Raw genomic sequence first — 141047 nt, forward strand, 5'->3', positions numbered from 1 at the left:
AGTAATTAGTGACTGATTAGCCTGGAACGTTTCTCTTAATTTCTTTAGTAAATTCATTCACCTGCACAGATTAGCTAAACGAACCCTGACAGCCGGGTGCTCATTTTAGCTAGCCAGGTCTCAGGACATAGCTAAGGACAGTAGTTACGGATTAGCTTACAAACACGTTTAACTTACCGAAAAAGTGCAGCGGGGCCTCGGGTCCTTCTGTCGGGTAGTCCAGTTTACTGACGAACACCTCAGGCTGTCAGGTTAAAACACTCGGTCGTGTTTTCGTAGCGTAAATGCTGGCCCTCCTCTCAGAGCCTACGCTCTATCTGCTATTCCCGAACAGAGATACGCAAGTTTCTCCGTGACTGCAGCTGCCAGTCAAAGCTGCTATGATGACGTTTCACCCCAATTTAACATCACCGCGGTAGGAATTAGAATCAAACTTATGGGAAAGGAGACCCCTTGGACATCAATGAGCATGATGAGAACTATTGATAACAAAAGAAAGAATCTTTGGAAAAAAATTATCTAAGGAGAATAAATTTATTTTAGTCTGACCCCAGTCACATCCGCTAACATGGAGGAGGCGGGGTTTATGACCTATACTGCAGCCAGACACCAGGGGGCGATAGAGACGTTTTGGCTTCATTTTTGGGGAGCTGTGGCGTCGTCCATGTTTTCTACAGGCAATGGTTGGGACTAACGCGTTATTAAGTAACGCGTTACAGTAACTACGTTATTATTGTGGTAACGAGCACGGTAACTAGTTATTATGCCAAAACCAGGAACGCGTTACTCGTTACTGGGATTTAGATAGGCTCGTTACTCGTTACTTCGTGTGGTGGCTATCGCGGAGCTTCCACAGATTCAATAACATTAGCAAGTGGTGGAAGCCAGCAGGTGGATGAAGGAAAAGGGAGGCAAGAGGAGAGACCCGAAGCGGCCGCAGGTCCGAGTGTCAGGTGAACTGAACTTCAGGTAAGAAGTTATGACTATCTATCAGTCTATCGGAGTCAGATATAAACCAAGTTTAGGTGGAGTTTATTTTCGGTATGCTGACATTTTCGTACTGCGTGCTAGCTAGCATGACGGAGTTTCTATACAGCTGTGTGGGTGCTATGTTACTGATGTTGAACTTTATTTTGTTCATAAGGTTAATTATTAGAGTTGCCAACCGTCCCCTAAAAAACAGAATCGTCTCGTATTCAGAGAAAATATTACGCGTTTCGTACTGAGGTGAAAAGGAACACAGTTTGTCCCGGACTTCAGCTACAATGAAAAAGACACAAAGCTGAAGCTGCACAGCTGCCTCTTCTTCTCTCATTCTCTCCTCTCCTGTTTCTACTTCAATCACGAAACTGATCAATGATCAGCTGATCGGCTTTTCTCTCTTGTTTATTTATCGCCCACTTTGCGCCAGAAAGAGGAAACCACCGGATGTCGCGTTAAACAACAGCAGCACGTTTAAGCTTGATCAGCTGTTGTTAGAATTTATTTAATATTAATTTCTAGTATCAGCTGATGTTTGCTGGAGCCACAGCTGTAAAGCTGCTGGTCATGATATCGGTTTGGTTATCTGGTGAGAGGGAAACATGCAGATGAAACCAGGAGATGTCCTTACTGGATCATCAGAGCTGAACAGGTAATGGAGAAACAGGTTTACCTTTTAGGTGACATGAATGAGTTGAAGGGAAGTTATGAACTGTTTCTGAGAGACAAATAACACCAGGATCGTTTTCTACGTAGCTGACAGCTGGTAACTGTGCAGGGGCGGATCTAGCAAAGTTTTGCCAGGGGTCCATGTAGGGCATTAACAGGGAAAGGGGGGCACAAGGAAATACTTTTCTTTATTATTCTCATTTAAAATGTCTCGCTTTTAAAAAAATAATTATCTGAGTCTTACAACAAACAATTGATAGATTGATACATATATACCATCAGAACAGTGTACATCACTGTCACAACAGTGTTTATTTTCATTCAAAGGCTTTATGATTTTTCCTATAATGGTGGGCCAGTCTCTAGTCAAAATGCCCGGGACGATTGTTTTGTCCCAGTCCAGCTCTGTATGCAGCTCATCTGCAGTCTGGTGTTACCTACATCTTCCTATTCAGAAGGCAGAATTTCCAAGTTCTGAGTACAATCAAAAGCACCACGACTGCAGTTTTTGTGTTGGATGTAAAAAGCAGGCTAGAATCATGGCGGCGGTCAACGACGGTCCAGGCGTGGGATTTCTCTCATGGAAATGTGCGCATTATTTTTTCCTTTCTGTTGGTAGGTGGCACAGTGCACTTGTGGCAAGTAAGCAAGCTAGAAGACTGGCAGTCTGGCTGGGTATCCAGTTACGGAAGCAACACATTAACAAGAGAATTCTGAGTAAAACCAAAGTTACTTTCCCTAGTAACTAGTTACTTTGAAAGTAACGAGTAACTTGAAGTAACTGAGTTACTTTTTTAGAGAAGTAACTAGTAATGTAACTAAGTTACTAATTTAAAGTAACTTACCCAACACTGGTTGTAAGTAAGCTATTAAGACTCGATTGTACACTGTGTTCATGTTTTCCTCCGAAAAAATAAGTTCAGATGGAGCAGCCTTTCAACGCCTCTCTCTGTCTCTTGCTAGCAAAGTTGACCGAGACAACAAAGTAAAGCTAGTTTTTGTCTACGAGCCCGACACAGAACCGACGTATTAGCCAGAGGTCCCTTTACTACGGACCTGTTTTATATACGTGTGGAATAGTTATACGTAATACGATATCACTGCAAAAAGTGCAGCCTTACCTAATGTCCACCCTACTGTTACTCATTTTATATTAAGGTTTAAAAATCTAGTTGGTATTGGTATGGCAAGTAACCTTCATTGATAGTAATAAATCACACAGCAATAGTATATTCATGCAGTTGCAAAAAAGCACGCTAATATATTAAGTAATCCAAACTATTCAGAATACGTTACTCTCATTGAGTAATGTAACGGAATACGTTACAAAATACATTTTAGAGCATGTATTCTGTGATCTGTAGTGGAATACATATGAAAAGTAACCTTCCCAACACTGTCCCCCAGCAGTCTACACCTGTTGCAGCATAACTAAGGGAGGATTCAGGGTCACCTGATCCAGCCCTAAATATATGCTTTAGCAAAAAGGAAAGTTTTAAGCCTAATCTTAAAAGTAGAGATAGTGTCTATCACCCAAATCCAAACTGGAAGCTGGTTCCACAGAAGAGGGACCTGAAAACTGAAGGCTCTGCCTCCCATTCTACTTTTAAATGTTCTAGGAACAACAGGTAAGCCCGCAGTGCGAGAGCAAAGTGCTCTAATGGGGAAATATGGTACTATAAGGTCATTAAGATAAGATGGGGCCTGATTATTTAAGACCTTGTATGTGAGGAGCAGGATGAATTCAATTCTGGATTTAACAGGGAGCCAATGAAGAGAAGCCAATATAGGAGAAATATGCTCTCTCTTTCTAGTCCCTGTCAGTACTCTCGCTGCAGCATTTTGGATTAGCTGAAGACTTTTCAGCGAGTTTTCAGGACTTCCTGATAATAAAGAATTACAGTAGTCCAGCCTGGAAGTAATAAATGCATGAACTAGTTTTTCAGCATCACTCTGAGACAGGATGTTTCTAACTTTAGAGATGCTGTGCAAGTGGAAGAAAGCAGTCTTACATATTTGTTTAATATGTGCACTGAAGCACATATCCTGGTCAAAAATGACTCCAAAGTTCCTCACAGTGTTACTGGAGGCCAAGGTAATGCCATCCAGAGTAAGAATCTGGTTAGATACCATATTTCTAAGATTTTCAGGGCCGAATACAATAACCTCAGTTTTATCTGAATTAAGAAGGAGAAAGTTAGAGGCCATCCAGGTCTTTAAGTTTTAAGACATTCCTGCAGTTTAACTAACTGGTGTGTGTTATCTGGCTTCATGGATAGATAGAGTTGGGTGTCATGTGCATAGCAGTGAAAATGTATACTATGTCTTTTGATGATATTGCCTAAGGGAATAATGTATAATGTAAACAAAATTGGTCCTAGCACCGAACCCTGTGGAACACCATAATTGACCTTAGTGTGTGAAGAGGACTCTCCATTTACATGTACAAATTGGAGTCTATTAGATAGATATGATACAAACCACTGCAGTGCAGTACCTGTAATACCTACAGTGTGCTCTAATCGCTCTAATAGAATATTATGGTCAACAGTATCGAACGCTGCACTGAGGTCTAGCAGGACAAGCACAGAGATGAGTCCACTGTCAGAGGCCATAAGAAGATCATTTGTAACCTTCACTAAAGCTGTTTCTGTGCTGTGATGAGCTCTGAAACCTGACTGAAACTCTTCAAATAAGCTATTCCTCTGCAAATTATCTGTTAGCTGTTTGACAACTACTCTTTCAAGAATTTTTGATATGAAAGGAAGATTACAAATTGGCTTTTAATTAGCTAAGACTGCTGGGTCTAGAGATGGCTTCTCAGTCTACAGCGCCTACTCTGTCTGGTGTATTGCCTGCATGTCACGGGTTTACGCAGCCAGCTGGACCCAAATTGGTAGCTCAGTGTGCTACGCTTCCTGGCGGTCGGCCAAGCGGCTCGCGGGCTGACCCTCCCCCCAGCTCGGCCTTTGCGTCTGACGAAGCCCTGACCAGGCTGGTGCGTAAATATGCACATTTGTATATAGTTCATTGGTACTTTCACTCTGGGATTCAGTTGCACTGTCTCCTCGCAGGGTGTCTTACAGAGTTACCCTGTACATAGTGAATATGTAACGCAGTGGAGAGATAGTCTCTCACTCAGAGAACCAAGGTTACAATGTAACCGTACAATCTCTTCATAAAGCTCGAGCAAGCACATAAAATTACTAATAATAAAAGACAAACTGGTGGTGACAAAAAAAGAAAAAGAAATGAAATGTGAACACAAGTGTAGCAAAAAGCAAATTCAAAAGGATGCATGTACAAACCCGTTTCTAAGTTTAATTTTCTTTGGTAGTGTAAAGTGTTTGCTATGAATACAGTGATGTGCTTAAAAAGAGATGAAACATCTACAGACTGTAAAGAAACACTGAAAACTTCATTTCAGTTTTTGCATTTGGAGAGATTTCCAGCATTAAATCTAATCAAGATTTTATTCTCTCACAACGAGTTGTATGTGTATATAAACAGATTCTGGGACTGGTAACAAAATGAACAAAAAATTTTTACATGTTAAATAACAGGAAATCCCCCCCAACATTCCCTGTTTCCTCTGTTATGAAAACACATTGCTGCGCTGGTTGGCCTCTCCAACTTTCTCAAAGAACATGAAATCCTGCAAAGCAATGTCAAAAGTATTACATTTTTTTATTCAGCAACAAGCCACATATGTCAAAATCAACAATGTTCATCTAGATCGTGAGGAACGAGGAAGCAGGCGCCCATCAGCACAGCTTTCATCTTCACGTCCAAGTCCAGCGGGAACTGGATGCCAAAATTATCCGTGTCAGAGAAGGCTTCCTTCAGAAGGCCGCTCCACTGCCTGCTGATGCGACCAATGGGTGTGTCGCCATCTTTCCCCTTCAGCTGAACAACAATAAGAATACCAGCGTTCGTCAGCCACAATTGCTTTCTTAAATGCTCAAAACTGTTAACATTGCTGCTGATTTGTTTAAATTTGTTTTGCCTTCTTGCTGAGAAATAGGAGCTTAACATGCAGTTAGCTCACCAGGAGATAAACCAGCTTTTTTGGTTCTGTATGAAAGGTAACAAAATCAGACCACCAGCACCACTAAGGATCATTCCCTTGGTGTCGAAATAATGGGAAAAATTAGTTTCCATGAATTAGTGTTGGAAAAGTAACTGTAACTGTGTTGGAAAAGTGGGAGAAAATACTGACAAGCAAGTTCACCAACAAACAAAAAGATGACATAATAGAGAAAATCTCAAACGCAACGATTGTGGAAACAGATGACAAAAGTCGAGCTCTGCTGCAATCCTGGCAGATCAGCTGACCTGATCTGCTTTTTAAGCTGCTTTAGCCTGCCTACAATTGCAATTCACCTGCAAGCTGCTTTGCAACCAACCTCCACCAAAGCTCCTGTTTTTATAATTATTAACTGCCCAGTCTATTCTGTATGAAGGTGTTGCTGCTGTTCTCCCCACCTCTGCATTTTTCACATATACACATAGCAGGGTGAAAAAGTAATGACGGAAAAATGTGCATTCCCTCACAAGTTGTTAGGTTGGTTGCTGGAGGTTGATGGTAGTTAGTGTGAAATCAATTGCTAGAGGACAGTCGTTGACCAACCACTTGCATATTCCCTGATCGTATTTGCTGCAGTGCTAAGGGACAACTTTTACTTTGAAGGTGAGCAGTCTCCATTTCTGTTTTACATCACACGTTTTCAAGTTTTACTATCTCTGGGCTAGTAGTTAGAGAGTGTTTGCCGACGAGTCTTTCATGCAACTGCAACAAACTAAATAATTACAGGAAGATGGTGCAGCACCCCTCCTGCGACTAATCACAACTAGCGTCAGCCACCAACCTCCAACAACCACTCGAAATTTTGTCCTTGCAGCCAGTAGTTGTATCATGTCAACTCTCAAGTAATGTGTGCAGGATGTCATGTGGGAAACCTGAAAGTGAGACTAATGGGAGCATTTAATTTTTTCAGGGCACAGGCTGAATAGTAGCCTGACTTCGAGGTGTACATTCATATTTTAGGGACAGATAAGAGTCGCATCAACCTTTTCATTACACTCTACAATGAAGTGAATAGAAAGTGTTTTCCAAAACTATCAACTATTCCTTTGAGTTTATTAAAAACATCATCAACATCTCTGCGACTGCCACCAATCTGTAACAAATCACTGTTGGCTGATGGATGAAATCTACTTAAAGTTCAGTTTCCCCCACAAACAAAGATCCTCTGAGCTCACCTCAAAGTTGAGATCTTCACAGCAGTTGCAGGCAAAGTAGGGCCCCTCCAGTCTCATGAGTGTCTCCTTGTTTGCTCCCTGGATGGAAAACGTTGGCAGGAAAGGGTGCCAGTCCTGTTTGACGTACCCTATGGTGGTCCCCGGTGGAGCCTGGACCTCCATCTGTTGGTCACATAGTTAGTTAGACACATAGTGGCTCTGCACAAAATTAGAAAGCTATTTCACAGAGCTTAGTTTGCTCTCTTTCCTGGACACTGACAGCTATAAATAAAACGTCAGACGGTTGCACAGTGTCACGCTGGACAGCAGGAATGATAAGTGAGGCTGACTGCTTGATTGTTAAACCATATAAACAAAGGGAATGCATCTCACATGGTTCCTCTCTGAGTAAACAGAGAGCTGCAGTATGAGTGAATATCTGCTTGGATTCGTGCCAGTGGGAACGGGCGAAGAGAAAAAGGTCTCAGTGGACGGATGGCAAAGGATCAGGGTTTCTAGGAGATAGTTTGGACAGACAAAGGGTCATTCATGGTCTTAACAAACCCCTGCCTGAGCAGAGTGGCACACAAAGGTACTGAAACACCAGTCAGCAGCAACCACTCGGCAACAGTAACTCAAGACAAAGAGAGGAAAGGTAAAAGTATGAGCCGCTGGCACTGCGAGGCTGCAGGTTGTTATGAAGAACTAAGAACTGATAGGCCTCTGTAAGGTTTTCTTCCAGTCCGGCTCCAAGTAGCAGTATCAAATATCAGTTATATGCACTATAACATGCACTACAAAAAGTAAAAAAATAAAATATCACATGGCACACCTAAAGGGAGTGCACAGAAGAAGGTGCTAAACACACTGACAATTTAATAACCAAAGTCTGTTGATAATAAATTTGAATTTGATGTTCTAAACAGGCCGTAGAACAGTGTATGATGGGTGATCAGAGAGCTCTTGAATCAAAAGCCTTCCCTGATTCTAAGTTTGGCCTTAACACCATCTTCTTGAGCATACCTGGATGGACCACGGTTAGTAGCTGTTAATATTTTGATTGCTCTCTGGAAGCCTCGTTATAAGTGCTTACATTGTGCACTGATGATGATACATGCAGGGTCTGCAGCGACTATCAATGCAGAGAACATTAATATGCATGCAGTTGTTTCCAGCACAGAGCACACTGATAACTCAGAGCAATTTCTTTGGTCACCTGGACCAATCAGCAGTAAATCATCCCACTTCCCACCCCGAACAAAAATTATTTTAAAAATCAAATTTTCACTATTTTGACACACTGGAGGAGATCCAGCAGGGTTTAAAGATGCAGGAAAATCAGATTTGTATAGCAGTTCCACTAAAAACATTTCTGATAAGTAGAAGTAAATCCTGAACAGCAGATGAGCTGTCATGAGTGTAAGCCTCACAGAATAAACTACAGAGCACGTTTCTCTTAAAATCTTCAGATTTTTCTTTTAATTTCTGCATTACATAAAAAAATGTCATTTATTTGTCTTTATCTGATCTAACTTTTGCATCTATCTTTATTTAATCAAAAAAGTGGTTAGTTATGTCTTATAACATAAACTATGAACCGAGTGCTACAGAAAGTAAAGAGTTTATTCTTCCCTATCAGAGTCTCTTCAGATATTTACTATAGCTAAACATTAACCAGCACATCTAGGTCAAATACAATAATCCAGATATGATGGATGAGTACTCAGATTTCACACCGAAAATGCTTTTGACCGGGAACAGTATTGGTCTAGGTGTGGTAAATGAACGTAATATGACTCCATTAACCTCTTTCAACACTTGCCAAGTCACTTCTACTCAAACACAGAAACATTAGAGTGGACAGACCTCTTGCAGGCAGCAGGGACAGCAGCAGGAGACGCAGCGGAAAGGCCTGATGAGACGGATGACCTCCCTGTCCATGTTGTCTTTGATTGTCATGTCAAAGCTGCGCAGAGAGCCACAACAGTTCCTGGTGCAGCAGTCACTCTTCTCTTTGGCATTGTAGATCTTTTGACCCAGAATGTTTTTTATTTCATACTGTCTGTTTTTCTCAAAACCGATGAATGCTTGGCGTGGTTGGGAGAAGAGAAGGGAAAACAGTGAGCAATGAAGTAACGATAAGTAAGGAATTTCAAGGGCAGACATCATTTTTCTTCCATTCGTATTTATCTTGAGAGGCTTTAAACCTCACACACAGCTGCTTATGAGCTGATGAAGGATTAAATATTCTGTGTTGAACAAGATGCGCGCCTCACCTTCGACATTCTGATGGATCAGGATCTGGTCAATCTAAAACCAAAGGAGAGAAAGCAAACTGAAAATGAGGCAACTCTGTGGCACATCCTGCAGTTTGAAAGTGTCTTCTTTATAAGAACAATTAAAAGCACATATCAGGCATTCACAATGCAAAAGACCTTCCCAGATAAACATTCATTCTTTAACGTCTTGATGCATTCTCAATCATCCAGGAAAGTAAATCTCCAAAAGTTGATTCTGTTCATCTGGACGTAGCGTTTTGTGGGAGAAACGTTTCGTCACTCATCCAAGTGACTTCTTCAGTCTCAGCTGACTGCAGTCTTCCCCAATCTTATAAACAGTACATTTGCATAACGACTGAAACCAGCCCACTGAAGGAACAATGGGCTGTGAGGTCAGTTCCTTAATCATAATTATGCAAATTCTCATGACCATTGATCAACAACCACTGACCAAAACCCACTGATCAAAGACCACTGATCAATTGCCATGAGTACCATTCACAGAGAGTTGGGGAATGGCTGCAATCAGTGATTGTTGATCAATGGTCATGAGAATTTGCATAATTATGATTAAGGAACTGACCTCACAGCCCATTGTTCCTTCAGTGGGCTGGTTTCAGTCGTTATGCAAATGTACTGTTTATAAGATTGGGGAAGACTGCAGTCAGCTGAGACTGAAGAAGTCACTTGGATGAGTGATGAAACGTTTCTCCCACAAAACGCTACGTCCAGATGAACAGAATCAACTTTTGGAGATTCATTCTTTAAGCCACAGAGTATTTCAGCTCCATCAGACTCTGTTAGTTAAACAAAAGTTAAACAAAAATACCTTCTTTTTCTTTGTCTGGAAAGCCAATCAAGCACTAACGTGTATAAAATGGGAGGTGTTTCCTTTAATATCTGCACAAAGAAATCCCATAGAAGGATTTTTTAAGAGAACAATGTCGAATGTGATCTTTAACAGGGTTCAAAAGGCCAACGGGAAAGACCTCACCTATTGTTTTTAAAAGGAAACTGACGTCACAAATTTCCAAATCCAAAATGAGAGTAATGACCACCAGAAAGTGCAGCAAACTACAAGTCTTTCAATGATGAGCCAATAACAGAACTAGAAACCGCTACTTTAACTCACTACAGTCTTAAACGTGTGACCTTTTCTCTTACAACAGATCGAGGAACTGTATCAGGTTACGCCCACGGCCAGCAGCTTTTCAGGTTCATACAAAATCATACAAAAGAGTGCATTCAGATCATAATTGTGACTCCAAAAGCTGCTGGACAGGACGGCGTATAAAAGAAAACAAAAAAAAAAAAACTGTGGTGCTTTAACCTATCTCTGCCCTACCTGTGTGAGGTACTCGAGTCCAGGTGGGACACCAACGGCGACTGCTGGAACTCCAGGAGCTGGGGAGATCCCTCCTGGTGGGCCACCGTATTCAGGGCCTGGAGCTGGCCCTACGGGTCCTGGCTGGTACATGACCGCAGGTTGTCCTGAATAGCCCATGATGAAGCCCGGTGTGGGGGCTTGACTGGGGTGTCCATATCCAGGAGGAACTGGATAGGGTCCTCCGCCGGGCTGAGACATGGGATAGGGTGGCTGGTTTGGAGCACCTGGGTAAACTGGAGGGAAATCTTTTCAGATATACAGACAGTTTGATTTGACTGAATTTGAATATATGAGCTCAGTTGTTGCTGTAAAAACTTGAGAAAGTAGATCTCAATTTTTACCATGGCACAAATGAGAAATACAAGGGAAAAAGCCATACAATGTAAGAGAGCACAAAAAACTCAAACAAACCATCAACTCTGAGTATGAATGAGAATATAAATATACACTGTAGCATCCCTGGCTGAATGATGGTCTCTTATACTGATGCTTCACAGAGGTTTTATTGGAAAAGTTTTTATTGAAACATTCAGTGAAGACACCGTAAGAGCTAGGAGCAAAACAAAACCAACAATATTAATACCATAACATCAAAAGAAACAAATTTCTCCTGCTCACATATAGCATATACATTAATATTTACATCACTCAATTCATTATATCACCTCACTAACTTACAACTACACATAAAGGTCACGGTCAAGGTTAACAACACATTAACTCTATTAAACGACATTTTGATTGCACGTAACTTATTCCGTTAAAGGAAACATTAACAAACCTTGTACCACTGTCAGCTACTAATTGGCAAAGGAAACGTACATATTTTTCACTTTAAGGCACACTATTTATTGTATCCTAAAACAAACGTTACTAACAAGCCCTTTAATGGTTTTGCGCCAGTTTCCTGTTTCAAAATAAAAGCATGGATTTCAAAATAAAACCGGAGTACCTTTAAAACAAACGTAAAAAATTTTACCAAATTTAAAGGTCATTTACACTCCCACCAAATCATGAATGTTTTAACAAAAGGGAGAACCATAACACGAATGATTTTTAAAAACAAATGACCTTAACCACAAGGCCTTTTACATAACGAAAATAAAGATTTATCCATGCATGAGCCCGCAGGTAATGTCCACAAGTCTTCATACAATAAAGGATATAGTCGTTGTCTTAGACAGCCTCTAAAAGCAAGATCAGTTTCTGAATGGGCCGTTCAACAATAGATGGGTTGCCAGAACATTGACCCTCCCTTTTCATTTTCTGGTCTCCAAGACGAATTTTAACTTTCCTCACAAGTCCATCTTTATCAGCGACTGTTTCTTCAACTCTGGCTAATCTCCATTCGTTCCGTGGCAGATCATCCATCCTTTCGATGACTATGTCACCAACTTTCAGATTCCTTCTAGAAATATGCCAACGTTGTCTAGTGGCAATATTAGAGAGATACTCTCTTCTCCAGCGGTTCCAGAATTGCTCTGCTAGATACTGGATATGACGCCATCTCTTACGAGCATACATGTCTTCTCTGATGAACATCCCCGGAGGTGGTAAGGCTCCAGTGGGTTTCATAGTGAGTAGGTGATTAGGAGTCAGCGGTTCTGGACCATTTGGATCATTCGGGTTATCCACAGTGAGTGGACGGCTGTTCACAATAGACATTGCCTCGTAAAACAATGTCCTCAAACAGGCATCATCTAATCTTCCAGGTGAGAGTGAAAGAGTGGACCGAAGTACATTTCTTACTGTTCTGATCTGTCTCTCCCAGACACCTCCAACATGGCTTGAATGGGGAGCATTCATAATGAAGTCGCACTGCCTCTCAGCCAAGAATGCAGTCAGACGACTGACATCCATTTGTTTCAGCGCATTATACATGTCATTCTTAGCTCCAACAAAATTGCTTCCTTGGTCACATCTTATTTGTCGTACTGCTCCTCTTATGGAAACAAAACATCGGAGGCCATTAATGAAGGCATCTGCTGACATATCATTCACCATTTCAATGTGAATTGCTCTACAACAAAGGCATGTGAAAAGCAGACCATAACGTTTATTCACCTTACGCCCTTGCTTTGTAAAAAATGGCCCAAAACAGTCCATTCCGCAATAAGTGAAAGGTGGAGATGGATCCACCCGCTCAGATGGCAGGTCTGCCATTCGATGCTCCTCCACTGATCCCCTGAGTTTCCTGCATTTGACACACTGATGCACATAAGATGCAACAGCTCTGTTCATTCCTGGGATCCAGTATCCATTTGATCTGATCTCGTTGATGGTTATACCCCTTCCTTGGTGTTTAACCTGTTCATGATGATGAGCTATTATCATCCTCGTTATGTGGTGGTCCTTTGGAATGATCATTGGATGTTTCTGAGAGGCAGGGAGACATGCATTTTTCAGTCTTCCTCCCACCTTGAGGATTTCATCTTTGTCAAGAAAGGCATCCAATCGAAACAGTTTACTCTGGTGTGAAAGTTGTAAGCCATTACTAAGTAGCTGGATCTCATCTGGATACACTCCTCTCTGTAAATCTCTTATAATGATGCGCTGTGCATCCTCTCGCTCCTGAACTGTGCTGTGACTTGTTGACTTGTCACTCTTGGCTCGGCGAAGAAGTCGTGCAACAGCTTGTTTGACCTTACACCATGAAGAAAACTTTGACAAGCGGTCTGAAAGAGTCACTTGTTCTGCAGACTCCAAATTTAGTGCTTGAACCCTTTTAACTTCAGGGTCCCCAACTGGGATTTCTGGGATTACCTCTACCTCTGGTGATACCTCTTTCTCCCATAAGAACTTGGATCCAGTAAACCAGTTCGATGTCAGAAGCTTGCTTGCACTAGAACCTCTTGATGCAAGGTCTGCAGGATTCTTGTTAGTAGAAACATATCGCCACTGCTGAGGAGTTGTACTGAGATGTATTTTCTGAATCCTATTTGATACAAATGTGTGGAAGCGACGTGCCTCGTTGTTAATGTACCCCAGTACAACCTTGGAGTCTGTCCAGAGGTATTCATCAATCCCTGAAATTCCCCGTTCTTCCTTTAGAGTATTGCTTGCTGCAACTGATACAACAGCAGCAGTCAGTTCTAAACTGGGGATGGTCACAGCTTTGATTGGAGCAACTCTGGACTTTGCCATAATCAGAGCACAATGAACAGTTCCATTTTCATTCACATGTCTCAAATATCAGCACTGGCCATAACCATACGTCCTTGCATCAGAGAAGTGATGTAGCTCTCTCTTTGTGACCTTTCCAAAGTCAGCTGGTACATAGCATCGGGGTATGGTGATTTTATCCAAATTTGCCAGATCACTCTTCCAGGATCTCCAGACTGGTTGCAGTTTACTGATGAGTGGGTCATCCCAACCTGTACCATGCCTACACATTTCTTGAAGAACCCTTTTCCCAGTTAGCAGGAAAGGAGCAATAAGCCCAAGTGGGTCGTAAAGAGAGGCAACAGTGGATAGTATACCACGGCTGGTTTCTGGTTGGTCCTTCAAACGGGTATGGAACCTGAAACTGTCTGACTCAATGTGCCAGTGGATTCCTAAGGCTCTTTCCAGCGATGAATCACTAAAGGCAAGATCAAGAGCCTTTACTTCAGTGGCACGCTCAGATGGTGCTATACTCTCAAGCACCTTTGCATTGTTACACACAAATTTGTGTAGTCGCAGACCACCCATAGCACAGAGCCTTTGCGCTTCTTTTGCGAGCTGAATAGCCTCATCTACATCTGCTATGCTTGTGACACCATCATCCACATAGAAGTCCCTCATAATGAATTGGGAGCCCAGAGGAAACAGGCTCTCGTTCTCCTTAGCGAGATGTTTCAACCCATAGTTGGCACATCCCGGTGAAGATGCAGCACCAAAAAGGTGAACTTTCATACGGAATTCCTGCGGCTCCACACTGAAGTTTCCATCCTTCCACCACAGGAAACGTAGGTAGTCTCTATCCGCTTCGCGCACATGAAACTGATGAAACATCCTTTTGATGTCGCACATCAGAGCAACATGGTTCTGTCGAAATCTGATAAGAACACCAGTTTGAGTATTTGTCAAATCTGGGCCCGACAGGAGATGATCATTTAGGCAAGTTCCCTTGTACTTAGCCGAGCAATCAAAAAGCACTCTGAGCTTCTCTTGTTTTTTGGAATGATAAACTCCGTGGTGTGGAATATACCATGTTTCACCTTCCTTCTCTTCACAGAGAACTTCTTCAGCATCATTGTTTTTAATTACCTCATTCAAAAACGTTATGTAGTGAGTCTTGTAGTTCTTGTTGTTCAGCAGCTTTCGTTTGAGATGGTTGAGCCAGATGATAGCTAACTGCTTGTTGTTGGGAAGGTAGGGTCTCTCTTTAAAAGGGAGAGGTATCTCATAGTGACCATGGGCGTTCATGTAAATGCTTTCCTTTAGCATATTCAGGAAGAGGATGTCATCTTGAGACACTGTTCTGCTGTCCTTGCTGATGTCCTTAAAGTCAGACTCAAGTACTTTAATGGCATCGGATGGTGTCACTGGAGGAAGCTCTTTGACAGTTACTCTATGGCATATGTTGGCGACAGGAGGAGATTCAAGGTGAGGTGGTGAGCAGCCTATGATGCTCCATCCTAGGTCTGTGCGGCCTGTGAGCAGTTATAGCCTATTAGAAGACCAACTTCACAGTCTAAATGTGGCGGAATGTCATCTGCTATTGCTTTGAGATGATTCCAATGCCTCGCCGTTTCACTGGTAGGAATGTGCCTTCGATTCACTGAGATTGTGGAGGTATAGCCACGCACTCTGAGACCTGAGACTCTTTCACTGTGTGTTACTGTGTCCTTTCCGATCATGGCGGTTAGCTTTAGCCTTACAGGATAGGTCTTGGTTGTCAAGCTACGACTAACATCTTCATCAATAAACACAGTGTCACTCTGGGTGTCGAGCAGAGCATAGACAAGCCTTTCTATTCCTGGGTTGTTGGAAGAGGAAACCCAGACTGGCAAAATCATGGATGTAGTCGTAGATGTGTGCTCAGTCTCTGTATTGAGAGACAATGTCATAGCTGCTTCATCTGTGTTCTGATTAGGGGCTAACACAGGATTCATGTTGGAATATCTGTCGTCATGAAGGCAAGTTGGGTGTCGTCCCTTACAGATATCACATAAGTGTCTGTGGCGGCAGTCTTTAACATTATGGCCTGGTTTCAGACAACCATAGCAGAGTTTGTTTTCCCTTACATACTTTCTTTTCTCTTCCAGAGGCGTTCCTTTAAACTCTGGACAACTATGTAGGCGGTGTTTGTTATCATGACAGAACGTACAAGGGGGCTTTAAGCTTGTCTTGGATGGTACATTCTTCTCATTCTCTGTAAGTGTCTGTGTATGGAGAACAGTAGATTTATTTTTCCTTTCTTTCAGATGATGTTTCTCTGCAGGTAAGTCTGATAAACGTAATGCATGGAGGGAAGTTACTGGGTTACAGGCAATCTCTGCTTCTAATGACATGAAGTTGAGAAAGTCCTGAAAGGCTCGAAATTCCCGTCTGTCCTTCATAAACTGGGTCACCTTGCGGTTCCACCTTGAAGCTGCCCACTCAGGTAACTTTTGGACCAGCTTTTGGTTCTCTTCACAGTCATTCAGAATGTCCAGCCCTTTAATATGAGGCATGGCTTGCTGACATGCATGTAGGAAGTCGGCGAATGCTCTGAGTTGTTCTGCATCCTTTGAGTGGATCTTTGGCCAGCTAGCTAGTTTTTCTCTGAAAGCTCTCTGCAAGACGAATGGTTGACCGTACTTGCTATTAAGGCGATCCCATGCATCCTTATACGCTTCATCATCCTCCCTGTAAAAGATACCATCAAGTGTCTTTCGTGCAGGGCCTCCCACATATCTTCTCAAATAATGCAGTTTGTCAGCTGAACATATGTTCCTTTTATCTATGAGGGATATGAATGAAGATTTCCATTCAATGAACTGGATTGGGTCGCCGGTGAATACAGGTGGCTCTGGCATTGGAAGTCTGTTCATGGCTATGCTGTCTTGTACTGCTTGAGCTAAGTGGGACACATCTGTCTGTGGAGGTGAAGCTGGAAATCTTGTGAGATGCTGAACTGGGGCCGGAGACACAGCTTGATGTGGGTGCATATGTTCCTGGTTCCTTAGTTTGCTGTTAGCAGAGCACAAGCTGCCCTCCTGCATTACTTCTTGGTTGTAAATTGACAATCTTGCTCGTGCTGCTCTTATATCCTTTTCAGCTCTTAGTCTTTCTAGTTCATGTTTTTGAGCTTCAAGATCCCTTTTCTGTTGCTCTACTAAGAGCTGGATCCTTTCTTTTTGTTTTCCTTCCGCCAATAACAACTCATATTCCGCTTCCTTTGCTGCTAATTCTGCTGCAGCATCTGCTCTTTTTACTGCGACAATGGAGTCTATAGTGTGTTGACTTGGAGGTGAAACTGTGGATCCATATATGGAATGAGCATAGTCTCTGTTAAGGAGCTCACGAAGGCGTTCTTTGACTGCTTCACTATCATAGTCTTCGTCTAAGCCTGATATTCTTTCATATGCAATTTTAATAATGTCCTTTGTTACGGCCTCACATGCATCAACACGACGTCTCGTTTCACTGGATGGTGTGAGGTGATCTCTGATTTGTACATAAATGTCTGTAACATCATTCATGTATTTCTCTAAGATATCAATGAGAGCTGCGATTTCACTCTCTGGAATGTCTAGCTTTAGCTGATGTCTTGCCTTACGTGCCTGGATCTTCCACTGATCATAAAGGTGCATGAGCCGCTTCTCCTTTTTGTGTGCCTCCTCTCTCTGAAATGCAAGCATCTTCTCCGTGGGATTTCTTGGGCGATCAGATCTGCGAAGTTCCTCATCCTTGCTTGCTTGACAGATGTCCTTTATCTGATCTGAGCCTTCTGCTTCTGCAGTTAATATCTGAGATGCTTCCATTTTGAGCGAGTGTCACATTTAGACCATCACCATGAATCCCTCTTCTCTCATCATAGACTTTGGCAGTCAGGTGAAACTCGTGAGGCTGAAGCTCTTACTGTAGCATCCCTGGCTGAATGATGGTCTCTTATACTGATGCTTCACAGAGGTTTTATTGGAAAAGTTTTTATTGAAACATTCAGTGAAGACACCCATAGCTGGACTGGCCATCGGGCATACTGGGCATTTGCCCGGTGGGCCGATGGTGATTTTTCGTTTTTATGTTGTTGTTTTTTTGTTTTTTGTTTTTTCCTGTAACGGTATAAACACTGAAAGGTGGTGGATTGGCCAGATGCTGGGAGATGTGTAAAAATAACTCAATTGTTTGGTGGTGGCTATTGCAGAGCTTCCACAGATTCAGTAATATTAGCAAGTGGTGGAGGCCAGCAGATGCAAAACGCTGGCAGGTGGATGACAGAAACGCAGAAGGAGCAGAGACCTGAGGCGGTGAACTGAACTTCAGGTAAGAAGTTATGACCTGCAGTCTATCTGGGTCAGATATAAACCAAGTTTAGGTGGAGTTTATTTTCGTTGTGCTGACTTTTTACAGTCAGTTACAATAACTCGTACTGCTTACTAGCTAGCATGACGGAGTTTATATACTGCTGGGCAGGTGCTATGATATTATTGATGTTGAACTTGTTTTATTTTATTTTATTTATAAGGTTAGTTATTAGAGTCTCCAACCGTCCTGTAAAAAACGGAATCTTCTCGTATTCAGAGTAAATATTGCGTGTTTTGTACTGAGGTGAAAAGGAACACAGTTTGTCCCAGACTTCAGCTACAATGAAAAAGACACAAAGCTGGAATTATTCTGTGTCTTTGCTGCACAGCTGCCTCTTCTTCTCCCATTCTCTCCCCCTCCCTCTCCTGTTTCTACTTCAATCATGAAACTGATCAATGATCAGCTGATCGGCTTTTCTCTCTTGTTTATTTATCGCCCACTTTGCGTCAGAAACAGGAAACTGGATGTCGCGCTAAACAACAGCAGCACATTTAAGCTTAAACAGCTGTTGTTAGAATTTATTTAATATTAGTTTCTAGTATCAGCTGATGTTTGCTGGAGCCACAGCTGTAAAAGCTGCTGGTCATGATATCGGTTTGGATATCTGGTGAGAGGGAAACATGCAGATGAAACCAGGAGATGTCCTTACTGAATCATCAGAGCTGAACAGGTGATGGAGAAACAGGTTTACCTTTTAGGTGACATGAATGGGTTGAAGGGAAGTTATGAACTGTTTCTGAGAGACAAATAACACCAGGATCCTTTTCTATGTAGCTGACAGCTGGTAACTGTGCAGGGGCGGGTCTAGCAAAGTGTTGCCAGGGGGCCAGGTAGGGCATTAACAGGGAGAGGGGGGCACAAAGAAATACTTTTCTTTCTTATTCTCATTTAAAATGTCTCGCTTTTAACAAAAAATTATCTGAATCTTACAACAAACATTTTCATCTGATGTAAAATATATAGAAATCCATTATTGTACATAGTAATTTTTTTAGGGTCCCATCATAATTTCTTCAGAAGTAGCTAAGTACTGTATATGATGCCAGTATTTTCCCACATTTTCTAGATTCTGTACCAGTACTGTGTGTAAAATGCCATCAAAAAGTCAATTAAGTTTTATTCTTTCTCACCTGTCTTTCTGTCTCCTTTCACTTTTTAAAGGTTGCCATGTTAGAAAAAATATTTTGCCCTGCCATGCTGTTTATTGATGTGGCAAATGAATGGTTTATGAAAATATATCTAAATCTGTCATCAGTAATCAGTAATGATCATGTCTCACCTCTAGTCTTCTCTGTCTTAATTTCAGGTTTTCACCATGTGTTGTAGATAGTTCAGGAGGTTAACTCGACCAAGCAGTCTACTTTCGGGTACTGTTTAGAATACCAGAATAGGGAGGATGGTGTAGGTTTAAGTTTATTAGACTGATACATATATACCAACAAGACAGTGTACATCACTGTGACAACAGTGTTTGTTTTCATTCAAAGGATTTATGGTTTTTCCTATAATACCTGGTGGGCCGGTCTCTAGTCAAAATGCCCGGGCCGATTTTTTGTCCCAGTCCAGCCCTGAAGACACCGTAAGAGCTAGGAGCAAAACAAAACCAACAATATTAATACCATAACATCAAAAGAAACAAATTTCTCCTGCTCACATATAGCATATACATCAAATTTACATCACTCAATTCATTATATCACCTCACTAACTTACAACTACACATAAAGGTCACGGTCAAGGTTAACAACACATTAACTCTATTAAACGACATTTTGATTGCACGTAACTTGTTCCGTTAAAGGAAACATTAACTAACCTTGTGCCACTGTCAACCAGGTACTAATTGGCAAAGGAAACGTACATATTTTTCACTTTAAGGCACACTATTTATTGTATCCTAAAACAAACGTTACTAACAAGCCCTTTAATGGTTTTGCGCCAGTTTCCTGTTTCAAAATAAAAGCATGGATTTCAAAATAAAACCGAAGTACCTTTAAAACAAACGTAAAATTTTTTACCAAATTTAAAGGTCATTTACATACACACATTAAAATTACGCTAAAAATTACGATTATAAATATGTATATATATATATATATATACATACATATATATATATACACACACACATATATATACACACACATATATATATATATACATATACATAAACACTCTTACTTCTTAATATTTTCTTCCAAAGAAAACAGGAAAACAAAAGTCACCATAAATGTGAAATCTTGTCACTTAACAGGAGCAGACACGGTGAAGAGCTTTTCTGGGTGGAGGAAGAAAAAGGTCAAACTTCCCGATGCAATCCCACGGTTTCTATGGGAAACTAAAAGGATACAGGGAAGAAGAAGAGAAAAAAGAGGAGGGGTGGGTGTAACAGAAAAAAGCTTCTTCAGTTCTAAGAGCAAATCTTGGACTCCCCACTATTTCCTCTTAGAAATGATGAAGCTTCTCAGATGAGGTGAAACATCTTCAAGAAATTTAAAGAAGTCCAGATGCTTTTCTTTCCAAGCTCCTTAGACTAAGAAAAAAAAACACTCGAGCACTGATAAGGTGAGGAACAGCACACACTCACACAAAAATATCTCACCTCTCTGGCTGTTTCCCCTGAAGTGAAAGCGACAAGAAATGAAACTTAAGTGGGGGAAAACAGAGGTTTGCTGTCATCTTCCTCTAACCCGTTAGCTGCAGCTCTGCTGTTAGCCTCTCATGCTTTCACTTCTCTGTAGTCTCCTCCCCCTTTCCAGGATGTTAAGGCTAAGGCTTTGGTGGGTCATTGAGCTGTAAAAATGAGGGGTTTTGTGCACTGGGCAGAAAGAGGAGACTGATGTTACCAGGGACGTTTAAACTTGTTAAGGCTGGCTGCAGCTGCGGGAGGAAGTCAAGAAGGAGGGGTGCGATCTGTGAAACACTGGGGCAGCTTCGACCACCAGGTGGCGCCAAAATGCCAGAAATCACAGCCACCTCCTCCTGCTCCTCCTCAGGAACCACAAAGACTACAGTAAATACACATAGAGTGTACTGTGACACTTTTTGATTATACAACGCTGAAGTTAAAGAAGAGTAAAAAGTCAGACTGATATTGTATAAGAGATTAGTAATAATTTTGTGAAACACCTGTAGGGAAACAAGGGCTCACCTGAAAAACATTTTATGTCCCAAAAAAAAATCAAAGGTCAACTTCACAATGACACATTTGTTGTGCAAAAGTCCTTTACTGGCTATTACTGAATCATAGACAGTATAAAACATGGGCGTAGCTTCCGCTTTGGAAAAATGAAGCCAATGTGGAAGTGTCTCAAATGATCTGCATTATATCTGAAGGCCAACAGATGACAATAGCTGTGGTTGCAAAAAGACTTCATATAGAAGGGTATGGGGACACAGTTTCCTGTCAGCAAAAACTTTGTCATTAAAGGGTCATACTGAATAAAAATTGTGCCTTGTTCAAATTATATTTAAAAACAGAGGATTATCTGTGGTATAAAACCGCACGTTCATTAGCTAATTTATCAATCACAGGTTACCCACATTACCATTAGGCAATGGTTTTGCAACTGCCCTTCCTCACCACATCAGCTTTTCTGCAATGAAGATGATGACAGGATAAACCAACAAATGACATCATGCTGTCTAGATCTTCTGGTACCCAGTGCGAGTTGAACAGCAACTAAAAAATTAAAAAAGAATATTAAAAATCCCGGTTGCATGCACCTGTTTTTGAAGCTAATGATAAAATACAAGCCAAAGGAATCCAGTTTATACTTGTAAAATATAAATGGCTATCTAGGGAACTCAAAACAGTATATGTACGATATAAAAAAAGTCATAATGTTAACATATACTGCCTATTCAACATGCACATAAATAGTCACAATACTCAAAATATGCACATTAATACAGCACAAGAAGTCTTGTTTTGTTTTGTGCCCTTTGTTAGCAGGAGATAAAGGCAGGTGGTATATTTCTAACTCATGATATGAATTTTGCAGAGGGTCTCTGAGTTAAAAGCTCGGGACCATTATTGTTTTAGTTAAGTTACGTTATTTAAATCAACACTAACTATGGCAATAAAAAACAGAGGTCATTAGCCAGTGGTTCTGCAACCACCCTTCCTCATCACATCAGCTTTTTTGCAACCAAGATGGTGACAGCATAAATGCTCATCTCAAGACTACAAAAGAGGAATTCAGAAACCAACAGATTGGTACAATAAATGGGGCACAAAAGTAGGTAACTCGGCCCATACATATTTTTGTATTATGGCAGCTATTTATCGCCTGGTTTGTGCACTTAATGCTAGGATGTCACAGGGCAGTAGAGGTGAGTTTAATATGTAACCAACAGTGAATCTGTGTCCAGATCAGCCCTAACAGGGTATCCAGCTGTGCTTTACAGGTTTGTTCATGCATGTTAAAGCAATACTTATTAACTATAAACTTACTATCAAGTAGTTAAAGAGAGGAAATCTGCAGTCTGTGCACATGTTACATGCTGCTTACGGTAAACTGCTGCTTATGTTTGTGCTGCTTCCATACCCACAGTGGGGGGGTTTCTCCTTCTGAGCTTCCTCCTCTTGTTTCTCTCTGCAGATGGAGCAGCTGTACTCGCTGAGCCTCTGCTCCAGAGAGGACTGCGTCAAGATCCTCGTCAAATACCAGTGGAACCTGCAGATGGCCAGCCGCTATCTAATCCGACTGACTGCCAGCGACAGGGCCAGCCCACCTGAGAGGGATCGGTCTCTGATCAGCCCGGAAAGAAGGGTCTAAAGAGATTTGAGGCGGCCACTGTGGCTGACTTTTTCCACACCATCCTGGTGTAACAGTGACACACTCCAACACTTGGAGCCCCTCGACTACAGGAGCGCTCCCGTGCACATGGAAGTAGAAAAATGAAGGTGGACAAAGACAAAACTGACTAATATTTTTGAAACAACTTAGAAGAAAGATGTGACAAGATGACATGATGTGGTTTTATATAGCACGTCTTTTGCACATAGGTTTTCTATTTTAATACATTTGTACATACTGTAGGAAAAACTTTGTTAAATAAAACTGATCTCTAGTGTGTAAAAATGTGTATGTTGCATCCATTTCCTGTTTTATAGCAAAGTCTTTTTTAGTATTATTGCTAAGATTGCAATAGCAGGTATAATATTAGGTGATTATGCGTGAAAACAAACTGCAAAGCAATGCGTCAGTGTTCCTGAGGGATGGATGGACATGTGCACAACGACATGTGAGTGCACAGCTTAAATCAACCGTACATGCTTTGGTTAGTTATCCTAGAGAGTTCTGGCCACTCAACATATACATATATATTTATGCATGTGTAACAAACGGGGGAACTAAAGCAGTCGCGCCAGAATGTCATGCTAAAAAGAAAGATTCTTTAAAATGCAAGGGGGAGCAAGCGAGTCAGATACCACGGGCACAGAGATGAAGCAGGTCTAGTCAGAAACAGTTTATTACTAGACCAGGGAGCACAAATAAAAACACCATTAATATGTACGTAGTAAAACGTTGTCAATCTACTAAAACTAAATAAAACAATTCTAAAACCCGTAAAACTACCATTTTCTACATTCACTAAAAAAAACCCTGCTAATAATTATGCCACATGTTCATTATGGGTCCATCAGCAGGCCAGGAATTCCTTCTTTAGAGCAGAGTCCACGCCAGCCTCGTCTTCGGTAGACAAGAAAGAGCCTCCCATCTTCTTGTCCTTCCACTGGCCCATCACTTCCCAGCCCGGCTTGCGTTCTGCACCCGAATCCATCATGCGACCACCGCCACAGCTCCCCTTGCGTCGGTGTCCTGAAAAAAAAACAAATAGGGGCCAGAACAATGGTCCCAGAAGCAGCCCTGGCTCATGGCCATGGCGGTCCCAATCCAGCTGCACCCAGTAAACAACAGTAGAGACCCTACTCACAAATGCAGGTAAACCTCTGCACTGCTGCCAATCACACGCGTTGTCTCCTACTGTTGCCGTTCCATGAGGTCAGGACTGGGTCACCGTGTCACGCTGGCCATCTAGCATTCACCTTCCAGTCTGGGGTCTCTCCCCTTCAGTGCTCAGCTAGCCTGCTTTTAAAAGGTCTTTACACAGCTGATAGGCCACCTCTGGACACACCCATGCCTCAGCAGGTGGTCCCTATCAGCTAATTTGTCCCATGTGTAGCCAGTCCACAGTGGATTAAAACCATGTCATGTAAAACACTAAAACCATGCAATAGAAACAGAACAAAACCATGCAAATAAAACGACACTCATAAACAAACACCAAAAATCAAAATAAAACAATATACAAGATAAATACAAATTTCCACTGTGTGACATCCCCCCATATTTTAACTGTGACAGTCCCCGTCACAACATTCAGGTGTTCTGTCCAGGAGGGTAGCTGGACAACATTTGACCTTGCTGGCTAATGTGTCTCTGGTAGTCCCTTCTGTACACGTAACACATGAAACATCAGCAATAATCTGCTACCAACGAGTTCCTTTGAATGTATCCTAGGAAAGTTACAGCATAGGTGAGTTATACAGTCCAATTCCCACATCCAGATAACCTCCTTTTCTTCAATTTTGTGACCACATAGCATAGCTAATATATGGGATTATTAGAACACCAACTCCTCTCAGCCAGGCACTACTGGGATCCTTCCAGGCATAACCTGGGCTTCATGCTTCTCCTCAAGCACTGCTGCATAGCAGCAACCCACGATCCCACAGCCAGCAATCCTTGAAGCTCAGCTCCTCTGATATCCCTGTGGATGAACACTACTCATGAATCCTCACGTGGCAATAAAAAGTCTTGTCTGTGCACCCCTTGCTCACAACCCTCAACGAGGGTAGCTGATTTAAACACTTGACTTTGCATTCTATCATCTATATCTGTAGCCCAGGCACTGAACACTGCTCCCAAACTTGTATTCTGTCGATAACGCCAAAATTATGTAGCCGCTAAACTGGTGACCTAAATCTTCGCCACCACGTCTATATACATACAAGCGTAAGGGGAGAGAGTGAATCAGCCCTCGGAGTACGGACACTGGGTTGGCTTTAAACACACCATTTATTTTTTAGAAGAACAGCCAGAATCACAAGTATGAGTTAAAATCCCCACTATACAATGAAAAATAAATGTTCACAACCTGCTAAAAGCCCTACCGGCAGAGATAAATATACAATAAAAAAATCAAAGCTAAATGAAAAAACTTCCCCCCCCAGAGTCCTCTATTCCCAGTGTCCAACCACACACACTCGGGCAAATGTTCCTTAGCTGAAAGAGACAGAAGGGGAGCTCCTCTTCCGGGATGGGGAAATCTCGCCAGCAGAAGGCCAGGGAGGAGGCTCCTATCCCCACCTGGCGGCGCGTGACCGTGCAGTCCAGCCACTCTCCACACCCGCACACGGCTTCCCTCGTAGCCCGGCCCTGAAACAACAAACACGGGCCAGCAACGTTGTCGGCACAGCCACTGTTACCCTTCCCCTGCAAAGCCACGCCTAGCGCCCAACAGTGGGAAAGCGATACTCACGGTTGCAGGCAGAGGCATCCCCTCTGCCCTACTGTGGATTTCACACGTCGCCTTCCACTGTTGCTATTCTGTCCGTCAGAACTGAATCGCCGGGTTATGCTGGCCGATCGCCGGAAGTCTCGTGACGCCTCACAGGCAGGCCGGTCCTTCTATACATGTGCTCGTCTGCACACGTTTGGTTTCCTGCTCTTCGCTTTCCGTGTGTCTCTCTTTTCTGTCTTTGCACTCACTATCTCCCTTAAGTCCGTTTGGCGGCCAATAGGCCACCTCGGGGGGCACGCCCCCACCTCACAGGTGCACCCAATTATCTGTCCAATCCACAGTGGAATAAAAAAAGAATACTGTACAACAACACAAAACACACAGTATAAATATGGAATAAAATCATGCAATAAAAATTATTACAATAAGATCATGCAACTAAAATTGACACTATGCACCAACACACAGTCCAATCCAAAACAAAACATAAAAACACAATTTTCCACTGTGTGACATCCCCCCATATTTTACCTGTGACAGTCCCTGTCACCCTAGTCAAGCGATCTATAACGGGCGGGTGGCTGACCAAAATTAGGCCTCGTCGAGTGCCGCACCTCTGACAACTCTCCCGGCTGCTGGGCTGGAGTGCTGGGCACAAAACCATAAAATGGAGGCTCAACTAGCATCTCTCCCTCAAGGCTGACTCCCTGCCCCTCTGGGTGGTAGTCTGCTGCAGGGGTAATGCACAACTTTAGTGCATTCCGATGGAGGACCTCCCCCCCCCCTTTCTCCGGCTGCACCCTATACACTACACCTGTATTGCCAACCTCTTCCACTACCACATACGACTCTGAGCTCCAACCTGGGTGCAACTTGCCTTGTCCCTGCCTATTCCTCTCCCTTATCCAAACTCTCTCGCCTGGCACCAATGGTAGGGCCCACGCACTTCGGTCATAAGCCCTCTTGTTTTGGGTGGCTGCTGCCCTCATCTTCTTCCTAGCCATCTCATAGGCAAAAGATAGTTTCTGGTGATGGTCCTTAACCCACCCTCCCAGGTTGTGGTATGGGGATTCCCGCTCAACACCTAGGTTTAAATCCACCGGCTGTCTCAAATGTCGCCCAAACATCAGGTACGATGGCGCATACCCTGTGGCACTATGGACAGTATTATTGTATGCTTGTAAGAGCTCTGGGAGATATTCTGGCCACCTCTGTTGTCTCTCTGACTCTAGGGACCGAAGCATGTGCAGCAATGTCTGGTTCATCCTCTCAACCCCACCTTTTCCAGCCGGGTGGTATGGGGTGGTCTTGCTTTTTGTAATGCCATAGCACTTACACAGCTGGTACATCAGGGCAGACTCAAAACTACCACCTCTATCTGAGTGTAGCCTGGTCGGGCAACCGAAGGTCTGAATCACGTGAGCCCAAAGAGCATGCACTGCAGTCTGAGCAGTCTGATCTTTGGTAGGAACTGCCCAGGCGTACCGTGTGAAAAGATCAGTCATCACCAGAATATTCTGGTACCTGTCTGTGGGCCTCCCCAATGTAAGAAAGTCCAAGGCCACAATCTCAAGGGGTTACAACACAATAATGGGATGCAAAGGAGCTCTAGGCCTATTTCTATCTCGCAGGCTACACGCAGCTCACCCTAGCTGGAATTCACGCACCTCCTCTTCCATGCTGGGCCAATAAAAGAAGCGACGTATCCTGGAAAGTGTCTTTTCCACTCCTGCATGCGCCGCTGCCTCATGATACTTCTCCCACACCTCCTTGTGTCTCTCTGCAGGACATAGGATCTGAAGGTACATTTCGTTAGTGTTAGGGTCCCTTACCTCTCTGCACAGCGTACCCTCACAAACCTGCAGCCTTCTCCATTGGTGTAATAACTTCTGTACAGGGCCAGGCAGGGATCTCCTCGTTGGTGCATCCGGGGGGACTCCCCGTTCCACATACTCCCTCAGGATGCGCAGATCCATGTCCTTTTCCTGCGCCTCCTTCCAGTCATTCATCTGCGGCACCAGCCCCTGTGGATGCCGACATGGCGCACTCGTTGTGTTTATATAGGCTATTTGGCAGTCTGTGGGGTTCCTAGAGAGAGCATCAGCATTAGCATTCTCTTTTCCGGCCCTGTACTTAACCTCGAAGTCAAAGGATGCCAGCTGCGCCACCCAGCGTTGCTCTGTTGCATCAAGTCTAGCATTCTGTAGGTGGGCCACCTCGGGGGGCACGCCCCCACCTCACAGGTGCACACAATTATCTGTCCAATCCACAGTGGAATAAAAAAAGAATACTGTACAACAACACAAAACACAGTATAAATATGGAATAAAATCATGCAATAAAAATTATTACAATAAGATCATGCAACTAAAATTGACACTATGCACCAACACACAGTCCAATCCAAAACAAAACATAAAAACACAATTTTCCACTGTGTGACACGTGCACATTCAATACATTTGGTTGGTGATGGCAAACAGCTAGCTGGATTTGAAAGCACTTGTGGCAACCAGGTTTCACACTGGAGGTGTTCCCAGAACAAGAGTGATTATTAAACAGAGAAGTGCAACATTAACCTCTCATCTATCAAAGTCTGTAGAGCGAAGCAACCAAATAAGAAAACAAGTCAATGGGTTCAGTTAGCATTCTGGTCTCCCTCTCTCTTTCTCTCTGTATCAGCAGTCATTATAACTGCAGCAACTCTTTCCAGGGACTTAAGAACTACACAGTGTTTCATGCAAGCTTTGCCGGTGGGGTTTTCCAACCATTCGGTGGCCAGATCAGTGCTCACCAGTGTTGGGACTAACGCGTTATTAAGTAACGCGTTACAGTAACTACGTTATTATTGTGGTAACGAGCACGGTAACTAGTTATTATGCCAAAACCAGGAACGCGTTACTCGTTACTGGGATTTAGATAGGCTCGTTACTCGTTACTTCGTGTGGTGGATATCGCGGAGCTTCCACAGATTCAATAACATTAGCAAGTGGTGGAGGCCAGCAGGTGGATGAAGGAAAAGGGAGGCAAGAGCAGAGACCCGAAGCGGCCGCCGGTCCGCGTGTCAGGTGAACTGAACTTCAGGTAAGAAGTTATGACCTGCAGTCTATCAGTCAGATATAAACCAAGTTTAGGTGGAGTTTATTTTCGGTATGCTGACATTTTCGTACTGCGTGCTAGCTAGCATGACGGAGTTTCTATACAGCTGGGTGGGTGCTATGTTACTGATGTTGAACTTTATTTTGTTCATACGGTTAATTATTAGAGTTGCCAACCGTCCCCTAAAAAACAGAATCATCTGGTATTCAGAGAAAATATTACGCGTTTCGTACTGAGGTGAAAAGGAACACAGTTTGTCCCGGACTTCAGCTACAATGAAAAAGACACAAAGCTGAAGCTGCACAGCTGCCTCTTCTTCTCTCATTCTCTCCTCTCCTGTTTCTACTTCAATCACGAAACTGATCAATGATCAGCTGATCGGCTTTTCTCTCTTGTTTATTTATCGCCCACTTTGCGCCAGAAAGAGGAAACCAGCGGATGTCGCGCTAAACAACAGCAGCACGTTTAAGCTTGATCAGCTGTTGTTAGAATTTATTTAATATTAATTTCTAGTATCAGCTGATGTTTGCTGGAGCCACAGCTGTAAAGCTGCTGGTCATGATATCGGTTTGGATATGTGGTGAGAGGGAAACATGAAAATGAAACCAGGAGATGTCCTTACTGAATCATCAGAGCTGAACACGTGATGTAGAAACAGGTTTACCTTTTAGGTGACATGGATGAGTTGAAGGGAAGTTATGAACTGTTTCTGAGAGACAAATAACACCAGGATCCTTTTCTACGTAGCTGACAGCTGGTAACTGTGCAGGGGCGGATCTAGCAAAGTGTTGCCAGGGGGGCAGGTAGGGCATTAACAGGGAAAGGGGGGGACAAGGAAATACTTTTCTTTATTATTCTCATTTAAAATGTCTCACTTTTAAAAAAAAATAATTATCTGAGTCTTACAACAAACAATTGATAGATTGATACATATATACCATCAGAACAGTGTACATCACTGTCACAACAGTGTTTATTTTCATTCAAAGGCTTTATGATTTTTCCTATAATGGTGGGCCGGTCTCTAGTCAAAATGCCCGGGACGATTGTTTTGTCCCAGTCCAGCTCTGTATGCAGCTCATCTGCAGTCTGGTGTTACCTACATCTTCCTATTCAGAAGGCAGAATTTCCAAGTTCTGAGTACAATCAAAAGCACCACGACTGCAGTTTTTGTGTTGGATGTAAAAAGCAGGCTAGAATCATGGCGGCGGTCAACGACGGTCCAGGCGTGGGATTTCTCTCGTGGAAATGTGCGCATTATTTTTTCCTTTCTATTGGTAGGTGGCACAGTGCACTTGTGGCAAGTAAGCAAGCTAGAAGACTGGAACTCTCGCTGGGTATCCAGTTACGGAAGCAACACATTAACAAGAGAATTCTGAGTAAAACCAAAGTTACTTTCCCTAGTAACTAGTTACTTTGAAAGTAACGAGTAACTTGAAGTAACTGAGTTACTTTTTTAGAGAAGTAACTAGTAATGTAACTAAGTTACTAATTTAAAGTAACTTACCCAACACTGGTGCTCACTAACCTCAACATCTGCTTTTACATTTTTCCCTTTGACCCTTAACCTGCAGTTTGCAGTTTTACCTGCAAAACAGATAAAACTCCCACTCAGCTTGTTCGTGGCAAAAAATGGCCACCTTTTGTGTACCTTCACAAAATGTTATAAAATTAATCTACAGGGTGGGCCATTTATATGGATACACCGTAATAACATGGGAATGGTTGGTGATATTAAAGTCCTGTTTGTGGCACATTAGTATATGTGAGGGGGCAAACTCCTCAAGATGGGTGGTGACCATTTAGAAGTCGGCCAGCTTGGATACAACTTTTGTTTTTTCAATAGGAAGAGGGCCATGTGACACATCAAACTTATTGGTAATGTCACAAGAAAAACAATGGTGTGCTTGGTTTCAACGTAACTTTATTCTTTCATGAGTTATTTACAAGTTTCTGACCACTTGTAAAATGTGTTCAATGTGCTGCCCATTGTGTTGGATTGTCAATGCAACCCTCTTCTCCCACTCTTCACACACTGATAGCAACACCGCAGGAGAAATGCCAGCAAAGGCATCCAGTATCTGTAGTTTCAGGTGCTGCACATCTCGTATCTTCACACCATAGACAATTGCCTTCAGATGACCCCAAAGATAAAAGTCTAAGGGGGTCAGATCGGGAGACCTTGGGGGCCATTCAACCGGCCCACGATGACCAATCCACTTTCCAGGAAACTGTTCATCTAGGAATGCTCGGACCTGGCACCCATAATGTGGTGGTGCACCATCTTGCTGGAAAAACTCAGGGAACGTGCCAGCTTCAGTGCATAAAGAGGGAAACACATCATCATGTAGCAATTTCAAATATCCAGTGGCCTTGAGGTTTCCATTGATGAAGAATGGACCCACTATCGTTGTACCCCATATACCACACCAAACCATCACTTTTGTTGTTCCAACAGTCTTGGAGGGATCCATCTAATGTGGGTTAGTGTCAGACCAATAGCGGTGGTTTTGTTTGTTAACTTCACCAGTCACATAAAAGTTTGCCTCATCACTGAACAAAATCTTCTGCGTGAACTGAGGGTCCTGTTCCAATTTTTGTTTTGCCCATTCTACAAATTCTGTGTGCCGATCTGGGTCATCCTCGTTGAGATGCTGCAGTAGCTGGAGTTTGTAAGGGTGCCATTTGTGAGTAGCTAATATCCGCCGAAGGGATGTTCGACTAATGCCACTCTCCAGTGACATGCGGCGAGTGCTACGCTGTGGGCTCTTGCTGAATGAAGCTAGGACAGCCACTGATGTTTCTTCATTAGTGACAGTTTTCTTGCATCCACATTTTGGCAAATCCAACACTGAACCAGTTTCACGAAACTTAGCAAGCAGTTTGGTAACTGTAGCATGGGAGATGGGTGGTCTCGTAGGGTGTCTTGCATTGAAATCTGCTGCAATGACCCGGTTACTGCGTTCACCAGATATCAATGCAATTTCAATCCGCTCCTCGCGTGTTAACCTCTTCGACATGTCACTGGGCTGTGAACAAAGAGAAACTTGTAAGTAACTCATGAAAGAATAAAGTTACGTTGAAACCAAGCACACCATTGTTTTTCTTGTGACATTACCAATAAGTTTGATGTGTCACATGGCCCTCTTCCTATTGAAAAAACAAAAGTTGTATCCAAGATGGCCGACTTCCAAATGGCCACCATGGTCACCACCCATCTTGAGGAGTTTGCCCCCTCACATATACTAATGTCCCACAAACAGGACTTTAATATCACAAACTATTCCCATGTTATTACGGTGTATCCATATAAATGGCCCACCCTGTATATTAAAACATTTTAATACGTTTAACGACTTGACTCTTTAACTTAGCACCAGTTTTGGTCATGAGCACAAGACCATTTAGAGAAACGTCATTCAAATTCAGAATTTTAACCCATTCAGTACCAGTTAGATCACATAATTGTAATGATTTAGAAAGAGATAAAAGCATAAAATCATTATTTATGTTCAAAATAAAATATGCAATGTGATTTATTTTCTCACCATGATTGCAGTAAGATGTATATCAATATGTCTGTGAAGGTTCTCAGTCATCCAGGTCATCGTAGTCAAAGGAGTTTGCAAAGAAAAGCGTCTGGACTTCTTTAAGTTGCTTGAAGACCAACTGTCTGCCATCTATAATCCAGTTTTGAGTTCCCTCCCCAGACGCCTTAACGCCCACTCACATCCTGGGCCATCTGACCTCAGGAAATCACATGATAGGGTGGGGCCAGGTTTCACAATGAGCTCACCCGAAACCCTGGCTGATTAGGTCCCACACCCGCTTTCACACCTTGGCGCATGTGATTAGAGGATCACCAGGGAGTCCTTTGTCCCTCCTTGGGGGGATTCTCCCACTGGGTTTAAATCTGGGACTCTCGGCCATTTGACCTTAGAACTGAAGAAGCTTCTCGGATGAGAGGTGAAACGTCTTCAAGCAACTTAAAGAAGTCCAGACGCTTTTCTTTGCAAACTCCTTTGAATGTATATCAATAATTAACAGTATCAATTTATTGATTGATTTTATATGCATAATTACTTTTTTGTGCAGTGACAGAAAAACTTCAACTCAGCATGCTCGTGGCCAAAAGTGGCCACCTCCTGGTTACGTTCACAAATTGCTATAAAATGAATATATATTAAAACAGTTTCCACTTGACTAGTTAAATCGGCATCAGTCCTTGTCATGAAAACCAAAAATTTATTTAAATTCTTTTTTTTTACCCTTTAAATGCCAGTTAGGTTATATATTACCAGTAATTTTTTCAGAAAAAAGGGGGATAAAGTTCAAATTTTTTCACCATATAATTGGTGAAACGTCATATTTTTTTCAGCTGAGCATTAACTGTTTGGGACCAAAAATAATAATTACATTGTTTCGGCGCTTAAATGAACTTTTGTATGAATCTTAAGTAACAGAAGAGAAAAATAACCATTAGCATGAAGATCCCACAGTCAATTCCAAAGTCTTGGCTCGGAAAACCCTTTATTACAGTGAAAATAAAGGCTCATTAATAAAATCCCTTAAAGGAAGACGAGTGTAATTCAAACTAGCACATACCTTCAAGTCAAAGTTATTTTTTACTGACCATCAGAATGTGAAGATGAGAAAAAAAATCAAATAGTAATGCATCATGCTGATATAGTTTATAAACAAGCATGTGAATGTACTGTATGTGCGAACACTCCAGATCAACAAAACATGATCTGGGATGCACTTAACCTGGAACACTGAATAGGTTCCTTAAAACTCTGGAACAAACCAAACATGCTTATAAAAATGTGACCTCAAAAGTGAAACATACTTTTGGCCACTAAATCCTGATTAAGCTTAAAAATCTTCATATACAACATACAGTACCTTTGACTGAACAATTTTAGTGATAAGCTCAAAGCAGCCATTTCCAATCTGAAAAAATTAATGGCCACTTTATTATTATATATTCACAGACCAAATAAGAAATACTTACTATAGATTCCAATTGTTCATTTAAACCCGGAGTCCAAAAATCAGCCCGCGTGAGACATCCACTAGACGTTTCAGCAATCAGCTCATCTTTGGGCCTGCTGATGTCCAGAACATAGTTGAGCTAAAGATAAGTATCATACACTGTGGATGAGAAAAGTAGATAAGTACTAAAAGTACCACTTTGGGACATGTGAAAACTTTAACATACAAGGGTGCGGCACAAAAGACCACGATGAACGGCTGGCCAAAATGTTCTCAGGCGCTGTCAGGGCTTTGCACGGTGGTCCACACAGCTCAGGAAAAGTTGCAGCTGTTGATCTTCTATTGCCTTTATTGTCATCAACTGGTACCAGAGGTTGTATAGGGATTTCCACAGGTTTTATAACACTACAAAACACTACATATTAAAGAACACAAATGCAAGAAAAACAAGCACTATTTATAGAAGAAGGGAATGCTTTTAAAACAGCAGGTAAGGAAATCTGTTATGAACCCTCAACTTCAGCAAGATAATGAATGCAAGATTATCATTTCACCTATATATAACAAACACTACTCAAACTAAGAAATTTGAAGCTGACTGGTTCAAGACAGTTTTAGTGTTTTTTCTGGGTTTATTGCACACCTGTGGGGCTAGGGACACAAAGAAAACAGCAATATACACACAATCAGGAACAAATGTAATCTGTGAACAATGACAGCTTTCTGGTCTTGTGAAAAACCATATATCGTTTACTTACAACAACTTGACCCAGTGCAGACAGTGAGATATTGATCTGTCCAAGTCGACCATGTCTTAACTGCCTCTCCAGAGGTTTCTTGTTGGTGACAGTGTTATAATGGTGAATTATATTTCTCATCAAAAACACATGTGCAAATGGACGCGTATTACTTCAAAAGTAATTATTTTTCCTCATGATAACAAAGAACTGTTCAACAACTTGACTGCTCACCAGCCTTTCAGCTCTGGGACAAGTTGAATTCTATGTAATATGTCATTGGGATCTTTTGTATTTACCTCATGAAATCTGTCATACAGGGCATAATGGTCAGATGATCCAGTGACAGGATGAGGATTTTTATTTATTCTGTCCATCCATTCATGTAGCCATGGAAGATTCACTTGTAATCTTCCATCCCGTGCACGTACATGGACAAGCCGTCGGGGCTTACCATCATTCCACTGCAATTCATCCATAACCCGTCACATACCATAAGAACGCGGAAGGTCACCTTTCGCATTCCTCACGAACGCCGCAGGACGTGACAAAACATTGGTATGCTACGCCCCAGGAATGAGAACGGGCTGCTTTTTTTGCGCTAGATTCTGAAGCTGCAGGTTTTGTCTCTCTTCACCCAAAATTGACTGAATCAGCAGCAATAGAAGATCAAAACAAGACTAGAATATTTAGTAAGCATTACAGGGAACGCTCTTGAATGGTTTAAATCGTATCTTTTGGAAAGGTCCTTTTCTGTTACGATGGGGAGCTACTCTTCCTCTGTTACCCCTTTTCACTGTGGTGTGCCCCAGGGGTCTGTTCTTGGCCCTATGTTGTTCTCATTGTACATGCTACCCTTGGGCTCCATATTTGACAAATATAACATTTCTTTTCATTTTTATGCTGATGATTTTCAAATCTATTTTTGTCTAACCGACGATACCCCATCTTCACTACACTGCTTTCTTGATTGTATGAGGGAGGTCAAAGGCTGGTTATCGAGTAACTCCCTTTTTCTAAATGAAAAGAAAACGGAAATTATTGTCTTTGATAGCCATATCCCTCGGGGACAATTAGCCGATATATTAGTGGCCCTTTGCTACCTCCCTCTCTGATACAGTACGTAACTTAGGTGTTATTTTGGTCAGCTCCTTTAAACTTGATAAACAAGTGTCCTCTGTAGTACAGTCTAGCTTTTACTAGCTACGACAAATCTCTAAGGCTAACCATTACATACCGCGAATGGATCTTGAAAAACTTATACATGCATTTGTTACTTCAAGATTAGACTACTGCAACTCCCTTTACCTGGGCCTCCAATCTACCCTTCTTCATAAACTACAACTTGTCCAAAATGCAGCAGCACGCCTTTTAACTGGTACTAGGTTTGATTCTATTACCCCAATCCTTGCTGACCTACATTGGCTGCCCATCAAATATCGGATTGATTTTAAGATTTTATTGCTTACATTCAAAATCGTAAATAATATTGTGCCTTGCTATTTAACTGAACTTCTCAGCCTGTATACTACGAGAGCACTTTGATCATCGAGTCAAATGCTCTTGGTGCAACCTAGGTCCCGGATGAAAACCAGAGGGGATCGTGCCTCTGCCATTGCTGCACCTAACCTCTGGAACAGTCTTCCAGCTGATATTCGCGCATCGGAATCTATTCAATCTTTTAAAACACGATTGAAAACTTATTTATTTGATCTTGCATTTTAGATTAGTTAGTGATTTGTCATTTTAAGCTATTGGTTTTTCCATTTGATATTGCTGTGTTGATTTTATCTAACTTTTACACTAGGTGTGAAATATTTCTTTTAACATAGTACTCACGTCTTTAAATGTGCTATATAAATAAAGTATTGATTGATTGATTGATTGATTGAAAACTATGCTTCAAATTTGATAAACATCGTCATGAATTCCCTCTTACCTTTGCTGTTTTACTTTCACCACAATAAAAATCACACTTCCTGAACAGCTGCTCTCTCTCTCTGTGTGTACTTCAAGAACAGTTTCCCATCTAAAATCTCTGTTTTCTACATTATTCATTTGCTTATTACGCACAAGGCATGTACAGCGCTGTTGGCTGCTGTTTTTTTTGTTTGTTTGTTTGTTTGTTTTCCAAAAATGACCTCCGACAAGAGAGCCTCATTTCTGCTGTTTAATAGCAAAGAAATTTAAACTTTTTAAAATTATGCCAAATTGCAAAACGCTTGGCTGTGTCTGTAATAAAACCTCTTTAACTTTGCTCTGCTTCACTTCAGCAGCATCAGGTAATGTGGTATAATGCAGACCTCAATGATACATGGCAACTAGAACAACTAAGGCAGAACTTGGCTAATGACCTCAAGCAGATAAACAACACTGCACTGAAGCTGAAGCTGTGGTGCTTCCAGTTTGGGTTATTACCCAGACTACTGTGGCCGTTGACAATGTACGAGGTCTCACTCATGCCAATCGACTAGAGAGGCTAGTGAACTCCTACGTTAAGAAGTGGCTCGGACTTCCCAAATGCCTCAGCAGCGTTGGACTCTATAGCGACGGGATACTGTAATTGGATCAGAGGCTAATTTTTCCCACAGAGATCGTAACAACTACTCTGCGACCAGACCTCGTCCTTTGGTCTAACTCCCCAAAACTTGCGTACGTCATTCAGCTGATGGTACCATGGGAGGAAGCAATTGAGGAAAGATTTGAGCGTAAGAAGCTGCAGTGTGCTAACTTGGCAGCTGAGGCAGAGGACAGAGGCTAGAAGATCAAGGTGCACCCGGTGGAAGTGGGGTGCAGGGTCTTTGCTGCCAGCACAACAGCAAAACTGCTTAGAGAGATTGGGATCAGAGGACAGACGCAATGCCAGGCTATAAGAGAATTAGCTAACACTGCTGAGAGGACCGGTCACTGGCTATGGCTAAAAAGGGCTGACATCACTTGGGCAGCTAAGGCAGTCAGCTAACCGCTAGACATATGCCCAGGATTGATCGACCCATGGTGGGCCTGCCTCAACAGGGGGCATCAAAAGGGTAAAACATAACATTAGAAGTTTTGCTGGTTGACTGATACAGCTGTCTCAGGGCCTCCTGTGCAGTTAACCTCATGGTAGAGAAACCTAAAGGAGGAATGAAAGAATAGGAAAGAAAAATGTTCCGCTCCTCTCCCCTTTTCTGGGAGGCAGTGGGGAGGTAGAGCGTACAGCCCGATCCGGCAGGGAAGTGTGGGAAGCAGATCGGGCGCCCCCCTTCCGGTTCTCCTCTCTGCTCTTGTCCTTTTTGTCTTACTTCTCTCTATCACCTTTTCTATCCCTTTGAAGAAGTGAGGCTCCATAAATGTTAAAAAGGTAAGTTTTATTTCTCAGTTGCAGTAAATAGATAGAAGAAAATAAACTGTAGAAAACCAAACAGCAGAAAGAAGAAGAAATAACAGTTTTAACATAAACCAGTGACACACTCCAGGGCCTGATCAACCTTGGCAGGGCCTCCTTGGATGAGGGTGTCTAGTGATAATGGCTGAAACACCCGATGAATCCAAGGTCCACTGCTGACGATGTGTCCCAAATTTTAATATGATAATGAAGATCAGATCTCTAATCCCTAAACCTAACCAAGGAAATATGGCAGATTAGCTTGGGTAAAAGACCAAAAGTTGAGGCACACAACGATTTGTGCCACTGGTTAAGTTGCTGGGCTGCCTTTCCTCATAAGAGCCATCCCTCAAGATTTTCTCCATTTAAAGCAATGCATTATAACATCTAGTCCTTTTACTGAATATGTTGATTCATGTTCATTATGTTCATTCACGTTTCCTTCAGTTTTTGTTCTACTGCAGAATATTTTTAAGGTTATCTGCTATTAAAAGCCAGGCCAGGCTGATGATTAAGTTTAACAGTGCCTACAATATTGCCACGGTGCTCCAAATACAGAACTTTGTGTTGACAAGATTGTTAGTTAATCATTTACAAATCAATATTGTTTGTATGGACAGCAATTTAAAAAACAAAACAAAAAAAAGTGAATATGTAAAACAGGGGTTCAGCGATTCGGGTGAAAAATTTGGGTGCACCTAACTTTTGTGCTGGTGGTGAAAACACACTGCTGCAATCGTTGGTCTCTCTGATTTTCTCAAAGAACATGAAATCCTGCAGAGCAACTCCAAAAGTATTATTATTTTATTCAGCAATACACCACATATTTCAAAATCAACAATGCCCATCTAGGTCGTGAGGAACGAGGAAGCAGGCGCCCATCAGCACAGCTTTCATCTTCACGTCCAAGTCCAGCGGGAACTGGATACCAAAGTTAGCTGCGTCAGTGAAGGCTTCCTTCAGAAGGCCGCCCCACTGCCTGATGATGCGACCAATGGGTGGGCCACCATCTTTCCCCTTCAGCTGAACAAAAATAAGAATACCAGCGTTCGTCAGCCACAATTGCTTTCTTAAACACTCAAAACTGTTAACATTGCTGCTGATTTGTTTAAATTTGTTTTGCCTTCTTGCTGAGAAATAGGAGCTTAATATGCAGTAGGTTACCAGGAGATAAAACAGCTTTTTTGGTTCTGTATGAAAGGTAACACAATCTTGACATCAGCACCACTAAGGATCATTCACTTGGTGTCAAACTAATGGGAAAAATGAGTTTCCATGAATGCTCTTTAGTGTTGGAAAAGTAACTGGATCAGTGGGAGAAAATACTGACAAACAAGTTCACCAACAAACAAAAAGAAGACAAAATAAAGAAAATCTCAAAGACAACGATTGTGGAAACAGATGACAAAAGTCGAGCTCTGCTGCAATCCTGGCAGATCAGCTGACCTGATCTGCTTTTTAAGCTGCTTTAGCCTGCCTACAATTGCAATTCACCTGCAAGCTGCTTTGCAACCAACCTCCACCAAAGCTCCTGTTTTTATAATTATTAACTGCCCAGTCTATTCTGTATGAAGGTGTTGCTGCTGTTCTCCCCACCTCTGCATTTTTCACATATACACATGGCAGGGTGAAAAAGTAATGACGGAAAAATGTGCATTCCCTCACAAGTTGTTAGGTTGGTTGCTGGAGGTTGATGGTAGTCAGTGTGAAATCGATTGCTAGAGACCCGTCGTTGACCAACCACTTGCATATTCCCTGATCGTGTTTGCTGCAGTGCTAAGGGACAACTTTTACTTTGAAGGTGAGCAGTCTCCATTTCTATTTTACGTCACACGTTTTCAAGTTTTACTATCTCTGGGCTAGTAGTTAGAGAGTGTTTGCCGATGAGTCTTTCATGCAACTGCAACAAACTAAATAATTACAAGAAGATTTTTGGTGCAGCACCCCTCCTGCAACTTAATCACAACCAGTGTCATCCACCAACCTCCAACAACCACTCGACATTTTATCCTTGCAGCCAGTAGTTGTATCATGCCAACTCTCAAGTAATGTGTGCAGTATGTCATGTGGGAAACCAGGAAGTGAGACTAATAGGACGATTTAATTTTTTAAGGGCACAGGCTGGATAGTAGCCTGACTTTGAGGTGTACCCTCATATTTTATGGACAGATAAGAGTTCTATAAACTTTTTCACTAAACTCTACAATAAAGTGAATAGAAAGTGTTTTCCAAAACTATCAACTATTCATTTGACTTAATTAAAATCATCATCAACATCTCTGTGACTGTTACTAATCCTGTTTAGATTACCTGAGTGGATCTGTAACAAATCACTGTTGGCTGATGGATGAAATTTACTTAGAGTTCAGTTTCTCCCACAAACAACGACCCTCTGAGCTCACCTCAAAGTTGAGATCTTCACAGCAGTTGCAGGCAAAGCAGGGCCCCTCCAATCTCATGAGTGTCTCCTTGTTGGCTCCCTGGATGGAAAACGTTGGCAGGGAAAAGTGCCAGTCCTGTTTGATGTACCCTATGGTGGTCCCAGGTGGAGCCTGGACCTCCATCTGTTGGTCACATAGTTAGTTAGACACATAGTAGCTCTGCACAAAATTAGAAAGCTATTTCACAGAGCTTGGTTTGCTCTCTTTCCTGGACACTGACAGCTATAAATAAAACGGGGAGAAAGCAGAACAAAGTGGTAAACACACTGACAATTTAATAATCAAAGTCTGTTGATAATAAAATTTGAATTTGATGTTCTAAACAGGCCGTAGAACAGTGTTTAATGGGTGATCACAAAGCTATTGAATCAAAATCTTTCCCTGATTCTAAATTTGGCCTCAAGACCATCTTCTTGAGCATGCCTGGATGGACTTCGGTTAGTAGCTGTTAATTGTTTGACTGCTCACTGGAAGCCTCCTTTTAACTGCTTACACTGTGCACTCTGTACATTTCACCATAAAACTCAAACTTGCATAAAAAGCAAATACCAGTGTCCTTGTCAAACTGACTCCAATTTCACATGGTAAATGGTAAATGGCCTGTATTTATATAGCGCTTTACTAGTCCCTAAGGACCCCAAAGCACTTTACACATCCAGTCATTCACCCATTCACGCACACATTCACACACTGGTGATGGCAAGCTACATTGTAGCCACAGCCACCCTGGGGCGCACTGACAGAGGCGAGGCTGCCGGACACTGGCGCCACCGGGCCCTCTGACCACCACCAGTAGGCAACGGGTGAAGTATCTTGCCCAAGGACACAACGACCGAGACTGTCCAAGCCGGGGCTCGAACCGGTAACCTTCCGATTACAAGGCGAACTCCCAACTCTTGAGCCACGATCGCCCGCACATCAATGATCACTAATGATACAGGCAGGGTCTGCAGCTCCAATCGACTGTCAATGCAGAGAACATTAATCTGCATGCAGTTGGTTCCGGGACAGAGCACACTGATAACTCAGAGCAGTTTCTTTAGTCACCTGGACCAATCAGCAGTAAATTAGCCCACTTCCCACCCAAAAAACTATTTTAAATCCAGCAGGGTTTAGAGAGGCAGGGGAATAAATCAGACTTGTATAGCAGCTCCACTAAAAACATTCCTGAAGACTAGAAGTAAATCCTGAACAGGAGATGAGCTGTCGTAAGTGTAAGTGTCACAAAATAAACGACAGAGCTCACGTTTCTCTTAAAATCTTCAGATTTTTCCTGTAATTTCTACATTACATTAAAAAAAAAATCATTGCCGCTTATAAAACTGTAATGTCTTTATTTATTTGTCTTTATCTGATCTAACTTTTGTATCTATCTTTATTTAATCAAAAAAGTGATTAGGTATGTCTTATAACATAAACTACGAACCGAGTGCTACAGAAAGTAAAGAGTTTATTCTTCCCTATCAGAGTCTCTTCAGATATTTACTATAGCTAAACATTAACCGGCACATCTAGGTCAAATACAATAATCCAGATATGATGGATAAGTACTCAGATTTCACACCGAAAATGCTTTTGACCGGGAACAATATTAGTCTAGGTGTGGTAAATGAATGCAATATGACTCCATTACCTCTTTCAACACTTGCCAAGTCACTTCTACTCAAACACAGAAACATTAGAGTGGACAGACCTCTTGCAGGTAGCAGGGGCAGCAGCAGGAGGAGCAGCGGAAAGGCCTGATGAGACGGATGACCTCCCTGTCCATGTTGTCTTTGATTGTCATGTCAAAGCTGCGCAGAGAGCCACAACAGTTCCTTTGGCAGCAGTCACTCTTCTCTTTGGCATCGTAGATCTTTTGACCCAGACTGTTTTTTATTTCATACTGTCTGTTTTTCTCAAAACCGGTGAATGCTGGGCGTGGTTGGGTGAAGAGAAGGGAAAACAGTGAGCAATGAAGTAAAGATAAGTAAGGAATTTCAAGGGCAGACATCATTTTTCTTCCATTCGTATTCATCTTGAAAGGCTTTAAACCTCACACACAGCTGCTTTGAGCTGCTGAAGGATTAAATATTCTGTGTTGAACAAGATGCGCGCCTCACCTTCAACTTTCTGATGGATCAGGATCTTGTCAATCTAAAACCAAAGGAGAGAAAGCAAACTGAAAATGAAGCAACTCTGTGGCACATCCTGCAATCTCAAAGTCTCTTCCTTCTAAAAACAATTAAAAGCACGTATCAGGCATTTTCAGTGCAAATGACCTTCCCAAATAAACATTCATTCCTTAATCCATAGAGTATTTCAGCTCCATCAGACTCTGCTGGTTAAACCAAAATACCTTCTTTGTCTTTGTCTGCAAAGCTAATCAAGCACTAATGTGTATAAAATGCAAGTGTGGGAGGTGTTTCCTTTAATATTTGCATAAAGAAATCCTATAGAGGGATTTTTAAGAGAACAATTTTGAATGTGATCTTTAACTGGGTTCAAATGGCCAACGGGACTGACCTCGCGTATTATTTTAAAAAGGAAACTGACTTTGGTGTCACACATTTCCAAATCTTAGATGAGATTAATGATCACCAAATAGTGCAGCAAACTACAAGTATTTCAATAGTGAGCCAATAACAGAACTACAAAACGCTACTTTTACCCACTACAGTCTTAAACATGTGACCTTTTCTCTTACTAAGAGGCCTATGACAGATCGAGGAACTGTATCGGTTCACCCTCAGGTTCATACAAAATCCAAGTAAAATGGGAGGATTAAATGAGCCATCGTCATTGTTGGAAAGTTGAGTTTAGTTCGGCTTTTAATACCATTGTGCCTGAACTTCTCTCCTCCAAACTCTCCCAGCTCAGTGTGTCACCAGCTACCTGACAGCCAGAAAGTAGCAAGTGAGTCTGGGGGAGATCACCTCTGAAACTCGGTCCCTCAGTACTGGTGCCCCACAAGGAGTTGTCCTCTCACCACTATTGTTCTCCCTCTACACCAACGACTGCACCTCCAAGAACTCGGCTGTTAAACTCCTGAAGGTTGCAGATGACACCACCGTCATTGGCCCCATTCAGAATGTTGACAAGTCTGCATACCGGCAGGAAGTTGAGTGGCTGGTACTCGGGTGCAGTCAGCACAATCTGGAGCTGAACACGCCTAAGACTGTAGACATGACAGTGGACTTCAGGAGACATCCCTCAACACTTGCCCTCACCATATCAGACAGCCCGGTATCGACTGTGGAGATCTTCAAGTTCCTGGGTACCACCATCTCCCAGGACCTGAAGTGGGAGACCAACATCTCCTCCATCCTCAAAAAGACCCAGCAGAGGATGTACTTCCTGAGACAACTGGGGAAGTACAGTCTTCCACAGGAGCTGCTGATCCAGTTCTACACTGCAGTCATTGAGTCTGTCCTGTGCTCCTCATCACAATCTGGTATGGTGCAGCCACTAAACAGAACAGGTGCAGACTGCAGCGGATTGTACGAGCAGCAGAAATAATCATCGACACCTCCCTGCCCTCCAGGATCTGTAGCTCTCAAGAACCAGGAAACGGGCAGGGAAAATCATCACAGACCTCTCACACCCTGGACACAGACTTTTTGACGGTATAGAAGCCTGCAGACCAGGACCACCCGACATAGGAACAGTTTCTTTCCTAAACAGTTGAACTGTCACACTACCAGAGTGCAACTGCACCTTATGTACATTCTGTGGTATTTATTCACTTCTATATGCATACACATACATCTATCTATCTATCTATCTATATGTAAATATATATATATATATACACACACATATATATATACATATATATATATATATATATATATATATATATACACACACATACATACATATACATACATATGCATATACATATATATATATGTATATATATATGTGTGTGTGTGTGTGTGTGTGTGTGTGTGTGTGTGTGTGTGTGTCGTTAACATATTGTTGTGATTTACATTGCTGTGCTAGTCACAATCTACCGGAATCAAATTCCTTGTGTTTGCGATATGGCCAATAAACGCGATTCTGATTCTGATTAAAATTCATGACATTTGACAAGACACTGGAACCAATGCCGCAGCACTCACAATCACCTGATTGCAATGACTTTTTATTTTTTATTCTGCCTGTCAGCCTGGATATTGTAATACTAAACATACTATGCAATGACTGATATAACACTAATAGAAAGGAATAACTAGATAGATAAAAGTAAGACATGAACAAGTGGAGCCTACAATGAATCAGAGCTCATCTTGGAAAAGCAAAGTATGTTTGGCACAAGAGTGCATTCAGATCATAATTGTGACTCCAAAAGCTGCTGGACAGGACAGCGTATAAAACAAAACAACAACAAAAACTGCACTGGTTTAACCTTTCTCTGCCCTACCTGTGTGAGGTACTCGAGTCCAGGTGGGACACCAACGGGGACTGCTGGAACTCCAGGAGCTGGTGAAATCCCCCCTGATGGGCCACCGTATTCAGGGCCTGGAACTGGCCCTATGGGTACTGGCTGGTACATGACCGCAGGCTGTTTTGTATAGCCCATGTTGAAGCCCGGTGGAGGACCATGACTGGGGTGTCCATATCCAGGAGAAACTGGACACGGTACTCCACCGGGCTGAGACATGGGATAGGGTGGCTGGTTTGGAGCACCTGGGTAAACTGGAGGGGAAATCTGTTCAGATATACCGACAGTCTGATTTGACTGAATTTGAATATATGAGCTCGGTTGTTGGCATACAAACTATGACAGTCAAACTTGAGAAAGTAGAGCTCAATATTTACCATGGCACAAATAAGAAATACAAGGGGAAAAAGGTATAAGATGTAAGAGATCACAAAAAACTAAAACAATCCGTCAACTCTGAGTATGCATGACAATATAAATATACACACATAAAAACTACGCTACAGATATATATATAAATTCCCCTCTCTATCCTTCAAGCTCGGGTCCTCTATCAGAGGCCTGGGAGCTTGAGGGTCCTGCGAAGTATCTTAGCTGTTCCTAGGACTGTGCTCTTCTGGACAGAGATCTCTGATGTTTTTCCTGGGTTTGCTGGAGCCACTTGCTTAGCTTGGGAATCACCGCACCTAGTGCTCCAGTAACCACTGGGATCACTGTTACCTTCATCCTCCACATCTTCTCCAGCTCTTCTCTGAGCCCTTGGTACTTCTCAAGTTTCTTGTGTTCCTTCTTCCTGATGTTGCCGTCATTCGGAACTGCTACATCGATCACTAAGGCCGTCTTCTTCTGTTTGTCTACCACCACTATCTCCAGTTGGTTGGCCACCACCGTTTTGTCCGTATGTATCTGGAAGTCCCACAGGATCTTAACTCGGTCATTCTCCACCACCATAGCTGGCGTTTCCCATTTTGACCTCGCGACTTCCAGGCCATAGTAGGCACAGATGTTTCTGTATACTATGCCGGTCACTTGGTTATAGCATTCCATGTATGCCCTGCCAGCTAGCATCGTGCACCCTGCTGTTATGTGCTGGATTGTCTCAGGGGCATCTTTACACAGCCTGCACCTGGGTCCTTGCCTGGTGTGATAGACCCCAGCCTCTATGGATCTTGTGCTCAGAGCTTGTTCCTGTGCTGCCATGATTAGTGCCTCCGTGCTGTCTTTCAGTCCAGCTTTGTCCAGCCACCGGTAGGATTTCTGGATATCAGCCACCTCCTCTATCTGCCGGTGTTACATACCGTGCAGGGTACTGTCCCTCCATGATGGTGCCTCCTCTTCCTCGGGTTTCTGCTGCCTGAGGTATTCACTGAGCACGTGGTCGGTTGGGGCCATCTTCCTGATGTATTCACGGATGTTCACTGCCTCATCCTGGACTGTGGTATTGACACTCACCAGTCCCCGGCCTCCTTTCTTCCACTTAGCATACAGCCTCAGGGTGCTGGACTTGGGGTGAAACCCTCCATCCATGGTCAGGAGCTTTCTTGTCTTGATGTCAGTGGCTTCTATCTCCTCCTTTGGCCCACTTATTATCTCAGCAGGGTACCTGATCACGGGCAGGGCGTAGGTGTTGATAGCCCGGATCTTGTTCTTACCGTTCAGCTGACTCCTAAAGACTTGCCTGACCCGCTGCAGGTACTTGGTGGTTGAAGCTTTCCTAGCGGCCTCTTAATGGTTTCCATTTGCCTGTGGGATCCAGAGGTACTTGTAGCTGTCCTCGATGTCTGCAATGTTGCCTTCTGGTAATTCGATCCTTTCAGTTCTGGCTACCTTCCCTCTCTTTGTTATCGTCCGACTACACTTCTCAAGTCAGAACGACATTCCGATGTCATTGTTGTATATCCTGGTGGTGTGGATCAGTGAATAGATGTGTTGTTCACGCTTGGCATACAGCTTGATGTCATCCATGTACAGGAGGTGGCTGACAACTGCTCCATTCCGTAGTCGAGGGGGTTCAGGCCTATGCAGAACAGCAGTGGGGACAAAGCATCTGCTTGGTAGATCCCGCACTTGATGGTGACTTGTGCTATGGGCTTGAAGTTGGCGCCACATCCAACTGAGTTCCTGATGAAGGCTCTTAGGGTCCTGTTGATCTTGTATAGGTCTAGGCATTCCAGGATCCAGCTGTGGAGCATTGAGTCATAGGCCTTCTTGTAATCAATCCAGGCATTGCACAGGTTGGCCAGCCTAGTCTTGCAGTCTCGGGCGACTGCTCGGTCTACCAGTTGCTGGCGTTTTGCGCCTCTGGTATTCTTGGCAATCCCTTTTTGTGCTCCACTCATGTATTGAGCCATATGCCTGTTCATCTTAGCCGCTATTATGCCTGACAGGAGCTTCCATGTGGTATTGAGACAGGTTATTGGTCGGTAGTTGAATGGGACCGGTCCCTTCTGGGGGCCTTCGGTTAGCCATTCTGGGTGTCTCTCGACAACTGTCGTCCTGGCTCCCCCTTGCCGTAGCATGTGTGTTGTACCTCATCAATCTCTAGCTGTGAGAGCAATCCCTTCTTCTGAATGTTGGAACATATATATATATATATGTATATACATATATACACATATATAAGATATATAAAGCCTATAAAGCATGAAGTGCCTGTGTCATCCAGGGAAGGACTGACTCTATTGAAAGTTTTGTTTGGTATGTTTACTGTGTTTTAGTGTGGAGTGTCTTTATTTATATTTTTTGTATTGCATGTTTTGGTTACAGTTTAAAAGGGATAGGCCAAATAAGAAGATGGAGGATAGACTGTTGGAGCCAAAGCCAAGGACCACTGAGCAGATGGGTATGGACAGTGTGCGCAGGTATGAGTGTTTGGCCACAAGAAGAGTGAATAAGGAATGTCCAACCTAGGTTATCATGGGAGGTCAGCTGCAGGGTTGCGGGACGTGGGGTAATGGTTTGCTGCTAGGCAGCAGTGCTTGGGATTAAGCACGAACCCAGGTTAGGCCTGGAAGTATCCCCACAGTAGCAGCTAGGTGCAGTTTAGGACCTAATGGCTTCCGGGTAGCTATGCTATTGGAACGTGAAATGGATTATTTTGTGGCATGGGACAGAAGGGCGCATATCATTATACTTCTGCTCAGGTTTAATAGAACAGAAATTGGGACTCCAATAAGTCTGCAGAATGTCGCTGATACTACCAGAATTATGGGACTGGAAGCTGTGCCGTAGCAGGGACTGCTAACGTTTTAGTGTGGGGGGACGTCATCCAGGGAAGGACTGACTCTATTGGAAGTTTTGTTTTGTATGTTTATTGTGTTTTAGTGTGGAGTGTCTTTATTTATATGTTTTGTATTGCATGTTTTGGTTATATTTTTGTGGCGTGTTTTATTTATGTTGCATGTTTTATTGAATATATTAACTTCCCCTGGAGAGACTCCGCCCACTTCTAATCACAAATCAGATACACCTGGGAAAGCACAGAGGTGGATAAGAGAGCCTGCCAGACTGCTGGGAAAGAGGCTCGAGGAGGCCTGTGAGACAGAGCGGCAGAGATGGCTCAGTGAATGGGGTCAGGCGGCGGCGCCTGCAAGCCCGTAGACGGGCTGGTGTAGGTTGGCGGCGGTGAGTTACAGACAGTGCTGAGTGACACATACACACTGGTGGAGCTTGGCGTCAAGCGGGCAGCAGGATACGACGCCAGATCACGCTTCTGTGGGGAATTAGAGGTGGCGAGAGAGTGCTCTACCTCCGCGGCGAGACGGGCCGGTGCCGATTGGCGTGTTCAAGGAAGCGGCGGGCAGAGTTGAGAGCTCTGCCCACCCGGGGTAAGTCTTCTGACTTATCCCACTCTAACAAACGGCACCCGCTAAAAGAGTAGTGACTGTCGCTGCCCTTTTTTGTTTTGTTTAGCATGCCGGAGCAGAGAATACGGATAGGACGGCGAGGACGCCGCCGGGTTTCCCCCTTCTGCACCGCTTCACTGAATTTTTAATTCTTAGTGACTTTTATACCGTGGCGGTCGCCACTGGACTTTTAATGTTGTGTTTTATTGATTTTTATTGTGTTGTCCCCTGGCCAGGGCTGTTTTAATTCCTTTTATATTTTTAACTGTTTAAATATAATAAATTATATTTTAGAAATACAGTTTTTAATTTAGTGCATTCCCTTGGCTGCTCCACTGCTCTGTCCGTTTTGAGGAAGGTTTCCCTCCTTTTAATAACACTTGTGCTAAAATCACCTTCCCTCCGTTACACCTGTATGGTTTCTCATTTCAGGATTTAAGGCCAGGTTCTTACCTTCCAGTTAGAGAAGACACAGAAGCTGAGAGCAGTGATTGGCGAGTGTCTGGCCCAAAGCAACTGCTCTCTGCTCACCAGAGTGCGAGTGCATGTGTGTGGGCGCTGTGAATCCCCCCCATCACCCCCCTTTTTTAAGTAGGCAGGGAAGAGCTAATTAGCCAATGATTGCTACATGACAGTTAGAACACACCTATACTGGAAAAACTGAAACTATGATACGTTGGAAACCAATTGTCAGTATTCCCATGGTGGAAAAACTGAATATATGATGTGATGTTATAGCCTGGGTCTAAGGACCCAGGGCTCATGTATTTTTTGTATATGTTTATTTTTCCGTATGTTTTGTTTTGGTGGTTTTCTCTCCTTTTTTCCTCCTTCTTCCTGTGTGTGTGGTCCAGCGTTTGGGTCCTCAACTCCACGGTCTGCCATCGTTGACCGTGACAGTGATAACAAGTGAGTTGTTTTTCTTTTGGGGGGGTGGACAGGAATCTCTGCTCACATTTTTAAAACACTCTTACATCTTCATATTTTCTCCCAATGAAGAAAGGAAAACAAAAGTCAGCATAAATATGAAATCTAATCACTTACCAGGAGCAGACATGGTGCAGAGCTTTTCTGGGTGGAGGAAGAAAGATAAGGTCACACTTCCCAATGCAATCCCACGGTTTCTATGGAAAAGTGAAAGGATAAAGGGAAGAAGAAAAGAAAAAAGGGGAGGGGTGGGTGAGATAGAAACCAGCAGGACTGGAGGAGGGTGCACAGAGAGCGACAGTTGCACAAACATGAATGTTTAACCTTAATCGGTTATGCCCTCAAGGCGAGCGACTCGAAGTTGTGTGTAAATGTGCCCTGTCTGGGATCCCGACACAGAGCTTCACGGATAATATTCAGACACAGCTCAGAGGTCCAAAGCAATCCTGACAATGTTGGGTTGAAACTCGTGGCCCTTTTGTCCCCGATGCAGACCTAAATTATGAAAATCAAAAGATTGGGCGTGCCCCGTGTCAGGGCAGGTCTTGCAGCTAATGGAGCCCTTTTTTCCCCATTTATATGTCATTAAAGTAAACTCAGGTGCCCATAAGAGCTCATTAAAAAGAAAAACACCTACAGCTTCTTAAAGCCCGCGAGCATCTCCTGCCTCGTGAGCACTCTTTACGTTGTAGTAAAAGAAAGAATAAGGAAAAAAAGATGTCTGTGAAGGTTCTCAGTCAACCAGGTCATCGTAGTCTAAGGAGCTTGGAAAGAAAAGCGTCTGGACTTCTTTAAGTTTCTTGAAGACGTTTCTCCAACCATCTGAGAAGCTTCTTCAGTTGTAAGAGCAAATCTGGGACTCTCCACCATTTGCTCTTAGAACCCAAGAAGCTTCTCAGATGATAGGAGAAATGTCTTCAAGAAACTTAAAGAAGTCCAGATGCTTTTCTTTCCAAGCTCCTTAGAATAAGAAAAAAACACTCCAGCTAAAATAAGGTGATGAACAGCACACACTCACACAAAAATATCTCACCTCTCTGGCTGTTTCCCTTGAAGTGCCAGTGACAAGAAACGAAACTTAAGTGGGGGGAAAGCAGAGGGTTCCTGCCCACTTCCTCTAACCTGTGCTGTACGCCTCTCATCTGGTCTCCTCCCCCTTTTCAGGATTTTAAAGCTAAGGTATTGGTGGGTCATTGAGCTGTGAACATGAGTGTTTTAGTGCGCTGGGCGGGAAGAGGAGACTGGTGTTACCAGGGACGTTTAAACTTGTTAACGCTGGCTGCAGCTGCGGGAGGAAGACGAGAAGGAGGGGTGCATGCTACCTGCGAAACACTGGGGCAGGAGGCGCCAAAATGCCAAAAATCACAGCTACTTTCTCCAGCTCCTCCTCCTCAGGAAACACAGAAACTACAGTAAATACATACAGAGTATACTGTCAGACTTTTTGATAATACAGCACTGGAGTTAAAGAAGAGTAAGACTAATATTGTGTAAGAGAGTAGCAATATTATGTACAGTATAATAATATGTCTGCTCTAATAATATGTAATATAAGAAACAGCTCCTTGAGGTATGTGTGTGGAATACCATGTCTGTGTTTACCTGTCACAGAGTGAGGTTATTATACAGTTATTATACAGGTTTATAGACAATAGTAGGAATGATTTCCTGAAGCTGTCTTTATGGCACTGAGGTTGAATCAGTTTGAGGGAGAAGGGGCTCTGGCGCATCAGTACTGTGGAGTGGAGCGGGTGTGATGGGTTGTCCATGATGGAGAGCAGTTTGTTTAGTGAACTCCTGTCTCTGACTGAAACGCCTCCAGATTTAGGCCATCTTGTTTACCCTGCTGGCATACCCTGACATACTCATTTTTAAGAACTCACATCGCTAATAAGTTATTGCAGTAACCCATGTTAAGCCTTTGTTAATTACTCGGTTAATAGTAGCTACTAGGCCACATTGATCTCTTCTCATTTGTTTTCTAATTAAATAGCAAAGTAAGCTAAACATGTTTCCCCGTGTTAACACTGCTTTTCTTTGTCTTCAGCTATGACTAGAAGCCTGGAGTCAGTCTTAGGTGGACATCAGCATCGAGCTCATACAGTAGGGGTGTTCAGAGTGGATCAGCACAGCAAACTCCTTCCTCCTGTGATGCCAGCTCACAGTGCGGTGATGCAACAGGATCCTCGTCAGTTGAGCGAGGCTAGTATTGCTGCCCCTCCTCGACCGCCACCTCCCAACCTGAAAGTGCTTAGAAAAGGCCAAAGGACACCACGATTAACCAAGGCCAGGGCAACGTGTTGCCCTAGCAAATGGTTCCCTCCGTTCTAGAACAGACACAACCCCAGCCTCAGCAGGTTGTCGGGGGTGCCAGCCTCGCCAAAATGGCCCAGCGGGCACGCTCTACCCCACAGCTGGATGAGTACTCAGACAGCAGGAGAGAGATCAGGAGCGAATAAGAGAACAGGACAAAGTGCCTCAGAACACAAGAGAGGGTCTCATTGCACACGTAAGTGATGAGATTCCTACTGATCAACATGATTTGTATGCCTTTATAGTGATAGAACTGAAATTATTTAGATCCAAAGTGAAGGTCAGACCTCCTGTTGATGCAAATTTTGTGAAACACCTGTAGGGAAACAAGTGCTCACCTGAAAAATGTCTTATATTATAAAAAAGAAAAACTTTTATAACCAAAAAATCAAAGGTCAACATCACTGTAACATCATATGTTGTGCAAAAACCCTTTTCTGGCTATTACTGAACCATAGACAGTATAAAACATGGGCATAGCTTCCGCTTTGGAAAAAAATGAAGCCAATGTGGAAATTGTCTCAAATCTACATTCTATCTGAAGGCCAACAGATGGCGGTATCTGTGGTTGCAAAACGGGTTCCAGTCATATAGAAGGGTATGGGGACACAGCTTCCTGTGAGCAAACACTTTGCTCCTGAGTTTATGGGCTCAGTAAGTCATAGTAAGTCATTTGAGAGTCATATTGAATAAAAATGGTGCCTTGGTCAAATTCTATTTAAAAACTGAGAATTATCTGTTGTATAAAACCGCATGTTCATTGGCTAATTTTTTCAATCACAGGTTACTCACATTGCCATTAAGCAATGGTTTTGCAACCTGCCTTCCTTTTTAGCAACCAAGATGGTGACAGCATAAACCAACAGATGATGTCACCCTGTTTACATCCATCTTCTGTCCTGTATATGTACTGAACACCATAAAAGACAGAAGAACAAATGTACAGATGTAAACTACAGCTTGTCTGGTTGGTAGTAATTCCAGTATTCCCGCTCACTGTCAGCTGTTTTCATTTCTCTGTTCAGGTTATGGAGGCGGTACATGGCGCGACCATGGAGGAGGTTCATAAAGCACTACAATGAAATGACTGGAACCCAGTGCGAGCTGAACAGCAACTAAAGGTCAGACCATCAAATAAAGAAAAAAAAAAAATCCCACTTGCCTACATCTGTTTTTTTTTTTAAGCTAATGATAAAATATAAGCCATAGGAATCCATTTTATACATGTAAAATATAAATGGCCATCAAGGAAAATCAAAAAAATATATATGCTCTATATAAAAAGGTATTTTTAAAAAAAAAAAAAAAGGTAATAATGGTTACATATACTGAATATACTATTCTTGAAACAGCTTAGAAGAAAGATGACATGATTCATTCATTCATTTGCTTCCGCTTATCCTTTTTTCAGGGTCGCGGGGGGCGCTGGAGCCTATCCCAGCTGTCATAGGGCGGGAGGCGGGGTACACCCTGGACAGGTCGCCAGTCTGTCGCAGGGCTAACACACATGGACAGACAACCATTCACACTCACTCGCACATTTACACCTAGTGGCAATTTGGATTATCCAATTAACCTATCCCCACAAGCTGCATGTCTTTGGACGGTGGGAGGAAGCCGGAGTACCCGGAGGGAACCCACGCAAACATGGGGAGAACATGCAAACTCCACACAGAAAGACCCCGGCCTGATGGTGGAATTGAACTCAGGTGTGCGGCAACAGTGCTAACCACCGTGCCACCTGTGGCTAAGACATGTGGTTTTCAAATAGCACGTCTTTTGCACATAGGTTTTCTGTTTTAATACATTTGTACATATTGTAGCAGAAACTTTGTTGAATAAAACTGATCTCTGGTTGCCTGAACTCAGGATCTCAGCTCTGAGGCTCTTTAGTTCTCTAAGAGAGGCTGTGACCCTTGTCCTACTGCCTGCTAAGATCGACCCTGTGTACACCGACACGCTACAACTGGGTTAAATATTTGCAGAACAATAGCAGGTAAAATATTAGGTGATCATGTATGAAAACAAACTCCAAAGAAATGCCTCAGTGTTCCTGAGGGATGGATGGACATGTGCAGACATGTTCTGAAATACTATACATGAACATCTCACATGCTCCCAGGAGATGGAGCACTAAGATTTGGTATCTAACCCATTGGCACTGCGGTTGTCTTCCACTCATGCTTCTGAACTAGGGCATGGATATAAATAACTTTCTGTTAATAGGCAAATAGTATAGAAAGTTCAGACTGAAGTGAGGATGACATTCAACAGTTAAAAAAAGAAAATTGGCTAAAGCACGATTTGAATGGAGCTCATTTTGAGGCGGAGCACGAGGGACTAGATTTCCCCCACTAAACCAAAGCTCATGTTTTCCAAGTGCAACCAGATGGTCCACATTTAGGCCGACTAGAGTGCCTTCCCCAGATTTTCCCGCAGCATCACTTGGGCAGAAAAACAAGAGACAACTGTGCTTTTAATGAAGGCTTATCATTGCATTTGTTTATTGGAGAAATACATTATTGCTTGTATATGTAAAAATGTCCAATCACAAGAAAAGTGTTACAAAACATTTTTGATTAAAAACACGGGAAACATGTTGCAGCCCCTCCCAGCTGCACATATATGATAGAAAAAGCCTCCAGAGGAACACTAAACTGTGAGTTCCCAACTTAAATCAACTGTACATGCTTTGGTTAGTTATCCTAGAGAGTACTGGCCACTCAACATATACATATATTTATGCATGCACATACATTTGGTTGGTGATGGCAAACAGCTAGCTGGATTTTAAAGCACTTGTGGCAACCAGGTTTCACACTGGAGGTGTTCCCAGAACAAGAGTGATTATTAAACACAGAAGTGCAACATTAACCTCTCATCTATCAAACACTGTAGAGTGAAGCAACCAAATAAGAAAACAAGTCAATTGATTCAGTTAAGATTCCGGTCTCCCTCTCTCTTTCTCTGCACCAGCAGTAATAACTGCACCAACTCTTTCCAGGGACTTAAGAACTACACAGTGTTTCATGCAAGCTTTGCCGGTGGGGTTTTCCAACCATTCTGAGGCCAAATCAATGCTCACTAACCTCAACATCTGCTTTTACATTTTTCCCTCACCTATGTTCAAACACAGTGGTATGTGAAAGAAACTAGATGGTGAGGTGTCACCAGTGTCACAGGCAACCACCAAACTCCATAAAGGGAGCACAGGACCATTTAGAGTAAAGCCTGTTCAACAGCTTTGCATCATGCACCGTGGCTGAAGACATGTTGCTGAATAGAAAGAGTGCACTTTAGTAAAAATGTGTGATTCACAACTTCACACCAATAAAGGCAACACATCCCTAAACAAGTGACAGCGGCTAACTCGTTCAGAATTTTTGTAAAGCAGTCAACTAACTGCAAAATTAGGACAAGGCAGGTACTGTCTGTACGTAGGCACAGTAGAGCTTTGGGCTAAATGCTAAAACCTCAACAGTGGCACATGTTAACAACAGGTTGTTTAGTAGTTAAGATGCTTGCCATTTCAACCATCTAAGTTAGCATGTCTACATGCTATTACGATGTCACTTCCTTATGTGGGCTAAATGCTAACAGCCAGTTTACTGTGGCTAAATGTTTCCCATAAGCTTTAGTTAATGCCAAAAAGACTTAGGGTGATGCACTTCGTGGCTGTAGTTAGCATTTAGCCCAAACTGAGCTTAAAGATAAACTATTTACATGGATGATAAAATAATGTCAAGCAGGTTTAATGATTAGCATATCTGCAATTATGCTTCAGTGTATTTACATGCTAACATTTGCACATGATGCCACCCTGAGCTAAATAACCAGAGCAGGATTCCCGCGGCTAACCTCAAGGTTTTCTATATGGCTTCTGATAAGTTTCAAAAAGATTAAAAGCTGTGCTAGTGGCTCTGTGTAGTGGGACTCTGGCCCACAAGTGGTAACCGCCAAATGCTTATGCTAAGATATTCACAGTGACATTGATATAATGAAGCCAAGGCAGGTTTGAGGCTTACCATGTCAAGCATCACATCTTAGTGTGTTTTGCATGCCAACACTTGCTGATTAACACTAAATACAGCCTACAGTGGAGGCTCAAAGGAATGTAATAGGTTTGGTAGAGCATACACCAAAGTAATAAAGAAAAGCTAACTTCTAAATTAAAAAATATCTGTACACAAAATATGATGATCATCATACCAAAGCAATGGACTGACAGAGCGACTCTGCCACCATTTAACTGGATAAATGAAGGCAAAGCAATGAATACATCTTCTACAAAACAGTATTGCACTTATACTAGATATACTGTGATCTCTTCATAAAGCTCGAGCAAGCACATAAAATTACTAACAATAAAAAACAAACTGATGGTGACAAAAAAAGAAGAAAGAAATGAAACGTGAACACAAGTGCAGCAAAAGCACATTCCAAAGGATGCGTGTCCACACTTGTTTCTAAGTTTAACTTTCTTTGGTAGCGTAAAGTGTTTGCTATGAATACGGTGATGTGCTTAAAAAGAGGTGAAACATCTACAGACTGTACAGAAACACTGAAAACTTCAGTCTTTGACTTTGGAGAGATTCAAAGTTTCAAATCTAATCATGAGTTTATTCGCTCACAATGAGTTGTATGTGTATATAAACAGATTCTGGGACTGGTAACAAATGAACAAAAAAATTGCAAATGTTACATAACAGGAAAACACCTTCATCACAGGCCGTCCCCCCCACGTTTCCTTTTTCCTCTGTTATGAAAACACACTGCTGCAATCCTTGGTCTCTCCGCTTTTCTCAAAGAACATGAAATCCTGCAAAGCAACGTCAAAAGTATTAAATTATTTTGTTCAGCAACACACCACATATTTCAAAATCAACGATGTTCTTCTAGATTGGGGACTTACAATGAGGAAGCAGGCGCCCAGCAGCAAAGCTTTCATCTTCACGTCCAAGTCCAGCGGGAACTGGATGCCAAAATTATCTGTGTCAGTGAAGACTTCCTTCAGAAGGCCGCTCCACTGCTTGCTGATGCGACCAATGGGTGTGTCGCCATCTTTCCCTTTCAGCTGCAACAAAATAACAATACCAGAGTTCGTCACAAGTTGTTAATCCTGTCGCATTCGCATTCTTTAAACACTGGAAACTATTCACCTTGCTGCTGATTTGTTTAAATTTTTCTTGCCTTCTTGCTGAGAAATATGAGCTAAATATGCACTTATCAGGAGATAAAACAGCTTTTTTGGTTCTGTATGAAATGTAACACAATCTGACCACCAGCAGCACTAAGGATCATTCACTTGGTGTCAAAATAATGGGAAAAATTAGAGTCATGGATGCTCTTAAGTGTTAGAGATGTCCGATACCGATATCATAAATTTGGATATCTGCCGATACCGATATAAATCTGATATAGCGTATTTTATAATGAATAAAACTTTTTTTTTGAAATCTTGCTGCATTTTGTATAAGTTGATACTCAAGTTAAAAAAAAAAACAAGCAAAACTAAAGCTATTCTGTTATAGCTGTATGCAAAAAATACACTGCACCCAAAATATTTCATAGTTCAGCAACACTGATCAATCTAATAAACTTAAACCTACTCCATCCTCCCTATTCTGGTATTTTAAAGAGTACTTAGTGGAAATATTAAGCATCCTAACTAATAGGGTTGCCAAGTGCCAAGATTGAAGTAGCAACAGGAGAGGGAGGGGGAGGGGGAGAGAAGAAGCAGTTACTCCATATATCGGTTGTTAAGCTTAACGTGGGACTGCTTTACAAACATTCAGAGATGAACTTACACACTTGCTTTACTTCTCTGGCATACCTTTCTCGGAGATGAAATGCTGGTTTAGAAGCGATGCTCCAAAGGCTCAACCAGACCGTCAACAGGTCTCGCACGCCACAGCCGCTCTATCACGTGACACATACTCCTCCGACGTGCTATGGTCATGAGCTGGGTTACGCTATGTCGCAAATTTTGTGAGGTGCTTTTGTGATATTTAATGGATCGGATTACATTTTTTATTTCCCTCCGATATCCGATCCAGTAATTTAGGTCAGTATCGGACCGATATGATACGTAATATCGGGTGGATAGTAGCCTAACTTCGAGGTATACCTTCATATTTTATGGACAGATAAGAGTCATATCAACCTTTTTGTTAAACTCTACAATAAAGTGAATAGAAAGTGTTTTCCAAAACCATCAAGTATTCCTTTGAGTTCATTAAAATCATCATCAACATCTCTGTGACTGCTACCAATCCTGTTTAGATTATCTGAGTGGATCTGTAACAAATCACTGTTGGCTGATGGATGAAATTTACTTAGAGTTCAGTTTCCCCCACAAACAAAGATCCTCTGAGCTCACCTCAAAGTTGACATCTCCACAGCAGTTGCAGGCAAAGCAGGGCCCCTCCAATCTCATGAGTGTCTCCTTGTTTGCTCCCTGGATGGAAAACTTTGGCAGGTAAAAGTGCCAGTCCTCTTTGACGTACCCTATGGTGGTCCCCGGTGGAGCCTGCACCTCCATCTGTTGGTCACATAGTTAGTTAGACACATAGTGACTCTGCACAAAATTAGAAAATTATTGACAGCTGACAGCTATAAATAAAACGTCACGCAGTGTCACGCTGGACAGCAGGAATGATAAGTGAGGCTGACTGCTTGATTGTTAAACCATGTAAACAAAGGGAATGCATCTCACATAGTTCCTGTCTGGGCAGTAAACAGAGAGCTGCAGTATGATTGGATATCTTCTTGGATTCGTGCCATTGGGAATGTTCTGTAGACAGACCGCTAACGATGTGATTACACAGGGGCAAAGAGAAAAAGGTCTCAGTGGACGGATGGCAAAGGATCAGGGTGTCTAGGAGATAGTTTGGACAGACAAAGGGCCATTCATGGTCTTAACAAATCCCTGCCTGAGCAGAGTGGCACACAAAGGTACTGAAACACCAGTCAGCAGCAGCAACTCGGCAACAGTAACTCAAGACAAAGAGAGGAAAGGCAAAAGTATGAGCCGCTGGCACTGTGAGGCTGTTATGAAAAACGAAGAACTGATAGGTCTGTGAAGATTCTCAGTCATCCAGGTCAACGTAGACTATGGAGCTTGGAAAGAAAAGTGTCTGGACTTCTTTAAGTTGCTTGAAGACGTTTCACCTCTCATCCAAGAAGCTTCTTCAGTTCTAAGGTCAAACGGTGGAGAGTCACAGATTTAAACCCTGTGGGAGTGTCCCCCGAGAGGGACAAAAGGACCCCCTAATGATCATCTACCTAATCACATGAGCCAAGGTGTGCAAACGGGTGTAGGTCACAATCAGCCAAGGTTTCAGGTGAGCTCATCGTGAAACCTAGCCGCACCCTATCATGTGATTTCCTGAGATCAGATGGCCCCGGATGTGAGTGGGTGCACTGTGGTCCTAAACACAACGGATTACCACGCAAAGATCACTACTCTCCTGAGTGACAACAATACCTATGAAGCCTTAAAGAGAGACCCCACAAGCAGCTACAAAAATAAAGTTATAGCTCGCCTTCAGAACCTTGAAAAGGACAAAATCACTGACCGCCCTACATATCATCGCCTATACCCAGGGGATGCCATACCCTGCATTTACGGACTTCCTAAGATCCACAAAGAAGGTGTCCCACTCAGACCCATTGTTAGCAGCATAAACTCAGCCACTTACAACATTTCGAAACACCTTGCTACCATCCTAGCACCACTTGTGGGGAACACCCCACATCACATCAAGAACTCCACCGACAAGGTCCAGAAACTTACCCTGGATCCAGATGAAACCATGGTGTCCTTTGATGTAGTCTCTCTCTTCACCTGCATACCCACCATGGAGGCAGCGGAGACTGTCAGAAAACGACTACAAGAAGACAGCTCCTTGGAAGACAGGCCCAACTTCACCCCCGATCAGATTTGCACACTGTTAGACCTCTGCCTCACCACTACATATTTCAAATACAACGAGGGTTTCTACAGGCAAAAACATGGCTGTGCCATGGGCTCCCCCGTGTCACCTATTGTAGCCAACCTTTACATGGAGGAAGTGGAAAGAAAGGCTCTTGGCTCTTTTAAAGGGAGAGTACCCAGCCACTGGTACAGATATGTAAACGACACCTGGGTCAAAATCAAAACACAAGAAGTGGAATCCTTCACTGCGCACATTAACACCGTGGATAAAAATATCAAGTTCACCAGTGAAGACACAAAGGCCAACGGTTTGCCTTTCCTGGACTGCGCTGTGCACATTGAAGAGAATGGAAACCTCAACATTGAAGTTTACCAGAAGCCCACACACACGGACCAGTACCTCCTCTTTAACTCCCATCACCCTCTGGAACACAAACTTGGAGTAATTAGGACCCTACATCACCGGGCAGAACATGTTCCCTCTAAGCCTGAAGGGAAAAAGAAGGAACACACACATGTAAAGGAAGCTCTTAAAACATGCGGTTATCCTAATTGGGTGTTTATAAAGTCAGCAAAGATGCACAGAAAAGAAGATCAGACACCAGCGAAGGAGGATAACAAAAAGACAAACTCAACAACACTGTCATCCCCTATGTAGCCGGTGTATAAGAGAAACTCAGGAGAGTTCATCTTGTACATTGGAGAGACCAAACAGCCACTTCATAAACACATGGCACAACATAGAAGAGCCACCTCGACGGGACAAGACTCAGCAGTCCATCTGCATCTAAAGGACAAAGGTCACTCTTTCGAGGATGCCAATGTTCACATTATAGACAGAGAAGACAGATGGTTTGAAAGAGGAGTGAAAGAGGCCATTTATGTCCACTGTGAGCGACCATCTTTGAACAGAGGTGGTGGCTTACGACACCAACTGTCTGCCATCTATAATCCAGTTTTGAGATCCCACAAGGTGGTAAACACACTGACAATTTAATAATCAAAGTCTGTTGATAATAAAATTTGAATTTGAGCATTAATCTGCATGCAGTTGGTTCCGGGACAGAGCACACTGATAACTCAGAGCAGTTTCTTTGGTCACCTGGACCAATCAGCAGTAAATTAGCCCACTTCCCACCTCAAAAAAAAAACAGTTTAAAAATCAAGTTTTTAGAGAGGCAAAGAAGTAAATCCTGAACACTTAGACTTATGACAGGAGATGAGCTGTCATAAGTGTAAGTGTCACAAAATAAACTACAGAGCTCGCGTTTCTTTTAAAATCTTCATGTTGTTCCTTTAATTTCTGCATTACATAAAAACAATGTAATTGCCGCTTATAAAACTGTCTTCATTTATTTGTCTTTATCTGATCTAACTTTTGTATCTATCTTTATTTAATCAAAAACTGATAAGGTACATCTTAACATAAACTACGAACCGAGTGCTACAGAAAGTAAAGAGTTTATTCTTCCCTATCAGAGTCTCTTCAGATATTTACTATAGCTAAACATTAACCGGCACATCTAGGTCAAATACAATAATCCAGATATGATGGATGAGTACTCAGATTTCACACCAAAAATGCTTTTGACCAGAAACAATATTGGTCTAGGTGTGGTAAATGAATGCAATATGACTCCATTAACCTCTTTCAACACTTGCCAAGTCACTTCTACTCAAACACAGAAACATTAGAGTGGACAGACCTCTTGCAGCCAGCAGGGGCAGCAGGAGCAGCGGAAAGGCCTGATGAGACGGATGACCTCCCTGTCCATGTTGTCCTTGATTTTCATTTGGAAGCTGCGCATAGAGCCGCAACAGTTCCTGGTGCAGCAGTCATTCTTCTCTTTGGCATTGTAGATCTTTTGACCCAGACTGTTTTTTATTTCATACTCGTTGTTTGTCTCAATACCGATGAATGCTGGGCGTGGTTGGGAGAAGAGGAGGGAAAACGGTGAGCAATGAAGTAAAGATAAGTAAGGAATTTCAAGGACAGACATCATTTTTCGTCTTGTGAGGCTTTAAACCTCACACACAGCTGCTTATGAGCTGATGAAGGATTAAATATTCTGTGTTGAACAAGAAGCGCGCCTCACCTTCCAGGAGTTCGACTTTCTGATGGATCAGGATCTGGTCAATCTAAAACCGAAGGAGAGAAAACTGAAACTGAAAAATGAGGCAGCTCTGTGGCACATCCTGATCTGAAAGTCTCTTCCTTCTAAAAACAATTAAAAGCATGTATCAGGCATTTCCAATTCAAATGACCTTCCCACTTAAACATTCATTCTTTAATCCACCGAGTACTTCAGCTCCATCAGACTCTGCGGGTTAAAGAAAAATACCTTCTTTTTCTTCCTTTGGAAAGCCAATGTAGCATACTAACAGGTATAAAATGCAAGCGTGGGAGGTGTTTCCTTCAATATTTGCAGAACGAAATCCCATAGAGGGATTTTTTTAAGAGAACAATGTTGAATATGATCTTTAACGGGTTTCAAAAGGCCAACAGGACAGACCTCACCTGTTGTTTTAAAAAGGAAACTGACTTTGGTGTCACACATTTCCAAATCCTAAATATGATTAATGATAACCAAAAAGTGATCGAAAGTTGAGTTTTAAATTTGTGACATTTGACAAGACACTGGAACCAACCATAGCAAGCAAAATCACCTGATTGCACTCACTTTTCTTTCTTTTCATTTTTTTTTCATTCTGCCTGTCAGCTTGGATATTGTAATACTAAACATACTATGTAAAGACTGATATAACACTAATAGAAATTAATAACTAGATAGATAAAAGAAAGACAAAAAACTGCACTGGTTTAACTTTTCTCTGCCCTACCTGTGTCAGGTACTCAAGTCCAGGTGGGACACCAACAGGGTCTGCTGGAACTCCAGGAGCTGGGGAGATCCCCCTTGGTGGGCCACCGTATTCAGGGCCTGGAGCTGGCCCTACGGGTCCTGGAGCTGGCCCTACGGGTCCTGGCTGGTACATGACTGCAGGTTGTCCTGAATAGCCCATGTTGAAGCCGGGTGGAGGGGCTTGACTGGGATCTCCATATCCAGGAGGAACTGGATACGGTGCTCCGCCGGGCTGAGACATGGGATAGGGTGGCTGGTTTGGAGCACCTGGGTAAACTTGGGAGGGAGGGGGGGGGGGGCGAATAGACACAATCAAAACCTGTTCAGATATGCCGACAGTCTGATTTGACTGAATTTGAATACACAAGCTGGGTTGTTACTGTACAAACTATGACAGTCAAACTTGAGAAAGTAGAGCTCAATTTTGACCATGAAACAAACAAAAAAATACAAGAAAGAAAAGGCCATGAAATGTAGGCGAGCTTCTGTTTGGTTTCTCGTTTCAGGATTTAAGGCCAGATGTGTTGACTACGGCTGGTCGTCTCCAGGTTCTTACATTCCAGTTAGAGAAGAGACAGAAGCTGAGAGCAGTGATCGCCGAGTGTCTCGCTAGAAGCAGCTGCTCTCTGCTCACAAGATTGTGTGTGCGCTGTGAATCAATACTTTTTTCCTTTTCTTTTTTTTTAATAATAGGCAAGGAAGAGCTAATTAGCCAGTGATTGCGACATGACAGTAAAAGACTTACCTTGTGATGGCTGCATGCAACCACACAATTGAACTACTTGGGTAATATTCATGTTTCCCGTTTTTGTCTTACTTTTACATTCTGCTCTAAAGCTTCTGTGATTATAAGTTACAAATTCAAAATTTTGAGTTTATCTGTAATGCATGACAGCAGTAAGCTATAGTCCAAATGGTGGCATAGACTCTGTTTTGCAGTGTTTATTATTTTTTATACGGGTATATGCTATATTAATTATTTATCTGTTCTTTTTGAGTTACCTGGCTGCCACTCCAGGCCTTCCTGGTTTGGCTGAAAGAGGAGGCAGAGGGTGGAGCTGGTTTAAATGCAGAAGCCAATAAAATGGACTGAACCATCTATTGTGACCATGCAGGGGGGAATGGGGTTCTTCTTGAGTGATGGTTAGATGTTATCTCTGTGGTTTTCACCTTTGTTATATACAATGGTTTATTCATTTGCTATAAAACTGGAGCTGTTTCTCATTTGGGCAGGTCAGTTTGTTAAGTTATGTTTTGTTACGTGGCTTTTGAGTAGAATTGTGTTAAGTTTACCTCTTTTATGGGCCCACTTGGTTCTTATAGTTTGTTTTTGTCATTTTGGATTTTTGTAATCATTTTGTCCTTTTTGGGGTATAATAAAACCAATTTTTTTGAAGATTACACCTGTGCCTGTATGTTCTTGACTTCTTGGTCCCTGATATATCTATACTGGAAAAACTGGAACTATTATATGGCGGATACCAATTGTCAGGAGGAACTATGACTGGAGAAACTGAATATATGATGTGATAACATTGTTTGATTTGGTAGGTTTTTTTGGACAGGAAGTTCTGCTGACATTTTTAAAACACTCTTACGTCTTCATATTTTCTTCCAAAGAAAAAGGAGAACAAAAGTCAGCACAAATGTGAAATCTAGTCACTTACCAGGAGCAGACATAGCGCAGAGCTTTTCTGGGTGGAGGAAGAAAAATAAGGTCACTTCCCGACGCAATCCCACAGTTTCCATAGGAAATTGAAAGGATAAAGGGAAGAAGAAGAGAAAAAAAGGGGAGGGGTGAGTGTAATAGAAACCAGCAGGACTGGAGGAGGGTGCACAGAGAGCAACAATAACACAAACATGAATTTTTACCATCAATCGGTCATGCATTCAAGGCGAGCGACTCGAAGTTGTGTGTAAATGTGCCCTGTCTGGGATCCCGACACCAAGCTTCACAGATAATATTCAGACACAGCCCAGAGGTCCAAAACAATCCTGACAATGTTGGGTTCAAACTCGTGGCCCTTTTGTCCCTGATGCACAGTATCTCAGACCTAAATCATTAAAATAAAAGGAGTGGGTGTGCCCCGTGTCAGCGCAGGACTGGCAGCTAACTGCCACTAAATGTCAACACGGAGCTCTTTTTTCTTTTTTTCCCGTTTAGATGTAATTGAAGTAAACTCAGGTTCCCATAAGAGCTCATTAAAGAGAAAAAACAACACAAGCTAAAACAAGGTGAGGAACAGCACACACTCACACAAAAATATCTCACCTCTCTGGCTGTTTTCCCTGAAGTGCCAGCGACAAAAAATTAAACAAAAGTGGTGGAAAAGCAGAGGTTTGTTGTACCCCTCCCCTCCCTCCACTTCCTTCTAGTCTCCTCCCCCTTTCCGGGATTTTACGTGGGCTAAGGCTTTGGTGTGCTAAGATGAGAGTTTTTTGTGGAGGGGAGGCTGGCATCACCAGGGACGTTTAAACTTTATTACTGGCTGCAGCTGTGGGAGGAAGACGAGAAGGAGGGACGCGATCTGTGAAACACTGGGGCAGCTCCAGAAGCCACCTCCTCCTGTTCCTCCTCCTCAACCTCCCCAGGAATCACAAAGACTACAGTAAATACACACAGATGGTACGACTTTTTGATAATACAACGCTGAAGTTAAAGAAGAGTAAAAAGTAAGACTGTAGGGTGTACACTATAATAATATGTATGATATAAGAAACAGCTCCAAGAGGTATGTGGAATACCATGTCTGTGTTCATCTGTCACAGAATGAACTTACTATACAGTTATTATACAGGTTTATAGCCAATGGTAGGAATGATTTCCTGAATCTGTCTTTACGGCACTGAGGTGCCATTATTTAGATAAGATCTCTGTCTAAATAAATACATTTATTTTAAACGCCAGAGGACCACCAGCATTCTTGTCGGCTCTCCACTGCTGCATTAAGAATCAGAATCAGAATACTTAATTAATCCCTAAAAATTATTGCCAGATGGAAAAAATACCACATGGTGACTCTGCTTATTTATGTATATATTCAATCATTTACATCACTGTATTGACACCAATAAACTATACCAACAACTATACACATGACCTCGTAAAGCTAAACCTTGCCGAGCTAAATATTTGATGGAGCCTACAATCTTCAATAATCCATACCTTACTTCCTCCTGTTGTCTGGCAGCTGCTGAAGAAAGCTGTGAAGCCACAGTGTTCCTTTTTTGAGCACAGATGTTCATGGCATGGATATGTACCTGTGTCATCTGTGTTTGACTGGTTCCTGACACGGGGGCTGAAGTCCCTGTGGTAAAACATGACAAGAAAACCTGTCACTCTCTGAAATAACTGTATATTAAATGATTGTATTGCACATACTAACAACATTATTGACATTGTTGAATTTGAAAAAAATCTATTAATATAACCTTGCATTCTCACCTGCCATTTGCCTGACTGTTGACCTCACCATATGACCCTCTGTGAGGAAACCACACGTCCAAATACAAATCAGTTCAGTGTTCTGACAGTGTGTGCTTGCATGCACAATTATTTGTGTTGTTTTTTTATGTCTGTTACCTGGTCTTCCGTGCCTCATGTGCAGCCTTTCTCTCCCTCTCTTTGGTCATCTGACCCACTGCCACCTCCTCCTTTCTGTTGCCCAAGTACTACACCTCCTTTGTTCCTCATCTCTGCTTCCATGTGTCCCTCTTTGATCACCTGCTCTGCAAACCGACTGAACCTGATTTTAAAAGCTCAGTTAATTTTTATATGGTTTGAGAAAGGTGGTATATATTCACATCAGTTCTGGAGAATGCATGTTACCTTACCAAGAAGTTGAAAAGCATTTCAAACACCTTTTGCCCTCTTACTAGCATATTAAGATAATCTTTCTTTTAATGTTGTTTCAGTGTTTCCCACAGAAGTTTACTGTAATACAGTAACTCAGGAGAGTTTTCTCCAAACACGACATCCCAGTGTATTTCAGACCCAGCAACACACTCAGACAAAAACTGGTTCATCCCAAAGACGGAACTCCTAAACACAAACTTAACAATGTAGTGTATGCTGTACAGTGTAGCGAGGAAGGCCCAGACCTCTACATTGGAGAGACCAAACAGCCACTTCATAAACACATGGCACAACATAGAAGAGCCACCTCGACGGGACAGGACTCTGCTGTCCATCTGCATCTAAAGGACAAAGGTCACTCTTTTGAGGGCGCCAATGTTCACATTTTGGACAGAGAAGACAGATGGTTTGAAAGAGGAGTGAAAGAAGCCATCTATGGCTACGTTCACACTGCAGGCAAAAGCGCATCAAATCCCACTTTTTTGACCCTATGCGACCCATATCCGATCATGGTATGACAGTCTGAACAGCACAAATCTGATATTTTCAAATCCGACCTGGGTCACTTTTGTATGTGGTACTGAATGCGATACATATCTGATGTTTTAGAAAGCGACTGCTGTTTAAATGGTCATGTCGCATTAAATCCGTCTTTTACGTCACTGACGCAAGACAGACGCCAATTATCAGCGCCGGAGAAGACAAACCTCTCCACGGAGGTAGCAGTCACTGCTGCAAACAAGGCCATTGTTAAAGCACGGGCTCTCTTTTTTCTCAGTGTGCTTCTTTCTCTAATTAATTTGTCAAAATTCTGTTGGTTACGACTGAAGAAATTGATAAACGGCTGCAACAACACCTACTAGCTTTGTAGCCACCATTTTTACTTCCTTAAACAGAGCGCGTTGTGTGTGATGTCTTCTTTTGCAAATGCGGGCCGCTTTGAGGGCCGCTTTGAGGGCCGTGAACCGTCCACACTAGAGCACGTTTGCTGTCACATTTTATTTGTAGTGTGAACAACCAGACAAAGAAAATCGGATTTGATCAAAAAAATTGGAATTGAGCATTAAGACCTGCAGTTTGAACATAGCCTTAGTCCACTGTGAACGACCATCTTTGAACAGAGGCGGTGGTTTACGATACCAACTGTCTGCCTTCTATAATCCAATTTTGAGATCCTTTCCCAGACACATTAATCCCCACTCCCATCCTGGGTCCTTTTGACCTCAGGAAATCACATGATAGGGTGGGTCTAGGTTTCACAGCGGGTTCACCCAAAACCTTGGCTGATTGTGACCTATACCTGTTTTCACACCTTGACTTGTGCAATTAGGTACAGGATCAACAAGGAGTTCATGACCCCCTTGGGGGACACTCCCCTAATACTTAAATCTGGGACTCTTCACCATTTGACCTTAGAACTGAAGAAGCTTCTGAGATGAGAGGTGAAATGTCTTCAAGCAACTTAAAGAAGTTCAATTCAATTCAATTTTATTTATTTAGCGCCAAATCACAACAAAAGTCGCGTCAAGGCGCTTTATATTGTACAGTAGATCGCACAATAATAAATACAGAGAAAAACCCAACAATCATATCACCCCCTATGAGCAAGCACTTTGGCGATAGTGGGAAGGAAAAACTCCCTTTTAACAGGAAGAAACCTCCGACAGAACCAGGCTCAGGGAGGGGCGGCCATCTGCTGCGACCGGTTGGGGTGAGAGAAGGAAAACAGGATAAAGACATGCTGTGGAAGAGAGACAGAGATTAATAACAGATATGATTCAATGCAGAGAGGTCTATTAACACATAGTGAGTGAGAAAGGTGACTGGAAAGGAAAAACTCAATGCATCATGGGAGTCCCCAGCAGCCTACGTCTATTGCAGCATAACTAAGGGAGGATTCAGGGTCACCTGGTCCAGCCCTAACTATATGCTTTAGCAAAAAGGAAAGTTTTAAGCCTAATCTTGAAAGTAGAGATAGTGTCTGTCTCCCAAATCCAAACTGGAAGCTGGTTCCACAGAAGAGGGGCCTGAAAACTGAAGGCTCTCCCTCCCGTTCTACTTTTAAATACTCTAGGGACAGCAAGTAAGCCTACAGAGCGAGAGCGAAGTGCTCTAACAGGATGTTATGGTACTACAAGGTCATTAAGATAAGATGGGGCCTGGTTATTTAAGACCTTGTATGTGAGGAGCAGGATTTTGAATTAAATTCTGGATTTAACAGGAAGCCAATGAAGGGAAGCCAAAACAGGAGAAATATGCTCTCTCTTTCTAGTCCCTGTCAGTACTCTTGCTGCAGCATTTTGGATTAGCTGAAGACTTTTCAGTGAGTTTTTAGGACATCCTGATAATAATGAATTACAGTAGTCCAGCCTGGAAGTAATAAATGCATGAACTAGTTTTTCAGCATCACTCTGAGACAGGATATTTCTAATTTTAGAGATGTTGCGCAAGTGGAAGAAAGCAGTCTTACATATTTGTTTAATATGTGCGTTGAAGGACATGTCCTGGTCAAAAATGACTCCAAGGTTCTTCACAGCATTACTGGAGGCCAAGGTAATGCCATCCAGAGTAGGAATCTGGTTAGATACCATATTTCTAAGATTTTCAGGGCCGAGTACAATAACCTCAGTTTTATCTGAATTAAGAAGCAGAAAGTTAGCGGCCATCCAGGTCTTTATGTCTTTAAGACATTCCTGCAGTTTAACTAATTGGTGTGTGTTACCTGGCTTCATGGATAGATAGAGTTGCGTGTCATCTGCATAGCAATGAAAAATTTATGCTATGTCTTCTAATGATGCCGCCTAGGGGAAGCATGTATAATGTAAACAGAATTGGTCCTAGCACTGAACCCTGTGGAACACCATAATTGACCTTAGTGTGTGAAGAGGACTCTCCATTTACATGTATAAATTGGAGTCTATTAGATAGATATGATACAAACCACTGCAGTGCAGTACCTGTAATACCTACAGCATGTTCTAATCGCTCTAATAGGATATTATGGTCAACAGTATCGAACGCAGCACTGAGGTCTAGCAGGACAAGCACAGAGATGAGTCCACTGTCAGAGGCCATAAGAAGATCATTTGTAACCTTCACTAAAGCTGTTTCTCTGCTGTGATGAGCTCTGAAACCTGACTGAAACTCTTCAAGTAAGCCATTCCTCTGCAGATGATCTGTTAGCTGTTTGACAACTACTCTTTCAAGGATTTTTGATATGAAAGGAAGGTTGGAGATTGGCCTATAATTAGCTAAGACAGCTGGGTCTAGAGATGGCTTTTTGAGTAAAGGTTTAACTACAGCCACCTTGAAGGCCTGTGGTACATAGCCGATTATTAGAGATAGGTTGATCATATTTGGGCTTCCTCCTCACCGTCACCCAGCCGCCCTCTTTCCCCAGCTGCTTGGGGTCTGCTGGGGAACAGCTAGCGGGGCCTACGCTATCTTCGGCTGCACCAGCTACAGGGGCCTGGCTAGCTACGGGTGAATGAAGGGTGCGAAGCCGAGTCTCCAATTCAGTAATCCTGGCCTCCAGAGATGCAAATATGCTACATTTGTTACAGGTATCATTACTGCTAAAGGAGGCCGAGGAGTAGCTAAACATCTGACACAATGAGCAAGAAAGTGCAGGAGGGACAGGTGAAGTAGCCACGGTGCTAACGAGTCGGCTAAGAGCTAAGCTAGCGAAACAGTACAGAGACAGTGAGTGAATACTTTAGCTATAAATTAGGTAGTGAGTACACAGAAGGGTGCTTCAGATGAAGCACGTGAAGATTATACTATGAAGAAGGAATGTATCTAAAAGATTTTAATTAAATTGCTAAGCAGAAAAGCTACTCAGAAACACCACTGTGGTCGTGTCCAAATTCATGGGCTGCATCCTCCTGAGGCCGCATTTGTAGACCGATTACGTCACAGCGACGCGCCAAAGGGCTGCTCCGAATGCAGCCGACAAATGGGTCCTCATTTTCTCCGAATTTGAGGATGGGTCTGATGTATCCTTCTTTGCCCACCATATCCCAGAATTCATAGCGCGGCCCAGCCAAACTCTAGTTTCCGGTAATGGCGGCCGATACTACGTTTTAAAATTACTCTTATTAATTTTTCTGGGTCACAAAATAAACTTTTAACATATTTTCAGGCGAGAAAGTAGCTGTGTAAACATCAAATATCTGCTCGGTTTATCAAGATATCGCATATTTGGAAAAGTGCTTCGACGTTTTCCGAGACGTCTGTTACCCACCAGCTCGATAGCTAGCCGGGAGCTCGACGGTCACTGAAGCCGCCGAGAACGGCACAACTCCCGGCACATCATTTTCAGATCACCGCGGACTTTCGCTACTCGGGTTAAACGTAGTATATAAGTACCTGAGACAACCTGAAAATGTTATTGTTGGGCTTTTTCAGTGTTTTGTTTGTTCGTGAGTAAATCGGTTTGGCTGAGATTAAAGTTATTAGATTAGATTAGATAAAATAAAACTTTATTAATCCTCCGAGTGGGTTCCTCCTTGGTTTTTATACAGCTGACTAAACGTCAAACAGAAAACTGATTAAACAGAAGTGTGAGATGGTCGAGAATTTATGCCAGTGTACTGTTATATTTTACATAGCAAGGAGCAGACGGCCGAGTTTATTAAACTCCACCGAGACAGCGGTGACGTTAATCAGAAGGCTAGACCGTCCAATTTCACTGCCGTTTACTTCCGGTCTACCCGACCGTCTGAGGACCCGGCCCACTTAGATTGCGAAGGCCGGGTCCTCAGGAGGATGCAGCCCATGAATTTGGACACGACCTGTGTTTGAGCAGGAACAGGAAGTGATACTCTACCACAAAGCGAGTGAACACCAAGTGACAGCGCCACCAAGAGTCTAGTGCCAGAGTTTCAAGTCTAGACACTTTTCTTTCCAAGCTCTTCAGACTACGATGACCAGGATGACTGAGAACCTTCACAGACGTAATACAGTAACATTTACACTACATTCTTTTTACAGTGTCATATAGGGCTGGGCCATATCATACCGTTCACGGTAATACCGGTGTAATTTTGGACGACTTTGCTAAGCTACGAACCGCACCGCTTGATGGATTGTCGGAGCATTACGGCTATCGTAGGCAGGAGCCTCGCGGAGTGATACGTACTGTGCTTCAACATAACCTCTTTTTAAGTTTTGTGGATATTATACATGGTTATGCTGAGGATATGTCGGCCAATTTCCACTGGAAATGCCTTTTGGTTAAACTGTCAGCAAGGAATTTGCACTGTTACATTTTTATATAACTTTAATGCAAATAAAAAACAGCTGCTTGTTTAAGTGAAAATACATTGATAGGTTTTTTTGCACTAATAAAGTTGTGGAGTTGTAAAGTATTTTGTCTAGTGTCAATTATATCGTCAGTTATATCGTTATCGCAAATTTTCAAATATATATCGTGATAAATATTTTTGGTCATATCGCCCTGCTCTAGTGTCATATACTTATAACACGCACGTATATACATAACATTCCTCTATTGTTTGACCTGCCTTTCTCTCCCCACACTTCTACATACAGCACAATGCCCCACACTCACAAATACCCACACACCACTGCCATCATCAGTAAGCCCCTTCCCCACATATACAGCACAGTGTTAACATCTACATTTGCAGTGATTTATAGTGGCAGACGTCAACAAATAGGGCAAATATTTCCTTTTCCTTACATTGCAATTATTTTGCATTTAGTATTTCAGATTTTTTGCAGACAAGCTAAAGAACAGCTGACCAGATGTTGCCGTTAATCCTCAACTCACCGTTTCCGTAATAGACTACTTTTTGTAACTAACAAGCCTACAAACATGCACCGTCATTCACCGTATGTCTGTCTGCAGGCGTGTACGCTCGAAATGAGTGGAGTCATCCCCTATGCTCTGAACTAACCATCAGCAGCTAGCTGTCAATGACAGAGTTAAGCAGAAGAACGCGTGTATTGTAGCAAACAGCTACTTAAGTTACAATTCAGCGAAACTGACATTGGTCCTAAACAGTAGGCTACATCATTGACAGCCTCCGGCTTTTCCTCACAGGAGTCTAGGCTGGCAATCGAACTACTAACTAACCAGCTCCGGTCAACAAATCATCATATTGTCTAACTCTAACTTAACAACACGGGTATTTACCTCCTTTTGGTCATGACTTTTTTTTTCTTTTTGCAAGCGTTTGGTCTTCACCAGCAATTAAACGGTGTCGTCTGTCCGCCTCATTCATGTCCGACATCTCCACAGTTCAGTTAGCAGGGACTTAGTTCGCACCAGCGACTGCGCTAACAAATATACAGCAGGTTGTGAAGGCTTGGTAGAAAAAGCGGGTTGGGTAATACCAAGTATTCGGCGAAGGAGGCGCGGGAGGGGGGTAGATTACCATACGATTAAACGCTACCCCTCCTCGACCGCCACCTCCCAACCTGAAAGTGCTTAGAAAAGCACAAGGGAGACTCACGATTAACCAACCACGGTCAGGACAACCGATTGCCCCAGCAAATCCCTCTGTTCTAAAACAGACACAACCCCAGCCTCAGCAGGTTGTCGGGGGTGCCAGCCTCGCCAAAATGGCCCAGCTGGCACGCTCTACCCCACAGCTGGATGAGTACTCTGACAGCAGAGAGAGAGATCAGGAGCGAATAAGAGAACAGGACAAAGTGCCTCAGAACACAAGAGAGGGTCTCATCGCACAGGCAAGTGATGAGATTTCTACTGATCAACATGATTTGTATGCCTTTATAGTGATAAAACTGAAATTATTTAGATCCAAAGTGAAGGTCAGACCTCCTGTTGATGCAAATTTTGTGAAACACCTGTAGGGAAACAAGTGCTCACCTGAAAAATGTCTTATGTTATAAAAAAGAAAAACTTTTATAACCAAAAAATCAAAGGTCAACATCACTGTAACATCATATGTTGTGCAAAAACCCTTTTCTGGCTATTACTGAACCATAGACAGTATAAAACATGGGCATAGCTTCCGCTTTGGAAAAAAATGAAGCCAATGTGGAAATTGTCTCAAATCTGCATTCTATCTGAAGGCCAACAGATGGCGGTAGCTGTGGTTGCAAAACGAGTTCCAGTCATATAGAAGGGTATGGGGACACAGCTTCCTGTGAGCAAACACTTTGCTCCTGAGTTTATGGGCTCAGTAAGTCATAGTAAGTCATTTGAGAGTCATATTGAATAAAAATGGTGCCTTGGTCAAATTCTATTTAAAAACTGAGAATTATCTGTTGTATAAAACGGCACGTTCATTGGCTAATTTGTCAATCACAGGTTACTCACATTGCCATTAAGCAATGGTTTTGCAACCTGCCTTCCTTACCACATCAGCTTTTTAGCAACCAAGATGGTGACAGCGTAAACCAACAGATGATGTCACCCGGTTTACATCCATCTTCTGTCCTGTATATGTACTGAACACCATAAAAGACAGAAGAACAAATTGCGGTCATATTTTACTAATTAAATACACACACACACATTTTGTTTGTGTGTGTGTGTGTGTGTGTGTGTGTGTGTGTGTGTGTGTGTGTGTGTGTGTGTGTGTGTGTGTACAAACACTGATGTAAACTACAGCTTGTCTGGTTGGTAGTAATTCCAGTTTTCCCGCTCACTGTCTGCCGTTTTCATTTCTCTGACCAGGTTATGGAGGCGGTACATGGCGCGACCACGGAGGAGGTTCATAAAGCACTTCAATGAAATGACTGGAACCCAGTGCGAGCTGAACAGCAACTAAAGGTCAGACCATCAAATAAAGAAAAAAAAATCCCACTTGCCTACATCGGTTTTTTGAAGCTAATGATAAAATATAAGCCATAGGAATCCATTTTATACATGTAAAATATAAATGGCCATCAAGGGAACTCAAAACAATATGTGCACGTGGAATATATGCACCTTCAGTATGTGTAAACATATACTGAAGGTGGATGAAGACAAAACTGACTAATATTCTTGAAACAGCTTAGAAGAAAGATGACATGATGTGGTTTTATTATAGCACGTCTTTTGCACATAGGTTTTCTGTTTTAATACATTTGTACATATTGTAGTAGAAACTTTGTTGAATAAAACTGATCTCTGGTTGCCTGGACTCAGGATCTCAGCTCTGAGGCTCTTTAGTTCTCTAAGAGAGGCTGTGACCCTTGTCCTACTGCCTGCTAAGATCGACCCTGTGTACACCGACACGCTACAACTGGTTTAAATATTTGCACAGCAATAGCAGGTAAAATATTAGGTGATCATGTATGAAAACAAACTCCAAAGCCATGCCTCAGTGTTCCTGAGGGATGGATGGACATGTGCAGACATGTTCTGAAATACTATACATGAACATCTCACATGCTCCCAGGAGATGGAGCACTAAGATTTGGTATCTAACCCATTGGCACTGCGGTTGTCTTTCAACAGTTGAAAAAAGAAAATTGGCTAAAGCACGATTTGAATGGAGCTCATTTTGAGGCGGAGCACGAGGGACTAGATTTCCCCCACTAAACCAAAGCTCATGTTTTCCAAGTGCAACCAGATGGTCCACATTTAGGCCGACTAGAGTGCCTTCCCCAGATTTTCCCGCAGCATCACTTGGGCAGAAAAACAAGAGACAACTGTGCTTTTAATGAAGGATTATCATTGCATTTGTTTATTGGAGAAATACATTATTGCTTGTGTATGTAAAAATGTCCAATCACAAGAAAAGTGTTACAAAACATTTTTGATAAAAAACACGGGAAACATGTTCCAGCTCCTCCCAGCTGCACATATAAAATGATCGAAAAAAAGCATGCAGAGGAACACTAAACCATGAGTGGACAACTTAAATACACCGTACATGCTTTGGTTAGTTATCCTACAGAGTACTGGCCACTCAACATATACATATATTTATCCATGCACATACAATACATTTGGTTGGTGATGGCAAACAGCTAGCTGGATTTTAAAGCACTTGTGGCAACCAGGTTTCACACTGGAGGTGTGCCCAGAACGAGTGATTATTAAACAAAGAAGAAGTGCAACATTAACCTCTCATCTATCAAACACTGTAGAGCAAAGCAACCAAATAAGAAAACAAGTCCATGGATTCAGTTAGCATTCTGGTCTCCCTCTCTCTTTCTCTGTACCAGCAGTAATAACTGCACCAACTCTTTCCAGGGACTTAAGAACTACACAGTGTTTCATGCAAGCTTTGCCGGTGGGGTTTTCCAACCATTCTGAGGCCAGATCGATGCTCACTAACCTCAACATCTGCTTTTAAATTTTTCCCTTGAACCCTTAACCTGCATTTTCTCTCTCCCCTATGTCATTACCCGGGCACACGTTCAAACACAGTGGTATGTGGAAGAAACTGGATGGTGAGGTGTCACAGGCAACCACCAAACTCCATAAAGGGAGCACAGGACCATTTAGAGTGAAGCCTGTGCAACAGCTTTGCAACATGCATCGTGGCTGAAGACATGTTGCTGAATAGAAAGAATGCACTTTGGTAAAAATATGTGATTTACAACTTCACACTATTAAAGGCAACACATCCCTAAACAAGTGACAGCGGGTAACTGCAGCCAAAGTTCAGGATTTTTGTAAAGCAGTCAACTAACTTCAAAATTACTATAAGGCAGGTACTGTCTGTACGTAGGCACAGTAGAGCTTTGGGCTAAATGCTAAAACCCCAACAATGGCACATGTTAACAACAGGTTGTTTAGTAGTTAAGATGCTTGCCATGTCAACCTTCTAAGTTGGCATGTCTACATGCTAGTACAACATCACTTCCTTATGTGGGCTAAATGCTAACAGCCAGTTTACTGTGGCTAAATGTTTCCCATAAGCTTTAGTTAATGACAAAAAGACTTAGGGTGATGCACTTCCTGGCTGTAGTTAGCATTTAGCCCAAACTAGCCTAAAGCTAAAAGATTTACATGGACGATACAAGTACTGTCAAGCAGATTTAATGATAAGCATATAAGCAGTTATGCTTTAGTGTATTTACAAGCTAGCATTTGCACATGATGCCACCCTGAGCTAAATAACCAGAGCGGGATTACCATGGCTAACGTCCAGGTTTTCTTTATGGCTTCTGATATGTGACAAAAAGATTAAAAGCTGTGCTAGTGGCTCTGTGTAGTGGGACTCTGGCCCACAAGTGGTAACTGCCAAATGCTTATGCTAAGATATTCACAGTGACATTGATATAATGAAGCCAAGGCAGGTTTGAGGCTTACCATGTCAAGCAACATATCTTAGTGTGTTTTTACATGCCAACAATTGCTGATTAACATTAAATACAGCCTACAGTGGAGGCTCAAAGGAATGTAATTGGTGTATGCTCTACCAAACCTAAGTAATAAACAAAAGCTAACTTTTAAATTAAAAAATATCTGTACACAAAATATGATGATCATCATACCAAAGCAATGGACTGACAGCCAGACTCTGCCACCATTTAACTGGATAAATGAAGGCAAAGCAATGAATACATCTTCTACAAAACAGTATTGCACTTATACTAGATACACTGTGATCTCTTCATAAAGCTCGAGCAAGCACATAAAATTACTGATCATGACAAACTGATGGTGACAAAAAAGAAAAAAAGAAATGAAATGTGAACACAAGTGCAGCAAAAAGCACATTCCAGAGGATGCGTGTCCACACTTGTTTCTAAGTTTAACTTTCTTTGGTAGCGTAAAGTGTTTGCTATGAATACGGTGATGCGCTTAAAAAGAGGTGAAACATCTACAGACTGTACAGAAACACTGTAAACTTCAGTCTTTGACTTTGGAGAGATTCAAAGTTTTAAATCTAATCAAGAGTTTATTCGCTCACAATGAGTTGTATGTGTATATAAACAGATTCTGGGACTGGTAACAAAATCAACAAAAAATGACAAATGTTACATAACAGGAAAACACCTTCATCACAGGCTGTCCCCCCCACGTTTCCTTTTTCCTCTGTTATGAAAACACACTGCTGCGCTGGTTGGCCTCTCCGACTTTCTCAAAGAACATGAAATCCTGCAGAGCAAAAGTATTAAATTATTTTATTCAGCAACATGCCACATAATTCAAAATCAACTATGTTCTTCTAGATTGAGGACTTACAATGAGGAAGCAGGCGCCCATCAGCACAGCTTTCATCTTCACGTCCAAGTCCAGCGGGAACTGGATGCCAAAGTTATCCGTGTCAGTGAAGACTTCCTTCAGAAGGCCGCTCCACTGCTTGCTGATGCGGCCAATGGGTGTGTCGCCATCTTTTCCCTTTAGCTGAACACCAATAAGAATACCAGCGTTCGTCACAAGTTGTTAATCCTGTCGCATTCGCTTTCTTTAAACACTGGAAACCATTCACCTTGCTGATGATTTTTTAAAATTTGTTTTGCCTTCTTGGTGAGAAATATGAGCTTAATATGCAGTTAGCTCACCAGGAGACAAACCTGCTTTTTTGGTTCTGTATGAAAGGTAACAAAATCAGACCACCAGCACCACTAAGGATCATTCACTTGGTGTCGAAATAATGGGAAAAATGAGTTTCCATGAATGCCCTTTAGTGTTGGAAAAGTAACTGGACGAGTGGGAGAAAATACTGACAAAGAAAGTTCACCAACACACCAAGAAGATTACGTAATAAAGAAAACCTCAAGCACAATGATTGTGCAAACAGATTACAAAAATCAGGCTCTGCTGCAATCCTGACAGATCAGCTGACGTGATCTGATATAGGGCTGTTTAAGCTGCTCTAGCCTGCCTACAATTGCATTTCCCCTGCAAGCGTCCTGCATCTAATCTAGTGGTCAGCCACCGACCTCCAACAACCACTCAAAATTTTGTCCTTGCAGCCAGTAGTTGTATCATGTCAACTCTCAAGTAATGTGTGCAGGATGTCATGTGGGAAACCAGGAAGTGAGACTAATAGAAACATTTAATTTTTTCAGGGCACAGGCTGGAAAACTCGCCTGACTTTGAGGTGTACATTCAGTTAAGAGTCGTATCAACCTTTTCATTACACTCTACAATAATGGTAAATGGCCTGTATTTGTATAGCGCTTTACTTAGTCCCTAAGGACCCCAAAGCGCTTTACACATCCAGTCATCCACCCATTCACACACACATTCACACACAGGTGATGGCAAGCTACCGGTACATTGTAGCCACAGCCGCCCTGGGCGCACTGACAGAGGCGAGGCTGCCGGACACTGGCGCCACCGGGCCCTCTGACCACCACCAGTAGGCAACGGGTGAAGTGTCTTGCCCAAGGACACAACAACCGAGACTGACCAAGCCGGGGCTCAAACCGGCAACCTTCCGATTACAAGGCGAACTCCCAACTCTTGAGCCACGATCTATTCACAATAAAGTGAATAGAAAGTGTTTTCCAAAACTATCAAGTATTCCTTTGAGTTCATTAAAATCAACATCAACATTTCTGTGACTGCTACCAATCCTGTTTAGATTATCTGAGTGGATCTGTAACAAATCACTGTTGGCTGATGGATGAAATTTACTTAGAGTTCAGTTTCCCCCACAAACAAAGATCCTCTGAGCTCACCTCAAAGTTGACATCTCCACAGCAGTTGCAGGCAAAGCAGGGCCCCTCCAGTCTCATGAGTGTCTCCTTGTTTGCTCCCTGGATGGAAAACTTTGGCAGGAAAGGGTGCCAGTCCTGTTTGACGTACCCTATGGTGGTCCCCGGTGGAGCCTGGACTTCCATCTGTTGGTCACACACTTAGTTAGACACATAGTGGCTCTGCACAAAATTAGAAAACTATTTCACAGAGCTTAGTTTGCTCTCTTTCCTGGACACTGACAGCTATAAATAAAACGTCACGCGGTTGCACAGTGTCACGCTGGACAGCAGGAATGATAAGTGAGGCTGACTGCTTGATTGTTAAACCATGTAAACAAAGGGAATGCATCTCACATGGTTCCTGTCTGGGCAGTAAACAGAGAGCTGCAGTATGAGTGCATATCTGCTTGGATTCGTGCCAGTGGGAACGTTCTGTAGACAGACCGCTAACAATGAGAAAAAGGGGCAAAGAGAAAAAGGTTTCAGTGGACGGATGGCAAAGGATCAGGGTGTCTAGGAGATAGTTTGGACAGACAAAGGGCCATTCATGGTCTTAACAAACCCCTGCCTGAGCAGAGAGGCACACAAAGGCACTGAAACACCAGTCAGCAGCAACCACTCGGCAACAGTAACTCAAGACGAAGAGAGGAAAGGTAAAAGTATGAGCCGCTGGCACTGTGAGGCTGCAGGTTGTTATGAAGAACTAAGAACTGATAGGCCTCTGTAAGGTTTTCTTCCAGTCCGGCTCCAAGTAGCAGTATCAAATGTCAGTTATATGCACTATAACGTGCACTACAAAAAGTAAAAAAATAAAATATCACATGACACACCTAAAGGGAGTGCACAGCAGCTAGACATCAGCCTAGACTATGGTGCATTCAAATGTCTCAACTGTGCAGAGGATTATGTCCTCTGCCTGAGCAGCAGGATTTTTAAAAAAGAAGAAGCAGACTTTAAGTTCAATCTAAACCAGCGATGTCAAACATAAGGCCCGGGGGCAAAAACTGTCCCGGCAAAGACTCAGATCTGGCCCTCTGAACAGCTTTTGAAAATGTGAAGGATGGCATCAGTTTTGGACTTGGCTTTTCCTGCTGATACTGACTCTACCCCAGCCACGGAAAGAGCTTCACATGAAGCGTTTCAACTGCCAGTATTTCATATTTGGTCGACTGGTGGATGGGAGTGAACATGTATTACTGTGTGTGAGTGATGTGTGCACGCTGTTTTTTGCACCTGATGAAATCACGAGGTTTGGACCGAAACCTCGTGATTTAATAAAAGTCTAAGCTGTAAATTTGTTAGAGATGTGTTGATAAGCAGCTTTTTTACATGTTACTTGTATCTGAGCCACAACAGCAGGGGGCTCCTGCTTAAAAACAAAGTTATTTTAATGGATCTGACTGTGCACAACATGTTTAACTTCACCTCCAAGAGAAGCCAACACCAAAGCGAGTCTGTCCCCACAGTCTTCCTGTGTTAAACTCAGCAGCTTTAATTAGCATATTTACAGCATGCTACCAAACAGTATCAGCCTTTATGTGCTGCTTTCCCATTCAAAACATCTGTAGAGGTTTTCTTAAAGAACTCAACCATCTGATACCCGATGTTCTGTGGGAAATTCAAGAAATTAAACAGTCTGCATCTGTTCAAACTTGCATACAAGGAAAATACCTGTTTCTTTGTCAAACTGGCTTTAATTTCACACGAATGATCACTAATGATACAGACAGGGTCTGCAGCTCCGATCGACTGTCAATGCAGAGAACATTAATCTGCATGCAGTTGTTTCCAGCACAGAGCACACTGATAACTCAGAGCAGTTTCTTTGGTCACCTGGACCAATCAGCAGTAAATCATCCCACTTCCCACCCCGAACAAAAATATTTTTTTTAAAACAAGTTTTCACCATTTTGACAAATTGCAGGAGATCCAGCAGGGTTTAAAGATGCAGGGTAATAAATCAGATTTGTATAGCAGCTCCACTAAAAACATTTCTGATAATTAGAAGTAAATCCTGAACAGCAGATGAGCTGTCATGAGCCTCACAGAATAAACTACAGAGCACGTTTCTCTTAAAATCTTCATGTTGTTCCTTTAATTTCTGCATTACATAAAAACAATGTAATTGCCGCTTATAAAACTGTAATGTCTTTATTTATTTGTCTTTATCTGATCTAACTTTTGTATCTATCTTTATTTAATCAAAAAGTGATTAGGTATGTCTTATAACATAAACTATGAACCGAGTGCTACAGAAAGTAAAGAGTTTATTCTTCCCTATCAGAGTCTCTTCAGATATTTACTATAGCTAAACATTAACCGGCACATCTAGGTCAAATACAATAACCCAGATATGATGGATGAGTACTCAGATTTCACACCAAAAATGCTTTTGACCAGGAACAATATTGGTCTAGGTGTGGTAAATGAATGCAATATGACTCCATTAACCTCTTTCAACACTTGCCAAGTCACTTCTACTCAAACACAGAAACATTAGAGTGGACAGACCTCTTGCAGGCAGCAGGGACACCAGCAGGAGACGCAGCGGAAAGGCCTGATGAGACGGATGACCTCCCTGTCCATGTTGTCCTTGATTTTCATGTCGAAGCTGCGCAGAGAGCCACAACAGTTCCTGGTGCAGCAGTCATTCTTCTCTTTGGCCTTGTAGATCTTTTGACCCAGACTGTTTTTTATTTCATACTGGTTGTTTGTCTCAAAACCGATGAATGCTGGGCGTGGTTGGGAGAAGAGGAGGGAAAACGGTGAGCAATGAAGTAAAGATAAGTAAGGAATTTCAAGGACAGACATCATTTTTCGTCTTGTGAGGCTTTAAACCTCACACACAGCTGCTTATGAGCTGATGAAGGATTAAGTATTCTGTGTTGAACAAGAAGCGCGCCTCACCTTCCAGGAGTTCAACTTTCTGATGGATCAGGATCTGGTCAATCTAAAACCAAAGGAGAGAAAACTGAAACTGAAAAATGAGGCAGCTCTGTGGCACATCCTGATCTGAAAGTCTCTTCCTTCTAAAAACAATTAACACCACGTATCAGGCATTTCCAATGCAAAAGACTTTCATTCTTTAAGCCACAGAGTATTTCAGCTCCATCAGACTCTGTTAGTTAAACAAAAGTTAAACAAAAATGCCTTCTTTTTTTTTTGCCTAGAAAGCCAATTTAGCATGCTAACATGTATAATATGCAGGGGAGGTGTTTCCTTTAATATCTGCACAAAGAAATCCCATAGAAGGATTTTTTAAGGGAAAGACCTCACCTATTGTTTTAAAAAGGAAACTGATGTCACAAATTTCCAAATCCTAAATGAGATTAATGATCATCAGAAAGTGCAGCAAACTACAAGTCTTTCAATGGTGAGCCAATAACAGAAGTAGAAAACGCTACTTTTACTCACGACAGTCTTAAACATGTGACCTTTTCTCTTACTAACAGGCATACAACAGATGCAGGAACTGTATCAGGTTACGCCCACGGCCAGCAGCTTTTCAGGTTCATACAAAATCCAAGTAAAATGAGTCATCGGTCACTGTTAGAAAGTTGTTTAAAACTTTGTGACATTTCACATTTCACACTGGAACCAATGCTGTGGCCCTCAAAATATTATCATTATTGTCAAAGACTCAGATCAGGTCATACTAAACATGGAATGTAAAGACTGATATAACACTAATAGAAATTAACAACTAGATAGATAAAAGAAAGACATGAACAAGTGGAGCCTACAGAGAAATTTCAAAGCTCATCTTGGAGAAGCAAAATATGTCTGGCACAAGAGTGCATTCAGATCATAATTGTGACTCCAAAGGCTGCTGGACAGGACGGCGTATAAAAGAAAACAAAAAAAAAACTCCACTGGTTTAACCTTTCTCTGCCCTACCTGTGTGAGGTACTCGAGTCCAGGTGGGACACCAACGGGGACTGCTGGAACTCCAGGAGCTGGGGAGATCCCTCCTGGTGGGCCACCGTATTCAGGGCCTGGAACTGGCCCTACGGGTCCTGGCTGGTACATGACCGCAGGTTGTCCTGAATAGCCCATGTTGAAGCCGGGTGGAGGGGCTTGACTGGGGTCTCCATATCCAGGAGGAACTGGATACGGTGCTCCGCCGGGCTGAGACATGGGATAGGGTGGCTGGTTTGGAGCACCTGGGTAAACTGGAGGGAAAAAAAAATTAGACAGAATCAAAACCTGTTCAGCTGTACAGATAGTCTGATTTGACTGAATTTGAATATATGAGCTGGGCTGTAGCTGTATAAACTATGACGTTCACACTTGAGAAAGTAGAGCTCAACTTTGACCGTGACACAAATAACAAATACAAGGAAAATAAAAAAAAGCCAGAAAATGTAGGAGAGCACAAAAAAACTAAAAGAAACCATCAACTCTGAGTATGAATGAGAATATGAATATACACACATAAATTAAAAAGCCTAAAAGCAGGAAGCTCCTGCCTGGTTTCTCTTTTCAGGATTTAAAGCCAGATGTGTGATCGTCTCCAGGTTCTTACCTTCCAGTAAGAGAAGAGGCAGAAGCTGAGAGCAGTGATCGCCGAGTGTCTCGCTAGAAGCAGCTGCTCTCTGCTCACAAGAGCGTGAGTGCGTCTGTGTGCGTGCTGTGAATCATCCGCCCTTTTTTTTTTTTATAATAGGCAGGGCAGAGCTAATTAGCCAGTGATTGCGACACAACAGTAATAACCTACCTATACTGGAAAAACTGGAACTATGATATGGTGGAAACCAATTGTCAGTGTTTCCATGGTGGAAAAACTGAATGATAAAAGTGAGTTTTGGGGTATTTTTTTGGACAGGAAATGAAGATTCTTACATTAAGTGAGGATTTCAGTTAGGAAGAATGGACACCGCCAGCACAGGAGAGATATGCAACTTTGTCTCTCAGAGTGTTTGCATGTTATTTAAAGCAGCTGTTGCTGTTCATAAGTCTCCAAACCAACAGAACTGTAAGTGCACACTAGTCTCAAGAGGCTAGCAGCCAGCCTACCCTGTGTCTGCCCTGGAGAACGCCACGAGGGGACATAAGACTTTCCACAGGGCCACTTGCACCTCTGCTGTGTCTTATGGGACTCAGTTTGACAAGATTCATAACAATGAATAACTGGGGATTGCTTACTTTTATGAATGTGTAAAATGCTGTTATCAGATAAACTGCAAGGTCCACTGGAACACAGCTGTCCTCACAATCATATGTTATGCCAATAAAGTCTAAACTGGGTTAAATGGTTTGTAATGTCCTTGCTTAAAATGCAAAAATGTGATCATTCTCATTTCATAACGACAACAACATCGGTCACAATTACACAACATTGACCGATCGGTCTTTGGCGTGTAAGAAGACACATTTCCCCCACCACTACAGTCGTGCACACACACGTACACATATCTCGTTCCATAGTACAGACCTCATTTAGAGCACATAGCATTTAAGCCCCACTGTACAATGTGAAGTGCCAGAGACAATGGAAAATCAATGGCGAATTTTATTAACCGCCTTCCAGCTTACGTTATCCTGCTTCCAAGAATAAAGGTTAAAAAAAAAAAAAATAGTTAATAGTCTCACTATCATAGGACTGCTGCTGACATTCATTTTTTTGTAACAGACAAGATTAAAAAAAGAAATCTGGTGTGGTGGAGAGGCAGAAAATGTAGTCTTTAAAAATTTTAATAGTGCAAGTCTAATGCATCGTGGTGGTCGTTTATACTTGTACTGAGGACAGTTTCCTTTAGCCCTGAGAACTGTGTGTAAGCCGGCTTGACCTAAAACCCCAATGTCACGATTATGGTTATCAACTTCCTCGATTAAGCCAGGCTTTCTGCCTCAGCCTCTGTGTGCGAACACATTAAAAGAGACAAAGTGATCCCTGTGAGCGTCCCCTATGACATTATCAAACGATGATGATAAATGGTGATGATAATAAAAATCTAATGGTGAAACTCACCACTGTTACAAACACAAACATATTAAAGCTGCAGAAACTTGTTGATTTTGTGATTTAGTAAACAGAGCAGTAAAAATAAACATTTTCATTTGAGAAAATTATTGAAACACTGCATGGTGCTCTTGTTTTGTTCTAACATGACGGCTACACATTTAACTAATAATAAACATTAACATCCCATGAATTAATAAAAGACGTGGAAATAGCATAAAACAGACTTTGCAGCACATTAGAATCAGATCTAAAAACATTTATACTTTTTCTGCATCACCAATCAAATACATCCAAATTCCAGTGACACTGCAAAGCACAGTGCACACTGCTGTAACTTTACCTGGTGCTTCTGACCAGGTTATGTGCACAGCAAAGGTTGCTATGGTGATTTAAAGTTAATTTCAGCGGCTCCCTTATTGACAAAGGGTAACTCCACATATTTCAATGTGACAGAATTTTTTTACTATATGTCTCCACCTGGGATCAAAGTGGGGCTCTTAACGTATTAATGAAACACACAGAAAACTCACTGGAGAACACATTTAGAGAAAGTTGTGAACTGTCCAACCAAAGAAAAGGAAGCTGAAGTGGAAGCTGAAACCATTTTGGCTCTTAGGGAAATTATTGTTTACAGAACGTGATGGTTCACTTTACTACACAGTGAGTATAAACCATAAAGTCACTGTCTTAAAACACACGGCGTGATGTCATGTGTTCCTGAGTCACACCTGCTGACAGACCGTCACGTGAAATTACCTGTGCTGTGGTGTTTTCTAACAGCATTGAGGACAAAATTTAGATCAGAAAGATCAGATTTAGATCAGCTTATTTTTGGTGGCGAGAGCCTCCACGTGCCTGTTGGGTTTCTCTCTGTATGTTATATATGAGCTGCTTTACAGTGTGTTCTTTACAGATGTGCTTTTTGATGTGAATCACAGCGAGTATACTGGTAATGGAAAAAAAAACTAAACAAAAAGGCCTATACACATTTAAATGAAATGGCATGTCAATAAGGGATTTTGGTCTCAAGACTGGCCAAACTGGTTTTTATTCACGTCTTGCAAATACCCGAAGCACGTGAGTCTAACTTTTCTGAAGGTCACTGGCCTGTGGTTTGTTTTTTTCCCCTCTCTCTCACTCTCACACACATGACCAAGTAAAAGAGTGTGAGAGAAAGGCAGCTGTAGGAGTGCCTGATGATCTTTCCACAGGCTCATCTAGAAAATTTTACTCCCTCTTGTGAGCAAGCATGGACTTCTATGGAAGGGAGAAAATGCACCATGAGTTCAAGTCTTAGAAGCAGAGCGTCTTCACTCCCCCCCTTCCACCATTTTTACTTAATTTTACGACTAATATTGGTTTACATATTGACCTAACAAGGAAAAGATCTCCCGTTCGATGCCGGGAGGATCCTTCTTGTGAAGTGACGCCATCACTGATGCAGATCTTGTCCCGTTTAAAAAGACCTAACACTATTTGCGCTCTCCTCCCCTCACTGCTTTACCACCTATGTGCAGGTCAGGCTCAGTCAGCAGTGAGGAATACATGTAAACTATAAAATGATGTTTCCCATCAGTTTGTACTTGATATTCCCACACTTTTCAGCAAGAAGGATAAATACAAAGTTGACAACTTTTTGTTTTGTTTTTCCCCCTTTCCTGTCTTGGCACTGTATCAATTAGAATTGTTGTCTGAAGGCCAAAAAATGCCAAAGAGATTTAGTTTCACGAGTGGAGCATTACTTTATTTTGATTTATTATAACCACAACGAACAAGACCAGGTGACTGGAAAAGCCCATTTAGTCATGAGTCTGCTGGCAAAGGCTGATGAATGTAATAAAGCCTCATGGACTACAATTAAGACGGAAAACAACCTCTTGTGCCACTTCTGTTTAATGGCAGTTAAAAAAGGAAGTTAAACAGTGTGAGCTAGAGGTCTGCCTTTGCTCAACATCCCTCTCTTTACTTCACATTAAAAAAAAAAACAGAAAAAAGTGTGGGCACATCCACTGCCCTCGCATACACAAACAATAACACCTTTCACCTTTTCCAGTGAGAGAAGTCTGCTGGGCCAAAGACTCTGACGTGTTTTCAAGAAAATATTCCAGGAATTTCTTGGAGGAGAAAAAACAAAATAAAAACATCCCCCACCTTCAAGAGTCTACTGTGTGGGCTGGACAGTGTGCTCATTATTCAGGCTGTGACATTTAGTGGAAAGCTAACGGGGCAAGTGTGAGAAAACTTTTAGCGTTTCACAAAGCTGACGTAATGGAAACAAAGTGTTAAAGCTGTTAATGTACGCAACACTAACCACATTTTTAAAACACGCTTACGTCTTCATATTTTCTTCCAAAGAAAAAGTGAAAACAAAAATGTGAAATCTGGTTACTTACCAGGAGCAGACATGGTGCAGAGCTTTTCTGGGCGGAGAAGGAAAAATAAGGTCACTTCCCGACGCAATCCCACGGTTTCTAGGGGAAACTGAAAGGATAAAGGGAGGAAGAAGAGAGAAAAAAGGGGAGGGGTGGGTGTAATAGAAACCAGCAGGACTGGAGGAGGGTGCACAGAGAGCGACAATAACACAAACATGAATGTTTAACCTCAATCGGTCATGCGTTCAAGGCGAGCGACTCGAAGTTGTGTGTAAATTTGCCCCGTCTGGCATCCCGACACCAAGCTTCACGGATAATATTCAGACACAGCCCAGAGGTCCAAAACAATCCTGACAATGTTGGGTTGAAACTCGTGGCCCTTTTGTCCCTGATGCACAGTATCTCAGACCTAACTCGTGAAAATAAAAGGAGTGGGTGTGCCCCGTGTCAGCGCAGGACTGGCAGCTAACTGCCACTAAATGTCAATATGGAGCTCTTTTTTCTTTTTTTCCCCTTTAAAGGTAATTAAAGTAAACTCAGGTTCCCATAAGAGCTCATTAAAAAGAAAACCGCCAACAGCTTCTTAAAGTAAGGCTCGCGAGCATCTCCTGCCTCGTGAGGACTCTTTACGTCGTAGTAAAAGAAAGAAGAAGAAGAAAAAACACTCGAGCTAAAACAAACAGCACACACTCACACAAAAATATCTCACCTCAGTGGCTGTTTTCCCCGAAGTTCCAGCGACAAGAAATGAAAAGAAATTGGTGGGAAAGCAGAGGTTTGCTGTCCTCTTAACCTGTTAGCCGCAGCTGTGCTGTACGTATCTCCCCTCTCCACTTCTCTCTAGTCTCCTCCCCCTTTCAGGGATTTTACGTGGGCTAAGGCAGCGGTCCCCAACCTTTTTTGCGCCACGGACCGGTTTATGCCCGACAATATTTTCACGGACCGGCAATGAGGTGTCGCGGATGAATACAACAAAATAAAACTAGTGCCGGTACCGAAAAAAAGAAGATTTATTCATAACACACGTGAAAAGACCCAGGAAAACCGAGTTAACGATAAAAACAATAACAAAATAACGCTGAAAACCGATAAAAACCCTGAAAACCATACATTTCACACCTGAACCTCAACTCTCGCGGCCCGGTACCAAACGACTCACGGAACGGTACCGGTCCGAGGCCCGGGGGTTGAGGACCGCTGGGCTAAGGCTTTGGTGGGTCATTGAGCTATGAAGATGTGGGTTTTTGTGCACTGGGCGGGAAGAGGAGACTGGCGTCACCAGGGACGTCTAAACTTGTTATCGCTCGCTGCACATGCGGGAGGAAGACGAGAAGGAGGGGTGCGATCTGTGAAACGCTGGGGCAGCTCCGACCACCAGGGGGCGCCAAATGCCAGAAATTACAGCCACCTTCTCCTGCTCCTCCTCCTCCTCAGGAAACAGGGACACTACAGTAAATACACAGAGTGTACTGTAAGACTTTGATTATGCAACGCTGAAGTTAAAGAAGAGTAAAAAGTAAGACTGATATTCTGTAAGAGAGTAGTAATAATATGTATACTATAATAATATGTCTTCTATAATAATTACACTGTATTTATAAACCATATTTATTATAGTATAATACAACCAACATTCCTACCTCTGTTTATAAACTGTATTTTTTATAAAGCAACCACAATTCCTACCTACCTAGTCCTGCCTCTTACTCAATGTGCACTACCACCGATCACATCGCACATTATATTGCACTGATCACTTGCTCCTTAAATTGCACCTGCTCCCTTATATATGGCACATATAATTTGTATACAACTTGTACACATCTGTGTAGATACTTACGTTATTACATACATTCCCTGTGTAGGCACCTCATAAACTTTTTTTCTCCTTGTAAAGGAACTTTAATGTAAATATCTACATGCTGCTATTGGAAAGATGCCAGACTGTGTTTATTGTTCTTCTAACAGTGACAATAAAGATTTATTCTATTCTATTCTATTCTGCTATAATAATATGTATGATATAAATATAAGAAACAGCTCCAAGAGGTATGTGGAATACCATGTCTGTGTTCATCTGTCACAGAATGAAGTTACTATACAGTTATTATACAGGTTTATATTCAATGGTAGGAATGATTTCCTGAAGTTGTCTTTTTATGGCACTGAGGTTGAATCAGTCTGAGGGAGAAGGGGCTCTGGCGCATCAGTACTGTGGAGTGGACTGGTTGTGATGGGTTGTTCATGATGGAGAGCAGTTTGTTCAATGACTGTCTCTGACTGAAACGCCTCCAGATTTTGGGCAGCTTGTTTACCCTGCTGGCATACCCTGACATACTCATTTTTAAGAACTCACATTGCTAGTAAGTTATTGTAGTAACCCATGTTAAGCCTTTGTTAATTACTCGGTTAATAGTGGCTACTAGGCCACATTGATCTCTTCTCATTTGTTTTCTAATTAAATAGCAAAGTAAGTTAAACGTAATGCTTCCCTGTGTTAACACAGTTTTCCCTTTCACAGCACACATGGGCTCTGAGGCCGATATTGTAATTCAGTTGAACTACACTAATCTAAAGTAAATTCATGGAAAACAAGACAAATAAAAACATTAGTTGATGTTACAGCAATTTAACTAGCCAAAATACTGAAGTAGCTATCTAGCTCATTTTAGCTAACACTAGGTCACTGTTTCCTTTATATTCTCTAAATAGGACAAAAGCAAATGACAATGTTAACAACACAGGACTAAATAAAGATAATTTAAACTCCTTTAGACCAAAATTCAGATGCATATTTAACTGTCTTTCAAAATTAATATTAAAAGAGTACAATGTGATAGGAACTGAATTATAAGCATCTGATGTCTGTTTAAACTCATTTACACAATGTGGCATCCACTAGATGACAAAGCTAGTATCTAAGTTTAACTAAGTGGTGTAGATCCTATCTGCCTCTGCTGTCTTTTCAGTGTCAGAAGTGTGTGAAAGGTGAAGAAATCACCTGAAAGAAAAACAAAAAAACCCCCAATAAAGTTGAGAAACAACAAAGGTTTGAACATAATGCAGACTGTGGTCTTCTGAATGGTGAAGAAATCTAGTGATTAAAAAGAAGATGTTTTTTGTCTTGTCTCGTTGTCTCACCCCAACCAGTCAAGGTTGCCCCTTCCCGAGCCTAGTTCTGGTTTCCTCCTGTAAAATTACATAAAATTGAATTGAATTGACTTAACAGTTTTGGTGGAAGATGTAGCAGATGGCCATCTTAGGGACTTCTACATCGTTATCTTAGACAGATATAAGGAGACTTATGTTGGACTGACGTATTTATCAGCTGGCAAGAAATTCACTCACTATAAATCCTAATATCCACCCATACTTGATGTTTGCTAATCTGTCCCCAATAATCAAAAGTACAATTAATCCAGCTTTAAAAACAATGTAAAAGTGATCTTAAACTCAAAATATAATGTTTAAAACTAACTTGTTCTTCTTATAGAGCATTTTTCCTATGCTATACTCTGGCTTTTCAAACATAGCAAGAGGTTAAAAAATTAGCAATAACTTAATTTAAAACATTACACAAGGGGAAATCTGAGTATTCATAGAAGCGAGGAAGGATTAGCAGTAAAAACTTGAACTAAAAATAAAAATAGTCATACTTATATCAGCAGAATGGAAACTGTAAGTATTATATTATTAAATTAAAATTAATTCTAAGTTTCAGTAATGGGTAAACACCAATTTTACATTGGTAAGATCTTGTACTGCTACTGCTATATATAAAGTCATGCAAAACATTGGACTTTATGGGGCAACTAAAGTGTCCTATAAAATGAACAGGCCAAAAATAAACATATGAGTAGTTTGTATAAAAGTAGAAATAGAAATGGCTCCCATCAGCAGCTCAGTGTGCGTTTGTTTTGGGTGTCTCACTTTGTACTAGCTCACAGTGTATTTACAGCGCTGGTTTCTTTCACAATAATACGACAAATGTCTTCCGTCTCTGTTATGCAACTGATACGTTGCTCATTTTGATATTTCTGCTCATCTCTGTGTGAAAACACTAACACAAATAGCTGAACTTACATTGCATTTCAATGCAGATTCAATCAGAGAAAAATACAGTTATATATATATATTTAGTTTTTTCTCGTTAATATTTTTTGTGAACGAGGATCGTCTCTGTGAGTCTATATTTGGGACCTGCTGCAATGCCTGATACTTATAGGCCAAGAAGACGGGGCGGGGTGTCAGCTCACACACACAGTTAGAGAGAGAGAGTGCCATACACATACTACCAATCACTCTACTGTGCAAAATCTTGAAGCCTCCACTTATTTCCAATATTTTGCTACTAATGAGCCAAACTTTTTTACTTTTTTAAAAAGTGGTCTTAAGCAATAGTTCTCCAGGCTTTCTGTAGGTCTTTCTTTGTTCATTGATTGCTTTTTCACTCATTTTCAACACAGTTCTTGTACCTGTCATGGTTTAGAGCTCAATTTCAGCCAGTGGTGTTGGAGAGCTTGTATAAATTTATAGAATTATGAAGGTAGAAAAGTGCAGATTTTGGTCAACCATGCTGTACCATCTCCAAAGAGTTTGATTGGCGACAAGTTCATTTTTCAGCATGACAATGATCCCAAACACACTGCCAGTGCAGTAAAAGCATAACTGGATAGAAAAACACACAATGACAAACTATCAGTGATGGATGGGCCTCCCCAGAGACTGGACCTCAACATTACTGGAGTAGTGTGAGATCGGTTCAGAGGAGGGAACAAAAAGGCAGAAACATCCAAAGAAGAGCTTTGAATGTTCTTCAAGAAACCTGGAGAACTATTCCTGAACACTACTTAATAAATAAGAAAGCGTTTCTAAAAGCTGAGTTCCATGTATGTTTGTACATGTTTATATATGTCGCATCAATCAAATCAATCAAAATATAAAGAAGACCGTACTGTATCCTTTCACTTACGCCTGCTGTCTTTGACTGTATGCTAATACACTTAAATCCCTATCCATGACTTTTGCATTTTAGACATATGATTAATTTTGGTGTCACAATTTTACTCTATACATTGTGAACAAAAAATATTTAAATCCACTGCATTTACATAGATCTGTTGCAATTTAAAACATTATTTGAGTATGATCCAATTAAAATTAGCTAAAAATGTGTGCATGCGTGTTATGTTATGTAAACATTTTGATCTGGTTTATTTGCTTTATTGATTGATTTTTATATTTTTTTAGAATAGAAAATCAGTAACACTCAATAAACATTAACCTATGACCAACAAACATGATTAAATGTACCTACTGGTCAGCTCTTAAGTAAGCCAGCTGCTAGGCATCAGTACTCTCCTCTCAGCCTCAGAATTAGTAAATATTAAATTTAGGCTCAGATCAAGTGCAGGTAGTCTTAGCTAGAGTTGGATGTCTCGAGACCGGTCTTGGTCTCGAGACTGGTCTTGGTCTTGAGACCGGTCTCGAGACCACTTTTACGTGGTCTTGGTATTGTCTTGGTCTCGGATCCCTCAGTCTTGTCTTGGTCTCGCTGTCTCGGTTTTGCTGTCTCAGATCGACATAGTAGTCGGGAGATTTGGAGTCAACAGTATCCATGACACACAACGTAACGTTCGATAATGTGTCATGCGCAAAAGCATCAGCTCTAAGAGCCGTGCTTAGAGAGTGCTTTGTAGTAAATCAGAAGAGACGACTCCCATTGAGCGAGAGCCGACTCCACACTTAATTTCTTTTCGCTGCTCAGCTCTCACACAGTGGCTCAGCTATGCTCCAATCCCTCCATATTTTGGCCAATCACATGCGAGGATATAGGATAATATCATTATGTGAAAAACAGAGAGGGTGAGAGACGAGACAGTCAAGTCAGTAAGCGAGTGAGACAGTAGACAGCGGTGAGGAGGGCTGTGCGAAAGCAAAAACACATAAATATGCCTGACACCCATAAACAAAGCAGCATCTGGCTGCAGTTTAAAGACTTTTTTGTCTCGGTCTCGGTCTCGTCTCGACTTCGTCTTGGTCTTGACTCGGTCTGTCTTGGTCTTGGTCTTGTCTTGGTCTCGATACCCTCTGGTCTTGGTATTGTCTTGGTCTTGGTTTAGGCGGTCTTGACTACAAGTCTAGCCTTAGCACACCTTTAAAAACCCAAGACGCAGGAGCATTTGTGTGGCTTAATCCTAGCCTTTAGCCTCTAACCAATCCTACCTCTCTACTGAAACCTGTAACCTCTTAAACACGAGAGCCAACAAAATGTCCTAACATCTGAAAGATGATCCTCACGTTTACATCGTCGGGAGGACATTTGGTCCTGTGTTGCAACAAAAGGACACGTACAGTCGCACACCCAGCTCGAGGCTCCTAATGAGGCCTGTCCCTGATAATGGGGGTAATCAGTGCAGCCTATCTGGCCTCTGCCCGTGCTGACATGCTGCCAGCCTTGTCGTTTCTTATTTATACACGACTGATCTATCAACACTGGCTCTATGTTTGGTGAGCCTCAGTGTCCCGAAATAGAAATAATTAGGACAGGGCGGAAAAAGAGGAAAAGTGAAAACGTGTCTCAAAGCGCATACCCTTCAAGTAGACCCCCACCGGCCCCACCCGATTCTCTGCCAATCTCTATCCATCCCGGCTGCACTGTCTCTCCTGTGTTTTGTTTTCTGCAGCAGGCCGGCGGGAGGAAGACGGGTGGAGAGGGCTGTCTGTGTGGTCTCAGTGGGGTGGTGATTTGAAGTCGGGCGAAGCAGAGTGCTTTAGATTACCACACACACTGATGCTATCTCTGATTGCTGTGGATGGGTCCTTTTCTTTGGGGATTTACAACACAAAAACAAGCTGACTTACACAAATACTTTAATTAATTAGTAAACTTACTACAGTTTTCATTGGTCAGTAATTATTAATGATTGATTAGGTAATCTAGATACACTTATTGATTGCAAAATGCATTTAAATTCTGTAATAATTGAGCAAGTTATGTGTTCTCTGGGTGGATGCTAAACAGATAGCGGTTTCCAGCAGAGAGCAAAAGGAGTACAGCATATTTTGTTCTTATCAGAGAGAGAATGAACCTTCATTTGAGATGTTATTTGTCATCTGATGTTTGTGCATTTCAGCAAAAGTCTTTTAATCTTTAAACTCTTTCAAAATAAGTTCCCTGTATGCTGTAGTCTGATTATTATAGGCTGCATAAAGGAACTTGTTTGAAGAAAACAACCGCACAGTCTATAGAAACCTGACAGAATAATCCAGCTGAAATAACAAAAGTTGTGTGTAGCTGAATTCACTGCACGGGCTCAGGAGCACCTCTGAATACCATGTTCAAAGAATATAGTTGCTTTACACACAAATGTTAAAACAGTCTCCACAAACAGCAGTGTCTTCTCTGGGCCTGAGTTCCTTTAAGGCGAGGTGGAAAAGTTGTCTTGTAAAATGATGAGTAAAAAATTGTGTTGCTGCTTTTCAAACGTTCACAGATGCTGTATGCTCAAGGTGAGCCGCGCCATTGTTGCTGTTTTTATATCGACACGCGGCTCAAAATACAGCATCTGCAATGGTATGGAGGCACATCAGTGCACATGGCACATCTGTGAAGGCACCACTGATGTTGAACAATATGTGCAGGTTTAGGAGGAACATATGATGCCACCCAAATGACTTTTTCCTTTTCAAGGAAGCCCTTGCTTAATTAAACAAGATAGCGCCAACACAAATTTAATGTGTTGGTAATAAGATAGTTCATGGAGCACTGCAGTGAGATGTTGCTACACCCACTCTCCGACCACAGTGTGACGGTACTTGGCTTCAGGACTTCGGGTGAGCAGTGGAGGTGTTCGGGGCCCTGAATATTGAACTGTCAACAGTGGATCTGCCAGTGGAATTCGTCGCTGTTGGTGCTATTTGAATCCAATTTGAATCAACACATTGTTTGGATTCCTCCATCAGATGACATCCAAATGACTCCAGCTGTGGTCAGTGGTTTTGGATCCTGACCATCCTCTGCTCCACTTAATGCACATGCAGCTGAAGACTTTATCTAACACGTGTTTGAGCTCCACTGCCACGAGGACAGCTAGAGAAAAAAGTTGTACCACAATACCTGCATTAATTTTACATTTAATAAAAAGCTTTTTGCTTTTTTGTATTTTCCTAACTGAGCTCCTTATTAGTGTAATTTTGGGTTGTTTCTTTTAGCTATTTTGTTCTGTGACAGCGGTGACATAGCAGTAAATAAATTATTTCTTATCTTATGTTAAGCTATCCTAGTTTAAAGAAATCTGGGTGGTAAATGTTCTCGCAGTTTGGATCTGTCACCCACTGAAAAGAATTTATTTTGAAAAGACAAAAACAACAAAGGACACTACGAGCTGTATATAAACATACTTTTCTCCCAACTTTTATTTTACATTTAAAGTAAAATACTCATATTTATCAGCTTCATGATTTTATATGTCAGCTTTGAATGTTTCTCTAAATGATTTGCAGATCAGTTCGCGGTTCATAACTCCATGTAAATCTCTGCTTTTGTAAAAACCGGGCTGACCAGCATTCGATGTGATAGAGTATAAAAAGTATAAAGAGTATAAAGATGTTGTTTTCACTCATGCTTCTCAGCTTCATGCCTGCATAAATGACATGGGAGGATGTAAAGCCTGAGGGTATGCATTACTCCGGGCGAGCTTGTAAACTAAGTGGTCTTATCATACTCTCATCTGTCCGCAGCAGCAGTAATGAAAGCGGAGGAGGGCGTGGTGGGGCTGAGGCCATGTGTGTGTGTAGTTGTATGTAAGTGTGTCAGGGCATGTTGTCTGAATCTAAAATCTCTTAAGGTTTTGACAATAATGATTGACAATAATGATGTTAAGGAAGCAAGGCGGCAGGTTTAATTGGCATGTCTGAAGTCACATAGTCTCTCTCACACACACACATACACACACTTAGCCTAAACAGCCCCATAATAGTCCCAAAATATAAACCCACCCTGGAAGCATGGCTACAAATACCCTCGTCTCCACACTGGTCAGCAGAGAGAGAACCGCACAGAGACGCACAGTTGGACCCAAGACAGCTTAGAGTCGAAATCCAAAGAAAAAACCAGAGATTTTAAGGTGAGCAAAGGGTTTGTTTTCAGATTCATTTTCTTGTGTGTCTGCACCCTTACAGGGAATTAAGACTCACAGTCTGTCTTTTGCACCGTTCAGATGCTTGGCTCTAGATGGATGCTGCCCTTCCTGGCTCTTTACCTGCTGCTGGAGGAGATATCTGCTGCTGTCATACCAAGCAGATCCAGAAACAAAAGGGTAAGCCGCCTTCTTTTTTTTAAATTTTTTTTACAGACATTAAATTTATCACCATTTTCAGACGAGCAATTTAAACAGCTACTGGCGTTTAATCCTTTGCCATCTTATTGAATGATCTGATTACGTCCTCAGGAGGTCACCTTAATGGACCAAGAAGTCTTTTCCCACCTGTTCGATCACTTGGACATGAGCGACCTCTCTGTGGGTGACACAGGGGAGACGGTGGGAGATGTGGGCAATCGCTCCTTTCAGTCAGAGACTTTCATCGCCCCAACAGAACACCTTCCTGCCCAGCGGCAGCACCCGAACCAGCACCAGCATAACCGGAAAGCCAACGAAAAGAGGTTAGGACAAATGGCTCTAGATATTTGTCGAACAGTTAGTTATACAGCCACACATGATAGAGAAAAGGTGTAAATAGTACAAATTAGCTGTAAATACAGCAACTATGTGCTTATGCAGCTTAAATAAACTGACAAGTTTTGATTTATGGAGATGATTGTTACTTATATTAGATATATTAATCCTATGATGTAATTTACAAAAAAGGGAACTCATAAATTTGGAGTTAAGTAGATATAGATTTTTAGCTCTTGGCCAAAATACATGTAATGTTAAAGTTTTGTGTATTCTGATGTAAAAATGAGAAGATCAAACGATCAGTCCAGAACCAAATGATGTCTTTTGATTTGATTCCAGCACATCTTAAATTCCCCGATGTTGTGTTGAATTGACTGTTTTTCTCTCTCTGCTGCGTCTACAGGAGGAAGGTCGCTCCTCTGGACCCCATCGGCGGCTTTCAAATATCCAGCTTCAGAACCCGAATGGTGAGCTGCAAACGACACTTTTCAAGCTCCTTAGACACTTAGACCCATTTTCCCCACCAAATAACCTGCATCACGGCAACATTTAAATGCCACAAGCTCAACACATGCACACACTCACCCTGTTGAAACATAAAGTATACATGTGGGCCTGAAACATCGATGGCTTTAGCTTTAAAGAGCTGTTATTAATTAGATTATTTTTAGCAGACTGCAAAGTAAAAAATATTAAAACAGAACTATATGCTGTCCCATTCAGTGCAAAGAAAGCAATCTATTCTTAAACTTGTATTCTATGAACAAAAATATCTAATAAATAGTATAAAATATACATAAATACACAGATATCTATGTGTGGATGTGCACTGAAGTTATTATTACTTGAATGTCCTACTTGCATAGGCAGCTATCGTCTTTCATGGCTTGTTGAAGTTTTCCATGACACTGGTAGCCATTTCTAGCTGTACTACAACAATGCTTCAGCATTAATAATTCAAAAACCTTGCACTTGTCTAATATGAAGAACTGAGCATTTATATATTTTGTTTTGCAGGATGAACCAGACCTCCACGGGGAAGATTATCAGAACTAGAAAGCCTGCTAAATATCATGCATGAACTTTGTATAACTTGGTATTTATTCAGCATCTGTGCCATACTAACGAGTGAGATTCCTGCCAGCTGTCGCCCTCTGCTGGTAGAAAACAAAACCTGACAAACACAACTGTGTGCCAACACCTAATAAAATGTGATATGTAACTGTTTCTTGTTTTGTGTGTGTGTGTCATTTTATTAAAGAAAATTAAAAACTCAACCAGCATGTTCCCAAAGACTTTTATTTTTCAAGCTACAATTAAAGGAAAAACAAAACAATATCAGACTGCAGAAAATATAGAATTTGCTTGAGTATTCTCTCTTCACTTTCACATATGTACATTTGTCAAAGAACAGGATATGTACACAGAAGTTTAAGTTGTACGGAGAGTGCAACTGCTACTGGAGACTTACCATGACTCTCCCACGAACAAAAGAAAAAACGCACATGGTAAAACCAAACAACATAAACAAAATGACAACCTAGACAGCCTCGACTTGTTTTCTGTACACTACAACTTTGTTCTCGATGTGAGACAATCGTATGTCCTTTTTCTGATGCGGGGTGCATCTCTAATCCCCCCCTTCCTCAGAAAGCCTAGAAATAAAAAATACATATATATATTTTTTAAACAACCATTCATAAACGAGCCTCAGAGCCACTTTGACATCGTAAAGCACGGCAACAAACCAGTCGTCTTACAGCAACGTTCCCCCCGCCCCGATATCAGATGATTTAAATACAAAAACAAACACATAAGTAAAAACTGACTCACGGTTAATGGCTAAGTGATTAATAAGCCGGACTGTGAGAAACACTAAGCGCACCATCGACCAAGTCCGGTTTTAATTAGCTGTAGCTCATCTTAGCCCCGCCCCCAACTTTCAAAAAAAAAAAGAAAAAAAAAGAGGCGGGGTGTATTTAGGTTTTAAAAGTGCACTGCTGAAAGGATAGTTTGAGTACAACTAGATGCATATGAAGATGCAAAGTAATAAATCTTATCCAAGTCAGTGAATTGAAACTTCTTATTTCAGGAGGCTTAAAGACAACCCAAGAAAAAGCTCAACACAAACTACCAGAGTACGATCGAAACCAAAATGAGCTGCCCGTCTGGCATTATGACATGCGTATAAAGTAATAACAGGAGTGACATTATCCACCTCTTATGTGACACAATGTAAGCTGGGCTTCCCTCTCCCCAACTCTTCATGTGTTGCATTGATTTAAGGGTGGGAATGATTGGAGCAAGCTCAGAGTGGTACTCCGGAGACCAAAGGAAAAGGTTTTCACTAATTTGTCAATATGCACAAGAAATAATTTACAAGTCAAAAGTGGACCTTCAGTCTATATGAGAACTATTGAGAGAAAAAAAAAAAGTATATGCACATCACCAGAACTGTAATAGCAAAGCCAATCAACGTTGACGTCAATTAAGAACTTAAAAATGATTTGGAACCGTCAATATTGCCTTTTTTCCAGTTCTTCACAGTAGCCAAAGGGGGAACGAAAACTAGACGTGAGGGATAAATAAGAATGGTTGTGATTGTCGAAAGAAATCCAACAAACTGACTTTACAGTTGCCCTCCAGGTGATAGTTTAGGCTGTTTTGGCTGTAGGCATCAAATAAAGTTAAGTGTCAGAGGACAGCAAAAACAGATCAAACGCTCCTTTTCCCCTCCAGTCCTGCTCAGCTTTAAGTGTCTTTTTTGTGTCCCGACCGCCGCAAGTCCCTGCACTTGTGGCAGTAAAAGATGTCGGGAACGTTTGACTTCTTGATCTTTGCGCATGACAAGTGCACCCATATGCCGCACTGGTTGCACTCGATCATCGGCCGACCCGCGAATGGCTTCCCGCAGTAACAGGTGATCAAGTCCCATGAATCATCCCCTGTGTGGATAAACAGACCAGAGTTACAGGGGGATTATGGTTGTGAGTTAGTTCAAAGTAAGCAACCACCAAGTAAATAACAGACAAAAGGTCAAAATCACAGTGTCTTACCCGATTCCACCATAATGTCTTCATCAGCGATCCATGTCTCACCCTCACTGGAGCTCATTTCTGCTTCCCTGGATTCGTCTGGCTGCACCTTCCCCATGCTCTGCATGCTCGAAGAGGAGCCCCCATGCCCCGGCAGCTCCTCCCTGCCAGCTCGTACCTCGGAGTGCGTATTCCGTGCCTCGGAGTCAGTCTCGCTTTGAGGAGCTGAACTCTTGAGCTTCTTAGCTTTGGGCTGTTTTGAGTTCTTGCTGCGTTTGATGCGGGCTCTTTTCTCACCCTCGCTGCTGCCACTATCTGCTGCCCCCATGGCAGAATCCAGTGACAGTTTTTTCAGTTTTTTGTCCTTCTTGCGCTCTCCCTTAGTGCTGGCCTGGGTCTCATAAAGAGAGTCTTTAAGCTGCATCTTATCCAGCAGGGTGCTGTCAGAGTGCATGCGCCGAATATTTTTGCCCTTATTTGCTCGAGCTTTGCGGACAAACGTATGGATGGTGTGGATGTCGGAGCCCCCATCTGCCCAAGCATTGCCATTGGAACTGCTCCCTCCACCTCCACCATCTGCTGACAACCCCGAACTATGTGCAGAGCTGGATGATGTCGGGGACCACGAGCTTTCCTATAAGAGCAGACAAAAACATCTTCTGTCACAACTGCAAAGCAGTCACTACATCTAATATGATACTTTTTTTTAGAAAAGGGAAAAAAAAGAAAGAAAAACAGCAACAGCTCACCTCTTTTGGACTGGGGATGTAACCAGCATAAGCCAGGACGAAGCTGCAGAACTTGTTGAAGTCCTCAACAGTCCTCTTCTTCTTCTCTGGGGGCTACAGGAAACACATGTCTTTGTTTAAGAGAGTGAAGCTAACCTACACAGCCCTCCACAACAGAGGGCAGCTGAGTCAAATAAAGTGCTCAAATGATAAAAATACTCACCAGAGGTTCCGTTTTACACGTTAACAGTGAATCTGTTGAAGAAGAAAACACGTCTGTAAGTCACAAGTGACCACTTTTCAGCCGCTTAACAGCCACTACATTACAAAGCATACTGTTGCCGAGGGAGAGAGTGGACTAATGCTAGCATTAGCTTGCTAACACGGCTCAATACCTTAATCGGGATTATAAACGATGAAGCGCATGCTGGTCTTATTTTAAAACAGTGTGTTTGTAAAAACTACGTTAAATTAACGTACATAATTGACTGAAGGTCACTTGAGCGAAAAAAAAACAACCAACTAACATCTTCAAGACAACTTCTGCGTCCTTAAACAACCGCAACCGGTGTCACTTTGTGACTGCTTGAACTTCACAAAATTAGTGGGTGTTTAAAAATCACTCTAGAAGAAGAGTTCATCGTTTTCACGCCAAGTTTATAAGGAAAAGTTGACTGGATTGCTAAAATCGCGTCTGTTTGCTGGACACCATGCTTTTGGTACATTTTGTGTCTATGCTAATGCTAGGTGACGTTTAGAGGGGAAGCTAACTGAACCGTATGTAGTTTGTAGCGTTAATCGCAAACGGGCAAGGGAGAGTTACTTCATTTCATTGAGCTTCTACAACGATAGTTTTGCGTGGTTGAAGGCTTAATTTGATAATTTTAAGGGTTGTCTTGTGGCTAACACCCTCTTGATCAGCTAGCAAACCAAGGTAGCTTTCTTGATACAGCAGTGGGAGGCTCCATAGCAGAGATAGCTTTGTGCTATCGGCTAATGTTAATCGGGCGTGTCGTGCTGGCCACCTTTTAAGTTTGAGCTAATGTCCAAAAAAAGGGGGCATTTTTCGGAATTATATTTGTAAGCCAGATTATCTCAACTGACACGTTAGAGAGGCTTCAGTGAGTTGGTTTGCAACCGTGGCTATGCAGCTATTAAGCTATGTGGTTCGGCGCGTTAATTAACTAGCAAGCTAACGGGAACTGTGTAATAAATGTTAACGTCAAATTTATGAACTACAATAACTATACAAAAAGTTGGAATCACACAGTCTTCACTTTTAAAGAACTTTCACGGTAGTTTAACGACAACACGTCCGACTGTCGGTCAATAGCGAGCTGTGACATTATTACAACACACGCAACAACGACGTTAGCCGTAACTCACTTTAGCTTACTGTCCTCAAAACGACAGCTTTACGCGACGAACAGATTAACATCAAGTGAGGACTGTTTTTCGTTGGGTTTTGTTGATAGTCCATAAGCATACCTTGGTGTTCAGACATTATGTCAAGCATTGTCGCCTCGCCGACACGGCCTCGATCCGAGAAGCAGAAACAGCAGGCGAGCTAGCCGGAGAGTGGCGCGGCCGTCGCTCTGCGCCTTCTCCCGGCGTGGCTGCACCTTAGCACCGGGAAACTTTGGCAGCAGAAAGCCAACTGTGTGGAGGATCGAAGATGCTGTCCTTCAAAGAAACTCCACACTTTGTCGAAGTCGTCCTTGTATTCCCTCGAGGGGGAATCCCAATCGGGGGCAAACCACCACCGACCTGTCGCCACACTATTAGCCCGACAAAATACTAATACCACCGTCGCTTGTTCTCAAATCTCCCACTCTTCGTCAGTGCACTAATCTAACCACAACCGAAGTATAAACTTTCATCTAATTAACGCTGCGAATCACTGCAGATCCATGACGGAAACTTCCCTCGATGAAGTTTTTCGTTTCTTCGTCGTAGACATACAAAACGACCGGAGTTGGGGCTTTTTATTCCGCACGGTCCTCTTCGTGCGCGGCAGAAGCCTCTTGAGGCTGCCAACCAAGGGGTATGCTGCAGTGTATGCTGGGTAATGTAGTTTAACTTTCGGCCTTTCCACCAAACGCGTGTACGAGTGTAAACGTTTAATAAACTACATTTCCCTACATGAAGACGATTGAAGCAACAGGGAACTATGGGATACGAAGTTTTTTTTCTTTACTCTAACCACCCCAAACATAGTAGCTAACGAAATCTGCTGTACTTTCACTGGACAGGGAAAGCTTTATTTTCCTGCGAAACATTACTTGTAGCGACTTTAGGTACTTATAATTGTTAGCTTTAAGCTACGTCGTTCTCGTGAAGGCGAATTACTCATGTTTTCTTTAGTATTCATGTTTTAAACGGTGGTGAAGCAGAGGCATGCTAACTAGCTGATGCTACCATGTTGTCTGAACTATTGCAAGGCACTGATACTGGGGCGGTTCTTATAATACAAGGTAAATATGTGAACGTTGTCGAGCATAAGTATACACTGTTATCAGTAATGATGACATTAATTGATGTAATTTATACTTTCATAGATTCTTGTAGTTATTCTGGGCAGCACCTACTTAAGAGCTTCATCAGTGCCGCATTGAACAAGTATGTAACCGTGTTTCCTTACATGTTTCCTTGTTTCCTAGGGCAACAATAGGTATATTGTTGCCCAAAAATATGTCTAAGTTATGTATTGGCTCAAAAAGTAACTGGCCTGTGCTATGATTTTAGAGAAGAAGCTGTCCACGTGCTTGGTTTTGATGTCAGTGAGGAAGAACTGAAAGATGGATTAACAGCATCTACTCAGAGGTATTGAACTTTAATGCTGAAACAGTTATTTGATCAACAACAAATGATGTGATTTTGCTTAAAAGTTTACTTCATCTACCAAGCGAAATGCATAATAGTACCTGCTTCCAGTTTTTCCAGTGTGAGCCATTGTTACTCTGTTAAAAGAGTGTGTAATGTGTTTTTTCAAATGGCCATATAACATATATAGACTAACCAAAGACCCACACATTGGACAGCTAAACGGAAACATGATACACATGGAAATACTTGATGTATTTGGTACACACGGCAGATTCTATTACACCAGACTATTTTCCTCCCTAGAAGGCCTCGGTCCCTGCCTTCTCAGGGCAAAAACAGAGTTTTCAAAATTCTTTAAACTTTCTTATGAAGCTTTCTTGCAATTTCTTTAAGTATGTAGGAAGGACATTCAAAGGTCTTCTTATAGATTTTGGCTGGCTTTTGTTGTATTCACTGTTGAGATGGTCCCACACTGCTTCAGTAATGTCTTGAGGTCCAAATCTGGATTCATAACTCTTATCAGACCTGTTTTCACTGATTTTCAGCCAAGTTCTTGTGTAATCTGGCATACCTCAGCCTTTTCTCACTGTTTCCTTAACAATAGCTTCTTGACAGCCTCCCTTCCACTGACACCATTTCTAGATCTTTAACGTGCAATCAAACGTTCATCTTGTGCTTCTTTTACTTCAGGTTGCACTTTCACAGTGCTTATACGGACCCCCTTGGGTGGACTAATCGGACGGCTTTTACAGTTCACCAGTTTTGTGTGGAGGAACTCACTCATCTGCTCAAACAAACATCACACCCCAAACCAGTGACTTTAGTAATCGACTCGCTGTCGTGGATATTGAGACATGTGAGTCCACCTGCTGTCTGCAAGACTCTTCAGCAGCTCAAGAAAGGTGATAATGTGTCTCTGTGTGTGTGATTCAAGGTCCATGTCTTCAGTAATTTTACAGAATGAAGGGAGGTCTGACTTCCAGGGTCTGAGCATGCTTTTAATGCTTTGACCTTTTACCAATCTTTCCCTGAGCCTAACTGATCAGAAATCATATCGTATCAGCATTTCTGTTGTGCGATCTGCAGCGTAACAAAACAAAACGTAATGCAGAAAAAGATGCTCATCTTGGCTCCCCCCCCAAAAAAATCTATTAAGTGGTAATCTTTCTTTAAAAAGCATATTATGCACGAAAGGCTGTCTGTGTTCACAGTCCTTTATCAAAAAGACCTTCACGGGTGGTTTATTTTTAGTAGGCTGTGCAGCACTTCCTCTGTTTAACGATTACTTTCTGTGTTTTCATTAGGGGGAGCTGTGAGAGCTGTTATTGGTCTGCTCCACGCAGATATGCACCAGAGGGGTACTGTGGGAAGCGTCTGCCACTTAGCTACTTCAGTTATCACAGTGGCACCTGGAACAAAGGGAGATGAAGCAGTGGCAAAAATAACAAAGCGATCAAAGTCGGGGAAAGTTATGCAAGATGTAGGAATTGTTTGAACTTTAATTACTATTTTAAATTCCTACAAATTTTATGAAATATTTATTGTTCTGCTTTTTGTCATTAGGAGGAGATATTCAGCATCAAAGGGGATTTCTCAGTTACTGTAGTGAGTAAAACCAGCCATGCCGGACACAGACAGACTGAACCAGAGGAACACCAGGTACAGTGTAACATGTGTACAACAGCTTCACACATTATATGGATAAATAAGCAAATATGTTATGACGTAAGTGTTCTTTTTGTGTCTGTGTAGACGGACCCAACAGCTAACTTGACCTTCAACATTCGCCTGTCTGACACAGAGCGCGAGGCCAAGGAGAAGCTTGCTCTTCCCTTTGTCTTCAGCAAAGAGAAGTCAGACTTTTTTTCAGTGACCACATCTAATATATGTTGCTTTTCTTTTTTTCTTTTTAATTTTTTTTAAACAAACAACTTAAAAATACAGTCCCCTTTTAATCTTGCAGGAAAACCGCTCTGCTCCAGTCGGGTCCAGGTTCAGGTCGAATTCTGTATGAGCCTGATGCCAACGATGACTACGACCAGGAGGACCCTGATGATGATCTTGATGTTTAGATTTAAGGCAGGAAAATCTGCTGAAGATCCACGTTTCATCTGCTTTTTTCGCCATTGAAGGACTGAAAAGCTTTCAATGCTTTAAACTTATTTCATTTGTGCTATCTGTTGGAAACTCGAAGACAAAAAGTCATGTACGAGACGTTATCATTTCACTTTTTCTAAAAGCAAAGTTGTTTTTTTTTCTTTGTGGATAAAATTGTTATTTTTTTCTGGTTGTGTATTTACAAAATAATTTATTTTTGATTTCCTGACTTTTGCACTGAAATGACTGTTTTTCACACTATGATTTATTGCAGTGACTGAGACAAAAATAAATGAGAGTTCACAAAGTGCTTAAAGAAAGACCAAAAAAAAACCCAAACAGGTTTCTCTTACACAAAACAGTATTTATTACTTGTGTTCACCTTAAAAATCCTGGATATCTGTTCATCTGCCAGATCCCCAAAACATCCTATAGTAGGAATTAAATCAAATGCTGCTCACAACCAGAAAATGTGAGAGTCCTGGATATATATTGTCTCATTGGGAAAAGTGATCTCAAACCAGTTGCTCTTTTGTGTACAAAACTTGAATACTTTTTTTTTTATTTATGAGCCTTTGAGGTTGAGTTATGATCAATATATGTTTAAAATGTGATTTGTGAAAGGGAAGTTTACAAGCTGGTACTCAGGCCTGCCACAGTGTATGGTTTGGAGACAGTGGCACTGAAAAAAAGACAGGTGGTGGCAGAGCTGAAGATATTAAGATTCTTAGGAGTGGCCACAATGGACACAACTAGAAATAAGTACATCAGAGGAACAGCTCAGGCTGAGCGGTTTGGACATATGCAGAGGAAGGATAGTTGATACATTGGATAACGGATTTTGAAGTTGGAGGTGCCTGGCAGAAGGGAAAGGAAGACCACAGAGGAAGTTCATGGATGTCACAAAGGAGGATGTGCAGAGGGCTGGTGCAACAGAGGAGAAGCTAGGGAGGGAGTGAGATGATCCACTGTGGTGACCCCTATAGGGAGCAGTCCAAAGAAGTTGAAAATGTATATTGATTTATAGATGATGTCAGCAGGTAGGTCTGATGGCACTAAATAATTAGTTTTGAGCAACAGTTCGACATAAACACCGATGCCAATTGCAGTGTCAGATTTAATAGTCTGATAGTTTACAGAAATTTGATTCAAGCAGCTTTTTAGCATTAAATTACATTCACCAAGTCCGTGATTTACTGACAGCTGTCAAATACAGTCACATATTAATTTCAGTTTGGTTTGATTTTGTCGTTAAACAAGCTACACAGTCCTCCAATAAATCATCAATAAGTATTTATGTAAGAATACAGCTGAAGAGTTAAAGAGCAAACATAAAGTTGTTAATTTGAAGGTTTTAGCCGACATGCTCGTCCTCGTCGGTTTGTTTTCTTTCCACGTGGACGTGCTGCGCGCAACCGAGCTGGTCGCGGAAGTGACGGCAAGGCGGCGATGGCGGCTCGCAGTTTCATTCCGGATTTCCACTGGACTACAAACTGATTTTAACCGGCCCGGTTAGACTTTGGGGAACTTTTGCAATACTGTCTCCATTCGGACGCCGCACAGACTCAAGTCGCGTTGAAGTGGTGCCTGTCAAGGAAGGACCCCACAGCATTTTTGTGGTCTATTTTTCTCTAAGGTTCAAGGTGGTCACCCTGTCGAGCTAGCGGTAGCTCGGTGGCTACGAGCTAACGGTAGTTGGTATACATACGGCTAGCTCCTGAGCTAGCTTGTCAACGAGCTGCGTGCTAAGGTCCACACAGCAGCAGTCGTCATTCTCCGGCTTTTCTTTCGACCACCTCATCGTTTGCTTGTCACCGTTACAATGCGAAGTTACCCTGTTTGATGCTAATTGTGCCGCAATTGTGCAGAGCGAGGTACTCACACGTTTGCTTGGCCTCTCCAATAATTAAGAGTTGCTAGTTTGGCGGCTGTGGCTAGACACCAGAATTTTGACTCTGTGGTAAGCAAGTCCTTTCAGTAATTACCCCTTCCCAGCAACTTGGTGAAAACCGCGTTGCCTAGTTATTAACATGCTGAAGACCCGGCAGTGTTTACTTGGCATCCGCACTTTTCTCGGCGTAACGTCCAGAATATGGGGCTTCATCATGTACATCCTCAGGAAGCACCTACGAACGGTGAGAGGGGATTTGAATAATGTGTGACACTTTTCCGTGCAAGTCTTTACTTTGCTGTGACTCCAGTGTGCCTGAATGTTTTAGTTTTAAATGAAACCCACCTGCTGAAAAGCTTGGTTGGTTTTCAGAGAGCCAAATTACTGGCGCTCTCCACCTGAGATGTTAAATACTCTTTGATTATGACAGTTTTTTACATGTCAGAAGCCTCAACCTCCCAGTTAGGTATCAAAAAGTATTGCTTAATTATTCATAACAACTATTTTTTTCACAACTAAGTTTTTTTTAGTTAAAACAGTAAATTGAACCTTTATTGTAAAGCATCAGACACATTCCCGCAAATGAAGTATATAATGAGTCACACAAGATGTTAAAGTGCGCCAAAATATCCTCATGACTGCTTTAATTAATTATTTAAAAGTGTCACTAATTATGTCATTTTAAATTGGTACTTGTCAAATCTCTTTAGGTTATGGTCACAAGTCTTTAAATGGTCTAAAATCTAAAAGGCTAGTTAATTTTTTAAAAAGAAATGTCAAAATGTTTCTAAATCTAAAACCTTTCGGTAATTAGACCCCCCCCCTTGCACATGATGAGTTATCAAAACTGTTGCAGATTCATTTATGAATGATTTGGTCAAACGTCAAAACAGTGTGTGGGGTTTTTTTTGTTTGTTTGTTTTTTAATAGCAGGACTGCTTTATCCGACTGCAGCGCTCAGTGAAAACTGCCACTGCCACATCCAAACCCTAAATTTAAAGTGCATTAAGCGTGCAGGTCACCTTCAATCGCTCACAAATGCCTCCACAATAAACATGGCATTTGAGGTGACATAAGCCACCTGCTTGTAACTTAGACATATGCGCAGGTGTCGTGGAGTCGTTAATAGATGTGCATATGTGGTGTAACATGAGTGGACTTCGGCTCGAGCGCCATATCAAACCAACAAAGCTTGGAGGACTGCCCCCTGTGTTGTAATCATCTTGCTGTTTAGAGGTTTGTCTGTAGTTGATTGTGTGGCAGTAACACCTCAGGCCCTGAGTGTGAATAGTTCAGTCCATGTTGTGGCTGAAGTGAGAGGGATTAAGTCAGCACAGAGAGTGCACTGTTCTACCTCTCTCTGCCTCTGTTTCTCTCGTTTTCACTCGCAGTTTAGCTCTCTTGTGCACGGTCTGTGATGCACTGGAAATTTGTCATGATGATCCAAGTGCAGGGCATCTATTATGCTGATATGTTGGGGCTGTTTAGATTCATTTGGAGGGAAATGTATGTGTGTATATATATTTTCTCACAACTGGGATAACCAGTTTTCTACACTTAATAATAACCTCTTGTTTATCCACAATACGTAGATCTAAATGAAGATAAGATTAATTGGATTATGTATTTTAGGAACCGGTCATAATCCCAGGCATGCTATCCCATGTCAACAAATGACGAGATGGTTGTTTATTAATCTTACCCACATCAGTGTTACATAATCGTTGTGTTTATCATTCTGCATGCAACAATTGGCTAAGCAAAAAACAACTACCAGCTTACATAGCTGATATTTGTACTTCACTGATTAGCTGATTAAGAATAAATCTGCAATGGTTTTCATAACTAGTTAATGAATAATATATATTTTTTAAAGCAGCTTTGCTCCAAATCATCCACTGTAGCTTCTTTCTGCAGATCTGCTGGTTAAATTAATGTCTTTATTAATTCAAAACAAGCAGCCTGAATATGTTGTCTTCAGCTCTGAAACGAACATGAACCAATTAATTAAATTGTTTTACAAATTAATTAAGGGGAAAAAATGTTAGTTGCTGCCATCGTCCATTTATAGTCATTAGTAATGTCCCGAGTGTTCTGGTTACGAGAACACGCAAGCAGAGGCCCGCTGCTACATGAGGGTTTTTCCTGCGTTTGAAAGATTTGGGCACCCACCACGAGGTTTTGATTCATCCCTAAGGGGAAACATCAGGACTGTGAAGTAATATTTGTTGAATAAGAGTTTAATTTAGTAACAAAAAGAATTTTGTTTGTCTAACGGTTAGAAATAATGGGACAGTAGGCAGACATCTGTCATTTAAGATGGCAGACTAATTGCCTTTACTCTATGCAGGTCACTTTTGTCTGGGTGTACAGTCACACCCCCCCAATAGACCAGTTTTAAACCAGGAAAAAGCCCTGCACATGTCGATGTAAAATTTAGTGTTTTTTTTAGATGATGGACAGGAAAAACAAATAAAAACAGTCCAAATTTTATTGTTTATTGTTGCCTTAGTTTGGAGGCACAGGACGTTTGCGTGCCAGGTTTTTTTTTAGATGGACGTTTGTAAAGATACAGAGAGCTGAGTCGGGGGTGAGATTTCCCCCGTGGGTACCCAGCAGCTGCTTCCAACAGTAGGCTTCTCCCAGGCTTGCCCTGCCAGGCAAGCGGGGGGGGGGGGGGGGGGCATAGAGGGAGGTCCTGTCCAAGGCAGGTACCAAGCAGCTCAGTCAAAGTCACCCTGTGAGTCTCCCTTTCTGTGTGTGCCCCATGCAACGCTGACACCCACCGACAGCTGGGGGGGATAAAAATAGCCCTGTGAAGAAAAGTGCAGAGCTCCTGGGCAGGAGCGGCACTGGGAAGGATCCTCGCGATAGTCATTTGGATTCCAGCAGAGGAAGCGGTATGGGTTGGACGCAAGCCACTTCGTTATTTCAGTGTAGTGCCCTCCTCTGTCCCCTTACTTGATCTGGTTTCCTAAGAATGCTTTATCTTAAGGAGCTGAAAAAGAAAAATTCATATCCTGGTAAAATCTCTTATCAACCCAAAGCACAATTAGGTTTCCGTTTTTACTGTTATACCCTAAAAGATTCCTAAAAGATGAAACATTTCCTCTTCTGTAAAATCAAATGAAAAGTTCTTTGAGGTCAGAGTGATTGTAAATAGGGGTTTGAGGCTTCTGTGTACTTGGTATGCAGTTTGAAATTGTCAAATATATCACAGTTTAAGCTCTGGTCGTGGTATATTTAAGTCATTGTTTAAGTGTTTAGTGCATGTTACAGTATGTGCTCCTTCTATTGAGAATTCCCTTTTTGATTCCCTGTGTTCATTTGCAGATAATCCAGTATCAGACGGTGCGATACGACACTTTGCCTCTGTCCCCCATCTCCAGAAACAGGCTCAGTGAGTACAGTTGTTTTCATGATATTTCTTTGTATAGAAGCTTTCCTTGCTAAGTCTTAAAAATGCTTTCACTAAGTCACATCAGTGTGTTGGAACAAAATGAAGGAACCATAAAAGCATCTTTGTAATGTGGACAGAAAAAGGAGGTGATAAAAGTTCGTCAAGTAAGAAGTGATTGTGCTGACTTTTTCTGGAACAGATGCACAGTTTGGAAACTTTCCCCCTCGTGTTCACCTTAAAGTAAAGACTAAATGGCCACCATGTCAAACTGACTGGCTTCTCCACATAAGGAAAATCACACTAGCTTTTAGACCTTTTTTTCCATGACCTTCTTTTATAGATACAAATATTAAGTTGCATTAAATGGGTTCATGCACAGCTGTGTTGTCTTTGTCAATTGTTTTCATAAACCTGTTTTGCTACATTGGTCTGTTGTTTTGCTCTGTTTAACCAACTAATAGCTTACCAACAGAGTGTGGTTTTGCACAAAAGGTATTTGGCTGTATATTGGCACCGCAGCATTTCAATTAGATGACTTTATTTGGTCTTTAAAAGAAAAAAGAAAAATTGTAAACGTAAAACAAATGTTGGTTTTTTGCAGAGCTGTAAATGTCGGCTGAATATTTTCCAGTGAAGCGTACTGATACAGTCATGAGTGAATTAACTGGTGTTAGCAGCAATGTCAACACTGCATAATGTAAATAGTCTTTGACGTTATAAACTGCATTGCACGCAGAGTCTTTAGTGATAAGGGAGTAGTATATAGACCATAGAAATCCTCAAGATGTGTGACAGCAGTGCTAAAGTTGTGAATGTCTAATGTGTAGATGCACACTAGCTGTATATACCAATACCAACCGACAAACTTAACAATTATAACAGTATCAACATGTGAGAATCCACATAATGCAATGTCATCTTTGATTTAAAAAAACAAAACAAAAAAACTGGCTTTCTGCTTTGAATTAAAGGATAGGATATGTAAATGTTACAGGCTGGGCCACACCACTTGCTCAGGCACTGACCGGTTTGGTTTGTGAGCTCTGAATGAACTTCCCTTCTGTCAGCTGAGAGCTCATTCAACAGCACACTCTTGACTTAGAGGAAGGATTGTATTTCAGTCTACTTTACTTGCCTCTCACTCATTCCTCTGACGTCACCAGCACATCCAGGTCCAGTCTCTAGTGAATAAGTGTACATTAACTTAGCTGCAGATGGTGGGTATTTCTGCTAGAAGTAAAGCGGCAGTGTGGTTGCCAAATCTGTGCATCGGAATAAGGTCAGCTTCAAAGGTTAAAACGGATACCCAGAGTCCTCGAAGCGTTTAACTGGAATCAGCTGGGAGTGTCTTTGGGGGAATAAATGAGTCTACTGAAAAAGTAACTGGAATTGGCTCAAAACACATTAGGAAACTCATCAAGTCGGGGATTGCAAAGAGATGAGGGAAAAATGAAGGAACCTGGGTGTCAGGGCTTTAATTTCCACCATTAATTATAAAAGAGGATGTGCTATAATATTGTTAGAAGATACTTTTCATAAACCTGATCATAAACAATTCTTACTCAGCCCACCATTTCTTGTTGACTTTAAATTAAAGTGAAGTACATTATATCCTCACCAGGCATAGAGGAAGCTCACATAATGGGTTTCCTTTTGTTTATTTGCATACCATTTAAGTGCATCAGTCAGAGTATTGGAGTCACAATAAAGAGATCTTTACACATGGTGGTACACTCTGTTCTAAAAATTAAAACTGAAAAACCACTAAGGAAGTTAACAACACCAAAACTGATGATGACTTTGTAAAATCCACGCGTTCTGCAGAGTTTTTCCTTTCGCTGTGCTGTCTAAATGCTCTGGAAAAAAATAAAACTGCTTGCTTTTTTTGGGTCAAGACTTAAAATAAGCAGTTCCTTGTTTGACATATTAGAAGTAAGAGAGAAACCTGCTTGTTGACATCGACATGTTGTATAAAAGTTAACTGAAGTGCATGATTTTCCACGTAGCCTAATTTCTCTTAATAATTTTGTTTGTGTAGATGTGCTAAATGAAGCATGATGTTATTAAATGAATGCAGATGCAGTAAAGAGGAAGATTCTGGTTCTGGACCTAGATGAGACCCTGATCCACTCTCATCATGACGGGGTCCTGAGGCCTACAGTGAGACCTGGCACACCGCCAGACTTCATCCTCAAAGTACGGGCAGCCAACCATATACGAGCACGAGTTACTCCCAGTTTAAATACCAATTCTGCCTAAATGAGCTGGTTCCACCCGTTTCCCCTTTCCTTACAGGTCGTCATTGATAAGCACCCAGTCAGGTTCTTCGTACATAAAAGGCCACATGTTGACTTCTTTTTAGAAGTGGTGAGTGTTATTCAAACAACCGTGTGCATGTGCGAGTGTGCGTGTGGCGATGGTAACAAGCAGTAAATCACAAACATCGTCACTCCTTTAAATCCTGCCTGTAATCCTTGTCATTAATCTCCATTGTACTGCACTCTCTCACTCATAAAAGTGTGTTTATTTTTTGTATTGACCCTTTGTGACTTGCTAAACACTGATGGTAACTTGTGCACATACACTGTTATGTTCTTGTGTATATAGGTGAGCCAGTGGTACGAGCTGGTGGTTTTCACAGCCAGTATGGAGATCTACGGCTCGGCAGTGGCAGATAAACTGGATAACAACAGGAACATTCTGAAACGAAGATACTACAGACAGGTACTGCTCTACGCTGTCTTCTGACAGCCTGTGTTAAACCTAATATTGATCGAGTTTCTGCTTTCCCTCTGACTTTTGTTGGTGTAGATGATTATATTTGAATTTTCTTCTTTCTTTTCCCAGCACTGTACATTGGATCTAGGTAGTTATATTAAAGACTTGTCTGTAGTACACGATGACCTGTCTAGTATTGTTATCCTGGACAACTCGCCTGGTGCTTACCGAAGCCATCCAGGTAAGATTTCACTTCTTTACCCAATGTTTTGCACTCGTGACCACTGTAAACACTTTCCTGCACAGTTTGTCGACTCAGTCACTCATTTTATGTCATTGTGGAAAAATTAGGCCCCCTTTATAAATCTTGGTCATACAGTCTTCCCAAATTGGGAAATAATCTGTGGTATTTCACCACATACTCATTGGCTAACGTGTTGTGAATCACAGATCCTTAGCCAATGAGTGCGTGATTTCATACCCACCCTTCCTCATCACACAAGGTTGGCTTTTTTGGAGGGGGGGGGCTTCAAAACAAGATCTCAGAAACCATGAGTGACATCACAGTAGTTACGTCCATGTGAAGTTTAATTAGAAGTTGTTTAATGGCCTTCAGACAACAATTCTGATGCCTAAAGAGTCCTGCTGATTCCTGGATCAAAGCTTTATTAGTGCTATTGAGATATATATACACACACACACACACACACACACACACACACACACACACACACACACACACAGTTTGTACTGATAATATAAAGACATGGAGCAGAGGACCCAATTTCTCCCTTTTTTTTAAATGTCTTAGACCTGTCAAGTTTACTCTAAACCGCTTCTTTCTTTTTTTTATAGGTGTAAGTTTTTCTGTTTGGATGCTTTGAAAGTACTTTATTGATTTTGGTCACATAGAGCACCTTTGCATGTGAACAGCAGAAGATTGTGGCTGTTGAGCTTACAGCTAGAGCTGTGGGCCTGACATGACCATATTAGTTATAGTTCCTCTCACTGACTGTCAGATGTGGAGCATTTGAGTAGTTTGAAGCTTTTGGTTCACACGTATTACTTATACATAAGGTCACTGGATTATTTGAATTTCCCCCCACTGTAAGTATAAACACACATAAATAAGAAATGGCATGATACCTGTTATAGAGTTATATATTTGGCTGCTTGTTTTCTGTCATGTTTAACAGATCAATTCAATCAAATCTTTGTCTTGGTAGAATTGAACTTTGTAACAAGGACATAACTGAAGGTGTTTTCACTTCAGGGCCTGTGTTGTAAAATGCTATTGCAGTACATTAAAGCGAGGCTCCTTGAACACTCTGTGGCCTCTTTAGAAGAGCAGCACAAAATCACTACCATGTCCATTTTTCTGACACAACTGACTGGCTGTTTTCTGCCCTCCAGACAATGCAATACCCATCAAGTCCTGGTTCAGCGACCCTAGTGATACAGCACTTCTTAACTTGCTGCCTATGCTGGATGCACTAAGGTAAAATGCATAATTAAGCTTGCATGAAAGCAAAGGGATAACGCAGACACTGGCTGCAATGGCTTACTTTGTTTTAAGGTTATTTGCATACTTCCTCATTCTAAACGAGTTGTTTAAGACATGTAAAGCAAAAAGCTCACAAGCTGTCAGTGTGTTAACACCAGACTAAATCCTCATATGACCACAAGGACTCAAGGTATCATCTTTATTTTGGTGGTTTTACTTCGTTTCTCTTTATAAGTCGGCCGTCATGTTTCAGCAACAAAAACACTTTTCACACAATTTGTCTGCAGTTCCTCTTAGAAATAGTTCATTCGCTTTAAAGAGCTGTTTCTATTCAAAGTGTGAGATAAGAACTCACATGTGAATTCATTCAGAAGAGTGACAAGCATCTGAAGTTTCCTACAAAAAGCTAAGGCTAACAGCAAACCTGCACAGTGTGTAATGTATGAGGTAAACAAAGGAGATGCTGAGTGTTTATCATCGATTTTCAGATGACTATGTCAGGCGTTATTTTAACACCAGGTTGATTTATCCATTGTTGGATTAAGCTACTGTACAAAGTAACTTGTTACATTACATAATTACTGATATCAAAAAGTAATGTACTGAGAAAAGGAAACAGTGGTTTGCAGTTAGCTTGTATATGTTGGGTATATGACGATGGGGTGTGTAAGCTTCTGCATGTTTACCTCTCTAGTGTACTGGCATTACCTCTGCACAGCGAGTATTATTGGTAGCATCGTTGACTGAACCAAAAGTCACTGGCTGTAGTTTGTGAGTTTTTGCTCCGGTTTTACCGTTGCACAAAGAATACTTCCACAGAATAAAAGCAGCCACCTTTGCCGTCACGTTCCCTGACTTGGCATACACACTGACAGAAGTATAGGACTGGATCTACGAGTGTGCAAATAAATGAGCTTTTTTTCCTCAGAGTTAAACATGCATTGGTTTCCCTGCTACGATGGCAGTGCGTACACTGAAATGTCCTCCTGTTTGTCATAGGTTCACTGCTGATGTCCGCTCCGTCCTCAGTCGAAACCTCCACCAGCACCGGCTCTGGTGATTGGCTGAATTGAGAGGGATCGGGCTTGTTGACCAGCCTCTTCTCTCCGCCGGCTTCCACCCTGCCCTCCATTCCCACGTAGACGACCCACCAGCCCTCTCCGAGCCCCTCAGCCGCATCCTGAGGAGACGGGGGCTGGGGTGACCGCCTAACACAGGATGAACAGTATGGGATCAACAGAACCCACGAACTACTGGGGAGGGAGGGGGAGCCAGCTTTTTTTTTTTTTTTTTTTTTTTTTTTTTTTTTTTTCCCCGTTGTTGTTGTTTTTTTCTCTTGGTTCTTTATTTGTACTTTTTTTTTTTTTTTTTTTTTTTTTTTTTTTTTTTTCTTCTCCAAAACAAAGAGGAGCCTCTCTGCCTTATCGCTCCTGATACTGACTGTGTGCATATGGAGTCGGAGTACGCTTGCTGAGTTAGTCCTTTTTAAAAAATTTTGAAGATAAAGTTGGGAGATAGAGGAGGATCGGCAATGCAACAAAGACTGTTTTTGTTTTTTTTCTCTTTCTTCTTCATCATCAACACATACTGCACTTCAGCAAACTGATCAGTTTACTGTCTTAACCTCTTGGAGCAACTGAGTAGGGGAAAATAGAAAACTACCCCCTTGTTTTTTTCTTCTTTTTTTTTTTTTAGATCACCATCATACCCCAAGCGGTGAGTCATCGATTCCCAAGGTACTTTTTATTTTTTTCTCCCCCAGCAAGATTGGATCAATTTAAATTATGTAACTGATGGACCCTTGCTTGCAACATACCACCCACAGGCATTTTTTTTCTGGACAAATAGCCAAGAAGTCTAAGTTTCTTTCCTTTGTTTTTGTTTTTTCTTTTACCCTCAGCCATAACAAACAACTGTTTCCCCCAAACTTCTTCATGGGACTCTGTGATAAACACTTTAAAGTTGTGAGGAAAAAAAAAAAGAATGGCTTGTAATGATACATGGACTGCCGTGCCGCCTTTCCATATCTGATTGTTTCTCTGTTACCATGATATCTGCTAATATGACTTCTGAATACCACAACAATTTCCTCTCCTCCTTTTTTTTTTTTTTTTTTTTTTTTTGATTAAATACTATTTGATGCCATCCTGGTTTCATTTAATAGGAATTGCACTTAATCTCCTGTTTTTGTTTTTGTTTTTTTTGTTTTGTTTTTTTTGCAGTTTGTTTGTTAGTTGATTCAAACTTGCAGCCTTCCCATCCCTTTGCATTTTTTATTTTATTTTTTTTACCCATTCCCCTTTTTATTGTATCAGTTCAACTATTAGACGCTCCATCTTTAAATGCCTTCTGAACAATGTCAGTCTTGTCAAGGCTCACAGCGGCTTCTTATTGGCTCTGTCTCCAGGTCTGTGTTACTAATAAAACACTTGTCAGTATCGACCAGTTACAATTCAGCTTGTTTTCTTTTACTGCGAGTAACACCCTTCATGTTTGAGCCCTAACATTTTGCAGCTCTAACTTCACTGGAGTTCCGTTTCTGTGAGAGGAACACTTTGGTTAATCATCTGCTGCCACCATGTGGTGTAACGAGGAACTGCACTGATCTCAAACTAACTTTGTTTCAAACTGGAATAACCTTTGTCCCCAAAGCTCTAGACAATGGGTTTCTGTCTCATCTTTGTTGTTTATTTTATTTACAGCTTGAACTTGAGACAAAAAACAGAAGCTGTTCTTGTTCAGCGATGTAAGCTGTGCGTTTCAGCACTGCTGCAGGCCATAATCGCTTCTAAGTTTGTATATGTGTACGTTCATTTTGTGTTGTGAAGAAAAGTGTAATTTTAAGACAAAGTATGCAAATTAGTTTTATAGTTTCTATTTTTATATGCATTTCTACTTGATGATAAAACATCCTCACATGAAGTCCATTTGGGAGAAGTGCTGACCATCTCAATTGTGTCGCATAATCTTTATCAACGGGTAGTGTTTTGTACTGTTTTGTGACTGTTTTGCAAATGAATGACTGTCAGTGGAAAAATATCAATGTTTTTCTTACTGTATCAAACATACAGTGCAATACTCCTCTATTATAAGACCTGCATCAGTTGCACATCTGCTAGACAGCCATAGCTGTGCGTGTGATGTTGTGTAAATGTTTTTGTTTTTTTGTCCCAAGCTGAAGACTTCAGCATGTGATTTCTAATCACGGTATAAGGTGGATACAGTATATGCTGGTTTGCTAACATCTGCCTCTCACTGATGATTTAAAGGCTGAAACCCAGAAAGAGGTAAATATGTTTTTGCCATTTTTGGGACTACAGCTTCCTTCCAGCCACCTTAATTAAGGAAATCTGTTACGCTTTTATACTCCTCAATTTATCCTTTCAAACAAGTAGTTTAAGCTTCCTTCCCTCTAAGCCAACAGTCTTCTGATTAGCTGCCCCTGCTAAACGGCGACAAACAGGCGGGTGGAAGAAAGGCAATAGAAGTGATTTTAACCTTTTAAGCAGATGGGTTACAGCAGTGGGTTCCATTCCTGTCAGCTAACGACAGGAAACTGAGACTACAGTTTGCACAGGCTCACAAAAGTAAATGTTGCCTGGTCTGATAAGTTTCTGCTGCAGCATTCAGATGGTAGACTCAGAATTTGACCCCGCCATCCGCATGAAAACATGGTTCCATCCTTTCTTATATTAACAGTTGAGACTGCTACTGGTGGTGTGATACTGTGGAGAATATTATCTTGGTTCACTTTGGGCCCCTTAGTGTCAACTGAGCATCATTTAAACACCACAGCCTACCTGATGATTGTTGCTGAGCATGTCAATCGCTTTTGACTAGTGCACGCATCTTCTGATGGCTGCTTCCAGCAGGATAACACACCATGTCACAAACTTTAAATCATATTAAAGTGGTTTCTTGAAGGTAAGTTTGCTTTAGTCTAATGACCTCCACAGTCACCGTATCGCAGTCCAATAAGCACGTTTGGGATGTGGTGAAGTAGGAGATTCACATCATGGATGTGCAAAGCTGCAGCAACTGTAATGCTGTGTGATCACGCCGACATGGACCAAAATCTTTGAGAAATTTTTCCAACAACTTGTTGAATCTGTGCCACGAAGAATTGAGACACCTAATAAAGTGACGCATGTACATGTGATAGAAAATTAGGAAAACTGTAATAGGTTCCCCTTTAAACCTGCCTTGCTTTCATCCACCTTGCAAATCGAGCGGATTCCTTTGCGAGCTCACTCCAAGAAGAATCTATCATGTTATCAATCTCACACCCCTGTTCTCTGTTCACCATTGGGGGTGGGGGGCCGGGGGGAAGAGTTAGCTGTTTGGTTGGGGTCTGGGATGCTTGGCCTCCCTGCTGCTGCAGGACTGGGGGCGGTCTGCTTGTCTCCACCCCAGAGCAAAGTGCAACATCTCCAGGGCCTGGGGGCGGATTGCCCCTTTGGGGGTGATTGTACCTGGACCTGGGGGATGTGAGTGTGTGTACAGTGTTCATTTCTGTTTGTCTTCACATTGGGCGAGTGCTGAGTATTTGCATATGTGTGCATGAGGATGGGAATGCATGTTTGTCTATGTGTCAGGTCGGGTCTTAGACTCCACCTCTCTGGGAACATCTCAGGCCCCCCCAGGTGTGGGGGTCTATCTCCCTCCACCACACTCCCTGCCAGTGGCTGATGCCCTCAGCCATCGGTGCTTTGGTGGTTCACGGTATCCAGGGCTGGGTGCTCGAGTATGTACTGGCTCACTCCCAGTGGCTGCTTTTGCTTGTTTTCTTTTTTTTCTTCCAGCAGGTAATCCAGCTGATTTTTTTAGTGTCTTTTTTTTCACTGTCCCTCTTCCTCTCTCCTTTTCTTGAACTTCTCTTGTCTAGTTCTTTCCCTTTCCTATCCTCCAGCCATCTCTCTTCCGTTTGTAATAACTTAAAAGTTAAAAATAAATTAAAAAATAAAATAATATAATTAATAATAATAAAGATCAATCAAATGGACCACGGCAAAGCCATAATGATCCACTTGGAAAAATAAATCCGTTAGGCATTTTTCTTGGCCTTCAGACAATCATTCTAATTGCTACAGTGCCGAGTGGGAGAGGCAAAAAAAAAAAAAAGAATATCATGTTTAATGTAGATCAGTCAGTGTTTGTCATCAGCTGAGTATACACTTTAATTCTTAAAGTTCCTGCTGTGAAAGAGCCATGAGACTGAAATCTAGAACACAAAGGGGGAAAAAATACAACCAAAAAAATGTATAACCAATAAAGAAAACAAGAGACAATATTAAAATTATCAGCCAACGTTCTGGTCTGAAGCAGGAGAGGGTTGTTTCACTTTAACAGAAATATGTGTTGTAATTTTTAGATATATGCAATCTGTCTCATCACTGTGCACAAAAGGAAGATCATGAGGTTTTGAACCAAAAGGATGTCACATGGATGTGACTCACAGACCTGTGGGTCATATGCGCAATAGGCAGGTGAGTAACTTTTCCTGAGTGTTTCAGGATGTATGAGTGGCAGCTTTGGAGGCACAGTTTGTTTACCAAATGTGTTCATGTCAAAACTTAAAAATTAAACTCTTTTTTAATATATAAACTTATGAATAAAATAACCCAGTAAATTCCCATAGTTACACATAAAGTTATCCTAAAAACAGCATTTAGCAACAATTTGCATAAATGATAAAACTCCTGATTATTTGCTGCTTTCGTCTGTTATGGTGTAATGAGTCGTAAACCCCGAGTAATTAGAGGAAACTTAGTAGGCACTGTGTTCACCATTAAATACGCAGTAACTTATGCTTACATAAAATAATCCAACATGCTGCAGAAATGTGATAAACGTGTTTGGTTCAGGGTTTATCACCGTGCATCAGCGAAACCCGTAGCACAATGAAATGTCGCATGTTTTTCAGTTTCTCCCCCCCAACCACAGACTGCTGGGCCTCGGTCATATGACAAGGACAGATCCCTCCTCAGTGCCCTGCCCAGCGTCTTTATGCGCAGCGGCTGATAAAACATAAAATAGTTCCACGTAAAAGAAAAGAAAAAGAAAGAAAGGCAACGTTGATTCGTAAGCCCTTCGTATACTGTTTATTTCAAGATTGTTATTATTTTTTTCTTGAATACGCGTCGATTATCATCACACAGTCGACGTTAACAGGGTTTAAAACAAGGTGAGGTACGCCCCTGCGAACTACCCTTTCCTCTACGTCATCTTGTTATTGTATCCCTCCGCTGCAGTCGCACTAGGAAAACAGCTGTGGCGAGGCTAAGGCTAGTTAGCATCGTTTGTGTTTGTGTGTCCGCGATTCGAGTCACTTCTTAAGCAACCCGTACCACCGCGGAGTGACCGACTTGTTGTCTGTCATCTCTTTTAAAGATGAAGTTTCAGTACAAAGAAGAGCATCCCTTTGAGAAGAGGCGGTCCGAAGGCGAGAAAATAAGAAAGAAGTATCCGGACAGGGTGCCAGTAAGTAGCTAACGTTAGCTCCTTGACAGCTAGCTATGTTGCCTTGCTGTTATACTGCTGTCAGGCTAATGTCGTTATGCTCACTGTTTTATTTTTATTACTAATGTAAGCTTAATATCTAAATGTGATATTGTAGTGAGATTTTACCCACACAATGTATTGCTTAGTTTGTTTACTGCCACGTTGTAACCGCCACACATGGTAGCTAACAACGGCAGAGGTTAAGTAGGAATTTCGGCCGCTTTGAGCAGGCCAGCAGGTGATCTCCGTGTTATTCTTCCGTGAATCATCATTGGTGGCCAGATAATGGTGGTTATGACTGTAACGGTGGTTACGGTGAAGACATGCAGGTGTGCACAGACTCTTTTAGTGGTCTGTAGCTGGATGTTGAAACGCAGTAGAGCGCCTTAAAATAGATGCTGTCAACAAAACGGGGTTGTTTACGTCGCCCAGCTTCTTGGAGATAAATCATAAAGGCTTTCCCCAGTTAGTCTGGCCTATCGAGACCCTTTGTGTCACAACTATCAGCTGATTTAATGTGGGGATTTTGGGTTTTTCCTGTAAAGTGTGACGAAATTCACTTGCCTTTCAATCGTGATCACTTTTAAGCTTTCGTTTTACAGTCCTTCAGTCGTCGTTTACCATAAACTTGTTCTGTGGCTACAACAAACAATTAACTATCGTAGTCAATTACCCACTGCTTATTTTCTCTATTAATTGAATACCTATTTGGTTACTAAATGGTGAAAACAGTCCATAACAACTTCCCAAAGACCCAGATGACATTCACAGATGTCGTGTTTTGTCTGATCATTTGAATTCAAACTCTCATTCACCATCATAAAATGGTACTGACAAAAAAATGTCACATCAGGTGCTGATTCATTTAAAAAAAGAGGGGGCAAAAACGCTGATTAATTGTGGAGTCAGTGTTTACCGTGTGGGCAAGTGATATTTTACCAGTCCTATTTTTAGACTGGAGAGAGACTTAAAGAGGTTTAGTAAGGAAGGCGTTCAAAAATTAAACGGCACGTCTGATAGCCGGGGTGTAAATATACCAGGTTCTTTCCAACACTGAAATACTTTTTCGAAATATAATCTGTGTTATATTAAACACTTCGTCTGGGTTCGATATGCTCGGCCTCGCTTGACTGACAGTTTGGTACACTCTCAGATCCCTTTTCCGAGACAATGAAGCGAACACCATATTTCACCCTCTACACTTGCAGCCTTTCTAATAAAAACATGTTGTACACCTGTTGTGTTTTTTTTTTTTTTTTTTTTCTTTCTTTTCTTTTTTTTCTTTTGTTTTTCTAACCTTTTAGGTAATTGTGGAGAAAGCACCCAAAGCCAGAATAGGAGATCTGGACAAGAAGAAGTACCTTGTCCCCTCTGACCTGACGGGTAAACATTGCCTTGGAGCATAAAAAGTTGTTTACTTCTATTTTAGAGTGGCAATGTCACATCTGAAATTTCTACTATTACATATTGTCTCTTTCATCAGTGGGACAGTTTTACTTCCTCATCCGGAAAAGAATCCACTTGCGAGCTGAGGATGCGCTCTTCTTCTTTGTAAACAACGTCATTCCACCCACCTCAGCTACCATGGGATTGTTGTACCAGGCAAGAGTCCTGTTAAGCTTCCTGCTCACTCACATGCTCTCACATTATGGCTTAACCAGCATGTTGCCTTTGGTTGTTCCTCTTTAGCCTCTCCCTACATTATTGATATTGCGCTAACATGTTTTTTCTTTTTTCCCCTTCCATCAGGAGCATCATGAAGAGGACTTTTTCCTCTACATTGCCTACAGTGATGAGAGTGTGTATGGGGACAGCCAAAGGGAAATCTGATCCCACTTCAACCACTACCCACCTTTCTGAGACCTCCACATCCATTCATTCATTTAAATATTAAATCCAGCTCAGCAGCCTACAGTTCCCAGAGTGAATATGTCAAATGCACTTTCACCACCCATACATTACCCCTCTTGCATCCAATTCTGTCTTTATTACTCTGCAGTCTGAATTGTATTTGTCTCCCACTTTTCTTTTCAACAGTAACTAAGTGGTCTCATGGCCAGTTCAATTTCTAGTGTCAAACCGATTGTACTTTACTTAAAAACAATGAGAGAGATTAATGAAATAATACTAGAAATAGGCCTTTTTTTTTTTTCTTTTTTTTTCCATTTGTGTTAGTTTGAGCTTAGGCTGAGAAATGAAAGGGAAAGAGAACTCTTTCACTAGGAAAAAACAAACTAAAGTGGCAAAATTTATTTAAAGCATGTTAAGGAGAATTTAGCTTGCTGCCCTGCATTGGACCTTAGCAAGGAGTATAATAGAATTCAGACTAAATTATCATCCTCTGCTTTAAGTGGTAAGACTATTATGTTGACTGCTAATGATTATTGTTGTTATTGTTGTTAATTTTTAGATGGCTTACTTTCTAAGGGTTGTGTAAAGCTGAGTGCAATTTTTTTTCTTCTCTTTTTTTTAAGGGTTTGTTTTTTTTTGTAAGAAAAAAAAAATTACAATTTGAACTCTGTATACAGCTGCGTTACTGGCTCTTTCTCTCTATTCATGACCATACATAATAAAATGTGATGAAATACTATCTGCTGTTTGTCTTTTTTGTCCCTTTGCTACAGAGTAACAAATAATTACACTTTTATTTTTTTAGCCACGTGAGTTGTGCCTTTCAATGTAATGAAACGTTACATTGGTTAATTTGACACTGTGCGCTTCAAGGGAGTTACAAAAGTTACAAAAACATGAACCTGTGATTTAGTTTGTTTTTTTTTTCTGGTTGCGTGGGTTGTTTTATCATATCAGCTTCTGTTGCTGCACTGATAATCTGACTCGCAAAGTCATGCATGTCCACGTGTATGTTTATAATTTTTGTTATATGCAAGGAAGCCATTTGACTCCAACATCTATTCTTTCCTCCACCTGCTTTCTTTAAGGCGTTACAAAAGTAGACTGGTAGGACAGGGACATACAAAAAAAAAAACGGGAAGGAAGCTCTGATGTGGCTCAGTTGGTAGAGCAGGTTTTCTACTAATCAGAGAGTTGGTAGTTTGATCCCTGGCTTCTCTAGCCTACAAGTCAAAGTATGTTTAGCCAAGATACTAAAACCCAATTTGACCTCAGTACATTCATGAAAAGAAAAGTGTTTGGGTGAATGAGACTTGCAGTTAGAAAGTGCTTTGAGTGCTCTAATAGTTGAACAGTTCTGTGTAAGTAGCAAATAACAAAGAAGGTAGTATGTAATGTAAGTATAAAAGAAAAAAAGACAAGTGGAACATGTAATTTACTGTTGTAATTAATGAGGAAATTACTCATGTTTTGCCAATGAAATCAAAGTGGTTAGCCCACATTCGGCACAAGGAAGCTTTGGTGTTTCCTAAGTCATTCCCTTGATAGGAAATCAAATATTTGAACTGTAAAACTGTCAAATCAAGCATCAAGGAAAGAAAACACGACATACACAAAACTGCTTGGAAGTTTCATTTTGCTGACGTCAACGTGAGATTCGCCGCATTGCACTTCAAAACTACAACTCCCAAAGTGCACTTCGAAGCGTGACCGCGTTCTTTGAACCGGAAATGCAACAGCATCCCCGGTCTGGAAATCGCTCCGTCTGTTTATGTTTTGTGGGAGAAGTTTTGATTTTTATCTGTTTTAACCGCTCGAGGTCTATCAAGCTGAAAACCGCCAGACGGTTAGATTCTTATTAAAAGACTCACAACGAAATAAAAGTAAGCTTTTTACAGTTTTATCAGCACAGAATTCAAAGCAGATCATGTAGGATAAAATGCGTAACGCAGTTAAGTGCTCTGCAGCTAGCCTCGCTAGCTAACGTTTGTTCCCGGTTAAGTTAAAATATATAATTTTTGTCAGGGGTTTACACTTGTAAGCTACATCACTTGTAATATTAAATTACTATGCCTTCCGTTGGTGCATTATACTCTAAATATTGTCATGTATTGGGAAGTACAGCTATCTGTGCTAACTTAGGCCGATATCGGCTAGCTAGCGAGGCCTGTGGTTGTTACACCTGTTTGGGTGAGCGTAGATGCACACTTTGATGTAGTTTAATGAACTTTAAATATTTCATCTGACCTTGTCGATTCATTACTGACATTTTGACCCACACCAGCTGGCCCCTCCACTGCCTGTCACAATGCCCGCCCTGCTTGAGAGACCCAAGCTGTCCAACGCGATGGCCAGAGCTCTCCACAAACACATAATGAGGGAAAGAGAGCGCAAGAGACAAGGTGCTCTCTCATTTTGTGTGTGTGTGTGTGTGTGTGTATGCGCTTTAAAAAGTAGTTTAGCCCTAGTGTGTCACAGGGTGTCACATCTGACACCTTTAAGGATTCTTGTAGAAATAAGCAAGCACTGTTAAGATGCTGAGCTGTGTTTGGAAAGGTAATACTCCAGAGCAGCGGTCCCCAACCTTTTTTGCGCCACGGACCGGTTTATGCCCGACAATATTTTCACGGACCGGCAATGAGGTGTCGCGGATGAATACAACAAAATAAAACTAGTGCCGGTACCGAAAAAAAGAAGATTTATTCATAACACACGTGAAAAGACCCAGGAAAACCGAGTTAACGATAAAAACAATAACAAAATAACGCTGAAAACCGATAAAAACCCTGAAAACCATACATTTCACACCTGAACCTCAACTCTCGCGGCCCGGTACCGAACGACTCACGGACCGGTACCGGTCCGAGGCCCGGGGGTTGGGGACCGCTGCTCCAGAGTATAAATTGTTTTTAGCATTTAGCCAATAAAACAAATTAATTAACTTTTCTTGTTCTTTCTTTGTAATTCTGGAAAATTTCACTAAGGTCTGCGTCATCTAGATTAAAGTCCTATGTTTATGCGTGTATTCTTCAAATAATCTATAATAATAATGTATACTTTATTGATCCCCGTGGGGAAATTCCTCTCTGCATTTATCCATCCATGATTGTGATTTACTATGTAATAATACACTCACCTGCTAGTTTGTTAGGTACAAATACATAATCATCCAGTGCATTTACCATATCGACATGGTCAAGACGACCCACTAAAGTTCAAATTGAGCATCAGAATGAGGAAAAAATGTGATTTAAATGACTTTGCTCGAACTATATTACAACCAAGGTGTCACTGAATGCACAACACGTCAAACCATGAAGCAGATGGGTTAAAGCAGCACAGGGCACCGCTCCTATCAGCTAAGAACAGGAAACTGAAGCTACAGTTTGCACAGGCTCACCAAAATTTTGCAATAGAAGATTGACAAAAAACAAAACAAAACATTTGCCGGTCTGATGAGTGTCAGTTTCCACTGCAATATTCAGATGGTAGGCTCACTTTTAGGTGTAAACGGCATAAGAGTATGATTCCATCCTGCTTTGTATCAATGGTGCAATGATATGGTGATTTTTCTCTTGGAACACGGTGGACCTCTTAGGACAAATTAAGAGTCGTCAGCCCTAGTATTGTTGATGAACATGTGCGTCTGCTTCCAGCAGGATAGCACACCATGTCTCAAAACTCAAATCAAATTGAAACTGGTTTCTTGAACATGACAGTGAGTTCACTGTAGTTAAACTACATCCACAGTCACCAGATCTGAATTTAATAGAGCACCTTGGGATGCGGTGGAACAAGAGATTCACATCATGAATGTGCAGCAGCTGTGTGATGTGCCATGTCAACATGGATCATTTCTGAGGAATGTTTACAGCACATCGTTGAATATGTCCAGTGAAGAATTAAGACAGTTTTAAAGGAATAAAGGGGTTCAACCCTATAGTAGCAAAATGTACCTAAAAAAGTGGCTGGTGAGTGTATATGTTATAGCTGTCTGCCTGCAACCTGTTCTTTGGTCATAGATCTAAAAGGCAATCAAAAAAAAGTAGCTACATTATACTCACCTTAATAAATGTACTTTTTTTCAGAGGAGGAAGAGGTGGACAAAATGATGGAGCAGAAGATGAAGGAAGAGGAAGAGAGGAAGAGGACAAAAGAGATAGAGGAGAGGATGTCCTTGGAGGAAACAAAAGAACAGGTTTGAAATGTGACATTTCAGCTAGTCTGTGCTCCCAGCTCTATACAAAACAAAGTCTGTGTGTTCTTACACCATGATTTCCTCAAATAAACATCAGGTGATGAAGATGGGGGAAAAACTTCAGGGACTACAAGAAGAGAAACATCAGCTCTTTTTACAGCTCAAGAAAGTTCTCCACGAAGAGGAGAAAAGACGAAGAAAAGAGCAGAGGTTTCTATATGTACTTCACTTAGTTTGTTGTTTTGTCAGAGGATTGTTAATTGTCGGTTAATCTTTTTGGTCTCCTTCTTTAGTGATATTACAACTTTGACATCAGCGAGCTACCAGCAGAGTCTGCCCATGCACCCAGGACAGCACCTCCTCGGCATTCAAGGCGAGAAAAGTTCCAGGTTCTGCGCCTTGCCAGAGTCGTCATTATTTTTCATATAGTGACATTCTCCTTTTCTCTCCTTCAGGCAATCCAGTCAGCCACAGCAGACCTGCCCCACTGCTCGGAGAAAGGAGCAAACAGCTGTTCCCAGCTGCTGTCCTCCCTGTGAGTAAAAGGAGTGTTCCACTTAAAGAATTCATAAAATATAATACGATCTATATAATATGCTTCTTACAGTGTTTACATGTGCACGTTGTCCTCTTTTAGGCACGCCATTATCAGACGCCTGGCTTCAGCTCAGGCTCCGCAGAGCATGGCCAGTTCAGCGGAGGTCAGGGGGTCCATGAGCCCTACGGAGTGGCTCAGGCTCAGCATCCTTCCAGCTACGCCCCCGGACCCTCAGTGCCAGTCAGTTTCGCAAGCAGCTCTCAGATCAGAGGTAAGATGAGATAAGATTTCTTTGCTGTCAATGTGTACAGTGGTACAGTAAAATTTTGAGTAATGTGTCACAGTGACATGACTTACATCCAGTCATATACACGATAAAAAAAAACTGTATAAGACAGGAAGAAACAGGAAACGAGGGAGTGAAATAAGATGCACATTAGGTGAAGGTGTAAAACAGCAGAGCACAGTACCACGCTGTTTGTGCGTCACAGTTCACAAACACAAATGTGTTATACACTAGTTGTAATTGTGTAAGAGGTCATTTTGTCCTTTAATGTTCAAACAATGTTCTCTAGTGGCACAGTGAACTCACAAAGAAATGAATTATCAGCATCATGTGTGGGATTCCTCCATCTTTACTTGGATTTCAGGAGCTGACATAGAATACAATCTGAGCCGGTTGCAGGCTGCTGTGTCAGGCTGGGCTTGTTGAAGTATAGTTGGGCAGTCCAGAGGGAGGGTATAGCCATTATTCAAAGGTTAAGGAAGGCATTCTAGTAGTTTTAAGGCTATATCCTTATCAGAGTCTTGACAGTAATAAGCATGATACACATAAATATAGCTAAAGTTAAACTAATACATGTAATTGAGTCCATATATGGTTCAGAGAACATTATGTGTGTGAGTGTGTGACCTCTGGTAAGCAGTAGATCATGTATGTGTGTGTCTGTGTGTAGTCTGAGTCATCAAGCTTCATTCTGGGCCTGCTTCAGAGCCCTGTGGGTGTTTGAATTTGAAGAGAAAGGAAAGACTGTCCAACCAATCAGAAGTTAGAAACAGTGCTGGTATTTTAATATGTGTTCATTGGCATAAAGAGAAATGCTTTTGTTGAGCAAGATGCATGTTTGAGTAGGCTGAGCCCATCTCAGCCCACAGGTACCACCAGTCTTAGTTGATTTTGATTGACATAGACGTGTACATCGTGTTTATACAAATCAACTATGAAATCATTTCTCGCACAGTTTGAAACTCTCCGCTCAAACAGTCTAAGCTCTAAACTGACAGTCCAGCCGACAGCTTTCGTTTGTTCAAAGCAGCCTGATTTCAGCCGAAAAATAAAATCCCCCACTGAGTGCGAAGTCATTTTTCTTTAAGCTTGCATTTTTCAAATGTGGATGCACCGTGGAGTCAGCGGTATGCTATTCAGATGCTCCCGTGTGGCGTCAGTAATGTCGGAAACCCGCTGATTGATCATTAAAACAATCAGATCACAGTGAGATGTATTGATTGTAATGACTTTGCCTTTTTCCCCACAGGCGCATCTGCATTTCAAGCAATGCAGTACCTCCCTCACCAGCAGGCTGGTTACCCTGTTCACTTCACCTCCCAGCAAGGTGGGTTTCACTGCTGTAAATTATACCTATGTCTAATTCCACGATCTACATAAAATTCAGAGTTGTAAAGTAACCTGACCATCTTCTGCAGGATACATCCCTGGAGCAGGAATACCCCTGCAGAAGCAGCTGGAACATGCTAACCAACAGTCGGGCTTTACTGACGCAGTAAGACCATTTCAGCTTTAGATGCTGCGATGCAGAAACAGCAGATGTTGCTGGAATATTAGATTATTTCCTGCTGTTTCTATTCATATTAGACCAAACACAAAAATAAACTCTGTGACATGTGATCGTCTAAATAACAGAAGTTGTTCCATTAGCTGATCAGTTTTCCTTCTGTCATGTCAGAGTGGTTTGAGGCCCATGCACCCCCCAGCCATGCATCCTTCCGCCCCAGGTCTGCTGCCCACATCGTCGATGGCGGTCCAGATCCCTACTGCAAAGGTGAACCCCCAAAACACACACACCATTTGTTTTTCATCCTGTGTTATGGGGCCAAGTAACTTGTATATTACTTGTTTTTCTTCTAAACATATTCAGTATAAGTAAAGTCTGAGCTGCTACAGTGTTTATGTTCATTAATGTTCTGCTTCTTGTCTTTCTTCTGATCATGGTTCCTCTTTCCTTCCCCAGGCTCCGTTCCAGAGCTCTCCCCAGAGCGCTCCCCGTCATAGCTTCCTGCCCCACAGCCAAAGCGGGCAGAGGTTTTACCACCACGGCAAGTAGATGATCAAACTCACCGGTGCTCAGATTTCAGAAGTTCACTCAAGATTCTGGCGATCCTGTTGGCGCTTAAATAGCTTTCTTTTTTTTTTTTAAGTAGGCTGGATTATGCCACATGATCTGTTTTATTCTTTGTATAGTTTGGTTTTTTTTTTAGCTTTGTTTTAATGTTGTTAATAAGCTACTAAGCAGCTCTTCAACATATGTGCTCTGAGCTTCAGACTCATATTTTACTTCAATTAATGTTGTTATTTTACCTGCACTGTGAAGCCATCACCGAGGTGCTTATGTGCGTTTAACTGTTAGTAACACTGATAAAAGCCAGACTACACGGTCCAGAGCCGGTTCTTCAGTGACACCAGGGGAGTGTCCAGTGTGTCTGGAGTACCTTTGCTCACTATCAAGTAGCAGGAAGTAGAGGAGAACTTGTACAGTATTTGGATTAAATTGATGTTTTTGCTCTGTATCTCTCTCTCTCACACACACACATTGATGAACACTACTACAGTCTAAATACTCCAGATTAACTAAAAGATTGTTTCAATGTGTTACCAGAAAGTAAGAGAACCATTTTCTGTCTCAAGTGTTTCCCATCATCCCTCACAGCTTCAATCAGGTTTAGGTCTGGTCTATTTTTTTAAGCTTTTGCTTAAATGTTCTTAAATAAACAATAAGCAACAGCCAACAGTTTGTGTCGTCTTTATTTGTTTTGGCCAAGAAGACATTCTGCACAGTTTGGACTGGCTGTATGAACACAAAGTAAGGACACCAAACCGCCACGACTCGTCCGCCTCCCGAATCACTGCTCGCAGTTTGAGAGTACGACAAATAATACTCCAAACAGTGAAGTGAAATGGAGTTTTGGCTAGCAGACTTTAAAACAGAAAAAAGAATTTCTCCTTGAAGAGGATTGGTTTCTTGTTTCTCTTTGACGCGTCTCTCTAAACCTTTAGACAAAAACACGCTGAACCTCGGTGTGCCATGTCGGTAAAAACCCAAACTAAGGATGATAAAACGGCAGGAGGGGGCGGGGCTTGTTCAGGACCCCGGTGCTGAAATGGTGACATACAGAAATACAAAATCGAGGCATGTATTTACTCCTGTATGGCACACGCTCAGCAAGCCTCAACAGAACAATGCAGGTGTGGAGTTGAAGCCCTTTATAAATCGGGGACAAATAATAATAATAGTCATGACTTTAACAGCTCGCCCCAGAAGGGAAGTAGCTACTCAAACATACACCACCTCCATCTTTAGTGAGACCTACCACTACGCCTGGACACGTGTATGTACATGGAGTATGTTTTTTTTTAACTGTTTGACATTTCCAATTATTTATTAACTAATTGAACCCGAAGCAGGGACAGAAAACAGTGAGAGGGAGAGAGTATGAAAAACAAAGAGGGAGAATAACTGACGAGGCAATATCCCCTCCTTTCCCCAGGTCCAGTGCATCTCGATTACCCCTGAAACAGAATTGGAAAAAAGGGAGGGAGGAATAAGAAGAAAGAGGAAAGGAGAAGTCAGGAAGGAAGATGCTTAAGAAAAAAAAAAAATATATATATATATGTCCTTAGAGATGTACTTTAATGAGATGGTTTAACTGGCCTCTGCAGAGGAAACATTGCACAAAAAACAGTGACTTTATTCTACAGCCCACAGTGTGGAGGCGAATTACAGGAAAGAAAGTGCATAAAACAGGTTTGACCCGACAATTACAACAGGGCTGCGAGCTGCTTCTTAAGAAACACAGGAAGTAACAGGCTGTAAAATAAAGTGTAACCCACAGGAAAAAGATAAACACTGATCAAATATTACAATATTAACTTTCAGCTTTTCATTTATATTTCTACATAAGAATGATACACATGCTCTTAATAGTGTTACCGTGAAACACAAGTTTGACAAACTTGTATATGTTTTCCTCGGGTTTGTGGTGTTTTTTATCCATCTAGATTGTTCTGGCATGAGTTGCCCAGTCCTGGCTGTAGAGATGACCTGAATGTAATGATCATAGTGCCAAAATAATGTATTTATATAAGCCAGCAGTAAAGTATCTGAACAGAAATTATGACCTGGCTATGCGTAAAAAAAGTCAACAAGCCTCGATGTGAGCAGTTTAATGCACGGACTATTTTCTGAGGTTCCAATTTGAACACTGCGACCCACGAAGCATGCTGTGTTTGCAGTCAAACCTGATCACGGTGTGACGGCAACATGTTGATGTTTCCACGAAGAATGGAGTTCCCTTAATTCAAAGCAAGAATGCAGATCATATTACTGCAGCGAAGCAGCTTAGTGTCTGCTTTGTTTTGGCTACAAGGTGGCCGTGTAGACACCGCTACACAAAGTCTACTCCACGCACACAGATAATTATTATTTATTTTATTTTAATTACATTTCTCTACAAGTACATTCTGTCTTGTTTGTTGCAGGTGAACTTCGCTTAGCTGGACTGTTAAAACTGATACTGATACTTGGTGTCTTAAAAATCCGATATTTCAATATATCGACCAATTTTTTTTATTTCACACACACGAAACATGTTGTGGTTTATTGTTTTTAGTTTATCAACGTAGTTTTTATTTTTAAGTTTACTGTCTTGCTTACGCTTTGTCCAAACTGCTCGAATCAGCTGCTTGCAGTATGCAGCATACTGTTTGCGAGTTCAACAGTGCCCTCTGCTGGACACACTTTGCAATATCAACATCCGCAACATGGTTGTAGAGTGTTTCTCCCATCTCTTTTTTACTTTTACTTTTACTGATAGCAAAATAACTAACAATGGCTGATAAAATACCAGCATATCACCATATTATCAATAAATCAGTTGGCCTGTAGTTACGAGCACCGCTTTTGTGCTCCCCCAGTGTTAGCATTAAAAACCCTGTGATGTAATTGCCTCATTGTTTTATCTGTTAGCTCAGTAGGAAAATAAATCAACCACCGAGTGAGAGATCAGGAGTTCAATTTATCCTCAGTGTGTGTCCTATTTCTTGTTGTTCTGATCGGTCTCTCAGTTGGGAATGTTTTGTTTTCCTTGACAAAAGGATAATATGAAACATTGTCGACCTAACTTTTTCTTGTTATAAAGTCTAAGAAGAACTAAGAAGTATGTCTAGTGGGCGGATAACTATTTTTCATCCAAGACTAAATATTAAGAAACACCAAAATGTTGACAAGGAAAGAAAGAATGCAGATAGCTAATTAGCCAATTATTAATAACTGCATCAACACAGGAACAAATCTGCCAGTCGTGCATTGCTTTATAGAGTTACCAAGCTCCAGTTGCCTAGGTAACGTAAGGTATTTACTACCAGGATATATGTCAATCAACAGTATCCAGTAGCTCAACAGCTTGCTATGACTAGCTAGCAGTGGGCTACTTCTGACAGCTAAGCCAAGGCGGGAGGATCAGTGTTTACAAGGTGCCCCTAGTTCGAGCCTCTCACCTCAGGTACAGCCACATGTCCTTCTGCACAGCACGGTTGTAGTTCCAGAGAAACAAAATAGTTCCTACATGAAACTGCTCACAGAAAGGTAATAACATTTTTCTATTCTTTTTCTTTCTTTCCTTCAATGATGTGTGTTAGGGGACGTAACACACTGTCATGGATTCTGCTGACTTTTTAAATTTCTATTTTTTAGTGCTTTACAGCAAGCAGAGGGGCATTTAGTTCCACTGTACGATATCTCCAAAACCAGCCAACTCACGCTTAAACAGCCTAGATTCATAAACAGCACTACCGGTGGAAACACATATTGGATTTGGGGTGAAACTGTTTCTTTAAAGGGGTAGGCAAATCCACCAGGTCACCCTGCTCTGTAACCACCACCTCATACAGTATTAAATTTAAAAAAAAATTTGCAGAATTTGTTACATTTTGTCAAGTGACATCACTAATATATCCAGTCCAAACAAGTATATAGAGAAAAACACGCATTCATATTTAAAAACATGGATATTTCCAGTATAGTGCATATTTGTAATTGTAAATAATTGTAAATAAGGTCTTGTTTATTTATTTTTAATAATAGCAAAGGCCTCAGCCTCGGATCTTGATGTCCAGAGTTGCCTTCCCCTTGCTCCACTGACGTACAACATCTGTACATGGCTTCACACACACATCGCACTGGCATGGAGCATGCTGGTGGTTCGTGGTGTAATGACCGAACTCACGCGCATACATAATTTTACATGAGACACACTCATAAGCGCACACACACTTGTCTTCAGGCAGGCTGGGGTCAGGGCGGCGGTTGCGGGTAGAGAACAGCTGCGTGCTGCCACAGCTGCAGCTCTGCATTTACCTGCACGGGCTTATTTCCCCAAAGCTTTGATGCCAATCGCAGCTTCTTCATCCATTGCATTTAGGACGGTGATCTGAAAGAGCAGAAGTTCTTATGTAAAGTGCGATCATTTAAATTCGCAACGAGGCAGCCGTGGAAGCTGTCCGGTATCAGGCGCGGGAGAAAAAGGCAACCGTGCTCACCAGGATCTCCTCTCCGGCTTCATGCTTGCTCTCTATCTCCTTTCCCAGGTCTCCCTCTGGGATCTTCAGGTCCTCTCTCACCTCTCCACTGTCCTGGAGCAGAGACAGGTAGCCATCCTGGATCCCGATCAGCTGAGAGAGGGCAACAGCAAAAAAAACAGTGAAAAAAAAGAGTCAAAAGACTCTAAATGAATTAGGAGCTTTAATCACAGCGAGCTGTGATACATGCAGGCTTTATCATGTTCATCTTTCTGTTCCTTAATTAATTAACTGTAGTTTTGTTGTCAGTTTGTGAGCTTGAGTATACTGCTGCACACAACATGTTTTAATCCAGCATATCTGATCAACAGCGGCAGCACTCAATACCCTTTCTGGTCTCTGCACAAATATGATGTAACCTAGTTTCCATCTGTATGTGATCGGTTTGAGGTAAAAAAGAGGGTTTAAGTCTACATTTGAAGAATCATTAGAACATGACAAATGGTTATTTTTCTTTTACAGTATCTTCTTTTTCCTCTCCTTTGACTCCAGAGAGAAACACCTGACTCTGATATATGCTCCCCTGTATTCATCTTCACCTGGTGCTGAGCACGGCTGCTGGATTACAGCAACATTTTCATTGATACTGAATATCTAAAATAATAACTCAAATGTCTTTTTGATCACGATATAATAACACAGAACAAATAAATGAACTAAACAAACCAGAGCTTGATTAACTGCCCAGCCTGAGCATTGGGTATGTAGAAATGGCTCCTTTTTAGCGCTTATACCTGAAAATAATGCTGATGGGAGCTGAGAGACTGAGCCGAAACTGTAAAGCTGCTGCTGCAGAACCAAAACAAGATGCTGAAAGATGCTAAATAGCTCCATAGTGCATACAAGACATCAGTCAGTGCATTGTTGGAAAATAAAGTTTTCACAGGACTATGTGGCCCAGCGCAAACGTCACTGCACTCTTACTGCTTCCATAAGGAATTAAGAGGGTAACAAGCATCAGATGCTGATAATGAAATGCACTTGATTAACTGATCATCAGCAAGTTTGAGAACTTCTATAAAAGCAGACGTTTTCAAACTTTGCAGATCTAGACCATTTAGGTGTGTGTTAACACAAAACCACAGTCGTCTCAGGACATCTGTCTGACAGCTAAAGCTAACCTGGGTCATACTGCAGAACAATGATCATAAGCGTTTAAATCTACAACAGAATGAGTGAAAAAGAAAATAACTAAGGTCAAAGTTCACACCGAAACTTGACTGAAATGCTGTTGGAGGCTAATAAATCTGAAAGAAGTGAGGTAATGTTTTATAGAAGAGAAAATTCCTCTGCAGTGATCTGAAAGACTAATAAAATCATACAGACAATGATTACTTGTTACTCCTGGTAAAAGCTGTTTCTACAAGCTATTGATTCGCAGGGTGCACTTCAGGGAGTACTGGGAAAACTTTCTCTGTTGTAGGTGGATACCCAGATTAAACACGGCCAAAGTTTAAGTAAGGAGGTCAGTATATGGACAAGTAATCCATGTGAGCTACTGGATCACATGCTTTTCAAACCTTCTGTTTGCCAGTCACAGCCAATCGGAAAAGAAGATTTTTTAAATTAAACTAAAAGGACACCGTAGGAGAGTATAAGATAAAAAGGGATCGATGTAAACTCTCAGTCATGCAAAGCTACTACAGCAGAATCCCAGAGTGAAAATGTTTTTGTGGAAATGAGCTTAACGGGTTTTAATTTTCGGGGGATTTCAAAGTCACCTAATCTAAACTGGGTCTTTTCCCCCAGTCCACACTTTGGCTTGTCACAGCAGGTAAAGCAAAAGTGTTACTGCTAACATTATTGATGGCCTGGTTCTATTTTTAGACACCGGGAGGTCACGACAGTATCAGTGAGCCAGCATGCACAACACCGGCACCCTGAAACTGAACCAACTACAGCAAATTCGGCCTCTTCTCTCTTTGACATATCCATGCGGTGCGTTGATGCTTTCAAATGCGCGGCTGCGTAACAAAGCCGTGGGGTGCTGTTTTCCTTCCGTGTGCTCATGAAAGATTAACAGGATATTAAAAGACGTCATTAACGGCAGCATCTCCTCTTTCCTTCCCCGCGTCCACGTCTTGCAAATCTTCCCCCCCCAATTGCTACCTAACTGCCGACTGTCCTCGAGCAATCGGAAAAATTGTATCAGAAAATCTTGTGCTTATTAAACAGCGACACACATATTTGTGGTTATTGCTGTGCTGTCAAAGGCGGGGATGTTGATTTCCCGGTAATGACAAATAACGCATTCCTAATGATCAAATCAAAGCTTTCACAGAGGCGAGGAGAAGGAAAGGCTCGATTTCTAATGTCACACGAACATTAACACAGCGTGACAGAGACGTCTTATCAAAGACGTCGCTTTGAGCGGCTTCATTGTGGGAGCTGCAGAATTACTCCTACCAGCATGGGAGCCGCAGCATCTGTGCCTCACCTGGTAATCCATTCTCTTGATGTTGGGGACGTCCATGTTGTGAGTGGAGGGACAAATATCTTCATACTTCTTACCAGAGAATATGTCGATGCCAACCAAGTGCACCTGCGCACACAAACACACACACAGAGGGTGAACAATGTCCTTTCTAATGGGCGTGCAAAGAGAGCACTTCAGCTACCTGCTATCCTCTAAAAGCCATGATTTGCTATAAATAATATTTCCAAGTTTAGTACATGTAATTTTCCAAGTACTTGAAGAGCTGAAAGCTACAACCCTGATGAGGCACAATGTTTTTGAACAGGCTGAAAGCGTGAGTTCATATGCATTAATATTAGTGATCGTGACCTCGTGTCTATTTCAGAGATGAACGGATGACCAGCCCAGCGCTAACTCACCGACTCTCATCGCTAATTCTCCCTCAGCTGAAGCTCCAATGAAAATGATTTCAGAACTGCACTGCATTTATACTGCGTCCACATTGGAGAAGACCTGTTTTATTACAGTCATTATTCTTATTTTGCAGATAGATATGTCCTGGCATGAGAATCCCCTGTGTAATTCTGTACATCAGGAATTTACCGACCTTGGCGTGGCCGTGCTTGCCAGTCTTGGAGGTGGACATCTCGACAATCTTGCAGGGTCGGCCTTTCAGGACAACAAAGCCGTTTTTGCGCAGGGCAGAGCACTGCATGGGGTAGGTGGCGGATGCCCCAGCATCACCAGTCTGGAAATCCAGCTCTGCATCTGCCATGCCTGCTGCAGAGGCCAAGAAAAGGAGAGTAAGGAGGTGTATATAATTAGCATTTCAGCTAAAAATGAATCCACTTTTAATCTTTACCAGCTTAACCAGTCCTACCAACACTAACAGCTAGAAGTAGGCGGATTGGTCCAAGTAGCGATGCTGGTATCGGTATCAGATCGATACTAGGATGACAGGATCAATAGTTTGTTTCTGTCTGTAGTGTTACTTCAAACATGATTATGAATAATGCCTGAATCTTTTTGTGCTGACTGTCATGTCTATTTTATTTGAGCCTATAGCGCATTTAGACAACGGAAGTTGACCCAAAGTGCAAAATGCCTATGATCCAAACCTGAATAAAGAAATACTGATCATTTACGCACAATTTCTTACGTTTAGCTCACGAATCCGAACATTTTAACTTTGGGAAATCTTTCTGTGCGTACAAATGTCTAAAACTACTCCTCTCGCATTTGAAATCCATAAGTAAATCAAAGAGGCGTCTCCGTGGGGTGACTTATTAAACCCGCTTGTTGTGAAGCAAAATAAAAAAATGTTTCGGTAAGTCACACCCCGGGTGGTAAAAGTCTGTGTGCTCACTCCGCAGTGTGCAGCCGACTGCGGCCTAGAGCTCACAGGACGTGCCACGGCCCGTCGGCTGCAACGTCGCTGTACCCCCCCGTATCCATGCGCACTGGCAGCTGCACTCTGGCCGAGGCCCTCCAGATGAAGGCGGACAGACCGCATTTTAAGACCCTTAAACCCTCCGCACCATTAAGGAGAGCTTCTGCATTACAGTGGCGCTGGGAGCCCACACGCCCACAGACGTGGAAATTTGACTGAATGCTGTGCCTGTACCTCACAGTAATGACTAAGCTAATACTCGCCATGGCTACGGCGGGCAGCAGCAGTCTGAGGAGACGATGCCTGCGAGTTTTTAGCCAAGTTTGTGCGCTGACTGTGAGAGTTCACAGAGGCGGTGGCAGAGTCTGCTCTGGTTGACAATTTCAGCAGTGGCTTTTTTTAGGATTTGAAGAGCAAAATAAATTATAATGATAACGGGGAAACGGCTATCTTTCGCTCTTTTCCCCTCCAAACAAGAAAAAGGGAGGAAAGCGTCAGTGTAACCAGACTGTTGCAGGATGTGATGGGTTAGCGGAGGGCGTGTTGCAGCTTTGGGTAATTAGGCTGCTGCTGGCAGCCCGAGGTTGGGGTTAAAGGGACTATATCATAACAGGGCTTCGGACGGACATGTGCACAGGATAACTGATCTGCTCAGGCGCAAACACGCCCCGTCTATTGGATGTTTTGATTAGGAACTCACCCTAGTGATAATGGGTCTCCTCTCCTGTGTCACTTATCAGCCTTTCTCCCCTTATTCCTCCTCCTCTTTTGCCTCTCAGTGTCCGTGCTAACGGGTCGTCTGGCCCGGAGCCTGTTTCCTCCTTGGTGGCTCGTTTGCGAAGTCCCCCACTGTCTCTCTTTTTTTTCCTCCAAACAAACAAACAAAAAGCTATTCGCTACCTCCTTTATTCCGCTTTCATTCCGGGTCTTTTAGCACACCTGTCCTGTCCCAGAGAGCAGTTTACCTCGTAAAGAGGTACACCGCCGCTAAACTCAGCCGCCTGGCCCAAAAAGAATCAGAGCCCTACACCCCGCTATGTATGTACTGGCTGTACCCTGCACTCCACCTTCTCCGTCTCTTCCCTCATCCAGCTCCCCACCACTGTCAGGGCATGGGGATAAAAAGAAGTCTAAACTGCCCGCTTCCCTTTGGCACTATCAAAATAAAATCCCCATCCATGTTATTGCGTCTTTATTGCGCAGTTGTGACCGTTTTTCCAGGGTTTTTAAAAATAAAATACAGCCTGAAGTTTTTATTTTTATTTTTATGTGATTCTAATGTTTGCAGATGGAGAGAGGGCAAAGTGAGAGCTCGTTATCCAGTAACGTTAGCTAGCAGTGGTTAATTAGTTACATGCAGTTTAGAATAGAGTGTATACTGCAGTGTAGCTACAGTGTAGCACATTCAATGCAATGTCTACAGTATTTATGGCAATACACTGATATTTCACATCACTGCATGAGCAAGCCTTCTTGATAGGAAAAATATAATAATAATAATAATAATAATAATAATAATAATAATAATAATAATAATAAAATAAGTCAGGCTACACTTCAAAACTAGATCTGTTAGAGATCTATTGTGGGCTAACTGTAAATGTACTGTCTGATATGCAGTACTGTGCAAAAGTCTAAAGCCACCCCTCATTTCTTTATATTTTGCTTCCACTGAACCACACTCTTTGAACATACCTTAAATGTGGTCTTGAGCTAAAGTTCTCCCGACTCTCTGAAGGTCTTTTCTCTTTGGTCATTGGGTGCTTTTTAATTCATTTTCAGAGGAGTGTTTTTGTTGTTGTTTTTCAAGCCACTTCACACTGACCTATGAATCATCCAGGCATTAAAAGGCACCTAACAGACAACTTAGCAAAGATTGTATCTTTGGGGACTTTGTTACAAGCAGCCTGTAACAAAAACAGAATTTCTTTTTAGCTCCACAAAATCGGTGTGTTCTTAAAAAAATGGAGGAAAATGAACAAGTGGAGGACAAAAGAAGAAATGGGCTGAAAAAAACTGTCTACCAAAAATGAGAGTAGGGGAGACCGGGGATAGTTGTAACATTTTTGACATTTCTGTCTGTAAATTGGAGCT

At 41.9% G+C, this 141047-nt stretch overlaps 9 protein-coding genes across 31 annotated transcripts; 4 read left to right on the forward strand and 5 right to left on the reverse strand.

The window, feature by feature from the left end:
• Positions 1-4945: 4945 nt before the first annotated feature.
• LOC100700959 (phospholipid scramblase 2) lies at positions 4946-64877 on the reverse strand. Of its 10 annotated transcripts, none has more exons than XM_025905715.1 (8): positions 20654-20890; positions 20277-20389; positions 19563-19637; positions 10516-10790; positions 9168-9201; positions 8758-8978; positions 6913-7074; positions 4946-5556 (listed from the first exon to the last, which is right to left on the reverse strand). In XM_025905715.1, exons 4-8 carry the CDS (start codon positions 10753-10755, stop codon positions 5368-5370), a joined length of 846 nt encoding a protein of 281 aa, XP_025761500.1. In that variant the 5' UTR covers positions 10756-10790; positions 19563-19637; positions 20277-20389; positions 20654-20890; the 3' UTR covers positions 4946-5367. The 10 variants fall into 10 exon arrangements, with proteins under 10 accessions (XP_025761500.1, XP_019211264.1, XP_025761497.1 ...); XM_019355719.2 differs by having other exon boundaries at positions 20233-20389; XM_025905714.1 differs by lacking the exons at positions 4946-5556; positions 6913-7074; positions 8758-8978; ... (3 more) ...; positions 20277-20389; positions 20654-20890 and adding exons at positions 38569-38805; positions 40185-40346; positions 41917-42137; ... (3 more) ...; positions 49746-49916; positions 50059-50189.
• LOC100701235 (phospholipid scramblase 1) lies at positions 54206-88058 on the reverse strand. 9 transcript variants are annotated; one of them, XM_019355647.2, is made up of 10 exons: positions 66115-66503; positions 65977-66015; positions 65793-65839; positions 64199-64252; positions 62512-62807; positions 61767-61809; positions 61377-61591; positions 58114-58275; positions 56647-56808; positions 54206-56553 (listed from the first exon to the last, which is right to left on the reverse strand). In XM_019355647.2, exons 1-10 carry the CDS (start codon positions 66162-66164, stop codon positions 56494-56496), a joined length of 1128 nt encoding a protein of 375 aa, XP_019211192.1. In that variant the 5' UTR covers positions 66165-66503; the 3' UTR covers positions 54206-56493. The 9 variants fall into 9 exon arrangements, with proteins under 9 accessions (XP_019211192.1, XP_025761496.1, XP_019211197.1 ...); XM_025905711.1 differs by lacking the exons at positions 65793-65839; positions 65977-66015; positions 66115-66503 and adding exons at positions 64404-64585; positions 64804-64887 and having other exon boundaries at positions 64199-64225; XM_019355652.1 differs by lacking the exons at positions 65793-65839; positions 65977-66015; positions 66115-66503 and adding exons at positions 64404-64585; positions 64804-64887.
• On the reverse strand, positions 75025-87412 carry LOC100701508 (phospholipid scramblase 1). 3 transcript variants are annotated; one of them, XM_025905716.1, is made up of 7 exons: positions 87331-87412; positions 82870-83144; positions 81880-81922; positions 81484-81704; positions 78955-79116; positions 77510-77671; positions 75025-77422 (listed from the first exon to the last, which is right to left on the reverse strand). In XM_025905716.1, exons 1-7 carry the CDS (start codon positions 87341-87343, stop codon positions 77363-77365), a joined length of 936 nt encoding a protein of 311 aa, XP_025761501.1. In that variant the 5' UTR covers positions 87344-87412; the 3' UTR covers positions 75025-77362. The 3 variants fall into 3 exon arrangements, with proteins under 3 accessions (XP_025761501.1, XP_019211239.1, XP_019211252.1); XM_019355694.2 differs by lacking the exon at positions 87331-87412 and adding an exon at positions 86982-87301; XM_019355707.2 differs by lacking the exon at positions 87331-87412 and adding an exon at positions 83498-83646.
• Positions 88059-98270: 10212 nt separating the features above from the next.
• On the reverse strand, positions 98271-102770 carry phf23b (PHD finger protein 23b). Its single transcript, XM_003458701.5, has 5 exons — positions 102241-102770; positions 100976-101007; positions 100774-100866; positions 100046-100658; positions 98271-99934 (listed from the first exon to the last, which is right to left on the reverse strand). Exons 1-5 carry the CDS (start codon positions 102266-102268, stop codon positions 99741-99743), a joined length of 960 nt encoding a protein of 319 aa, XP_003458749.1. The 5' UTR covers positions 102269-102770; the 3' UTR covers positions 98271-99740.
• A 173-nt stretch (positions 102771-102943) lies between these two features.
• elp5 (elongator acetyltransferase complex subunit 5) lies at positions 102944-106006 on the forward strand. Of its 2 annotated transcripts, none has more exons than XM_025906041.1 (8): positions 102944-103226; positions 103311-103371; positions 103498-103575; positions 104269-104480; positions 104883-105058; positions 105142-105237; positions 105331-105340; positions 105539-106006. In XM_025906041.1, exons 1-8 carry the CDS (start codon positions 103172-103174, stop codon positions 105706-105708), a joined length of 858 nt encoding a protein of 285 aa, XP_025761826.1. In that variant the 5' UTR covers positions 102944-103171; the 3' UTR covers positions 105709-106006. The 2 variants fall into 2 exon arrangements, with proteins under 2 accessions (XP_025761826.1, XP_003458750.1); XM_003458702.5 differs by having other exon boundaries at positions 102947-103226; positions 105331-105431; positions 105542-106006.
• Positions 106007-106626: 620 nt separating this feature from the next.
• Positions 106627-116485, forward strand: LOC100701780 (CTD nuclear envelope phosphatase 1A). Of its 2 annotated transcripts, none has more exons than XM_005463834.4 (8): positions 106627-107810; positions 110900-110966; positions 113044-113162; positions 113262-113333; positions 113574-113690; positions 113814-113832; positions 115098-115182; positions 116188-116485. In XM_005463834.4, the coding sequence occupies exons 1-8, from the start codon at positions 107706-107708 to the stop codon at positions 116246-116248; spliced, it is 645 nt and encodes a 214-aa protein (XP_005463891.1). In that variant the 5' UTR covers positions 106627-107705; the 3' UTR covers positions 116249-116485. The 2 variants fall into 2 exon arrangements, with proteins under 2 accessions (XP_005463891.1, XP_005463890.1); XM_005463833.4 differs by having other exon boundaries at positions 107032-107810; positions 113814-113925; positions 116188-116484.
• A 4925-nt stretch (positions 116486-121410) lies between these two features.
• Positions 121411-124279, forward strand: gabarapa (GABA(A) receptor-associated protein a). Its single transcript, XM_013266473.3, has 4 exons — positions 121411-121668; positions 122994-123072; positions 123173-123291; positions 123439-124279. Exons 1-4 carry the CDS (start codon positions 121579-121581, stop codon positions 123517-123519), a joined length of 369 nt encoding a protein of 122 aa, XP_013121927.1. The 5' UTR covers positions 121411-121578; the 3' UTR covers positions 123520-124279.
• A 956-nt stretch (positions 124280-125235) lies between these two features.
• gps2 (G protein pathway suppressor 2) lies at positions 125236-131295 on the forward strand. Its single transcript, XM_005463837.4, has 11 exons — positions 125236-125423; positions 125825-125942; positions 127629-127738; positions 127836-127948; positions 128032-128111; positions 128194-128273; positions 128376-128547; positions 129812-129889; positions 129981-130057; positions 130241-130336; positions 130526-131295. The coding sequence occupies exons 2-11, from the start codon at positions 125849-125851 to the stop codon at positions 130616-130618; spliced, it is 993 nt and encodes a 330-aa protein (XP_005463894.1). The 5' UTR covers positions 125236-125423; positions 125825-125848; the 3' UTR covers positions 130619-131295.
• Positions 131296-131300: 5 nt separating this feature from the next.
• Positions 131301-140081, reverse strand: LOC100699078 (eukaryotic translation initiation factor 5A-1). 2 transcript variants are annotated; one of them, XM_005463835.4, is made up of 6 exons: positions 139654-140081; positions 138171-138340; positions 137585-137689; positions 135109-135240; positions 134927-134999; positions 131301-132081 (listed from the first exon to the last, which is right to left on the reverse strand). In XM_005463835.4, exons 2-5 carry the CDS (start codon positions 138336-138338, stop codon positions 134937-134939), a joined length of 468 nt encoding a protein of 155 aa, XP_005463892.1. In that variant the 5' UTR covers positions 138339-138340; positions 139654-140081; the 3' UTR covers positions 131301-132081; positions 134927-134936. The 2 variants fall into 2 exon arrangements, with proteins under 2 accessions (XP_005463892.1, XP_003458752.1); XM_003458704.5 differs by having other exon boundaries at positions 138171-138343; positions 139654-140079.
• Between the last annotated feature and the right edge of the window lie 966 nt (positions 140082-141047).

The sequence above is a fragment of the Oreochromis niloticus genome, linkage group LG3 (assembly GCF_001858045.2).
Source record: "Oreochromis niloticus isolate F11D_XX linkage group LG3, O_niloticus_UMD_NMBU, whole genome shotgun sequence".
In the NCBI taxonomy this organism is placed as follows: Eukaryota; Metazoa; Chordata; class Actinopteri; order Cichliformes; family Cichlidae; genus Oreochromis; species Oreochromis niloticus.

What these genes read in the sequence shown, in the direction of transcription:
- LOC100700959 (XM_025905712.1), bottom strand. Translation starts at nt 50,615, where the DNA reads ATGACCCACCAATACCTTAGCTTTAAAATCCTGAAAAGGGGGAGGAGA. An exon ending in GACTCGAGTACCTCACACAG is followed by an intron (nt 9,202 to 10,515) that starts GTAGGGCAGAGA and finishes CTTTGGTTTTAG; the next exon opens with ATTGACCAGATCCTGATCCA. An exon ending in GATCCATCAGAATGTCGAAG is followed by an intron (nt 8,979 to 9,167) that starts GTGAGGCGCGCA and finishes AACCACGCCAAG; the next exon opens with CATTCATCGGTTTTGAGAAA.
- LOC100701235 (XM_019355647.2), bottom strand. Translation starts at nt 66,164, where the DNA reads ATGACCAAAGAGAGGGAGAGAAAGGCTGCACATGAGGCACGGAAGACC. An exon ending in CATGAGGCACGGAAGACCAG is followed by an intron (nt 66,016 to 66,114) that starts GTAACAGACATA and finishes GTTTCCTCACAG; the next exon opens with AGGGTCATATGGTGAGGTCA. An exon ending in GCCCCTGCTGGCTGCAAGAG is followed by an intron (nt 58,276 to 61,376) that starts GTCTGTCCACTC and finishes TGTGACCAACAG; the next exon opens with ATGGAGGTGCAGGCTCCACC.
- LOC100701508 (XM_019355694.2), bottom strand. Translation starts at nt 87,081, where the DNA reads ATGTTTTTATTTTGTTTTTTCTCCTCCAAGAAATTCCTGGAATATTTT. An exon ending in GACTCGAGTACCTCACACAG is followed by an intron (nt 81,923 to 82,869) that starts GTAGGGCAGAGA and finishes CTTTGGTTTTAG; the next exon opens with ATTGACCAGATCCTGATCCA. An exon ending in GTCCCTGCTGCCTGCAAGAG is followed by an intron (nt 79,117 to 81,483) that starts GTCTGTCCACTC and finishes TGTGACCAACAG; the next exon opens with ATGGAAGTCCAGGCTCCACC.
- phf23b (XM_003458701.5), bottom strand. Translation starts at nt 102,268, where the DNA reads ATGCTTGACATAATGTCTGAACACCAAG. An exon ending in CATAATGTCTGAACACCAAG is followed by an intron (nt 101,008 to 102,240) that starts GTATGCTTATGG and finishes CTTCTTCAACAG; the next exon opens with ATTCACTGTTAACGTGTAAA. An exon ending in ACATCCCCAGTCCAAAAGAG is followed by an intron (nt 100,659 to 100,773) that starts GTGAGCTGTTGC and finishes CTGCTCTTATAG; the next exon opens with GAAAGCTCGTGGTCCCCGAC.
- elp5 (XM_003458702.5), top strand. Translation starts at nt 103,172, where the DNA reads ATGTTGTCTGAACTATTGCAAGGCACTGATACTGGGGCGGTTCTTATA. An exon ending in TTAACAGCATCTACTCAGAG is followed by an intron (nt 103,576 to 104,268) that starts GTATTGAACTTT and finishes CTTTTACTTCAG; the next exon opens with GTTGCACTTTCACAGTGCTT. An exon ending in CGGGGAAAGTTATGCAAGAT is followed by an intron (nt 105,059 to 105,141) that starts GTAGGAATTGTT and finishes TTTTGTCATTAG; the next exon opens with GAGGAGATATTCAGCATCAA.
- LOC100701780 (XM_005463833.4), top strand. Translation starts at nt 107,706, where the DNA reads ATGCTGAAGACCCGGCAGTGTTTACTTGGCATCCGCACTTTTCTCGGC. An exon ending in AACGAAGATACTACAGACAG is followed by an intron (nt 113,691 to 113,813) that starts GTACTGCTCTAC and finishes TTCTTTTCCCAG; the next exon opens with CACTGTACATTGGATCTAGG. An exon ending in CCTATGCTGGATGCACTAAG is followed by an intron (nt 115,183 to 116,187) that starts GTAAAATGCATA and finishes TGTTTGTCATAG; the next exon opens with GTTCACTGCTGATGTCCGCT.
- gabarapa (XM_013266473.3), top strand. Translation starts at nt 121,579, where the DNA reads ATGAAGTTTCAGTACAAAGAAGAGCATCCCTTTGAGAAGAGGCGGTCC. An exon ending in AGTATCCGGACAGGGTGCCA is followed by an intron (nt 121,669 to 122,993) that starts GTAAGTAGCTAA and finishes CTAACCTTTTAG; the next exon opens with GTAATTGTGGAGAAAGCACC. An exon ending in CCATGGGATTGTTGTACCAG is followed by an intron (nt 123,292 to 123,438) that starts GCAAGAGTCCTG and finishes CCCTTCCATCAG; the next exon opens with GAGCATCATGAAGAGGACTT.
- gps2 (XM_005463837.4), top strand. Translation starts at nt 125,849, where the DNA reads ATGCCCGCCCTGCTTGAGAGACCCAAGCTGTCCAACGCGATGGCCAGA. An exon ending in AAGAGAGCGCAAGAGACAAG is followed by an intron (nt 125,943 to 127,628) that starts GTGCTCTCTCAT and finishes ACTTTTTTTCAG; the next exon opens with AGGAGGAAGAGGTGGACAAA. An exon ending in AAGCAGCTCTCAGATCAGAG is followed by an intron (nt 128,548 to 129,811) that starts GTAAGATGAGAT and finishes TTTTCCCCACAG; the next exon opens with GCGCATCTGCATTTCAAGCA.
- LOC100699078 (XM_005463835.4), bottom strand. Translation starts at nt 138,338, where the DNA reads ATGGCAGATGCAGAGCTGGATTTCCAGACTGGTGATGCTGGGGCATCC. An exon ending in GCAAGCACGGCCACGCCAAG is followed by an intron (nt 137,690 to 138,170) that starts GTCGGTAAATTC and finishes TTGTGTGCGCAG; the next exon opens with GTGCACTTGGTTGGCATCGA. An exon ending in AAGCCGGAGAGGAGATCCTG is followed by an intron (nt 135,000 to 135,108) that starts GTGAGCACGGTT and finishes CTGCTCTTTCAG; the next exon opens with ATCACCGTCCTAAATGCAAT.